General features: G+C 34.4%; 5 protein-coding genes and 1 long non-coding RNA gene across 13 annotated transcripts in view; 4 read left to right on the forward strand and 2 right to left on the reverse strand.

Annotated features, from left to right (window-relative positions):
• The window catches only part of LOC127851663 (putative transporter SVOPL), a 15,408-nt gene extending 3,504 nt beyond the window's left edge, over window positions 1–11,904 (forward strand). Inside the window, exons 4-14 of the mRNA XM_052385485.1 lie at window positions 1–38; window positions 534–658; window positions 1,723–1,786; window positions 3,296–3,421; window positions 4,014–4,142; window positions 7,918–8,071; window positions 8,535–8,615; window positions 9,976–10,169; window positions 10,516–10,605; window positions 11,122–11,235; window positions 11,450–11,904. The exon at window positions 1–38 is cut by the window's left edge and continues 34 nt beyond it. Coding sequence (XP_052241445.1) covers window positions 1–38; window positions 534–658; window positions 1,723–1,786; window positions 3,296–3,421; window positions 4,014–4,142; window positions 7,918–8,071; window positions 8,535–8,615; window positions 9,976–10,169; window positions 10,516–10,605; window positions 11,122–11,235; window positions 11,450–11,464 — 1,130 coding nt within the window. The 3' untranslated portion in view covers window positions 11,465–11,904. The remainder of the gene's footprint in view (window positions 39–533; window positions 659–1,722; window positions 1,787–3,295; window positions 3,422–4,013; window positions 4,143–7,917; window positions 8,072–8,534; window positions 8,616–9,975; window positions 10,170–10,515; window positions 10,606–11,121; window positions 11,236–11,449) is intronic.
• Window positions 11,905–36,091: 24,187 nt separating this feature from the next.
• On the reverse strand, window positions 36,092–60,172 carry LOC127851657 (uncharacterized). Of its 2 annotated transcripts, XM_052385476.1 has the most exons (8): window positions 60,072–60,172; window positions 44,837–44,970; window positions 41,840–42,822; window positions 40,146–40,886; window positions 38,392–38,469; window positions 37,980–38,170; window positions 37,732–37,785; window positions 36,092–36,443 (listed from the first exon to the last, which is right to left on the reverse strand). In XM_052385476.1, the coding sequence occupies exons 1-8, from the start codon at window positions 60,129–60,131 to the stop codon at window positions 36,342–36,344; spliced, it is 2,343 nt and encodes a 780-aa protein (XP_052241436.1). In that variant the 5' UTR covers window positions 60,132–60,172; the 3' UTR covers window positions 36,092–36,341. The 2 variants fall into 2 exon arrangements, with proteins under 2 accessions (XP_052241436.1, XP_052241437.1); XM_052385477.1 differs by lacking the exon at window positions 44,837–44,970 and having other exon boundaries at window positions 60,072–60,157.
• On the forward strand, window positions 41,995–89,089 carry LOC127851656 (uncharacterized). 5 transcript variants are annotated; one of them, XM_052385475.1, is made up of 16 exons: window positions 41,995–42,133; window positions 70,328–70,545; window positions 70,983–71,111; window positions 72,708–72,803; window positions 73,670–73,812; window positions 74,451–74,487; window positions 75,005–75,057; window positions 75,161–76,029; window positions 76,211–76,325; window positions 76,707–76,864; window positions 81,682–81,751; window positions 82,041–82,178; window positions 83,506–83,681; window positions 84,023–84,191; window positions 84,284–84,397; window positions 84,550–89,089. In XM_052385475.1, the coding sequence occupies exons 2-16, from the start codon at window positions 70,334–70,336 to the stop codon at window positions 84,738–84,740; spliced, it is 2,670 nt and encodes an 889-aa protein (XP_052241435.1). In that variant the 5' UTR covers window positions 41,995–42,133; window positions 70,328–70,333; the 3' UTR covers window positions 84,741–89,089. The 5 variants fall into 5 exon arrangements, with proteins under 5 accessions (XP_052241435.1, XP_052241433.1, XP_052241431.1 ...); XM_052385473.1 differs by lacking the exon at window positions 41,995–42,133 and adding an exon at window positions 62,989–63,187; XM_052385471.1 differs by lacking the exon at window positions 41,995–42,133 and adding an exon at window positions 63,555–63,668.
• Window positions 89,090–90,488: 1,399 nt separating this feature from the next.
• LOC127851664 (E3 ubiquitin-protein ligase XIAP-like) lies at window positions 90,489–115,444 on the forward strand. The gene is made up of 11 exons (XM_052385487.1): window positions 90,489–90,571; window positions 93,120–93,334; window positions 93,736–93,834; window positions 94,181–94,302; window positions 103,438–103,486; window positions 104,211–104,254; window positions 104,509–104,646; window positions 109,620–109,795; window positions 110,064–110,160; window positions 112,775–112,872; window positions 113,052–115,444. The coding sequence occupies exons 2-11, from the start codon at window positions 93,126–93,128 to the stop codon at window positions 113,337–113,339; spliced, it is 1,320 nt and encodes a 439-aa protein (XP_052241447.1). The 5' UTR covers window positions 90,489–90,571; window positions 93,120–93,125; the 3' UTR covers window positions 113,340–115,444.
• On the forward strand, window positions 99,561–101,373 carry LOC127851669 (uncharacterized). Its single transcript, XR_008035879.1, has 3 exons — window positions 99,561–100,089; window positions 100,464–100,635; window positions 101,207–101,373. It is a non-coding gene; the product is annotated as an uncharacterized LOC127851669 (long non-coding RNA).
• An 18,204-nt stretch (window positions 115,445–133,648) lies between the features above and the next one.
• Window positions 133,649–144,179, reverse strand: part of LOC127851661 (ultra-long-chain fatty acid omega-hydroxylase-like) — a 134,890-nt gene continuing 124,359 nt past the window's right edge. Inside the window, exons 10-13 of one of the 3 annotated variants that reach the window (XM_052385484.1) lie at window positions 138,564–138,845; window positions 138,195–138,260; window positions 137,620–137,700; window positions 133,649–134,008 (exon numbers count right to left, since the gene is read on the reverse strand). In XM_052385484.1, coding sequence (XP_052241444.1) covers window positions 133,984–134,008; window positions 137,620–137,700; window positions 138,195–138,260; window positions 138,564–138,845 — 454 coding nt within the window. In that variant the 3' untranslated portion in view covers window positions 133,649–133,983. The remainder of the gene's footprint in view (window positions 134,009–137,619; window positions 137,701–138,194; window positions 138,261–138,563; window positions 138,846–144,179) is intronic. The other 2 variants (XM_052385483.1, XM_052385482.1) reach the window with 2 other exon arrangements.

Consider the following 144,179-nt stretch of genomic DNA (forward strand, 5'->3'; position numbering starts at 1 on the left):
TCTGGGGAATACTGGCCGACAGATATGGCCGGCGAAATGTGAGCGCGTTCGTGAGAAGCCAGAGTAACAGCAGTCCGCACATTCTAATCAGGAACGACGCTTTCCGCCTAGACGAGATTTTCGTTTAGAAGTGACTTCCTTTAAACGAGCAATTCAATAAAAGCGGAGTCTCGTACCTGATTAGCCTGTGCGGAATGCACGGGCTAATCTGTGACGATACTTTACGAACATGCATTAAGCCCGGTTTTCCCAGAGCGTGGTCCATGTCATTGTACAACGATCTGTTTGCAAACTGTTTAATTTTATTATAAAGACTAACTTAATGTGCGAAATAGAAGATATACATTTGTATGCAAACACGAGACGTCTTTTAAAAAGGCTACTATGTCAGTTGCAGCATTACTATTATGTTACTCGCACACTTCAACACATATCACTACTGTTGTTATTGAAGAAAGGTTATTTCTTTACAAAGGAGAACTCTTTACAATCAAAAGGCAAAGAAATCATAAATGTACGTTTGCTCTTTTCAGAATCTAATGCTGGCGTCGGTTGTCGTTTGGTACTTCGGTCTGCTGACGTCATTCAGTCCGTCCTATTTCTGGCTTCTTCTGCTGCGGGGACTTGTGGGTGCGGGGATGGCTGGCATGCCGCATGGGTACGTGAATGCCTATATGAATCGCGTCAGGCGAAAATGGGTCCTATATCATATGCGGCCAGCGTAGCTCCAGATCAGTCTACAAATTCCCGCAGTCAGGTCGGGAGCTACACTGGCCCATATGAAATATAATAATACTTGTATAGGTTTTAATCTTTTAATGACGTATCAAAACTGATTCTTAGAACAAAACTAAGTTGTCTCAGTTTCTCATTATTTTGGTATGAACACTGGCAAAATTTACTCTGCAGATTATAATAGCAAACATTTGAAACTGATGATCTTTTCTTTACATGCATTCACCGTTATTTCTAAATATATATGTGGGAATGGGTGTATGCTTTTCACATCACTGGACGAAATTTTAATCTTGTTGTGGAATTATCCGTACAAAATGAAAATACAAAAATGTTGCATGTCGGTAGGTTATTAGTTTAATTGAGTCTAAAAACATTCATAAATAGTCATGGAAATCTTGCATAGACAAGTCTACACGGTGACGTGTGTGACTCTCTTACGAATAATTAATTTAAGTATGTTGCATACTTTTATAAGGACCTGATGATACTACAGTACGTTCATACTTACGACGTTGTAATTTCTGTTCACCTTTAACGGCCACCAGAAAAACTTTGCGAAACCGAAATTTCGCAAACTTAAGTACCCTTTTTCTTGAAGATTTGCTACTTTGAGACATAGTATGCGATACAAGTCTTATCTTTGATTAATAATTGGTTATTTTCACTCAAAAAATGCGTTTTCTTCACTATGAAATTTACTAGCAAAGTTGGGGTCCCATGGGATCTTTGCATTTCCCATGGGATTTTTTATTATCCCATGAGATTTTTTCATGATGCCTATGTGGAGAAGCCATTTAGTTTCAGATAGAAACAGGTTAACAAGATTACATTTAAAGTCGTATTGTCGGTAATAAAGGATTTTTCTGCCTTATATTTTAAAATATTGAACTGATTCGCAAACGACGTAGTTTATCTGCCTAGTAAGACATTCGAACATAAATGCTTTGCTTTTTGTATTTTTCTTATCTCCTTTTATTGTTTTAGGTTCACACTACTAACTGAATATCTTCCACAGAAGTACAGGGCCAAAATTCTTATATTTGGATCGGTGGGTTAAATGTCTTTGTCCTTAAACTTAAGAAAATTATATTTCAAGAAAATGGAATCAAATATCACTGGCTGGTGTGTTCCATTTTTATTTGTGAGCGTTAGCTCACATATACTGCAGACACAATTTTGCAAATCAGTATGAACTTAGCTACGCTAGGAACCGTAACCCGTGACTGCCTGTGTGGACAACTGCAGTAAAATTAAGCAGACGACGAATGCTAAAAGCGTCTGCTCTAACCACCGAATCGGCCTCTTCTCACTGGTGCACTATATAGTGTGTATTTAACAGGTTGTAAGACAACGTTGGCCAGTCTAGTGTTTATCATTGAAATCTGTACATATTGGCTGCTTTCAGGGAAAACGGGGCTTAATGCATGTCAAATAAGATTAGCCTGTGCACACAAGTTTAAACATATTTATTTCTTTTGTCAAGTACAATACATAAAAATACACAATACAATAGATATCAGAAAAGGATTGAAACGAAAGAAATAATTCTTATATGGTTTCTCTCTTGGGATTATGTTTACACATTTATTGGCCGTGTATTAGAAACAGTATAACTCAGTTGATGCTAGACATAGGAGTTTTCAGTTTGGTTAAGATGTGTATTACCGAAAACTAGAATATCAAGCTCAACATCGCTGGTTATTCTGGTGATACTATTCATTAACGTAATACATATAGTGTTAAAGCGAGGACATACGAGAAGGAAGTGTTGATTGGACTCAATATCTTCACAGGAACACAATGGGGATGTGATAATGTTTTTTGCGTAAAGGTGTTCTTTAAGTGCACTCGAGACTGTGTACACTGATTATTGTAACAAGTCTGGCCTTGCAGAAGGTAACTATAACACGGTCTTTTACGTTATGTGAACAGAATCCTTGTTGAGATAGCTGCTCACTTTTAATGTTGTAAACCAATATGCTTTGAACATTTCCAACAAACGGTCAATAATTCCTAACAAAACACGTGTGTTTCTTTCAGATGAAACATTCATCAGTTGACATTGTTCATTGATTTTTATGTTTACCGCGAAAGCGAAATTGGTTGTGAACAATTTATTAACAGTTAAAGACGTGTCACCTAAGTTCCCAACACTGAATCAAGCCTTACATTGATTAGCGCATGTTGAAACGGAAGTAAACATCTATTAATTAACTTTTCAGAACTCCAAACATATAAGAGCTTCGTTCTGGGAAAACCGGGCTTAATGCATGTGCGTTAAGCGTCGTCCCAGATTAGCAAGTGCAGACCGCAAAGACTAATCAAGGACGACACTTTCCTCTTTTTTTTGGTATTTTTCGTTTAAAGAAAGTATCTTCTTAGCGAAAATCATGTTAAGGCAGAAAGTGTCGTCCATGATTAGCCTATGCGGCCTGCATAGGCTAATCTGGGATGACACTTTACGCACATGTATTTAGCCACGTTTTCCCAGAGCGAGGCCCATTCGTATTCATATTAAGACCACTTGTATTCTATTGTATTTTGTCGGTGTCCGCAGGTGTGCTGGGCCACGGGCACGATGTTCGAGATCACCCTGTCTGCCATCGTGATCCCGCGGCTTGGCTGGAGGTGGCTCCTCGCCCTGTCCTCTATCCCCTGTCTCGCCATTATCGTCCTCTTCCGGGTAACAACAACACGCGTAACAGGGACATTCACGTATTTATTTGAAGCCATGCACTAACAGTTCACAAACATTTGGCTTGTCATCGTCGTACACCCACTGTTAATCCACATTCAAATCCGGAATTCATGCTATACTATATTATATATGTTCAGGAAATGGACGTCATGGTAACTGACGCATTTTAAATAGAATATGTTAGTAGGTAAGTGTGTGAAATAAGATGTCGCTTTTTTCGTAAATAAAATATTGTTTTATCACAAAAAATAAATAATTTATGCAATAATATAAATCCGATAAGCATGTATGGATGCAATAATTTCTATGTTTACATGTTTCTATATATTTGACATCACTTGTATAGCAGAAGATTAAAATGTATTTATGGCCGTTGGCCATACGATCCAATTAATTATATTGGTAGTGGGTATTGGTATTAGTAATATTTTTTTATCTTCAGTTTTAGTGTGAGTATCATTTAAGTATCTTAGCAATTATGTATTTTCTGAGCACTTACTAATACCGGTAAGCTTCCTTCATTCCACGGGAAGACCTACAGTGCTTTTTTTTTTATTCGGTCTTGTGTTCGGTTCAGTACCTGCCGATGTCGGCCCGGTACCTGGTGGGCGCTGGACGCAAGGAGGAGGCGTTCAGGATACTGCAGTCCATCGCCAAGATCAACAAAACGCAACTTCCAGAGGGCGAACTGGTTGAGGAAATGCAGGTCAGTGTCTTATATTTATTAAAAAGTGAAAGTCCAGTTTCATAATGGAGATTATTCTTATCATCACTTTGAGGTATTTTATTAACTGGCACCAATGTACATTTGACAAAAGCACACGACAAAGCAAATGGAAAAAGCATGTATGAGAATCGTCATGCAAATATTGGTACTGTGCCTTACGCGACCAACGTATCTCCAGACCAGCCTTCGCAATTGGCCCTGTGCCATACGCGACCAGCGTATCTCCAAACCAGCCTTCGCAATTGGTCCTGTGCCTTACGCGACCAGCGTATCTCCAGACCAGCCTTCGCAATTGGTCCTGTGCCTTACGCGACCAGCGTATCTTCAGACCAGCCTTCGCAATTGGTCCTGTGCCTTACGCGACCAACGTATCTCCAGACCAGCCTTTGCAATTGGTCCTGTGCAATACGCGACCAGCGTATCTCCAGACCAGCCTTTGCAATTGGTCCTGTGCCATACGCATCCATCGTATCTCCTGACCAGCCTTCGCAATTGGTCCTTTGCCTTACGCGACCAGCGTATCTGCAGACCAGCCTTCGCAATTGGTCCGGTGCCTTACGCGACCAACGTATCTCCAGACCAGCCTTCGCAATTGGTCATGTGCCTTATGCGACAAGCGTATCTCCAGACCAGCCTTCGCAATTGGTCCTGTGCCATACGCGACCAGCGTATCTCCAGACCAGCCTTCGAAATTGGTCCTGTGCCTTACGCGACCAGCGTATCTTCAGACCAGCCTTAGCAATTGGTCCTGTGCCATACGCTACCAGCGTATCTCCAGACCAGCCTTCGCAATTGGTCCTGTGCCATACGCGACCAACGTATCTACAGACCAGCCTTTACAATTGGTCCTGTGCCTTACGCGACCAGCGTATCTTAAGACCAGCGTTTACAATTTGTCCTGTGCCTTACGCTACCAGCGTATCTCCAGACCAGCCTTCGCAATTGGTCCTGTGCCTTAAGCGACCAACGTATCTCCAGACCAGCCTTCGCAATTGGTTCTGTGCCATACGCGACCAGCGTATCTCCAGACCAGCCTTTACAATTGGTCCTGTGCCTTACGCGACCAGCGTATCTCCAGACCAGCCTTCGCAATTGGTCCTGTTCCTTACGCGACCAGCGTATCTTCAGACCAGCTACGCAATTGGTCCTGTGACTTACGCGACCAGCGTATCTTCAGACCAGCATTGGCAGTTGGTCCTGTGCCTTACGCGACCAGCGTATCTCCAGACCAGCCTTCGCAATAGGTCCTGTGCCTTACGCGACCAGCGTATTTTCAGACCGGCCTTCGCAATTGGTCCTGTGCCTAACGCAACCAGCATTTCTCCAGACCAGCCTACGCAATTGGTCCTGTGCCTTACGCAACCAACGTATTTCCAGACCAGCCTTCGCAATTGATCCTGTGCCTTACGCGACCAGAATATCTCCAGACCAGCCTTCGCAATTGGTCCTGTGCCTTACGCGACCAGCGTATCTCCAGACCAGCCTTCGCAATTGGTCCTGTGCCTTACGCGATCAGCGTATCTTCAGACCAGCCTTCGCAATTGGTCCTGTGCCATAAGCGACCAACGTATCTCCAGACCAGCCTTCGCAATTGGCCCTGTGCCTTACGCGACCAGCATATCTCCAGACCAGCCTACGCAATTGGTCCTGTACCTTACGCGACCAACGTATCTCCAGACCAGCCTTCGCAATTGGTCCAGTGCCATACGCGACCAACGTATCTCCAACCCAGCCTTCGCAATTGGTTCTGTGCCATACGCGACCAGCGTATCTCCAGACCAGCCTTCGCAATTGGTCCTGTGCCTTACACAACCAGCATATCTTCAGACCAGCCTTCGCAATTGGTCCTGTGCCTTACGCGACCAACATATCTCCAGACCAGCCTACGCAATTGGTCCTGTGCCTAACGCGACCAGAGTATCTCCAGACCAGCCTACGCAATTGGTCCTGTGCCTTACGCGACCAGCATATCTCCAGACCAGCCTTCGCAATTGGTCCTGTGCCATACGCGACCAACATATCTCCAGACCAGCCTTCGCAATTGGTTCTGTGCCATACGCGACCAGCGTATCTCCAGACCAGCCTTCGCAATTGGTCCTGTGCCTTACGCAACCAGCGTATCTTCAGACCAGCCTTCGCAATTGGTCCTGTGCCTTACGCGACCAGCGTATCTCCAGACCAGCCTTCGCAATTGGTTCTGTGCCTTACGCGACCAGCGTATCTCCAGACCAGCCTACGCAATTGGTCCTGTGCCTTACGCGACCACGTATCTCCAGACCAGCCTTCGCAATTGGTCCTGTGCCATACGCGACCAACATATCTCAAGACCAGCCTTCGCAATTGGTTCTGTGCCATACGCGACCAACGTATCTCCAGAGCAGCCTTCGCAATTGGTCCTGTGCCTTACGCGACCAGCGTATCTCCAGACCAGCCTTCGCAATTGGTCCTGTGCCGTACGCGACCAGCGTATCTCCAGACCAGCCTTCGCAATTGGTCTTGTGCCTTACGCGACCAGCGTATCTCCAGACCAGCTTTCGCAATTGGTCCTTTGCCTAACCCGACCAGCGTATCTCCAGACCAGCCTTCGCAATTGGTCCTTTGCCTTACGCGACCAGCGTATCTCCAGACCAGCCTTCGCAATTGGTCCTGTGTCTTACGCGACCAGCGTATCTCCAGACCAGCCTTCGCAATTGGTCCTGTGCCTTACGCGACGAGCGTATCTCCAGACCAGCCTTCGCAATTGGTCCTGTGCCAACGCGACCAGCGTATCTCCACACCAGCCTTCGCAATTGGTCCTGTGCCAACGCGACCAGCGTATCTCCAGACCAGCCTACGCAATTGGTCCTGTGCCTTACGCGACCACGTATCTCCAGACCAGCCTTCGCAATTGGTCCTGTGCCATACGCGACCAACATATCTCCAGACCAGCCTTCGCAATTGGTTCTGTACCATACGCGACCAACGTATCTCCAGAGCAGCCTTCGCAATTGGTCCTGTGCCTTACGCGACCAGCGTATCTCCAGACCAGCCTTCGCAATTGGTCCTGTGCCTTACGCGACCAGCGTATCTCCAGACCAGCTTTCGCAATTGGTCCTTTGCCTAACCCGACCAGCGTATCTCCAGACCAGCCTTCGCAATTGGTCCTCTTCCTTACGCGACCAGCGTATCTCCAGACCAGCCTTCGCAATTGGTCCTGTGTCTTACGCGACCAGCGTATCTCCAGACCAGCATAGAATTGTAGTTGAATGTGGTTGTCAGAATCGTTTTCTGAGTTTTTGCTTGTTTTTATCGTGCAGTAAAACGAATGACAAGTATTGTTGTGAGATGATGACTGTTGCCATTAAACCATATTTCAAACGGTGGGTTGTCAATTCCTTTCTATGAATTCAGAAGCTCAAAGTATTTAACTGCAGTAAATAATAATAGGTAACTGAATGTTAAGCCATAAAAAGAGAGTACAACACGTGGTGAAATATTTCAATGAAATATGTTTGAGACTTGGTAATATTATCAAGCCATAATTTTTTTATTTAAGGATAACTACTAGTACTGAGTAACTGACCTACTGAGTAGCCTATATTCATGTGTAAAATGCATGCCGAGTTTAAGCATGGTTAACACTTTTATACACAGATCGTTTGAATATTTCCCGAGTTTCCCTACACTCGGAACCAATAACCATCTCTTGTCGCAGTAAATGGGTCTCGGCGGTTGGCTATCATTAGTTAGACACGCATTCCGCTCCTTTTCCCAGGACCAAAGAGGGCACCCGAAGCTGCTGTTTTCCCGCTCTTACCTCCGTACGACGCTACAACTGTGGGTCCTGTGGTTCGGGACTGCCCTCACTTATTACGGAATGGTTCTGGCCAGCGCTGAGATACTTCAACTGCACAACGCCAAGACCGCAGGTAAGAACGTGCATAGCGTGTTGTTGCATATTGAGCCTAGTCTGTCAACAGACTGATAATTTTCTTTTCTTTTCTAATTTCACAATTACTTCTTGAGATGCCTTGCATTACAATATCAACGCTCCTTTTCTCTTCTGGCTGCATTTTAAGCAGATACGAAAACGTAACTATGTTTAGTATAAGTACAGTACAAGAAGTAGGCGAGAGTTATCTCTATAAAAATGATAATGCAGGCTGTACACAGTCTATATTGAGCTGTATGATGCGAGAATCAATATGCAACAACACGCGATGCACGTTCTTACTATCATTATTATAATTAAACATAAATAAAAAACAATGATTATAATCATACCGATAACATATACAGTAAAGGATAGTAATAAGTGAAAAATAATACATGAATAAGACATCGCTAAACTGAACAATTGCTTTAAGTGAAATTTTGTATTTTCTATGATAGGTGGGCAGACGTGCAAATGCAGTGGACTGAAAACTGACGACTATGTCTCCATGATCTTCAGTACTCTTGGAGAATACATTTGTGAGTTGTAAGGATTCAAAACCGCAGTACTCTTGGAGAAAACATTTGTGAGTTGTAAGGGTTCAAAACCGCAGTACTCTTGGAGAATACATTTGTGAGTTTTAGGGCTTCAAAACCGCAGTACTCTTGGAGAATACATTTGTGAGTTTTAGGGCTTCAAAACCGCAGTACTGTTGGAGAATACATTTGTGAGTTTTAGGGCTTCAAAACCGCACTTGACAGCGGGTTTTAGAATCGCTCTGGGAAAACTGGACTTAATGAATGTGCGTAAAGTGTCGTTCCAGATTAGCCTGTGCCGTCCGTACAGGCTAATCAGCGACAACACTTTCCGTTTAAATTGGATTTTTGTTAAGAACATACTTTCCTTAAACAACAAATACCATAAAAGCAGAAAGTATCGTCCCTGGTAAGACTGCGCGGACTGCACAGGCTTATCCGGGACGACACTTTACACACATGCATTAAGCTCAGTTTTCCCAGAACGAAGTTCATTTAAATCAGTTTCCAAATGAATGCAATAAGAAACCCATGGAGAACACAGTTAAAAAATATACTTGTATAAAGATTATTGTGGAATCAAATCGCAATGAATATTGATATATATATATATATTTATGTAAGCGTGTCACCGATGAAAAGATTAGACATTTGCTTGTATTTTTTTTCTTTTGTTGTTTCCACGACAAAGTAACTCGTTTCTTATTAATTCGTCCACACGACTTAATAAGTAACTATCGGGACCAAGTTAGTAAGCCGTGGTAACGACGTATCTACCTCTTTGGACCGACTTTGGAACTTGTCGAAACGCCTGTTAGAGTTCTTCAGTTTATATGTGAACAACAGTATTTGCATATTTTCTCTGCAGAGAATTCATTTAAAAGAAGTTGAAGATTTTCATCAACCATGAACTCAACCATTAACTCGTACAAAAATTATGTCCAATAGACTTACTTGCAAGAACGACGTTAAAGAATCTTGTTCGCTGATTAGTATAATATAATTTGATATATTAAGTATCCTAACTATAACATTTGCAACATTCTAAAATGATTTTTAGACAAAGAAAAAAAAGTTTTATTTTTCATTTCGCTTCTTGAATTAAAATATATAATATATCATAAGAATTTATGACATCGAAAATTTTCATTTTGGTATTCTGTTAACGGGTTCCTTTAATTAACATAAAATGACGAAGATGTATACTTAAACAAAAAATTCAAGGTACTTTATATGGAATTGATAAGTGATTTACAAGTATTCACTGCGTTTGTCGGAAAAATATATATTTTAAGATTCTCATTCGTGGAATTAATAGAATCGACATTCTACTGAATCGATGACGTGTCTTATGTAACTTCAGCGTTGCCGCTCAACATGCTCCTCATCGACGTCATCGGGCGACGCTACACGGGCGCCGTGAACTTTGTCGGCTGCAGCGTGTTCTTCCTGCTTATACAGGTGCACGTGTCCCAGGAGGTGCTCACGTTCTTCATCTTCATGGTGCGAGGTTTCTCTACTGGCATTTTCAACTTCGTCTATATCTACACGACGGAAGTACGTGGGTGTGCATGTGTAGTGCGGTTGTAGTTTTCTTTTAATAAGGTATATTTTGTTCAAGGTGTTTTCATTGGCTTTACTATAAAATGATCAATGTGATGATAATTATGCTTATGTCAAAAGAAACAGACGCATTTTTTATTGGAATGATTATGCAGATGACGATGACGCTATCGAAAGTGGTAGTTATGACGCGACCGCGACGCCGTTGAAGTAGAAGACAATTTGTATGCATATCTTCGTGTGCGGATGAAAAGGCAAAGGCGCATCATGGGAACACTGAGGATGATCGAAATGATTGTAATCGCAATAGTGACTTTGGTATTGCAATGTTTATCTTCAGGTTTACCCAACATCTATACGAGCGTCTGGCCTAGGTACCTCGTCTACGTGTGCCAGGGTTGGAGCTATGATTACTCCATTTCTTGCCCAGGTAATAATACATTACGAAATCATTTATTTATCTGCGTGTGTTGTTTTTTAAACCCTAGACAGTTTATTTTTCCTCAAAAATTTATGTGAAATTTCTGGTCTTCGCGTTTACTTTATTTAAAAAAAAAACGCTTAGAAAAACAATGTATTTCTCGATGTGTTTTTCATTTTGTAATAAAATACTATACAACATTAATATTGGCATATTGTGTTTACGAGGGTGAGTATCTATTTGCTTGTAGGTTTATTTAAAAAATCAGGCGACAATGATTAGTGTGTATTTGAGCCTCGTTCTGGGAAAACTGGGCTTAATGCATGTCCGGGACGACACTTTCCACCAGTACTTGATTTTCGTTTAGAGGAGACTTCCTTGAAACGAAAAATTCCATAAAAGCTTAAAGCGTCGTCCCTGATCAGAATGTGCAAATTACACAGGCTTATATGGGACGACACGTTACGCACTTGCATTAAGCCCGGTTTTCCCAGAAAGAGGCTCATTTTATGGTTCCTATACCAGGTGCTCCTGGACGCCTCTCTGTCGGCAGCTGTGTGGGTTTATGCCTGCATATGTTTCGTGTGCGCTGCGGTGGCCGCCTTGTTGCCCATAGAAACCAAGGGAAGGGCCTTGCCGGTAGGCAGACATAATATTGTTAACCTAACACTTTATATAATATTTAAATCGTTTTTTTCCATTGTTAGTAATGTGTTGTTATCATTTTGGAGGTAAACTCGATAAAACCGTGCGACACACGTCTTTGCGATTGATTATAATAATGATTCGGTACACTATTAAGGCAATGAAAATATACATTTAATTTGAAATCATTGCGATTTTTCTCTTTCAGCAAATAGTAACATGAGACAGTTTCAAGTACACAGACTGACGTCATCGCTCGATTAATTGGACATTTTACAGCACAACAAAACCAATTCACAGTGTGCATACAACTTGTTGTTTTTGTTGCTGTATTCTATAAATTCAGTTAAGGTCTTAGAAAGTTCATAACGGTGACAATGTCAAATTTCTGCGCTGCGTCACAATCAACGCTAGCATCCATGACGTCATCAATTGCAACGCGTGACCCGATCTCGTTTACAAGGGAGGCTTCAAAAATCACCTGTAAATACATGATATTGTAAAAGTGTGTATCCTGCAAATCTGTTTACTAAAATGCTCTTCCATACCGTATGCATAACAGTATTTTCTATGTAATTACGTAAATCATACCAGCAATAGAAGATTCCATATGCCATTATAATTATTGCTAAAATGCAAATTGAATAATCGCAGGACAAAATATATTTTGATGTATTTGTTTACTACTGATACGTTTTTTTGGAATTTTAATGCCCCCAGCATCTTCTGATGCCGGAAAGCATATAGCGATATACCGTCCGTTCGTTCTTTCGTTCGTCTGTTCGTCCATCCGTACGAAATTAATCCAAAATGACACGTTGCTAATAACATCAAAATACTTCTAACAAATGGTTGACACGTGCATGGATGTTGTCTTTGAACACTCTCAACACACCCACATCGCCTAAGACAAGTATTTTTGTAGAATAAACATGCGCTAGCCATATCTGGTCATTAATAACATTTATAACGCCATATAGTCCAGCCCGATTTGTTTTCAGTTATTTCTTTTAAATAAGACTTAGAGCTGAACGCTTAAGATAGAACCACTGCTAACAAACGCATACATGAAGATGTACTGTGAGTGTTCTGTTCAATAAGACTTAGAGTTGAACGCTCAAGATAGAACCACTGCTAACAAACGCATAAATGAAGATGTACTGTGAGTGTTCTGTTCAATAAGACTTAGAGTTGAACGCTTAAGATAGAACCACTGCTAACAAACGCATAAATGAAGATGTACTGTGAGTGTTCTGTTCAATAAGCCTTAGAGTTGAACGCTCAAGATAGAACCACTGCTAACAAACGCATAAATGAAGATGTACTGTGAGTGTTCTGTTCAATAAGACTTAGAGTTGAACGCTCAAGATAGAACCACTGCTAACAAACGCATAAATGAAGATGTACTGTGAGTGTTCTGTTCAATAAGCCTTAGAGTTGAACGCTCAAGATAGAACCACTGCTAACAAACGCATAAATGAAGATGTACTGTGAGTGTTCTGTTCAATAAGACTTAGAGCTGAACGCTCAAGATAGAACCACTGCTAACAAACGCATACATGAAGATGTACTGTGAGTGTTCTGTTCAATAAGCCTTAGAGCTGAACGCTCAAGATAGAACCACTGCTAACAAACGCATAAATGAAGATGTACTGTGAGTGTTCTGTTCAATAAGACTTAGAGCTGAACGCTCAAGATAGAACCACTGCTAACAAACGCATAAATGAAGATGTACTGTGAGTGTTCTGTTCAATAAGCCTTAGAGTTGAACGCTCAAGATAGAACCACTGCTAACAAACGCATACATGAAGATGTACTGTGAGTGTTCTGTTCAATAAGACTTAGAGTTGAACGCTCAAGATAGAACCACTGCTAACAAACGCATAAATGAAGATGTACTGTGAGTGTTCTGTTCAATAAGCCTTAGAGTTGAACGCTTAAGATAGAACCACTGCTAACAAACGCATACATGAAGATGTACTGTGAGTGTTCTGTTCAATAAGACTTAGAGCTGAACGCTCAAGATAGAACCACTGCTAACAAACGCATAAATGAAGATGTACTGTGAGTGTTCTGTTCAATAAGACTTAGAGCTGAACGCTCAAGATAGAACCACTGCTAACAAACGCATAAATGAAGATGTACTGTGAGTGTTCTGTTCAATAAGACTTAGAGCTGAACGCTCAAGATAGAACCACTGCTAACAAACGCATACATGAAGATGTACTGTGAGTGTTCTGTTCAATAAGACTTAGAGTTGAACGCTTAAGATAGAACCACTGCTAACAAACGCATAAATGAAGATGTACTGTGAGTGTTCTGTTCAATAAGCCTTAGAGCTGAACGCTCAAGATAGAACCACTGCTAACAAACGCATAAATGAAGATGTACTGTGAGTGTTCTGTTCAATAAGACTTAGAGTTGAACGCTCAAGATAGAACCACTGCTAACAAACGCATAAATGAAGATGTACTGTGAGTGTTCTGTTCAATAAGCCTTAGAGTTGAACGCTCAAGATAGAACCACTGCTAACAAACGCATAAATGAAGATGTACTGTGAGTGTTCTGTTCAATAAGACTTAGAGTTGAACGCTTAAGATAGAACCACTGCTAACAAACGCATAAATGAAGATGTACTGTGAGTGTTCTGTTCAATAAGACTTAGAGTTGAACGCTCAAGATAGAACCACTGCTAACAAACGCATAAATGAAGATGTACTGTGAGTGTTCTGTTCAATAAGCCTTAGAGCTGAACGCTCAAGATAGAACCACTGCTAACAAACGCATAAATGAAGATGTACTGTGAGTGTTCTGTTCAATAAGACTTAGAGTTGAACGCTCAAGATAGAACCACTGCTAACAAACGCATAAATGAAGATGTACTGTGAGTGTTCTGTTCAATAAGCCTTAGAGCTGAACGCTCAAGATAGAACCACTGCTAACAAACGCATAAATGAAGATGTACTGTGAGTGTTCTGTTCAATAAGCCTTAGAGCTGAACGCTTAAGATAGAACCACTGCTAACAAACGCATAAATGAAGATGTACTGTGAGTGTTCTGTTCAATAAGCCTTAGAGCTGAACGCTCAAGATAGAACCACTGCTAACAAACGCATAAATGAAGATGTACTGTGAGTGTTCTGTTCAATAAGCCTTAGAGCTGAACGCTTAAGATAGAACCACTGCTAACAAACGCATAAATGAAGATGTACTGTGAGTGTTCTGTTCAATAAGCCTTAGAGCTGAACGCTCAAGATAGAACCACTGCTAACAAACGCATAAATGAAGATGTACTGTGAGTGTTCTGTTCAATAAGACTTAGAGTTGAACGCTCAAGATAGAACCACTGCTAACAAACGCATAAATGAAGATGTACTGTGAGTGTTCTGTTCAATAAGACTTAGAGTTGAACGCTTAAGATAGAACCACTGCTAACAAACGCATAAATGAAGATGTACTGTGAGTGTTCTGTTCAATAAGACTTAGAGTTGAACGCTCAAGATAGAACCACTGCTAACAAACGCATACATGAAGATGTACTGTGAGTGTTCTGTTCAATAAGCCTTAGAGCTGAACGCTCAAGATAGAACCACTGCTAACAAACGCATAAATGAAGATGTACTGTGAGTGTTCTGTTCAATAAGCCTTAGAGTTGAACGCTCAAGATAGAACCACTGCTAACAAACGCATAAATGAAGATGTACTGTGAGTGTTCTGTTCAATAAGCCTTAGAGTTGAACGCTCAAGATAGAACCACTGCTAACAAACGCATAAATGAAGATGTACTGTGAGTGTTCTGTTCAATAAGACTTAGAGTTGAACGCTCAAGATAGAACCACTGCTAACAAAGGCATAAATGAAGATGTACTGTGAGTGTTCTGTTCAATAAGACTTAGAGTTGAACGCTTAAGATAGAACCACTGCTAACAAACGCATAAATGAAGATGTACTGTGAGTGTTCTGTTCAATAAGCCTTAGAGCTGAACGCTCAAGATAGAACCACTGCTAACAAACGCATAAATGAAGATGTACTGTGAGTGTTCTGTTCAATAAGACTTAGAGCTGAACGCTCAAGATAGAACCACTGCTAACAAACGCATAAATGAAGATGTACTGTGAGTGTTCTGTTCAATAAGCCTTAGAGTTGAACGCTCAAGATAGAACCACTGCTAACAAACGCATAAATGAAGATGTACTGTGAGTGTTCTGTTCAATAAGACTTAGAGTTGAACGCTTAAGATAGAACCACTGCTAACAAACGCATAAATGAAGATGTACTGTGAGTGTTCTGTTCAATAAGACTTAGAGTTGAACGCTCAAGATAGAACCACTGCTAACAAACGCATAAATGAAGATGTACTGTGAGTGTTCTGTTCAATAAGCCTTAGAGCTGAACGCTCAAGATAGAACCACTGCTAACAAACGCATAAATGAAGATGTACTGTGAGTGTTCTGTTCAATAAGACTTAGAGTTGAACGCTCAAGATAGAACCACTGCTAACAAACGCATAAATGAAGATGTACTGTGAGTGTTCTGTTCAATAAGCCTTAGAGCTGAACGCTCAAGATAGAACCACTGCTAACAAACGCATAAATGAAGATGTACTGTGAGTGTTCTGTTCAATAAGCCTTAGAGCTGAACGCTCAAGATAGAACCACTGCTAACAAACGCATAAATGAAGATGTACTGTGAGTGTTCTGTTCAATAAGACTTAGAGTTGAACGCTTAAGATAGAACCACTGCTAACAAACGCATAAATGAAGATGTACTGTGAGTGTTCTGTTCAATAAGACTTAGAGTTGAACGCTTAAGATAGAACCACTGCTAACAAACGCATAAATGAAGATGTACTGTGAGTGTTCTGTTCAATAAGACTTAGAGTTGAACGCTCAAGATAGAACCACTGCTAACAAACGCATACATGAAGATGTACTGTGAGTGTTCTGTTCAATAAGCCTTAGAGCTGAACGCTCAAGATAGAACCACTGCTAACAAACGCATAAATGAAGATGTACTGTGAGTGTTCTGTTCAATAAGCCTTAGAGTTGAACGCTCAAGATAGAACCACTGCTAACAAACGCATAAATGAAGATGTACTGTGAGTGTTCTGTTCAATAAGCCTTAGAGTTGAACGCTCAAGATAGAACCACTGCTAACAAACGCATAAATGAAGATGTACTGTGAGTGTTCTGTTCAATAAGACTTAGAGTTGAACGCTCAAGATAGAACCACTGCTAACAAAGGCATAAATGAAGATGTACTGTGAGTGTTCTGTTCAATAAGACTTAGAGTTGAACGCTTAAGATAGAACCACTGCTAACAAACGCATACATGAAGATGTACTGTGAGTGTTCTGTTCAATAAGCCTTAGAGTTGAACGCTTAAGATAGAACCACTGCTAACAAACGCATAAATGAAGATGTACTGTGAGTGTTCTGTTCAATAAGCCTTAGAGCTGAACGCTCAAGATAGAACCACTGCTAACAAAAGCATAAATGAAGATGTACTGTGAGTGTTCTGTTCAATAAGCCTTAGAGCTGAACGCTCAAGATAGAACCACTGCTAACAAACGCATACATGAAGATGTACTGTGAGTGTTCTGTTCAATAAGACTTAGAGCTGAACGCTCAAGATAGAACCACTGCTAACAAACGCATAAATGAAGATGTACTGTGAGTGTTCTGTTCAATAAGCCTTAGAGTTGAACGCTCAAGATAGAACCACTGCTAACAAACGCATAAATGAAGATGTACTGTGAGTGTTCTGTTCAATAAGCCTTAGAGCTGAACGCTCAAGATAGAACCACTGCTAACAAACGCATAAATGAAGATGTACTGTGAGTGTTCTGTTCAATAAGCCTTAGAGCCGAACGCTCAAGATAGAACCACTGCTAACAAACGCATAAATGAAGATGTACTGTGAGTGTTCTGTTCAATAAGCCTTAGAGTTGAACGCTTAAGATAGAACCACTGCTAACAAACGCATACATGAAGATGTACTGTGAGTGTTCTGTTCAATAAGCCTTAGAGTTGAACGCTCAAGATAGAACCACTGCTAACAAACGCATAAATGAAGATGTACTGTGAGTGTTCTGTTCAATAAGCCTTAGAGTTGAACGCTTAAGATAGAACCACTGCTAACAAACGCATAAATGAAGATGTACTGTGAGTGTTCTGTTCAATAAGACTTAGAGCTGAACGCTCAAGATAGAACCACTGCTAACAAACGCATACATGAAGATGTACTGTGAGTGTTCTGTTCAATAAGCCTTAGAGTTGAACGCTTAAGATAGAACCACTGCTAACAAACGCATACATGAAGATGTACTGTGAGTGTTCTGTTCAATAAGACTTAGAGCTGAACGCTTAAGATAGAACCACTGCTAACAAACGCATAAATGAAGATGTACTGTGAGTGTTCTGTTCAATAAGACTTAGAGTTGAACGCTTAAGATAGAACCACTGCTAACAAACGCATAAATGAAGATGTACTGTGAGTGTTCTGTTCAATAAGCCTTAGAGCTGAACGCTCAAGATAGAACCACTGCTAACAAACGCATAAATGAAGATGTACTGTGAGTGTTCTGTTCAATAAGCCTTAGAGCTGAACGCTCAAGATAGAACCACTGCTAACAAACGCATACATGAAGATGTACTGTGAGTGTTCTGTTCAATAAGCCTTAGAGCTGAACGCTCAAGATAGAACCACTGCTAACAAAAGCATACATGAAGATGTACTGTGAGTGTTCTGTTCAATAAGCCTTAGAGCTGAACGCTCAAGATAGAACCACTGCTAACAAACGCATAAATGAAGATGTACTGTGAGTGTTCTGTTCAATAAGACTTAGAGCTGAACGCTCAAGATAGAACCACTGCTAACTAACGCATACATGAAGATGTACTGTGAGTGTTCTGTTCAATAAGCCTTAGAGCTGAACGCTTAAGATAGAACCACTGCTAACAAACGCATAAATGAAGATGTACTGTGAGTGTTCTGTTCAATAAGACTTAGAGTTGAACGCTCAAGATAGAACCACTGCTAACAAACGCATACATGAAGATGTACTGTGAGTGTTCTGTTCAATAAGCCTTAGAGCTGAACGCTCAAGATAGAACCACTGCTAACAAACGCATACATGAAGATGTACTGTGAGTGTTCTGTTCAATAAGCCTTAGAGCTGAACGCTCAAGATAGAACCACTGCTAACAAACGCATACATGAAGATGTACTGTGAGTGTTCTGAACGCTCAAGATAGAACCACTGCTAACAAACGCATAAATGAAGATGTACTGTGAGTGTTCTGAACGCTCAAGATAGAACCACTGCTAACAAACGCATACATGAAGATGTACTGTGAGTGTTCTGAACGCTCAAGATAGAACCACTGCTAACAAACGCATAAATGAAGATGTACTGTGAGTGTTCTGAACGCTCAAGATAGAACCACTGCTAACAAACGCATACATGAAGATGTACTGTGAGTGTTCTGAACGCTCAAGATAGAACCACTGCTAACAAACGCATAAATGAAGATGTACTGTGAGTGTTCTGAACGCTCAAGATAGAACCACTGCTAACAAACGCATACATGAAGATGTACTGTGAGTGTTCTGAACGCTCAAGATAGAACCACTGCTAACAAACGCATACATGAAGATGTACTGTGAGTGTTCTGAACGCTCAAGATAGAACCACTGCTAACAAACGCATACATGAAGATGTACTGTGAGTGTTCTGTTCAATTTTCACAACTTTATGGGCATAGAGGGTTCACACAAACAGAAAGCACAGGACGTATTCCAAATTAGTTTACATATCTATTGTGTCATTTCGAAATACCTATAACTTCGTGTGGCCTTATAAGATCGTGTACTTTTTTTATGACGTAAACTTCTAAGCAACATTCGAACGCACGTGCCCGAAAACTGTTCACTTTTTTAACCCAATAATTTCCACAGCCGATAAAACAACAATCATGTGGAAAAAAACACAATAAAAATGATATAAATTGTCCGTTTTTCTGACCTCGTTCCCATAGAAATAGACTAAACAATGTTTAAAATCTGCGCATTTCCTTCCCCAGACGGATCACAGGTATTGGGCGCGTGTTTCAAGTCACTTTAACACTATCAATATGTCATAAAACTTTTTTTTTCATAAACAAAATCTGATATAATATATATAAACAGGGTAGGTATCTCTTGACACAGGAAAAGCACCTACATCAACATTTTTTTTAAGCCATTAAGTGCCTTAATGGCAGTCGATTTTCGTAAACTATGTACCATTTTGTTCGGAAAGGATGCCTCGTGACGAAAAATGACCACGAACGGCTACTTGCCAACATAAACTACAAGAAAAACTTCTCGAACTCGTAGAAATGCAAGGTCGGCTCCGATCTGACCGAACGTTCAGTGCTGATTTTTGCAAGAGTAACAGTATCGAAATACCCCAGCTTCCAAACATAATCCGCACAAGTACAATAAACAAATACGAGTTTATCAACTTACAACACTGATTTTCCATTTTGTTTGCGTTAAAACGTCGAAATCGGTGTTGATCGGGAATTGTTCATCGGCAATTTCGAGTCATGCTCCATGTCGATAAGACGCTAAATGTAAATATGATTCTCGGTTTCAGGTTTTCGGTAACGCTGAGGCGCGGAACCAAAAATTGGATAAATAACGTAAGGTGAAGGACGGATCATCGTACAAGATTGAAATAAACATTCAAACATTACGATTAGATTAGTGTTTGGTCTGGACAAAAAGACAAATCTGTGGTGTTAGTTGATAAACTCGTATCTGTTTATTGTACTAATGCGGATTATGTTCGGTAGCTGGGGTATTTCGATATTTTTACTCTTGTAAGAGATCGCCGTGGTGTAGTGGATGAGGTGTCCGCCTAGCAATCGGGAGTTCGTGGGTTCGCTCCCTACTCGGGTAGCGTTCTCATTATCTCCTCCATAGACACCAAGTACTGGTTCTTCCGGGGAAACGGACTCAATGATGTCCCTCTGCCTATAATGCTCTAAAGGGCGCTTGGCAGTATATATAGATAGATAGAGGCTACGTGTATTTCTAACTTAATTAGAATAGTTGAAGCTATTCAAAAGTTCTAGATAAACAAATCATATTGTCACAGAAGTATAAGAAAAACATGAGAAAAGGGCGTTGTTATGTTACTTATCTTTTATGCAACGGATATACGCGTTCTGGGGTGTTATTCTTTTTAATTATGCCACTAGTGAACAATTTCCATGGAGACGCTGACATAATATTTGTAAGAATTATCGGATATGTCTTCCGATACCGCTTTAAAGCTCCGCCCATCAATTACATGTTTTAACTCCGCCCACATTTGAGTTCATCATGCTTATTGGTAGCGTCCGATGTTTGCTTAGTGCCGCGGCTGCCGCCCATATTGAGAACTATTTTTGTAGGCATGGAATGTCGCTTACGTCGTTTAAATGTAAACATACTAAGCGATTAATATTTTATTCAGAAAATTAATAAACAATTAACAAAAATTAAAAAACCTATCACTAAATAAGTATATATTAAAAGGAAAATATATATGAAATTAGCATTGATCAATGAACAAAATAAAACAAATACAAATTCGGGCTGCTACTATCATTTGCTTCACTTCAGACGAACACAAAACAAAACAGTCATGATACACATTTAACGGTACACCAATTTTGACAAACACACTAAAATCGTTTTTCATTCAAACAAAACAAACAAAATAAATATGACAAAGTTGATCAAAAGAAGAACTTAGGACAACTAATACTTTAAAAATGCAAATGCTATCCTTTTTGTGTCATTCTTGTAAACAGCAAGGCAAATATGTGAATATCATACACAATGAATTAATATCGACAAAGAAAAATACTTAATACTTAATAAAGATGATTTGTCAATACCTGCCCTGTCAAATAATACATAAACATTTCGATTTTTAAGCGTTGAAATAAGAATGCACATACAAAATGCTTCTGTCGTCACAACTCCAACAAAACAGGAAATTCTTGTTTACACTGGTAGTCAACCTGAACATGAAATAAAAAATCGATTACAAAATAACAATTACTTTTTATTAAACTATTTATTTGAATTATGACCTATAGCATTCAAAGATAAAACAATTACATAAAACATCAAATTCCTCTCTCGAAAATAAATTTGTCAAAAAAGTTGTACCTTTCCAAAATGGGTTGATGTGAAGCTGTGCCGGGATACAAAGGAAAACGAATATCTTGAATTGGTCGAGAGGCAGAGAAAGACTCGGACCAGTGCAACTGACGAGGCTAGAACTGTGCCAACCAGTGTTTGGGCGAATGATCATAATACATCGAAATGTGTGGCCGCAACTTTCTGCCTTTACAATATAAAATCAAGCTTTATGCGCTTAAGGCCTGGGGCTAAATTTAGTGTGCTTGGGAAGAAGTATTGTCCGAAGTTCTCCCTATGTCCGAATTTATACGGATTGACCCTAGCGGTTGAGTGCAGAAGGCCAGAGACTGTAAGAAAATAAAATATTTGTGTATATACTACAAAGTACATAGACGGTGGAGGACTACACGATACTGGTGGTGGGGACGATAACCTTTTGTTCAACTCTAGTCTACAGATCTGTTAGAGGTTCGTTTACATAGGCGGTGAAGATATACAACAACAACAACAACGTTATCGCAAAAAACTGTTATTGTTGGCGTCAAATAAATCACTTTCAATAGCCTAAATTAGCTTTGTATTACATAGTTAACAAACAGATAAAGAAAACACTCATAATTCCTTTGTTATGTTTATACACAAAGAAAATTCACTTTCACTGATAACGAACGGTGTACAGATTGTGTACTTTGTCTCACGTAGAACTTTTCGCGCTCGATTTGCGCGCTCGATCTTCGCAGTGAAGTACCATATCCGGTTACTTCGTCTATTTCCGATAATGATCGTGAATATTGTTGTTGTTTTATCATTTCTTTTTTCTGGAATGTCTTGTTATCGCAAAATAAAATAACAATATTAAAAAAAATATTTATAAGTACCAAATATAAGTTCTCCAAAAATATATCAGAAAAAAATTCTTCTTACTGTCTCCGTAAACACGCGTATCTTTTTACACTAGACCGTCAAGTGAGGAACTTATTCTCGCATGAATATGTAAACAATAAAATGTCGTAGCCAATGCATAGCAATTTTGCATCAATACTATTTGTTTTAACATTTTTTATGACACTGTCATGTTATATAGTGATGTTTTGAATTTACAAGGCGCGTTATTGAGATCTGCGAAGAACTAATTTTAGTGCGCATGAATTTAGTGGTAAATCGAACTTTTGCGAATTTGGTTTTTTGCAGCCAGCCAATTCGGATAGGCTCAGAAATTGATATCATTATAATGGCATTGGGGCTACGCCCCAGGCCAAAAACTGTATTATAATAAAATATTACAAAAAAACAATTAGATGAAATGTCAAAATGGGTTTTATTACATAGATTTGTATAGCACAACTTGTACAAATTTCAAAATAGACACAATATTAGCATAACAAAACATAAACTGGCAATATGCAACTTTTATAAAAAAAAAAAAAAAAAAAAATATTTAAAATTAAACAGTTTTATTATAGATCTATGGCTTTTTTATGCTTAATCTAAGAGAATGAGAGACGTTCGCAACTCAAATGTTCATAATTTAAAGACGTTCGCGACTCATTTTTAACAAAATTGAACAGTTAGCGATTGATGTTCAACATTTTTAACATTTCGCAACACATTTGTTACAGAATGAGGGGTTCAAAGGCCGCCTCACAGAGATGGGGAAAAGCCATGCGGCTATATCCGAAAAACAGCCACATGGCTTATCCGAGGTTAACGGCTCATCTAGTAAACAAGCATGCAGACCAATTATATTGATCGTTTGTCCATCAGCATGAGAGTGGGTGTCAAAAAATAACATATATAATGAAACACATATGCATTTGTGCAGGCTTAACTAGGAAACTTACCAACAACTCAGCCAGGAAACATATGGTGCAGATTTCAGAGGTAGTCGTACTGCTATTGTGCAGATAAGAGGTCACAAAAACGAACCAAGAATCATTAACAATATGTCTCCAACCAAAAGAGTTAATTTATCGGGCACTCGAATTTCAATCAGCAGTTAATCAATCATTTCATCCAGCAAATCGCAACACACAATGCACAAACCAACGCATCTTGATTTCGTCTCAAACACAGCAAGAAGCGTCTCTGAAAATGCCCTCGAAATCAACATGCAGTCGCAGTCCCCACCCACTTTGGCTTCGCACGTGGATGGCTGTTTTTCGGGCAACCGTTAATATCTTATAACTTAACGTATACTACGGAGATGGAAAAGTTAAAAACATTAATAACTGAATTAAATCCAATGTCCACATAACGTTAAAATCACGTTTCATTGTTTCATCGTGTGTTGTTGCTTGAATGTTTTACACTACAAGTTAGCTTCTAAAAATATCCGCTAGCTGGTTCGTACAAGTGCATGTACAAGTGGACTTTTCACATTTGCCTCTATGTTTGGAAATTGGTTTCTTTCCATTAATAGAGGATATCAGTGACCGTTCCAACGGGCACTTGTATTCATGTTTGTGCGTTGATTACGTACATGTGTGAATGTAAGTGCATTAGTTTTGTGTCTAACTGTTTGACGATTGTTTTCTTTTCCTGATAGAGGGCAACATTATAAATTGTGTTGTTCTGCTGCTGGTGCAGCTTAAGTTTCACTTTATTTGAGAGTTATGCACACCGTAAAGTACATACAGCACATACGCATTTATTAATCAAGTACGGTGATTTATGGTAGTCCATATACATAGCATACATCTATCAATGTGCTTATATTATATAATAAACGAACAAGTAATTTGGCTACAATGCACCAACACCATGTACCTACCGTTTGTTATAAAACCAAATGTCAATTTAACTGCCCAAACCAAAAAAATCAACAATAAATAGTATGAAAATCGCAAACAAATCGTGAACAAATCGTACTTCTCCGATTTATTAGTATGATTTCAATACAATTGATTAAATCAATCATTTACAAATCGTGCACCATGAAGAAAGTCCCGCCCACGATTTATTACCGATATATGAACACGATTTGTTTACGATTGAGATGAAATAGAAATTCTCATCAGTATCATTTATTGCCGATTCATTATACTTGACATTATAGTACACTGCATTCAATACGATTCATTAGAAACATACATTTTGATCAATACCATTCATTAACGATTCATTGTACTCAAATGATGCTCAATTCAAATATGTCTTGATCTTCTGAAATATGAACAAGAGTGCTGTATCATCTTGGTTAGAATCGACATAATATATGTCTCCCTATATGTTATCGCAGAATAAAATATGGGCAAAAGTTTTGATGTGAAAATGAAATCACTTACTTGTAAGTGCATTCTACGCACTCATGATTTAAATTATATGCACAAATATTGAAGGACATATTTATTTTTTCTTAAATAATGCATAAATTGACTAAATGCTAGCTGGTGTGACCTTTTTTCATAGTCAAGCAGAAAAGCTGATGCGGACTTCCAGGCTATGACAATAGATGCGGACTTCCAGGCTATGACAATAGATGCGGACTTCCAGGCTATGACAATAGATGCGGACTTCCAGGTTATGACAATAGATGCGGACTTCCAGGCTATGACAATAGATGCGGACTTCCAGGCTATGACAATAGATGCGGACTTCCAGGCTATGACAATAAATGCGGACTTCCAGGGCGAGGCTATGACAATAGTCTTATTTTGAAAGTAAATCTTTTTTTCAATCATTCAATGTACTCTTTTTTTGAATTGCAGATGTTAATTAAAGTAAAACAAAAAAAAACAACATTGCACTCAGCCATTTTAATACCGGTATCATACAGGTCTACAAATTTTTCTCGTAATTGTTTGGTTCAACAGAAAAACAAACTTTGTTGTCAACATCAACACATACACACATTTCAATAATGTCTGAAGCATCTACAATACAATTCCTTTTAGTAGATTTCAAATACTGAAACTGACTCAAATCTATTTCCATATAATTATTGGACACTAATTTCTGCTCAGTTGTGCTTCCCTCAGACAAAATATTTACACAATATATCTGGCTCAAATAGTTAAATGCATGCGAATGTTTTAACAGTTGAATTTTCACTAAACTGGCCATACCATAGCACAATGCCAAAACATATAAACGTTCAAATTAAACTTGATAGGATATGAATTTCTCTTGTGCACACTAGTATATGTCTTACTTTGAAAAAACTATACCTGTGCTGTTACATAAATAATGATTGTGTTTAACCTACAATAGTATAGTGGTTTTAGCCTTATTGTGCTCACTTCACCAACGTGATTATGGCGGTTTCTCAACCGCTTGGTACTTGTAATTTGAAACTACATCTGAATCACTGCTTGCTGGAATGTGTATAATCTCTTCTGATTGGCTGCTTACAGATTGTGATTCTAATTTTAATGTGTAAACATAGATCCATGCAGGACATGTTACTAGCTTGAAATGTAGTTTCAAAGCAATGTTTGGACTCTTTAAAGTTGAAGTTTTAACAATATCCTGAAATACTGTCTTTGATGAACATTTTTAAACAATTAAGTAGAATGTGGAAATGAACATGTTGTGTGTGACAACAAAAAACGAGGAATTCAGTGAGTTATGAAGTGCATGGCGGCCTTTTGGATTATGCTTTGAACTATTAAACAGGTTTGTATTGTTTTTCTTTGCATTGTTTTTCCTTATAATGTTATGTTTAATTTAATGATATTGCTTAACAGTTGCAAATATCTGTTTTGATGGGTGATTATTAACATTTAAAATAAATGATGAAACCAATTATCTTTGCAGTAAGTTCACATAAAAGACATAAGTCAGTCAAGATTTGGGTGGTATCTCTATCTTACAAAACCAACATATATAAGTTGTAAAAATCAATTGCTTAATCAGTGACCAAATGAAATGGCAATGTAACCAATACTAAGATTTGTTAATCAGACTACTCTGCCACGAAATTAAAAGCAAATTGTTTCAATTACAAGCTATAAAAAAGCTATTGTTATTACTTAAAGGTGTGATGCAAAAACTTAATATAAAGTAGTTTGCGTGTTGTAACTTAATCAACATTACAGCTGATTCTCTTTTTATCTCACACCCAATGAATTGACCTTGATATGCCAAAAAATGTCAAATTTAGTTCATACAGTGTGAAAAACAAAATATAAATAGAAACAAGTTGGCGAACCACGTTGCATAAATATAATTTAAGTTGTAATTTAGTAGATTTTTATTTATACTGTGACCTTTGACCTAGTGACCTGAAAATCAATAGGGGTCATCTGCCAGTCATGATCAATGTACCTATGAAGTTTCATGATCCTAGGCCTAATTATTTATGAGTTATCATCAGGAAACCATTTTACTGTTTCGAGTCACTGTGACCTTGACCTTTGACCTAGTGACCTGAAAATTAATAGGGGTCATCTGCCAGTCATGATCAATGTACCTATGAAGTTGCATGATCCTAGGCGTAAGCGTTCTTGAGTTATCATCCGGAAACCATTTTACTATTTCGAGTCACTGTGACCTTGACCTTTGACCTAGTGAACTGAAAATAAATAGGGGTCATTTACCAGTCATGATCAATCTACCTATGAAGTTTCGTGATCCTAGGCATAAGCATTCTTGAGTTATTATCCGGAAACCATTTTACTATTTTGAGTCACTGTGACCTTGACCTTTACCCTAGTTATCTGACAATCAATAGAGGTCATCTGCCAGTCATGATCAATGTACCTATGAAGTTTCATGATCCCAGGCATAAGCATTCTTGAGTTATCATCCGGAAACCATTTTACTATTTCGAGTCACTGCAGTCTTGGCATTAATTTTTTTAGGCACTAGCCCGGTTGGGCTACCAGCTTTGAAATTTCACTAGCCCGAATCAATTTTTACTATCCCGAATTAAAAGTTATATTTCTGTTACATTTGTAACTATGTTTTTATTGATGAAACAAAGAACAATAAAGATTAAACAAATAAACACTTGATTCTGTTTTTATTCACAGTTAATATCTTACAAAAAATAACACAAGGTCTCCTTTCATCTCCATTCCATCATGGTCATTGTCTCCGACATCCAGGTTTGACATATCATGTATGCTCCTTAAGGTGGCATGAAAAAAAAACAATTGTATAACATGATATAATTTTCCAAACACATATCTGAATAAAGTAAATAAAATGTCAAACTAGCAATAATACCTGTGCATAAGACGTAGCACAAGGAGGCAACATTCCTGACCAAACTTCTGAGTATTCTAAATCTAAAAACACATTTGTAGCAGTAGTTCTATTGCCTTAGCCACATATGGTTTGTCGCCGATTTGCCGATTGTACCAGCATCTAAAATGCAGTATTATACACCTTTGAATGTACTGTTAGGATTTGTTCCTTGACAGATAAACTTTATCTGTAAAAAACTATACTTGTAAGTTAGTGCATGATATTTAATTGCATATTTTTTACATTATGTATGACATGCACATACCAGCAAGTCAGCAATGCAGGCGCATAATCAAATTTCTCAATACTTGGAGATATTCAAACGAAGCCAAGACTGATTATTTTTCCATGACATTTGGAAGTTTCGTTTTGTTGTTCATATTTTGTGTTGCTACCTTCATTCTCATTTTGAGGTTGATGTTTGTGCGATGCGCCCTCAAAATAACACAAAAAATACATTAAAATAAATGTATCGCCGCAAGTTCTCCACCAAGTAATAATAATTGTTATAGCGTCTCGCGAGATCGACTTACAACACTGTTCAATAAGCGTCTTATCAATAAGTGCTCAAGGGAAATAACCAATGCAGTTTTGAATAAGCGTCTATATGAAGCTATTTCGGACTCGTTACTAAGTTCGGACACGAAAAATGCACTCGACCCATCGGGCTACCGGCTAAGAATTTTCACTCGACCGACGCAAAAATCACTCGACCCGGTCGACGTTCGAGCGGGTTACGGCCAAGACTGGTCACTGTGACCTTGACCTTTGACCTAGTGACCTGACAATCAATAGGGGTCATTTGCCAGTCATGATCAATATACCTATGAAGTTTTATGATCCTAGGCCTAAGCGTTCTTGAGTTATCATCCGGAAACCATCTGGTGGACGGACCGACCGACATGTGCAAAACAATATACCCACTCTTCTTCGAAGGGGGGCATAATAATAAATTGTATTGTTTTGCTTTCAGCGATTGTCAAAAAAGATTGTGTAGCAACTTTTCCCTGACAACGATCTCTGAGTTAGTGCAGTCACAGAGTGATAGTACCTGACACCAGGGTCCAGTTTAGGCAAGAGAAGAGCTCTAAAAGGGATTTTAATCTCAATATAATAACTGTAATTTCTTGAAACATAAACTTACTTTATTTACTGTTCTTTTTATGTCATATAACAGTGATACAATAATGTGTGTTGTATATACAAATAAAGGGATTTATTTCTTAACAGAGTAAATTACATTATTTTATTGACTGTCAGTACATGTAACTTTGCTTATATAATATAATAAACCTGTCATAATATCATTAAATAAAAATGTTTAATATTTACAGTCTGTATATTTTACTTTACTCTGTAAAATTGGAAAACTGTAGTCTACCTGAATCTTGGATGTGTTTTTAATTTCAATTTTACCAATCTGTGCAGGACGTGAGCTTCCTATTAATAGATTAAGAAAGGATTCCTTGGCAATGCCTTACTGACCATATTTTAATGCTTTACCCAAGTCGGACTTTTTTCTGGTTAAGGTTTTCCGTGTAATTTTTCCGCCTAAGCACAGACTATTCTTAAACGGAAAATTTTTCCTGCTAAAACTTGTTTACGCCTATTTAGGCGGTTTCCGTCTACCTAAGCGGAAAAAAATAGCATATTTTGAGCTTTATTCTCCTTAAGGTCCTGCTAAAGCACATATTACGCTTTATAGTAGTAAAAGACGGAAACCGCCTTATTTGTCTGGGTGGTTTTCACCTGAGGTATTGGCGTACTTTTTCGTACGGCAGATGACTTTCAAAACTGGGTCACACGATCAAATTAAAGAAAAAGCTTTGTATAGGGATTTTAACACCACGTCTGCGGATATGCTGAGTAGTATAGTGGTCTCAACTCCATGACTGCGCAGATACCATTTTGGATTCTATATTACGAACGACATAATGCGTCTGTATTAATGTTTATCTTGTAATTTTGTAATTACCACTTAGATGATTAAGAACATTAGGGAGACATACGTTTTTTTTCAAAAGCAGCTCTTTATAGTTATTTGTTTCAAAATATACTTGAGGCCATTCTTAAATAAGTAGCACAACCCAAGAATGTAACAGTGGGTATAGGTAGTCTGATTTTTAGTATATTCTATTTATAGCCGAATAAAAATTTGTGTCAATATTTAGGTTCATAATAGTTCTAAATTGAAAGAACTAAGAAACTTTGGGCAGGGGCCTATTTTGAAAAATCTGGGACAGTCGCTACCAATATTTAATTTTTTTTAACGATGGCCTAGTAATGATTGTTGTCTGTCGCATGTGCGTTAATCAGCAGATTATATTATTTACGGAATGATTTTAATATTAAAAGATGTACATTTATATGAACTGTTAAAATTCAATTTGGTACCGATTCTTTGGTCCGATTTGGTACCGATCCATCAGTCCGATTTGATACCGATTCATTAAACTGATTTGGTACCGATTCATAAGTCCGATTCGGTACCGATTCATTAGACCGATTTGTTACTGATTTTTTTACATGTTGATACCGATTTATTTACGATTTGTTAGCGATTTGGTATTGAATTCAATAGACCCGATTTAATACCGATGCATTATTTAGTTGATTTTAACCCGATTTATTAGCACGATTTGTTTACGATTGATTGGCGATTCATTAGCTCATTTGCATGTGATTTCAATCGGTACCAAATCGTGAACAAATCACTGATTTGTTTAAGATTTGTTAGACCGATTCATTCACATCTTTTTTTTGCTTGGGTGTTGTTTGTTTTTGAAATTTAGGTAATGTAGCATTTGTATTCGATACATAGATAGTGTAAACGTGCTGATGATTGTCATATACACGTAAAAAGAGGTTATATTAATATTTTAAACAATCCGATATATCGGTTGATATTATTTATATGTAATTAAAGCCACACACGTTGAAATGAAATTCATGTTAATCAAAACATATAGATTTAATTTGTAAATGTGCAAAATTGTCATTAAATCTATAGCCTAATAAAAAAGTAATTTATTATTTTTCAAACGGTACCGCTTTTAAAACCGAAAGTAGGATTTCTATTAATATATACGTCAATTTCGACAAACGCGATTATTTTTAAGTTTTAAAGCGCACATGAGACGGATTTCTAACTTGTTACCACCAGTTATAGTCTAATTGGCATAGATAAAACTAAATCTATAGCCTAGTTAGCAAGTCATTTATTATTTTTTCAAATTGTAACTCTTTTAAAACCGAAAGTAGGATTTTTAACCGTATACGTTCATTCGACAAACGCGATTATTTTTAAGTTTTAAAGCGCAAAAAAGGATTTCTACCACCAAAACATAATCTACTACTACTACTACAACAACTACTACTACTACTACTACTACTACTACTACTACTACTACTACTACTACTACTACTACTTCTACTAATACTACTACTACTACTTCTACTACTACTACTACTACTACTACTACTACTACTACTACTACTATTACTACTTCTACTACTACTACTACTACTACTACTACTACTACTACCACTACTACTACTACTACTACTACTACTACTACTACTACTTTTACTACTACTACTACTAATAATAATAATAATACAACGACTTCTACAACTACTTCTACTACAACTACTACTACCAGTACTACAACTTCTACAACAACAACAACAACAACTACTACTAGTACTACTTCTACAACTACTACTACTACTACTTCTACTACTACTACTACTACTTCTACTACTACTACTACTACTACTACTACTACTTCTACTTCTACTACTACTACTACTACTTCTACTACTACTACTACTACTTCTACTACTAATACTACTACTACTACTACTACTACCACTACTACAACTACCACTATTGCCACTACTACTGCTACTACTACTAGCACTTCTACTACTACCACTACTACAACTACTACTATTGCCACTACTACTGCTACTACTACTAGCACTTCTTCTACTACTTCTACTACTACTAATACGACTTCTACTTCTACCAGTACTACAACTACTACAATTACAACAGCCTTTACTACTACTACTACTACTACTACTACTACTACTACTACTACTACTACTACTACTACTACTACTACTACTACTACCACTACTACTTCTACTACTAACTACTACTACTACTACTACTACTACTACTACTACTACTACTACTACTACTACTACAACTCATTCTACTACTACTACTACTACTACTACTACTACTACAACTACTACTACTACTACTACTACTACTACTACTACTACTACTACTACTACTACTACTACTACTACTTCTACTACTACTTTCTTACCGTAAGATAAGTAGAAAGGACCTAATTTGCAATAACACAAGATGTACGAATATATTCTCAAGTAATAAGTAGTAGCAGTACACCTTAATTGTTTAGTAAACCTTATATTAAAGTGAATATCGTATGGCTGTAACATGACACCATACATTTAAAATTTAATCGTTAACTGTAACAGAAAGTTCACATAATTGGGAAATACAGCTCATTGGTAGTTTCAGGTGAACACGTATCGAAACGTCGATGGACATTCAACAATGGTTTAAATGTTCAAAATGGAAAAGGTATAGTTTCTTCCCACCAAAAGTAATTATGTGCACTTGTTACGTCATGATTAATGAATTCAAATTCTACTTTTTGTTTACATACTTATACATGAATATCAGCATGAAAATAATAGATATACATTATATGAAATAATTTTGAATATCTTAACTTAAAGTAAGTAAATATTGATTAAAATGTGAGAATCAGAAATTCATTAGTAATAAAAACCAAGAAACTCAGAACGACACATTAAATATAGGGATTGCTATCGAACCAATATTCAATACTATTAAGTGGAATTCGCAAAGAAAAGTTCATAAAAAAAGTTCATAATAAAAATACTGTTGAATATATCGAATCACCATACTGAGATTTAGTTATGAAGAGCTAATAATGTACAACAAGGTATATCCTGTTTTTTGTGAACATTTAATTTAAAGGGGCCTTTTCACAGATTTTGGCATGTTTTGAAGTTTGTCATTAAATGCTTTATATTGATAAATGTTAACATTGGGTCTAAAAATCTCCAGTAAAAAAAAACAAGAATACAATTTAAAAAAATATAAAAAAGTAACCCTCAAAGGGGCTCGAACCACTGACCCCTTGAGCCATATGGAGCAATAGTCTACCGCTCTATCCACTAGACTATCCGCTCTTATACCAATGTCAATGTATTTTTTACCTCATATATGGAATCCTCGTAGTATCCAAAAAATACAACTAAATTTTCCAATTTATTCAATCGTTTCGCGTTGCAACGCTTTAAAAATTTCAGGTTTTTAAATCGTCAAAAGATGCACATAATGGATATTTTAGAGCATGGTAAATGTTCTGCATTACTGTTTCCTCAGACAATTTAATACTCTGCACAAAATGTGGTTTCACTTTGAGCATTCCTTGTGCGTTAAATGCCATATTACAATTATTAACAATGAAATAATGCTCCATGGTTTATTTTTTCCCTTTCATGTTTATTAATCACTTTCAAGAAGTGTGTACACACAATACACAAAACATTTCGATGAGATATCGTTAAAATCTCGGATTGCTATATAAGTTATGAGATATGGATTGTAAAGTATGAAATGTAAGGTGTGAGAAAGGCCTTCGTATTTAAAGGGACCGTCAACCAGATTGACGAAAAAAGAAAATTTCTAAAATACCGTATTTTTTTGACAATAATTAGTTTATATTTATTAAAATATCACGACTGGTATATTACATTACTTGAACAAAGTTTTTAATTTTTCATATTTTCAGTATATTCGGTAATAATATTTCGCGATGTGAAATCGAAAGTACATCGCGAAAATACGTTACATAACGATATATACACTATAAATAACGCAAGTAGATTTATCATTATATATTATATATATATGTATAAAATATATACAATTCACTACGCATGCGCAATTGACATACCTGGGTTTACGTTCTGATTGCAAAATTGATTGAAAATGGTAATAGTTATTTCGAAGTGTAAAATTCCGTGTACAGGTGCAATACAAGACTTCTTTAATTCAAGTTGTTGTTTTCTTATAAAATGAAGCGTTCTTGTCGTTTCCGGCTCTGCGAATGACTTTAACATTATCAATTTGATATTTAAAGGTATGTTTTGCTTCAAAAACAATTTTCACCAATCAATAGCGGTCAAGATCGTCAGTGTCTTTTTGCGGTAACTCCCTTTAATATAACGATGCGGCATACTGTGGAAAAACAAATGATAGGTGTTTAGGACTGTTTTCCTGATATAATGGGGGAATCTTACAAACAATTGTGTCAGAGTATATGATTATCTCTTATAAAATGTATATTTGTTTTAGTTCCTTTGTCTTTTCCTTTCAATTGTTGCCGCTATTAAGGCCGAAAGTTTGTTTCAGTTTTATGATGTGCTGGTTTGCTTGGTGCCCTGATGTTTTTTCCTTTTCTGTGTGTCTGTCTGTTTGATAAATTTAAGTCTGATGTAGATCTTGTCTAGTCGTATAGTGATTTTGCGTTTACTAATTTACAACTGCTTCCGATTGAGTATCCGCAAATGTATTTCCTTTTACATAACTATTGCAAGAAAATCGTCATCCAAATGCCTTTCTATTTAAACACATCCTTGCACGATTTTGTTCCTAATCTCTCTCATCAAATTCTTTTTAATTAATCATTATACAATCTGATATACGGTCTCGTCTAATTCATAACAATTTAACAATTCTGTTAGTTTACCTTTCTTCAATAAGATCCACATTTGAATATCTTGAAGACTTTATCGAAAGCATAGTGTAGATGTTTTGCGTCGTTTCTTCAGTCGAATGAACAAAGCATTCAATACAACTTAATTATCCATCGCACACAGAAATTCCTTTCCCATTGAACATGGATCTTTGGTGGGAACGGAGACAATCTAGTCCTTTCGGAATGTTTAATATTAAATCCGAATGTAGATGTGTTAAGCCATATTTATAAAGATATTACTGGATTTATATATTTTCAGTTTAAGGTCATTTTTAGACGTACAATGTAATAGAAGCAATATTTGGCAGAACGATTTCTTAAATTTTCAAATCTCACCCCTGTTTACATCAGTTGCATATTTTTTATATCATGGTGAAAGTTCATAATTGATTGGTATTGTTTTAATTTATGCATGTAGAAAATGTTGGTGTACTAAAACAACCTTAAACTTTTCTACATGCCACAATTGACTTTGAACACGTATATTTATTCGTTGAATTTGTCATTATTTACATTTTTCGATAGGGCTTCTGTATATTTTTTTATTTGTTTTCTTGTGTTATTGTCTGTATAAATATCGCATACTATTTTTTTTTGGCCCATAAAAGCCGACAAAAACGTTACAAAAGAATTAAATACGCTATAAATAAAATAAATGACAATTATCTTTTCCCAATATGAGAACATCATTTCCTGTAGCATATTTTTCTAAAATAAGGTTCATTTATTTTATTAATAAAAGAAATGACGATTATTTGTTTCCAATATAAGAAAATCATTTCCTGTAGCATATTTTTCTAAAATTAGGATTGCATGATTTTTTGTTCAAGATCACTTTATTTTTTTAAATACAGTAAAAAGTCATAACATTTTTAAACAAGAGATGTGTTTGTCAGAAACACAATGCCCCCTATTGCGCCGCTTTGAAATAAAATTTCAATATATCATTTTGAAGGTTGAAATTATCTCCCTTTTAAAGCTTATTACCTCCCTTGGATTGTATCTTTTGACTTTTGACTTTGATGGATGACCTTGACCTTTCACCACTCAAAATGTGCAGCTTTATGAGATACACATGCATGCCAAATATCGAGCTGCTTTCTTCAAAAAAGCAAAAGTTATGGCGAATGTTAAAGTTTTCGGACGGACGGACGAACAGTTCAACTGCTATATGCCACCCTACCGGGAGCATAAAAACATTGTGTGGTTGATAGTAGAGTTTGATGAGAACCACACTTGCTATTATGACCATCGGTTTGCTATGTCTAAATATGTGCTGTTCATACAGGTTATCCAACATTCAGCAGAAGTGACAATAAATAAGTTTGATCATTATGCAATAACAACTAATTCAGCTTTTCGATCTGCAATAAACAGGTCTTAACCATATATAACAGTGTTTAGATGATAATATATGATTTGTGAGTATAGTAAAACACACAGCGCATTTTTTTAAATTACACGAACATCGTTTTATAACTACAAACAAGTGTAATTTTGCTGATAAATGATATGGTAAATTGATTTCGTGTAAAAATATGATATTGCTCTTAAAACAATTAAATGCAATAATTGTTCAACGAGTGAAAAATAAGTGTGTTTTAAATTTTTTAAATATAATCAAAAGAACCAAAACAAATAAATTGATTTTCTTCATTTTAAGCAACACGAATTTTTATTTATCAAATGCGTAACGCAAATTGTATTTTACGTAACATTTACACAAAAATGGTACGACTTTTCTTCTTCACCAAACTTTTAAAGCATGCCTTCATTAACAGTATTCCACACAAAAAATGGAACAGTACGGACACTTTTCACTACGACACCATTTAAATGTTCGCGTGATTAATGATGCATTTTATTTGTGGCCGTTCATTTATTCGCGTAAAATTAAATATGTACGTTTCGCAAACGTTGAAAAGCTTCAGCTGTCTTATTAAAACTCTCCAAAGTTTTTGACTGCCGGGCCTTGTCACAAAGTTGTCTTGTGTCCTGAAATAAATAATTTGATGACAAAAATAGTAAATGCCCCAATTTGTGCTGAGTTTCTGTTCGGTTTTATTGTTTTGGATCAATTGTTAATTTCAACAATTAATCGTTGCATCACACAAACGTTTATTACATTTATGAAGTATTCTATTTTACAATTAATTCGATCCACTATTTTCAATAGAGTAAGATCCACTGTTATTTGAAATATTGCTATTTTAAATAAAAGTATTTACAGTTGTTACAATAAGTTATTTTTAAGTCATGGTTTATAACATGTTTAAACAAGAAACAGTCGGAGACGGGTGATGCTCCCCAAAGTTTTTTTTGGTCACAATATTGCACTATATATTCAGATAAAAGGAAACGTCTTGAGGGGCATAACTTTGGACAAAATAATACGATGGATGGTTTAGCAACTTTAAAATTTTAAAGGGCCATAACTCTCTAAATAAATCATCTAACCAGAACCCACAAATAACATGCGCATCTCATCAAGGTAGTTAAGCTTCCCATAAAGCTTCATTGAATTCCAGTCAGTAGTTGGGGAGAAATAGCCCGGACAAGAATTGCACTATATGTAGTTTTTAGAAAATTTTAAAGGGCCATAACTCTGTGAAAAATCATCCGACCAAAACCGGCTGATAATATGCACATCTCCTGTTAGTAGTGAAGCTTCCCATAAAGTTTCATTGAATTCCCATAATAAGTTGCTGAGAAAAAGCTCGGACAAGAATTGCACTATATGTACAATGGAAAATTTCTAAGGGCCATAACTCTGTGAAAAATCATCCGACAACAACCGGCTGATAATATGCACATCTCCTATTGGTAGTGAAGCTTCCCATAAAGATTCGTTGAATTCCGGTCATTAGTTGCTGAGAATTGCCCGGACAAGAATTGCAATATATGTACAATGGAAAATTTCAAAGAGCCATAACTCTGTGAAAAATCATCTGACCAGAACCCGCTGTTAATATGCACATCTCCTCTTGGTAGTAAAGCTTCCCTAAAGTTTCATTTAATTCCGGTCATTAGTTGCTGAGAAATAGCCCGGACAAAAATTGTCCACGGACGGACGGACGGACACACGAAGCGGCGACTATATGCTCCCCCCAAATTTTTTGTTGGGGGAGCATAAAAACCAAAAGGAAACAATATGATTAAGTATTTTTATGCCTGAGCAAACGAAAACACTAAAATTGTTACAGCATTTGAATAAGTAATGCCTTTTAAAAAACCTTTCAACCTAATAACAACGCTATTTGATAAAATGAAGAAATATAAATACCTTTAAAATATCCAAGACCTTTCTAACATGTTTTTTATCTCGAATAAGTGGACCCTGATGAAGAAAACAGAAAAAAAGATTTACCGAAGTCTTTCTTTTTTTGTTTCTCACAATAACAGGACAGGAAAGTTAATTTTTGTAACACATTAATCTTTATACAAATTTTGTAATTAGTATAAATAAGCTTACAATAACAATATATATACCAGTCATAGAACTTTTTTAAGTATGATATAGCAAGAACAAACCTGATTACATCTTGCCAAGGAATTGCTGACTGCGATTACAGCATTATGTATGCCTCGAATGGTTACTTCTTTAAGGTCTTCATCCCTTTTTGATGTCTGCGATAAAGCGATGTGATCTCCAAAAGCTGTTACCAAGTGCACATCTTTTCCATCTTTCAGCAACAGCTCATCAATTCGTGAATATAATTGACCTGGTATTAATCACGACATGAGAAGAATTATGTGAACACTATATTTCAATATGCCTTACAATATCAATTTACAATAATGTTTTATCAATAGAAAGACTCGCATTAAGCTATGTGAAGACTGACTACATACTCTTGGAACAATGGACTAGCGTTATATATTGTGCATTTTATATCATGAATCAACACTGTATAGCTGCTTGAACGATGGAATTATTGATTACCTGTTAGTTTTCCAGTGTTCTTTTTGTACAGCACTGTCATAACTGTCTCTGTATCACTTGAAACTCGATATTTAGAATCTACAACAGAAAGAACACATGATGCACAATAATAATACTCAAATATGGTATATAGTAACCAGCAGTCTTATACGTTCAAATACTCCGGCTAAAACAACATACTACGATTTACTTCTGACACTTTCTAAATATAAGAATTGAGGGAGGGTTTTCATTTTAGTATTTTTCTCTTGATGATTTACATGCAATAACGTACAATACGCAAAGGATATTTTGAGTGAAGTTAAGAAATGGGCGTATTTCTGTCTTAAAGCTTTGTTTTATTGTAAAAGCTTAAATTTATCGGAATACAGCATTTTGTCTCAATACGTTGTCCCTTAATTCAAACTCGTAATAGGACACTGAAACCAACATCCGCTTTTCTGGCAATACAACCATGCCGTCATACCTCTATAAACACACTCCTCACATTTCTAATTATTGTGATTATTTATCGGGGATCTATTGCTAACTGCAACTGGTTATAACTGCTTTTGTAACGGTCATTTAAGGTTTAATATGTTATCACTTAACAATTATTTATAATAGTTTAATGTTTTCTTTTGAACATAAAAGCATTAAGGTATCTGAAGATATGTCTTTTGATTGGTGAATGGATGCTTATGTGTAAGTGATACACGTTTTTCCATTCGTCAGTATGAATCTCATACTCTTGTATAATCACACGACCATGTTTGTAACAAAATAAGTTTATTTGGTTCCCAATTAAAATACTACACACAAACGCAATCAACAGGGATTCTTATTTATTTTTTATATCATACACATGTGACATTGTCTCGGCAGCTATCTTAGAGAAAGCAAACGACCTTTAGTATCAATCACTACTAGCATTATTTTTTTTAATAACATTAAATATAGTTGTGTCACTTTCTTTCCGAATACCCTTTCACCGCTTTGACAGCTTTTGCTTTTTTCAAAGGCAAAAAACCGAAGAAATGTATACATTATATTACACAAGAAGAAAGTGTTTTACACATCTACACTTCATGGTAATGCTATTTGTGATCTTTATATTGAAACGCTTTTCAAATATGCGATTTGTCTGCTAATTGATAACATTTCATGCGGGCAAATCGTCCGACCCACAGTATGACAGAATGACAGATTGACTCAATAAACCCCAATCGGAACTTAGTTTGAAAATTTAACCTATTTATTTATAGTCAGTCCACATGAGCAAATCTCTTTTTTGTCATATCAGTACTGTACCGTACCCGTTTTAAACTCAGGATGCATCGTACTTACTAGTATACTCTACAACGATATAATTAAAATTACTGCATAATATACTCGCATATGATGTATACTAACATTACTGATGTGGTATTATCTTCAATAGATTAAACTAGCGGCTATTCACAGAATTTGTACATGCATTCGCATCATAACATATTAAATTTTGAATGCTTATTGATCAGTTTCATCTTAATATTTGCGAGCTATATACATCCATCCCTAGATATTTATTAACTTTTCACCCATGCCTCAACAATTTTTCTAACAACAAAGAAAGTATCACTACTTGCACATACAGATGACTTAACCTAATGATACCTACATCGCAAAACTAAAAAAGTTCGAGAAAAACAAAAAATGTCTTTACGAACATGAAATCCACACCAAACAGTGGATTCACATATACATATTATATGTATATGTGTGATCTGACTAACCTGTTTTACATCGGTAGAGGTTTATTCTGTGTAAACTGTGTTCAGTACATTCGCTTGTCTTCAGAAACTCTTCATACTGGTCCTTGTTTATCAAGAAGTGCAATACATTAATCTCCTCCATAAACGCTGGAACGCTTAAGGTTGGCGACGTGCTTGATAATTTACCTCTACTTATCTCGTCCTCAGACATATCACAAGCTAAACACAGTTTTCCTGCAAGCACAAAGCCTTGATACGCAAATGATTTGTCTATTGTCATCTCAACTGTGACACTTTGTTCTGCTCGCCATCCACCAGAAAGAGGAACAACATACGAACTGACGTCGAAGTCTGGTTGTTCAGTCCCGCTTGAGCTAAGCGGTAGAACAGATAATCTTAACAACCATTCACGATTTAATGTCACAGAAGTAGCATTTCTTATCGTTACAGAGACAGTAACAGCATTCCCAGTGCTGCTGTTCTTGCAGTTTACATTTGTTAAATGAAAACCCATGTTAAGTTCATTGTCATCGTTTTCATTCATGGAAAACATATGTGCTGAAACATTTAACTGATGTAAAACATTAGTTCTTAACAAACGTTGACTGGTGATTCTCTTTGTTTTTAACGCTTCTTCGTCCATCTCTTTAATATAGTCTCCTATTGATTCACCTCTTAAACACCCCACGCCATTTTTGCTTTCGATTGTTATTTCTTGTATTTCACAATTTGACATCAAAAGATGCAAAACAGGTGGTGCGTCTGTAATCCGATAACAACAAATCAATAACAATAATGTTATCAAATTTATATGCATTTGGAACAACTAGAGCTGTAATTATCATGCATAAAATACTCTCAGCATACCGCTGTCAAAATACGTTAGTAATAGGAATGGCTCTTGTGCAATACCTTTCCGTGCGTTTAAATCTTTAAACATATGAAATCCATTTAAATTTGTTTCGAAAAGTAGTTTTACGATATGTCAGACAAAACAATAACTATAACACTCAAAAAGAGGTAATAACTCAACTATAGAAGCTAGACTGATTGATGGTTGTTGTTTACTGCACTACCATATGATGCCATTTATCTACCTTTTCAGATTAAAGTTGAGACATCTTTTAATTTTTTGAGAAACTTTCCGGACGAAATTATATACAAAGAAATGATTAATGGGAAATTACTCTTGAATACATATAATTATATATATATGGACGCAATAATAATGGCTTTTATGCACTAATTGCACTTTTAGGTCTATCTAAGCATTAAGTTTAAAGTTGATATCATGTTTAACATTAGTCAACACAGTTTCTGATTATCGGGTATTTTACAACGTTTCTTTCGTCTGTGTTTACTTTCCTGATTGCATTCTCTTATGTTTCACATACAAAAAATAAATATAATATTTTTAATTTTCTTTTATTGTAACACAGCAAGCTTCCTGTTTCTGGTGTATTTCATAACGGAAAGAATTTCAGACAGTGTCACAATGTTATTTATCTGACATAAACGTTAAATCACAGTTAACCATACTATTTATACAGGAATGGTTTAAGACAATAAGCAGGTAAGATTAACTCACCTCATACATACATACCGCAGTTTTAATTGTTAAATGTCTTTTTCATAAAATCAAAACAAAAAACTTTCATACAAAAATTAAGAATATTAATGTAAAAATTGCATCATATGTACTAACATAAACTAACCTGAAACAGTAAAAAATCCCTCTTTTACTTCCCTGATGATGTGTATAACATTTCTGTACTCCAAGACTTTAGTAATGTTAAGCGCAGGAACAATGGCCTTTTCTTCTCCATTCATGATGTTAAACGAATATTCCAGAAGATTGCGTCCAGTTGAAACATACACCTTGTCCGCCACACTACAAACAGCTTTGATCGGCCCATCAACCATAGACTTTGACATCACGGGCAGAGTGCTGGTATCATCTGGTGTGAACAGAAGGGCGCTTCCAGATCGATCAAGGACCAATAAACAAGGTGAGTGGTCCGAAGACTGCTGTCCATGTTCAGAAGTTGTTGTTAAATTACTATATTCAATAGGAAGCAAAAAGGGAACACCAAATGACATCTCACAAAACCCCACACAAGTGGAATTGGCTGTACGGGTATTGCTCAATATTGAATCTCCTACTTCAGCTCTTTCAAATTGATAAAGTGCGACGTAAGAGACATGTCCACTTGGTAAACATATTAGGAGAACTGGGCACCGTAAAAGCGCTATTTCACTTCCAAATAATTGCTGGAATAGCGTGTTATTAATGCATAACACACTTGAGGAGACACTGTTTGGTAGTTTCCTTGAATGTTCTGTTGTCACAATATACATTTGAATCGCCTGTTCGTCAATTCCAAATGATGAGTCGGTCTCCAAAGATGAATAACGTATTTTTCCAAAGACAATTGTTTTAAAGTTATTTTTTTTTACTAAACCATTTATCTCCTGATACAAAAACATTGTGACAATACCCTCTGTTTCTACCGCAATTATAATACTTCCTTCAAATACACAGACACAGTGACATTGCTGGTTTTGTTGTAGTATCATGTCAGAATCCTTTAAAATGTAGACTGTATCAGAAGCCAATTGCAGTGATATTTCTTCCTCTTCTCCATCAATTAAATCAGCGAAAATAGAGCGAGTAGATTGGTCAATGGTGTTGTTGATTCTAAACAAGGATATAAAACAAAACGTTCACATTAACACAAATCTGTTCAAAGGCGTCTTGTAAAGTCTGAATCCAGGTCCCAATATATCATTATATCCATATAAATACATGCTTCAGGAATTTGAAAATGTATACAGAGGTTCAGGAGAAATAATGCAGACTCAATCACAGACGCAAACATACATTTGTAGATACATCATTTATGTCAGTGAATCCTGACAAAAACAAGAGCACAGCCTTGCGGGTGCAGACCGCTCATCTATTTTCTTTTTAAAGGTGAAGGGACTCTCATTTTCAATCACAAAGGAGGGAGGGGTGGAGTGAAGAGGGGTGTATAGTGTGGGGTTGTGGACATTTATTACATTATTTCCAAAAAAGCGAAAAAAAAAAATATCGGGGTGGGTGGGGGGTGGGGGTGGAGGTGGGGGTGGGGGGATGGGGGGGAGATTTTTTGGGTGCGATGGTTGGACGGTATTTCAAACATAACCGTTTGGGGGGGTGGGGTATAGTGTGAGGGTGTGGTGGTAATTTGTGAGATGATCTTAAAAAAAAAAAAAAAAAAAAAAAAAAAAAAATTGGTGGGGGGGGTTGGGGTGGGGGTAGTGTGAGGGTGTGGTGGTCATTTGTGAGATGATCTTAAAAAAAGTCTATTGTGGTATGTCAGGTAAGAGTAGTTTTGTCAAAGTATCAATCAAATCTAATCATAAATAATGAAGTTATGGCAATTTTAGCAAAATTTAATAATTTGACCTTGAGAGTCAAGGTCATTCAAAGGTCAAGGTAAAATTCAACTTGCCAGGTACAGTAACCTCATGATAGCATAAAAGTATTTGAAGTTTGAAAGCAATAGCCTTGATACTTAAGAAGTAAAGTGGATCGAAACACAAAATTTAACCATATATTCAAAGTTACTAAGTTCAAAAAGGGCCATAATTCCGTAACAATGACAACCAGAGTTATGCAACTTGTCCTTTTACTGTACCCTTATGATAGTTTGTGAGTGTTCCAAGTATGAAAGCAATATCTATGATACTTTAAGGGTAAAGTGGACCAAAACACAAATCTTAACCAAATTTTCAATTTTCTAAGTATAAAGGGCCCATAATTCCGTCCAAATGCCAGTCAGAGTTACATCACTTTGCCTGAACGGTCCCCTTATGATAGTTAATAAGTGTTGCAAGTATGAAAGCAATAGCTTTGATACTGTAGGAATAAAGTGGACCTAAACACAAAACTTAACCAAATTTTCAATTTTCTAAGTATAAAAAGGGCACATAATTCTGTCAAAATGCCAGTCAGAGTTACATTACTTTGCCTGCACAGTCCCCTTATGATAGTTAGTAAATGTTGCAAGTATGAAAGCAATAGCTTTGATACTTAAGGAATAAAATGGACCTAAACACAAAACTTAACCAAAATTTTCAATTTTCTAAGAGTAAAAAGGGCATATAATTCTGTCAAAATGCACGCCAGAGTTATCTAACTTTGCCTGCCCAGTCCCCTCATGATAGTAAGTAAGTGTACCAAGTTTGAATGCAATAGCATTGATACTTTCTGAGAAAAGTGGACCTAAACGCAAAACTTAACCAAAATTTTCAATTTTCTAAGTATAAAAAGGGCACATAATTCTGAAAAATGCACACCAGAGTTATCTTACTTTGCCTGCCCAGTCCCCTCATGATAGTTAGTAAGTGTACCAAGTTTGAATGCAATAGCATTTATACTTTCTGAGAAAAGTGGACCTAAACGCAAAACTTAACCGGACGCTGACGCCAACGCCAACGCCGACGCCAAGGTGATGACAATAGCTCATAATTTTTTTTCAAAAAATAGATGAGCTAAAAATGAATATAATGCACGAGCAACTTAAAAATATGTTTAATTATGCATCCATACACCGCGTCAAAAATATAACAATATGCGTCTATTCAAAACATGATAGGTTAGATTTGTTTACAAAATCAGTTTCCATTGAAATCATTGAAAAATGTACACATTTAGAAACGAAACTTACGTCATAGTTGGCAATATAATTTCGCTATCACACTTGTACAGCTTTCCACATTGTGTAAGGCAATAGAGGTTCCATGAATGATCTTGTGCGACGTAACTGTAGCTTATTATGGCAGTCTCTGAGTACAATGTCAACTGTAAACATAAAGGATTTGCTACCCAAATGGAACGAATAATGTTTAATCTTTCATATTATAAAATAATACATAAAACGGTATAGAATATGCTTAGCAACATAATAATCTTAAATAACATGAAATAAATAATTACTGTAAATAAAAATGATCGGGAGCTGTTTAATAAAAACATATGTGTATAATGCATACAGTACTCTTACTAATATAACAAGACTATTGCCAAGCAATATAGTCCCCTACCGGCTCCACCATTGTCAGAAATTCCACCATAGTCGGATTTTGTTTGTTTGTTTTGTTGCCATAGCAACCAGAATTTTTGACGTAGGAACAAAATGAAATGACGTGGGTAATGTCCATATTGCCATCTATCCATGTTTAAAGTTTTATTAAAAAATATTAAGAACTTTTAAAGTAATCGCAGGATCCAGAAAACCACCATTTTTTAGCAGTATTTTTAGTCTATTTGTTGCCATAGCAACCAGAATTTATGACGTAGTAACACAATGAAATGACGTGCATAATGTCCATATTGCCATCTATCCATGTTTCAAATTTCATGAAAAAATATTAACAACTTTCAAAGTTATCGCAGTACCCAGAAAAGTGTGACTGACTGATAGACTGACAGAGCGAAAACCATAAGTCCCCACCGGTGAAACCGGTAGGGGATAATAACTAATTTTATGGCAGTTAAAAGGCACAAAAAATATCAGCAAGATGACATAACACTCTCAATGTGGGAGGCGGAAAACTACAACGGGCGAGGCATGGTATGGTATTACGCAAGGGGGGGGGTGATTAGAAGGTTAGAGTAAGGGTTTGGGTTAGGGGTCGGGTTAGGGTTTGGGTTAGCCTAAACCCAACCCTAAACCTAACCCGACCCCTAACCCTTACCCTAACCCTTTTTTGCGGTTATCACCCCTGACCATGCCTCGCCCGTTGTAGTTTTCCGCCTCCCTCTCAATGTATCACGATTTAAACAGAAAACAGTTTTGTCTTGTAACTTGAACAACTTGTTTACTGTTTTAATTTCGACAACAGTTCAATTGTCACAAAGAAAGCCCATCAATTAAGTCATTTTGAGATAGTGTTGGTAGATTTTCTACATAGTTATTTGAAACTTCACCCATTATGATTGAAGTTTTTTTTCCAAGCCATGTGTTGACCATTGATATTTAAGTGTGATATTGACCTTTCCTGGTACCGAACCACGCGCTTCTTCGCGCAATTTAGATAATCTCTTAAAAGCGCTTTGACATATTATCGATGGCTGAACAAGTTGTATTCCGGAAAAAAACTTTTTTTCTTCAAAATCTAATGATTCTATCTGCTGCCTATTTATAAAAAGTCATTGTTTCTAGAGGAAGATATGCTTTTGACAATTAGTGTTCAGGGTTGGTCAAAATGATAAACAAGAGGGCCATGATGGCCCTGAATCGCTTACCTGACTCATTAAAATCAGATGAAAACTGTGACCTCTATTGCCTACACAAGGTTTTTCTATGATTTGACCTTGTGACCTAGTTTCTGGCTCCAGATGATCCAAATACAATTTTCTTGTTCCATATATTTTCTAATGAAATGCTACATTGTTTACATTTATAAATAGCAAACTTGATGTCAAGGTCGTTCTTTGTGCAAATTTTTGTATCTCAAAACGGATTGACCTACTTGCTACTGCAAGTTAGGAAATCCGACCAATCAGAGCCATGTTTTTAAAATGCTGTCAGCCAATAAAAATTCCGCTTTTTAACAGCGTTAGGCGCGGCGTTGTCCAACTAATGTGTATTGCGACACACTGCAAAGTATCTTATATTATAAATGGTACAGCCCAGTATAATCGAGCTGACCATATGGCCGTTTTCGGCTTTTTATGTTGAGCAGTGTGCTTGGGCAATGTTTTTTTTATAATCCACCAGACGTAAGTTGTTAATCACAAAATATAGATTTCAGAAAACGAAAGTAATGTTTACAATTTCAGCATAAAATGTCAAGGTCGATCTATAAATATTAATATGCGTGGTTCAATGCTGGACACTTGCAGACAGGGAATATAGCCGTAATGCTCTAACATAAGACCCTGTCTGTTTGGAACCTCATGAGAATTGGGCTATGAAGAAGAGACGACCCCAGAGTGGCGTTAAGACAATATTAAAAAGGGATATTAGTAATAACCCTTACAAAACAACAGCTTGTCACAGTAGTGCAAAATCCCCGCCGAAATGTGTTTGCTTGTATGACAACATTTGTTTTAGAGAGTAGAATAATATTTGTAAAAACAAAAAAAGGGAGAGAATTCATTATGCTCCGGACAAAAATTAACTTTGAAATTAAATAAAGGGATATAATTCAAACACTAAGGTAGATAGAGTTATGGTTCCTAGTCACTGCACTTCTCCTACTTGCCATCTGTTTAAGTTTGAAGTTTCAAGTAAATCCCTTCAGTAGATTTAGAGTTATGCTCTGGACAAAAATTTAATTTAAAATTATATAAAAGGGGAGATAATTCAAAAGCTAAGGTAGATAGAGTTATGGTTCTTAGTCACTGCACTTTTCTTACTTGCCATCTGTTTATATTTTAAGTTTCAAGTAAATCCCTTCAGTAGATTTAGAGTTATTCTCCGGACAAAAATTAACTTTAAAATTATATAAAATGGGAGATAATTCAAAAACTTAGGTATATATAGTTATAGTTCTTGGTCACTGCACTTCTCCTAGTTGCCATATGTTTATATTTCAAGTTTTAAGTAAATCCCTTAACTAGGTTTAGAGTTATGCTCCGGAAAAAAACAACTTTTAATTATATAAAAGGGGAGATAATTCAAAAACTAAGGTAGATAGAGTTGTGGTTCTTGGTCACTGCACTTCTCCTAGTTGCCATCTGTTTATATTCTAAGTTTCAAGTAAATCCCTTTAGTAGATTTAGAGTTATACTCCGGACAAAAATTTACTTTAAAATCATATAAAAGGGGAGATAATTCAAAAACTAAGGTAGATAGAGTTGTGGTTCTTGGTCACTGCACTTCTCCTAGTTGCCATCTGTTTATATTTCAAATTTCAAGTGAATCCCTTCAGTATATTAAGAGTTATGCTCCACATAAAAATTTACTTTAAAGTTATATAAAAGGGGAGATAATTAAAAAAAGAAGGTAGACAGAGTTATGGTTCTTGGCCACTGCACTTCTCCTAGTTGCCATCTGTTTTTATTCTAAGTTTAAAGTAAATCCATTGAACAGATTTGGAGTTATGCTCCGGACAAAGTTTCAGCCGGACTGACAGACGGACAGACAGGACCAATTACTATATCCCCTCCAATTTTTTTTTTGGCGGAGATAATAAGGGTAATGTCTTACGTGTCGTCAAACGGTCACCTTCATAGGGCCACATAAAAATTATAAGTAAAACAATGAACTTTACAGTTAAAAATGAGACAGAACAGATAAATTTATACATAAAAGTAGATTATTTACATTATGTACAGTGCTAAATGCATTTATTTATATAAAATACAAGTTGCCACCCTGGAGAGTTAAAAAAAGGAGAGATTTGTAAGTGTAGGCTGGTGTCTTATCTTCAGCCTAGAAATGTGCACATTGAATCAATATGAAACCATGTGAATTTTCTTTTCAAAATTCTCATGATTGCATCTTCTGCCTAGATATAAAAATGTCCATTGATTCTAGATGAAGATATGCTTCTGACAATTAGTGTTCAGAGTTGATCTAAAATTCATTTTTTGAGCTGCACCCTTAACCCACAGCGGGTGGGGGAGGGGTAAGGAGGGCAGTGGAGGATAACCCAGATAACTTTGGAAAAAAACACTCCTGCCTGAAATATCAATCAAACAATTGGATCCAAGTAAATAAATGGCAACATGCATCCTTGTTAATTAAACCCAATTATCAAGTATAACTTCTATGTGCCCATACCCTGGTGTTGATACAGTGATAATGTGCTTTTAATCAATTCACAGATGCAGACAAAAATGAACTTAACTAATGCTCCGTCAGCTATAATAAATGAAGGCAGATAAAAATGTCACAGAAATTCCTTAAACTATGTTTTAATTGCACATGCCAACTGAAACAAACCATATATGTCCAAGTTACAGTACTCTTAGCATGAACATTTAACACTTCAATATCAACCAAATATAAATTTAATTAAAATAGTTTTTCTTGTAATTTTATTTAGTAACATGAGAGCAAAAGCAATATTTTCTTATCAAGATAGCAAATTTTGCTGAAGAATATTGTCTTTTATACTCACAGAAAATAAGAAAAAGGATATTGACTGTTTTTTTTGGGTTCCTGAACTAATCAGAACTCAAATGTGTGAACACCAATTTATGTTAACTTGATAACAAGCTGTGATCATACCGAGGGCACAAAAAAGCATTAATAAATCAAAGCGCTGAAGGCACTGTAGGTGTTCGCTGTTGTAAAATGTCGTCCTTGATTAGCTTGTGCGCATTGCACAGGCTAATCAGTATGCACAGGCTAATCTTATTTGACATGCATTAAGCCCCGTTTTCCCTGAAAGCAGCCAATATGTACAGATTTCAATGATAAACACCAGACTGGCCAATCTCGTTTTACAAGCTGTTAAACACTATTAGTCATATAAACCCTCTGCAGTGTACCAATACACAGCGGTTCATCACATTCACATTTATGTTGAGGCACGAACGACAACTCTGCTAGAAGAATGGCATTTGTCGTCTGCTGCAACAGGAAGTGGTTGTCTTTCCATACTGTACCTAAGGCTTCTAAGCACATACTGATTTGCAAAATATAGTCTGTAACATTAGTGTGAGCTAACTTTCACACAAAAAACAAAAACAATTGTGTATATTTATATTATCACCAAGCAACAGGAAAGTATTGCGTATTATACTTTTCAATTAATGTTATCTTGGTTAGGGGAAATTTTGTTAAATTTACTGAAAAAATTAAAAACATGATTTCTTTTCCATAATCATCTGTTCAACATATATTGGTTTTATCAGGGACCATATCCACACTTACTTAATTTGGTAATTGTTTAAATATACAAAGAAGTTAAAGTCTCTATAACACTCAAAATCAACAAAATTTCGTAAAGTATTTCGTAAAATAAAGTTAACACCTAAACAATCACTGTTCCTTATAGCAATAGCCACAATTTCAACGCTAGATGTGGTATGATTACATAGATTTTTGTAGATACAAAATGCACGTTTTTATTTATTTGTGACCACAACAAATTCCATGTTAATTTCCTACCAATATATCTATTGATATGACACACAAACACTAAAATGGTACCATGTTAAAACCATAATAAAAATGAGTATTTTGTATCCACAAACATCTATTTTACCAGACCATATCTGGCGTTGAAATTTCGACAATGGCCATAAGGAACAATGATATTTAATTGTTTAGCTTTATTTTACGAAATATTGTACGAAATTTTCGTTGATTTTAAGTAGTAATGTTACTTAAATTTTATGAACAATTTGAATTGTACAAGTTCAAATTTTCAATGAATACTTTGGTTTGGGAAATTAGATTGTAGAAATAATTTTTCTTATGAAAAAGTGGGTAAATATATGTATCAAAGCATTATTTGTAAATAAAAGAGATTAATCTTCAAAATTGTGTATTCATAAAAATGTTTTATAATGTTTTTATCATTTAATTAAATTTTTAATTTATGTTATCAATTTTTATTAAAATGTTTTTAATGAAAAATTATGCATTTTGACAACTTGTGTACACCAGTAAAGGCGAAAAACGTACTTAATGTACATATAATTGCAAGTTAATAATAATCACAATTATACAATTTAAAAATGATTTAATAGTAATAAATTATAATGATGATGTTCATTATCATCATTATTATTTATTATTGTTATGAGGTGAAAACACACTAAAGAAATTGCGCATTAGTAATTAATTACATTAAAATTAACAAGGGCTGTTTGTAAAACATGCATTCCCCCCATATGGGCTCTCTGTTGTAGTGACAGCCATTGTGTGAATATGTTTTTTGTCACTGTGACCTTGACCTTTGACCTAGTGACCTGAAAATCAATAGGGGTCATCTGCCAGTCATGATCAATGTACCTATGAAGTTTCATGATCCTAGCCATAAGCGTTCTTGAGTTATCATTCGGACACCATTTTACTATTTCAGGTCACCTTGACCGTGACCTTTGACCTAGTGACCTGAAAATCAATAGGGGTCATCTACAAGTCATGATCAATCTACCTATCAAGTTTCATGATCCTAGGAATAAGCCTTCTTCAGCTATCATCCGGAAACCATTTTACTATTTTGAGTCACCGTGAACTTGACCTTTGACCTAGTGACCTCAAAATCGATAGGGGTAATCTGCGAGTCATGATCAATGTACCTATGAAGTTTCATGATCCTAGGCAATATTTGGGATTGTTTGACCATTCTTAATTGTGTTTGGGTCGTATTGGGATGGTTTGACCGTACTTACTTATGATTAGGTCGTATTGGGATGGTTTGACCGTACTTACTTATGATTGGGTCGTATTGGGATGGTTTGACCGTACTTACTTGTGATTGGGTCGTATTGGGATGGTTTGACCGTACTTACTTGTGATTGGGTCGTATTGGGATGGTTTGACCGTACTATATTTTGGAATCAAAGCAACACTTCAAGTGATCTACTTTTCCATAAGTTGTGAGAAGAGCTGCCTTGACATGGGCAGCGTGAACTGAGTCAGGACCGACAGCAAATCCTCAATGGAGATAAAGCCATCCAGTTGGGTGTCAAAACTCATAAAAGCCTTTTTCAGGATCACATAATTCTCACGCATCTGAAAGTTATTGAGATATATCAATAACCTTGAGTGGAAAACCCTGGACAAAGTACATCCGGGGACCGACCGACAGACCAACCTGTGCAAAGCAATATACCCCCTCTTCTTCGAAGGGGGGCATAATAAAATAATTTAAAAAAAATAATGACCATGGTTATCATCATTATTATTTGTCATTATAATAAGGATATAAGGAACATAAAAGATAACATAATATTTTTGTAATTGCATATTTATTGTAATATTCATTAGGGAATATTCAACTTTTCTTTTAGTAAATACTCCAATAACATTATTTTTTTCAATCGAATTATGCACTCTTAATTTTGAAGCAGTTAAATCATTCAATTATAAACATTAGCACTCAATTAGATGGAATATCACAATGCACTCAGAGGGCGATACTAATTTTACCCTGATTATTTAAAGAAGACCATATTACAAATGTATCACTGTCAGTCATCTGATTTGAACCATCCATTTTAATTGCATTTAAGCTAAAGATATGTTCTATGTTTCAAATGCTGACAATTGCAAACAATTGTGTTAAAACCAAAAATAATGGTTTGAAACTGTAAAACTAACAAATTAATTGCAATTAAATGCTTAACTGTGGAAGACTCAAACTGTGACCTTACTGATATATATCTCCAATAAAACTAAAACATGGAGAAATGTCTATAAACAGATGCCCTGAATTCCCTCGAAGTAAATCCTCAGTACATGTATGTTCTTGCTTTGTTAAAATAATAACTTCAAAAATTTCACTGTAGGGTATACATGTGTATACATCACAACATAAAGTGACTTGTTAAGAAACCCATTTTTATTATAAGACAAGAGCTCCCCATAACGGGTGCCAACGTTCGGCTGCGAGTGCATTTTTTAATAAATGAAAGCTTGTCAGATTTTTTTATTTTTTATTATTTTTTTAGAGGTCACAGTGACCTTGCCCTTTGACCTAGTGACCCCAAAAAGGGTGTGGCATGTAGAACTCATCAAGGTGCATCTTAATATGAAGTTTCAAAGTTGTAGGTGGAAGCACTTTGATTAAAGAGCAAATGTAAAGGTTTTAGCACGACACCTGCGGACGGCGAGCAGGCTATGACAATACCTTGGGTTTTCTCTGAAAACAGCCGAGCTAAAAAATCAGAAGGATACGAGGTCTTGTAACTTTTTTGAATTTTATAGGATCTTACCAGCTTTCACAATACCTTGTTCTTTTAGGCAAATACAAAATTTTATGCTCCCTCAAAAATTTTGGGGGAGCATATAGTCGCCGCTTCATCTGTCTGTGTCCTTCAGTCCGTGCACAATTTTTTTCCGGGGCAATTAATGACCGGAATTCAATTAAACTTTATGGGAAGCCTCATTACCAAGAGGAGATGTGCATATAATCTGCCGGTTCTGGTCGCATGATTTTACACAGAGTTATGGCCCTTTGAAATTTTCCATTAACTGTTCATATATAGTGCAATTCTTGTTCCGGCTATTTCTCAGCAACTAATGACCTGAATTCCATGAAACTTTATGGGAAGCTTCACTACCAAGAGGAGATGTGCATATTACCAGCGGGTTCTAGTCAGATGATTTTTCACAGAGTTATGATCCTTTGAAATTTTCCATTAACAGTACATATATAGTGCAATTCTTGTCTGGGCGATTTCTCAGCAACTAATGACCTGAATTCAATAAAACTTTATGGGAAGCTTCACTACCAAAAGGAGATGTGCATATTATCAGCCAGTTATGGTCCGATGATTTTTCACTGACTTATGGCCCTTTGAAACTTTCCATTAACTGTTCATATAGTGCAATTCTTGTCCGGGCGATTTCTCAGCAACTTTTGACTGGAATTCAATGAAAATTTAAGGGAAGCTTCACTACCAAGAAAAGATGTGCATATTATCAGCCGGTTCTGGTCGGATGATTTTTCACAGAGTTATAGCCCTTTGAAATTTTCAATTGTACATATAGTGCAAATCTTGTCTGAGCTATTTCTCAGCAACTTATTTCGGGAATTCAATGAAACTTTATGGGAAGCTTCACTACCAAGAGGAGATGTGCATATTATCAGCCGTTTATGGTCGGATGATTTTTCACAGAGTTATGGCCCTTTTCTATAAACTGTACATATAGTGCAATTTATGTCCGGGCTATTTCTCCCCAACTACTCCCCAACTACTCACTGGAATTCAATGAAGCTTTATGAGAAGCTTAACTACCTTGAGGAGATGCGCATGTTATTTGTTGGTTCTGGTAAGATGATTTATTAAGAGAGTTATGGCCCTTTGAAATTTTTAAGTTGCTAAAAAATCCATCGTATTATTTTGTCCAAAGTTATGCCCCTCAAGACGTTTCCTTTTCTCTGAATATATAGTGCAATATTGTGACAAAAAAACACTTTGGGGAGCATCACCCGTCTCCGATGGTTTCTTGTTTACATCACCCTCATTATAACAATGAAATTTGTTAACCAATGTTAATAGTAACCAAATTGAGATACTTTTGTAATCATTTGTTAAAAATATACTAGTTAATAAGGCATTACATGTTTATGACAACCGTTGTATGAAAAACATTTTTCTTCACAATTACAATCACAAAAGAACTACAATGTTAAAAGTCTGAAAACTGGTTCATATTATGTGATTCTATCAACCAAACCAAAACTTTCATTTTCATTCTATTCTAGAATGTATTTATTATAACATTTTATCAATATTTGCCAAATGAGAGTCAATTAAAACAAAACAGTTGATATATCTACCAGGTATACAGTTTTGTAACAAAACTAATTTTGTTCACATTAATTTTAACCAGACACATGGCCTGCCAGTTTTGGAAATAATATCGAACCTTAGCAGTTTTATCAAAAATATAAGAGGTCCAACATCTTTTTCACAAGTCAGTGGTTTTTTTTTCGACCAAAGTTTGGGCCAGTATATGGCCAAATTCTCAATGGAAAAAGTGCATGTTTTCCCAAAAGGGACCTAAATATTCCCAAATGAAGGTATATTATTTTTTTAGATCTTAACATTTAGTTCATCTCACATCCAGCTCTAAAAGTTGAACTTTAGTAAATATAATATTGAAAACACTTTCCAATCCAAAAAAATGAAAAAAACAACTGTACAACACTGCAAGCTTTCAAAGTCATTAAAAAACACAGATTTAAATAGAATGTAAACATAATGTTTAAACAAGCCATTAACACTAAGCAAGTGTTTAAAATGTATTGATTCGTGTACTAATAATCACTTTTTGATATTGGTAAAATAAAAAATAGTTTGCAGTGCACACATAATTTTCAAAGATAATTTGAATAATATTAATAATGAGGTGTGTAAAATGGACTACTTGAAAGGGATCTTTTCACCGTTTGGTAAATTGACAAAATTGAAAAAAGTTGTTTCAGATTCGCAAATTTTCGTTTTAGTTATGATATTTGTGAGGAAACAGTATTACTGAACATTTACCATAGTCCAATATAGCCATTATATGTATCTTTTGAAGATTTGAAAACCTAAAAATTATAAAGCGTTGCAACGCAAACGATTGAATAATTTGGAGAGTTCTGTTGTTGTCGTTTAAATTTACGAAACTACGAAGATTGCTTATATAAGGTATAAAATACTTAAACTGTGTATACCCGGCAGAATAGCCGAGAGGGCTAATGCGTTTTTACTTAAGACTTACTCCAGGACTGCGGGGGTCACTGGTTCGAGCCCTGGTACCGGCTACTTCTTTTTCTTTTTTTAAATTTTATTCTTGATTTTTTACTGGAGCTTTTAAGATCCAATGTTTACATTTTTTAATAATTATATAAAGCATTTAATGACAAACTTCAAAATATGCCAATCTGTGAAAAGGCCCATTGAAAGGCATATTTTTCTAACAAAAAAACATAATTATTTAAGACTGATCATAACATGTTTGTGAGAAAATATATTTTATGAAATATTTAAAATATCAAAATAAGATCTTATAAATGAAATGGCAATTTGCTGTTGTAACTGAGACAATATTCTATTTAGTTGCAATAATTCATCTCTCAGCTTTATAACTTTAAGGGTTGCTGAAAGTTGCAATGCACCATCTTTTTTCCAAAGGTGCAAAATTTTATCAAGAAGGCAAGGATACTGAAACTTCAAAAACGTATAAGTTTCAACGTTAACCTTTCTTAACCACAAACCTGTGCAAATGGTACAATTAAAGCACAAAAATGACAAAATAATTGCTTTTTATTTACTTTGTTTTTCTTTCGTACTCTGTTTCCACCATATAAAATACTGTTAAATTGTTGCTATAGGTTAGGGTTGCAGCACACCAATCTTTTTTCATGATTTGTTATGTAGCCTAGGTCAATAGCCATGCCAAACATTTTACATTGTTCAGAACTTCAACATAAAAATGTCAACAAGATTAGTGTGTTCAAATATTGTTGTGGTTTTTTAGTGTGCATGCATACAAGATCTCTCAATAAACAAAGATTCATGTCAATGGGAGTTCCTGTCGATTCTCGCTGAAACCGAGATTTCAGTCAAGTGAGATAGTTACGCACATTATCTTATCATTATAATCTTATCTATATATTTGCAAGCATGTGGTTGCACAGGAATACCAGTAAAAACTCTGAATCAACAATGGGGACAAGGTCTCCTTTAAAAAATGAAGAGAACACGTTTGCGCCTCTATCACAGATGTGTATTTAAATAGTGTTTTGTCTTGCTAATATTATTTATCTGTAATAAGTGAAGAGGACATCAATATATTTGTTTTGTGTTTCACAGATTTATCTTAAATTCATACATTATTTGGAACATTTTTTGGAACATTGAATAAAGGAATTTATTAGTTTAAGAAAAATAGAGATCATGATCAGAACAGTTAAACATAAATTCATCAATTTTATTTTAGCCTGTAGTTTAAATATTAATTTTTAAATGAAACTTGAATAAAACACATAAGTAAAATTCCAGTTTACAACGATTTTTTTTTGCCCAAAAATAAGCGCCGTGAAGTCTTCATGTTGGGAATTTGGTGTATTTATGTTTTTTCTCCCAAATACTTTAAAATTGATACATGTAACTAAGTGTTGTCAAGTTGTCAATATTATACTAACTTAGGTTAAAGCTATTGAGCTGCATAAGCAAACTAACTTAATGTTGCATTTTACTTATAAAAAAAATAAAAAAATTAAACCTTCATTTAGGATTTTTTTTGGACAGCAATTGGGAAATTTGAAGTTTTTCCTAATTTGGAAAGTGCCGCTTTCTGGTACTTTATAAAGCAGGGAAAAAACTCTTTGATTTGAAGAAAAGACAGATATAAACTTTCTAAAAAAAAGTGTGCCAATGCCTAAAATCTTTCAAAGTTCCTCTACTGAGTATTTTCTTAACTACTTTAATAAGTTAAAATTGCTAGTTTTATTTCAGTTTTTATTAAAACCCTTAATTGACATTCAAACATAAAAAGCTAATATCCCCTTTTGCCTCAAACTTTTTATTTTTAAATACCTTTTAGTACTTTGATGCTACAATAAATATAAAAACTATTTTTTAATTTTCACAAGTCATGTTTTCATTTTTTATGTGCGAAGTAATGATATGTTACTTATTGGAATTAAGCGGGTGGACACTCTGCTGTAGCGCATGATAACTCCATATAACAGAGCGAGAACAGTAAGTGCCCGATTGATGTGATTTAGATCTAGTATTTGTCGAGCCAATTCCCGATACTTTCTATTGGTACAAAGGGATGTTCCTAATCTTTGTATATTGAAAGTACTTGAAGGCAAAGGATAATATCTGTAGGTTGCAATTCATATAAATTTAATGTTTTTGTAGTTTATTAATTGCTTTCTACAATTTGTCACAAACCACGTCTGTTTAGGGATGCACACTAGTGTTTTTCCCAGGAGGGCAAAAAGGCATGGCGCATTACTTTCAAAAAGGGCATTTTAGCGCGCAGTTTAGGCAAAAAAGGGCAAAAACGTTCCGTGAATACCTGAATTAGGGACAAACATGTAATCGCATCAGAGGCAGTTGTGGAAAAAATATAAACAAGCACATTTTATGGTAATAGATGTATTTAACTTACTATGATTTATATTAATATATTTACCTTGCAATGTACATTTAAGTTCCATGCTTTTTCAATAAACTGTACAGCACGACAAACATAATAAAGCAATATATGCATATGAATCTGATTATACACAGATCCACTAACATATAAATGAAACCATGTTTGTCTTATCCCGTTTTCTAACAATAATTTTGACAGATGTTTAAATTAATATTGCGAGTAAATTGATTGCTAACAATATGCAAACACTCGTTTCCGTGACATACATCCACCGAGTAGATTACAAATAAATAAATAATGTTGTTGCTATCTGAAACATTTTTACGCATCGTTGATTATCACAAACATTTCATTAATTCCTTCTTAATGTATAATCTCCATCATTAATTCGATCGTTTACGACGTTATTTGCCATTTTTGCCGAGTCAAAATTTAATTCTGTATGGTCCGCCATGTTGATAAAATGTCAAATGATGTAAGCGACAGGTGCGCATAGCAACGTTAAATCATATACGCGATTCGCATTTTGTTAAATTAGTATACGTCTCAGTAATTAATTCAATAATTAGATCTAATTATCTTAAAGACCAAAACGATAAAGAATAAATTTGTTTGTGATTTTAAATGTAATTATGCGTAGAAATATATGTTTTGATATAACTGAATAATGCATGCAATGCACAATTACCACGAGAATAACATCGAGTTTTTCATCAAAAGTCTCCGAAGTAATGATTTTATCGTGCAAGAGTACACATTGCCGCCCGGCGCTTGGTATAAGTTAACATAGCCTTCGGCATTATCGATTGATACTGACACGGGGTTATTCACGCATGACTAATTCACAGCTTTGGAGCAGTCAGTAAGATCTACCTATAAATCGAGCACTTTAATAGATTAAATCTGCTCAAATCGATTAGACGTTAACGTCTCTCGAGTAAATTAAGCAAAGTCAGAGCGTCACAGACAATCAAGGAAGCTGAATTTTGCGGACCAAGTTAGATCGTAAGGCAATAAAGATGTTATCGATAAGGGCGCATGGCGAAATTTGCCTTTGAAAAAAAGGGCGCGTGGCGAAATTTGCCTTTGAAAAGGGTAGAGTGGCGATCCGGGAGAGCGGCGTGGCTTTTTGCCACGCTAAAATGGCCTGGGAAAAACACTACACACTAATCAGCTGCTGAGAACTGCAATCGTGCTAACAAGGGATGAATATGGATGCCGATAGCAGTCACAGCATAAATTGTCAAAGGCTCTGGGAGTCTGTCTTTATTGAGTAATTTAGAGGCCTAATTTGGATGCAAACAAAATCCCTCCATTAACATGGTTTAACATCAGGAGCTGATAGCTATGCATGTTCGATAGAACATTAGGATATTCTGTCAAGTGGTTAAGTAGCAGAAATAATTCGCGTTCAGAATAAATCTGAACGCTAAAACTCCGGTCTGTAAAAACCATAACGAAAAATGAATACAATGCTATTATATCAATATGCTTAAAATTGCAAAATAACATAACCAACACATAAAGTTTTAGTTAAGAAGTCCATTTTTACCTCAAATAGCGTCGAATTGAAGTTAAAAGGCATAATTTGTTTCAGTTAAACTTCTGCTTAAATCACAATACAATCAGTGACCTCGCGTCATGTTATAAAATATTTAAATATCAACCAATCAGAAGAAGGCATTACAGTGCAATAGGCTGCGTTATCGATTCAAATCTACCTGAGGTATACAGCGGGCACAGCGATTGGAATGGAAAATGTGAGTAGTGTGTTGATTTAAATTGGTTAGGCGTGCAAAATTTAAAGATTCATTACATAATTCTTACAGAACATTATTGAGAAATGAAATATCTACACAGGTATGTAAATATTATTGCAATCCGTTGATATTAACTGTCTGATATCGGGGCTTGAATGTTGCGCACCAAATTCCTTGCGCATCAATATAGACAAAGAAGGAAAACTTTCGCTATTAAAAAGATAGAGTGGACTATTGACGCCAAGAGTCTGCCAAAGCAAAAATCATCAAAAGACTCTATGGCGGCAATTTATATTGACTAGTGGTAAAGTGCTGTTTTATTGAAAGGAAGCACTTTATGTTGGCTATCCCAAAAGTCCGGATTATGCTTTTTCGCCTATATTTTTGATTAGCAATAATTTACAAACCTTTCTCCCTTTGTCACATACTATGATCTTATTAGAGGGAATATCAGCAATCACAAACATCTTCCGGTATTTTCTCAGCGATAGTGTGTTCAAGCAACTAAAAATAAACATTTGAAAATAAGGGAGGTAATTGAGATTTCCATGTTTAAGGTTACACAGCACTAAATGACAAACCAATGTTCTCATCTGGTATCTAGAATTGTGGGGGTTGTGCCTTTTGTTAGCTCACCTGATTGCTTTTGTGACCGGTCTTTGTCCGTCGTCCGTCCGTCCGTCCGTCCGTTAACATTTGTTCGTAAATACTCTAGAGGCCACATTTATCTCCGATCTTCATGAAACTTGGTCAGAAGCTTCGTCCCAATGACATCTCGGTCAAGTTCGAAACTGGGTCGTGCTGGGTCAAAAACTATGTCACTAGAAAAAAAACAAAAAAAAAACTTGTAAACACTGTAGAAGTCACAGTTCATACCCAATCTTCATGTTACTTTGTCAAATTGTTTGTCTTAATGATATGTTGGTTGAGTTCAAAAGTGGTTCCGGTCCGTTGAAAAACATGGCCGCCAGTGGGCGGGGCAGTTTTCCTTTTTTGACTATAGAGAAACATTGTAAACACTCTGGAAGTCACAACTTTTTCCCAATCATCATGAAAGTTGGTCAAATCATTGGTTATATTGATTTATCGGACGAGTTCGAAAATGGTCCAGATCGGTGAAAAAACATGGCCGCCAGTGGGTGGGGCTTTTTTTTCTCTATATCTATGTAGTTAAAACATAAACACTCTAGAAGTAACATTTTTGGCCCAATTTTCATGAAATTTGGCAGAACTTTTGTTTCCTAGATAAGTGAGTTAAGTTTGAAAATGGTTCCGGTCCGTTGAAAAACGTTGTTGCCAGGGGGACGGGGCAGTTTTCCTTATATTTATATAGTAAAAAGGCTTTAAAACAATCATGAATTAAGGTCATGTAACATGCGAGAGAGACAACTCTTCTAAATATTGCATTTAAGTTTACAGTAGTTACTCCCCTTTGATTATTAATGTTTTCATAATAATACAGTGTTTATGTTGTGTGTATCATTTATGTGTTAATTGTTATTCGAGGTTGGATGTTTTTTAGCTCACCTGATTTCTCAGGTGATCTTTTGTAACCGGTCTTTGTCCGTCGTCCGTCCGTCCGTCGTCCGTCCGCCCCTCCACATTTGTTTGTAAACACTCTAGAGGCCACATTTATTGTCCGATCTTCGTGAAACTTGGTCAGAAGATTTGTCCCAATCATATCTCGATCGAATTCGAAACTGGAACATGCTGGGTCAAATTTAGGTCACTAGGTAAAATAAAAAGAAAAAGCTTGTAAACACTGTAGAAGTCACATTTAATGTCCAATCTTCATGGTACTTTGTTTTATTGTCTGTCTTATTGATTTGTTGGTTGAGTTCAAAAGTGGTTCCGGTCCGTTGAAAAACATGGCCGCCAGTGGGCGGGGCAGTTTTCCTTATATGGCTATAGAGAAACCTTGTAAACACTCTAGAAGTCACAATTTTGGCCCAATCTTTATGAAAGATAATCAAAACATTGGTTTTATTGATATGTCGGACGAGTTCGAAAATGGTCTAGATCGGTGAAAAAACATGGCCGCCAGCGGGCGGTGCATTTTTCTCTATAGGTTTATAGTGAAAACATGTGAACACTCTAGAAGTCACATTTTTTGCCCAATTGTCATGAAATTTGGTAAAAAACATTTGTTTCCTTGATACGAGAGTTTAGTTGGAAAATGGTGGTCGGTCAGTTGAATAACATTGCTGCCGGGGGCGGGGCAGTTTTCTTATATTTTTATAGTAAAAAAAGCTTGTGAACACTCTTGAAGTCACATTTTTTGCCCAATCATCATGAAACTTGGTGAAAAGATTGGTTTTATATATATCTCAGATGAGTTTGCAAATGGTCCCGATGGGTCAATAAACATGGCTGCCAGGGGGGTGGGGCAGTTTTCCTTATGTGACTATATAGAGCAACCTTGTGATCGAACACTATAGAAGATATATATTTTGCCTAATCATCATGAAACTCTATCATTCACATTTCTCAAGCATTCTTTATCAAATGTGTTGAAAGATCTTAGTCAAGTTTGATGATGAGCAAAATCACATAATTAATGCCATAATTATTGCCCTTAGATTGTCCAAATTTTCATTATATTATACAAAATCCTTGTAAGCAAAGTTTGATGTTTGGTAAGGGGGGTCAACTCAAAATATAGGTCATCATTTCAAATCTTACAAAAACACTCCCTACGCCATAGTTTTGGTTAAATAATGATGAAACTTGACCAGGATGTTTGTCTGGTCAATATCTAGGTCAAGTTTGACATTTGGTAAAGATTGAATGAACAGACTCTTCTCAGGTGAGCGAAATTGGGCCATCTTGCCCTCTTGTTAATATTGCCAATGTGTGCACATCTTGGTGCATTTCATTGGGAACCAAGTCATTGGTCCCTGGTTCGAATCCTACTCAGACCACTTTATTTTGTATGATAAAAAAGTTATCACACGATAGCTCCACTTCACCATACATTTGAGGGGATTAGTGTGACTTCATATTGCGTAATCTATAGACGGACGCCTTAAAACCTAGTGTTCGGCGATAAAAACATAAGAACTGAAACTTTAAAAAGCGATTTTGTACCCGAAGCAGACAACTTATTTGTATAATAAGATTATTACAATTACGGCGAAAAATTAATCCCTCTGTTCATTTTTTTGCAAATTTGGATTAATTCGGCTGAAAGTTTATACACCAATGAATGCAGAAAAATATAACTTTATTCCGAAAATATGGCTTTAGCTAACACATTTAACAGATGTATCAAGGTCTCTTAACATATGTGTGTTATTTATTGATTAATTATTTAATACACTTACAATGGTATAATGTGCATAGCGACCATTACAATATATTTATCAATTAACTGTTTACAAGTATCAAGTGTACGCGAACTGTTAGAACTTTTCAGTTATTGAAGTCGTTGGGGAGGGGGGGGGTTATGTCCCTTTACACTTTTGTTCTAGAAGTTGAAGAATAAAGGTCACGTTGTAAACAGGATTATATCATTAAATGAAGGGTAAGTCATACCAGCTGTATGTTTTCGATGTTATTTTACCATAAACGAATATCAATATGATAAGAGGTCTATGTCAATATGATTTTTTTTGACTAGTTTGATATTTTCGTAATTCATTTATTGTGTAATTAAAATATATCATCTATCGATTTTCATGAAGGGTGTGTAATAAAATGCAACCAGTGAGATTTTTATAATTTAAGAAACACTATAGCTCGAGTATATTGTTGTAGATTTAATTTCACTTATCACTGAATTCAATGTTTTTTAGTATTAACACGAGGCACGACTTGAGCAATTTTCAAAACGAAAGTAGAGGGATTTCCCATGTTTAAATCAGCATATTAATTAACAATTGAGGAAGAAATGAAGTGTAAAAAGGTCGCAAATAGAGAAACTTCTATCAACGATTTTAGTTTTCTGCTCACCTTAGCACAACGTGCTTATGGGGAGGTTTACCATATTTTGCTGTCCGTCGTCCGTAAGTCTCTAGCTACTTCTGTTTTTTTTCTCCAACGACCTCTCGTGCTGACCCACACGTTGTAACTAACTTTCACAGGAATTATCATTTTATGACTCTTTTTCAAAGTTTAAATTGTTTCGGTCTGTTCTATATATTTAGGTCACAGGAGCTAGACAGTTATTTAAAATCTTCAATGAAATCATAATTATGTGTCAGTGATTGTTAATTTCAAAGTGTGTAACCTTTGTTATTGGTCCTCTAACTAGTGTGTTCAAATCACGCTGAATGCCTCAAAACATGCCGCGTCACAGAAGACTTTTGGTTTGTTTTCACTGACATAGTAACTACATTTTTAAATTTTGTTTCATTAATTGCATGAGTCAGGGTAAATATTAAGTGTGAAACATTCTACACAGGCCCTCTACAAAACTGGTTCAATTATGCCTCTTGGTGTCACAAAAGGGCAAGCCCTGTGGGTTTCTTCTTTTCTATGTATATTTATATATATATATATATATATATATTTATATTTATATAGTGAAATTCTACGAAACCTCAAAGCCGAGATGTTCTTTTCCTTGTTACATCGTTTGTTGGTATTCTACCAGTCCGTTAAAATAAAAACTGGCCATATATAGGGTTCACACGATTTATCTACACGTACTTAATGAAAAGCTTAAAAAAACTCCTTCTATGCAACAACAATGGGCCATGGGTTTTAAATTTGATGCATAACATCTTATTGTGATTCTCTACAAAGATTTTTCTGAATAATGAAAATATATTCAACATTCAAATTTAATATTAATATGTATATATGTTGGTATGAAAATAATTAAACTGTTCACTGAAACCGCAAGGCCCATGGTTTGTTATTGGCATTTCACATTTTGAAGTATTCGTCTGCTAAATTTGTTCAAATAATTTCCATAGGGTCAAATCTTGTCTGTTAAACCAGATTTTTATATATATTTATTTACACAATAACTTCAAAGATGTTCTCTGTAATTGAAACGGTCATTATTAAATATTTGGTGTGTAACATTTTATTGTATTCGTCTACTTTTGTCTAAATTATGCCATTAGACCAAAGGTAACCACGCCACAGGAGTCGCATGATTTTGGTATGCTTTTGAATCGACTAGTATTTGAATCATATTTCTGAAACACCGATGTAAATTGTATATTAAGTTGGTTGTTTACATCGTATAGTGATACTATACCACGATTTTTTGCAAAGCATGCCCCTTGAGGTAAACGTTGACTTACGTTAGAGGCTATTGGAGATATGAACACAGTGAAATTTTTCATTTGTTCTCATGCTGACTCAGAACTTCTCAAACTGTGTCAACCAGTAAAAAATAACATATTTAAATAACAAGGTTATTACAGTATTACACAAACATCACAAAGTAACACGTAGCAGTTTTTATACGTAGCAGTTTTTACTTACAACTCTTGTCATGATATGTGGACACTCTCGATGTCGGTTTATACGCGTTGAAATGATAAAATAGCACTTTTCTCTTTTGCAACGGACCTGGCAAAACATAATCGATATTGATGAAACGTATCTTGCTTTTTTAAATGTTTAAGTAATAAATCGGTAACCGCCAAGTAAAACCTAGCATGCTATTTCAAATACATATGCATATAAATAATAAACACTTTGTAAACTATACAATACATTCTATTTATTTATTATTATATTTCAATAATTAATTATATGTGCTCAGTAGAAATATAATACACTTTTTTTTCCAAACGTCAAACGCTTTCCAATTAGATACATATTGTTCAAATAAGTATGCGTACCTGATTGGTTTTGTGATTTCGTCATCACTTGGTAGTATCGTGATGTTCAATAACTCATATTAAGAGTGATCTGTATGTGGCTTTGAACTAACGTACGATATGGATGCTGAATTAGCTGAAAACGTGAATGGCGGCACCAGCCATGTATCAAATGCAATTTACTTTGGGTTTAGATGGAAAAAAAAATGTACCCCTTTGAAGACGTTGCTATTAACACTTGTTTCAATACATCAAGGACGCATAAAGTCATGTCAATATGTGGTGGTATTTTGTGTTCTCTTTTAAATGAACACTTAATGAAACTTGCACTGCAATAACAGAAAAGAAACTATCGATCGCTATTAGAAAATTACCAAACAATGTGAAGAACACTCAACTAGATACCCTAGGTATCTAGGTATCAACTAGGTACTAGATTTACCAAACAAATACACAACTAACACATGCACCACGATTGACGAAAAAATAAAGTTCTAAAATACCGTACTTTTTACAATTATATAGTTTGTATTGATTTAAGTTATGTAATATACCAGTCGTGATATTTTAATCAATATAAACTAATAATTGTAAAAAAACATAGGTATTTTACAACTTTTCTTTTCTTCGTCGTCGTGGTTGACAGTCCCTTTAGCGTTTAATAAGAGTAATCACGCTAAATAAAATGTGTTTATTATATCGGACGTAAGCCATCAATTAAAGGCGTCTTTATAAAATTCCTACACATGAATACTAATTTTATGTTTGTGTTTATGTTGAGGCAGCTGGTTAACTAGTAACGATCGAACTTAGTTATGCCGGTACTTTTGACCTCTAAGAATTACCTTGATGTGTGAGGTAGGGAGATGTTATTACCCAAGAAATGCAGTCGCTTCATGGTTGTTATTTGTGGCAATTTACCTTAAAGTAGCAACGCAGGTTTATGGCAAACTTTGGTCTTTATGGTGGTATTGACCTTTTAGGTAATGTTTTACACAGGGCTTGAAGTTAATTGATAGATTGCGTGTGTGCTCTGTTATTACAAAATCTCTCCATACAGGACACAACTTATGCATTTAAAATAATTGTCTAGCTGTTTTACCGCCAAACTTTGACATTTAACCACTAACAATAACCGTGGCCTTTGAAGTAGGGAGACGGTTGCCACACTCGATACGCCGTTCTATATGGTGGACATTTGATGAAATTTAATTTTAAAATCGACCATCGTACAGCTGAAAAAAGAAATATTGCTCAGACGGACAGACGTACAGATGGGAACTGCGATTGCTAAATGTGATCTTCATCGAGAGCGGGGAGGGCAGGGTGGGGGGGGGGGGCGAATTAACAATAATCAAACCTCGGGTAACAAAAAGAAAATATACACATGTAACTTGACTGAAAATATCATGAATAATTTTGCAGTCAAAGGATTGTAACTGCGTCAATCATATATTCAATTGCAATAATAGTTGTCTTACCTGTTACAGCAGTACAATTTTTGACTGTAGTTGTAACAAGATGTGTGTATGATTTGTCCTGATGTCCTAGTTTGTGAACACAAGTGATTAGAACTCGGTCTACATATTGTTATGATGAACATTCTGACCAAGTTACATCAATATTACGAAATTAGTATAGCCTCTAGAGAAATAAAACGTTTTTCCAAGGTTTGATATGATGGCCTAGTTTTTTTACGAAAGCGACCCAGGTGTTGCCTCTGGGCTGATAACAGGGTTTATTTGAAGATTTGATCCAGTTACCTTGTTGTTACCTCTAATATTCTCCAAATAAACATTCTGCATTATATAGTTTCATCAAGAACGTTGAGATACAAGTGGCCTCTATAGAGTTGTGACACTATCTTTTAAAGATTTGACTTGGTGGACTATTGCAATCGGCTTCGTCACAACTTGCCAACATGTGTCTCTTCTCAACTTACAGGAACGCGCTATGTACTTACGCATCTATTTATATTATGTCGGTGACGCAGTAAAAAGTAGTGCACGCATACAACCCGTGACAAATCGTGGAAATGCGCATTTTCGGTATTGTTTGTCCATATCATATTGGTATGGACGGTGGACATTCATTTAAGTGTTAAAATAGGGTAAGTCATACTAGTTATATGTAATCGAGGTTATTAAAACATAAAGGTATTGAATAGAATTCTAGGCTTACGTGAGGCAAATATGGATTTTTTATATGTCCTTAATATACTTTTAATGCAATTAGAATGTATCTTCTTTCGATTTCTATGAATGGTATATATTTAATTAGAATGCAAACAGTGAACATTGTATAATAGAAGAAACACTTTGGCTTTAGAAACATTAATGCAGATGTAATATATATTATCATTGAATTGAAAGTAATAAATTGTCAAAAGAATGAAAGTAACCCGTTTTAAGCCAATTTCAAGATCGAAAGTTGGATTTTCCATTTAAGTGTACATATCAAGCTCTACACTGTATGCCTATTTGTTAATTGCGGGCAGCTTTTAAAGGCCTGGCCCGTGTTCACAAAGCTATCTGACATCGTTTTTAAATTGACATTAACTTACATTCTATTGCGATTTTGCGATGTCAATTGCAGCCAATTGTTTGTTGTTTCATATAATTTTTAGCGCATGCGCACAGGCTGTTGGGCATAAGATCGAGTAGAATAGTCAATAGTATTGTTGATGTGCCTCTGGATGTTATAATTTAAGGAAAATGATAACTTGTTTTTTGTCTCTCCAGAAGCACATCTTAGCACTACCAAATGAAATATCTTCGACGAGTGCACAAAAAGGGGTGGAATTAGTTCATGCGTCGATGTATATGAAACCCGCATAATCGTTAAGTTCACATATTGCGGATATGTTGACTAGTTATCTGAATAACTTTAATTACGACATTTAACAATTAATGATTGGTCCCAATGTACTCTTCAACTGTTTCAACCGCGGACGTCAAGATCGCATTATCAATAAAAAAAGACATAACTACTGATTCTTACCTATGAAACAGACTGTAAAGTTTGAGATGTTGCCATAATTTATCTACAGACACTTCAATAAACATGTTTTACAGTACTGACTAGACCGGTTTGTCACGAAATCATTTTTTAAGCGATATATTGAGTTAGAAAATACAGGATAAGTTAAAACTGAGTTTATTTGCATAACCACCTACTTAAGATAATCAAATAACATGTATATCAGCAATAAGAAACATGGTTGATGCCCACCATAAACGGTTGTTTAGCTTATAAATCTCAAAGTTCACGTCGTTTTGTCTAAGTTGTAAGATCCGATATCATATATCACATATGTACAAACTCAGACAGTCTAGGTCTGCGACAAAAAAAAATGATCAAACTTTTATTTTGAACTTAAACAGACAATCACATCAGAGGCTTTATTAAAATTTTACTTCACCATGATGATAATCTCCATATATACAACAAATTTAAACGAAATTCGCAAGCCTTTAAAAAGTGTTAAATACAGTGGCAGCAGAGTTAATGAACACTTCTCGGAAAAGTCAATGCGTTTAAAACATTTTTCCTAACAAAATATCAGAAATTATGTACAGTTAGTCAGGATTCCCGACCTATAATCATGATAAAGTACAAACAATTAATACATCTAAACTCTAATTTGTACGAAATGTAAACCTTGCAAATGAAACTAACCAATCTTGTAAAGTCAATTTAACAGGGAAGGCTCAAACTCACCGATATTACCGCTTTTATACACGCAAATAAGTCTAGTTTGGTCCGCAGAATAAACGAAATAAACAATACACTTTAATCTGAATGAACTCAAAAATTCCTAAAAAATGTCATCGTCTTTTGGAACAAGATAAACTGAAATGAGAGCGTAGGGCATGTAAATAAAACGATTATATTGAATATCCCGACTTTATAAAAAACAACAACATACCCTTCTTTGCCTAAACTAGATTAATAGGCCCATAAAGGTCTTAGAACACATATATGACTTTAGGTCAAAAACCTAGTATGCATTTGAAGCTTTTAAAACCCTTTATGACATACCCGCAACAGATCAGCTAAAATAGTGCACATCGTCCAAAGTATCTCACTAATTTACAAACAACAATTATCTGAAATGGGATTTGGTGATTTCAATACACACATTACTGGAAATTTCGTCATCACTTGGTAGTATCGTGATGTTCAATAACTCATATTAAGAGTGATCTGTATGTGACTTTGAACTTACGTACGGTATGGATTCTGAATTGGCTGAACACGTGAATGGCGGCACCAGCCATGTATCAAATGCAATTTACTTTGGGATTAGATGGAAAAAAATGAACCCTTTGTAGACGTTGCTATTAACATTTGTTTCAATACATCAAGGACGCATAAAGTCATGTCAATATGTGGTGGTATTTTGTGTTCTCTTTTAAATGGACACTTAATGAAACTTGCACTGCAATAACAGAAAAGAAACTAACGATCGCTATTAGAAAATAACCAAACAATGTGAAGAACACTCAACTAGACATCCTAGGTATCTAGGTATCAACTAGGTACTAGATAGACCAAACAAATACACAACTAACACATGCACCACGATTGACGAAAAAAAAAGTTCTAAAATACCGTATTTTTTACAATTATATAGTTTCTATTGATTAAAGTTATGTAATATACCAGTCGTGATATTTTAATCAATATAGACTAATAATTGTAAAAAATACGGTATTTTACAACTTTTCTTTTCTTCGTCGTTGTGTTTGACAGTCCCTTTAGCGTTTAATAAGAGTAAACACGCTAAATAAAATGTGTTTTTTTTATCGGACGTAAGCCATCAATAAAAGGCGTCTTTTAAATATACACATATATAAATATATGGTATTATATTATTACAGGAAAACATGGGAGTAGATATCCAAACACATCGCTGTAGAATCGGATCATTCTGTATCAAGAATAGTTCCAGAAGCTCTGGCGGCTTGACGGGGTGCAAACCTGAGGAGGCAAATGGTAGCAATGATAAATCACTACTCATGGTCGTGCTTGTATTATTGATGACGTCTCGAAATGAAATGTTTTACTCGAAGAGTGGTCTAACAAGCACTTTTCTGAAGTAAGTAATAAAGATTTAAATTGAAAAAAACTTATTTTTTTATCACATTCTCTTTTTTGCGACATAAGCAGACGTGTTTTAATATCACACGGATGTAGTCAGCATTCATAAATGTGTTTTTGCTTGTAGTTTTGATCACATCTATGCTATTTGATATACATGTATATTGGCCGTGATTTGCATGTTTAAACGTTTGACACACATGTTTAAAGTCACTTCTTATGCAGCAATATAAAATTCCTACACATGAACACTAATTTTATGTTTGTGTTTATGTTGATACTTTGAACTGATTATTAATGGAATATTGTATTGTTTTTGATCACAATAATATACACATTTATCAATATCATAAGCATTGTAAATGCAATTTAAGGTGAGTTCGTATCAGTTATTCAACTATTTTATATTAATTATATAATTTTTCTTGTTTTAAGAGATATTGCAGAATTCAGAGAATCTGTAAAAGAGTTGCTGTCAAACAATTCTACTATACAACACTGCAACAATCAAGCATTTGGTCATGATATGTCTCAGGTGTTGCTGAAATATACGTATGTAAACAGGTGTGTTTAATTATATGCTTTTGTGTGGTCTTTAAGTTAAAATCACTGATTTAGAATAGGTCAACTATCAGAATTTGAAATACAAAAATGTATAATATAGCTCATTTTTAAGGTTGCATAGTGAAATGACGTCAGTAATCTGACGGCATGACCTTAATATTCACGCGAAACTTTTTATTTTTATACTTTCAAAATATAGTGATAATGTATTGTGACAATTCACTAAAAGCAATGCCAATCGGGAAATATTATATTATCTGATCTCAATTCACCTTAATCATGTTTTATCCCACATTACAGTACAATATACTTTAAATGGGTTTTCAAAATTATCTACATTTTTTCCATTATTATGTTATTTTTTTTAAAGTTATGACTCGTTGTTATATTGCCATTGTTCTGCAATTTAAAGCGTCTAGACGTACCCCAATGAAAATGAATGTTGTTTGAAATGTTAAGCAATATTTTACCAGGAAGCACCATATGGATGTGACATTTTTAGTTTTGATCTTAGTTCTTTCTTCTGGTTATTACGGGAAATCATGTTTCCCAACTTGGTTGAAAGTTTTTCATTAAAATGCATTTTGCATTCATTTTTCATACAGCTCATAAGAATGTGCATAATATTGTCTTTTTAAACTTGACAACATACGAGGAATATTACATGCAAATGACAAATGCCAATTTGTTGAAGTCACTTATTGTGACTTAGCTCAGTTTCACCTTCACTATTAAGACAATGCTGACCTAACACGATATGGCAAAACAAACGATTGTTTAATTAATATACGTTGTTAATACATTTTCATTATATGATAGAATGGAAATATATTGTTCACTTAATTTTGCCAAACAGTTCCTTTTAAAACACATATGAAAAAACACCGATTTCCCGTTCACCCCTCGATAAATAATGCCGATACTTTCATAAAACAAATTTGCATCCCGAAAATCCAATATAAATGTTTTTAATAACATGTTGCTTTATTCACTTGATAACATGTATTGAAATACATTGAACACGTCCATGCAAGGTATTTCCCAATGCCACATGTGACCATATATATTGACAGAAACTCAATACGTTATCAATGCACAATAACACGTTACACGCAATGATTTTATCATATAGGTTGACTAGCAAAAATGCACTATACCAGTTTAACGCAACCTTTATATAATAGAAGTTAACAAGCACATTTGACGCTCACCGTCCGAAGTACAATATAATTATAAAGTGTTTAAATATATTATACGGAAACAAATCGTCTCGTGTGGTGAGCGAAGACAATAAACACTTTTAGCAAAACAACCGTGTGCTTTACCAATAAATAAACAACTGAATGGTAAACAGCACTCTTTACCGAAAATGTTTATACTTCCAATCAATAGCTCAGTGAATCGATTACAAAAAATTTTCGTTGGAAAAGTTTCATAATACTTACTTGGATTTCCTCTCATTTCTCTGCATTTATATTAAAAACGTATTCAACATGTGATGTAAACCTTCAGCGATCGGTTATTTATTTCGTAATAATACATTTGTATAATTTTATGTAAAATTGAGTAGGCTTATTTCATCCTTATTCTTTTTAGAAGCTTGTTTGATACAGCGACAATGCGACATTTCTGCTCGGACACTCATACTGAAGACAACGCTACAATTTTAAACGAAGGACTTCATACTTTGCGGTAAACTTTTTTGTTTTAAATTAAATATTGTTTTCATTGCAAACCACACTGCAGTGATTATTTCATGCGCGTATTTTGTCTTAAATATATATTCAACTTGTATTATGTTAAACACAGAATCGTGTTGTCGATCAACCTAACATGTATCTGTATCTCTTTAAAAGTTAGATCCGATAAACTTTTGCCACACATGTTTGTATTCAGATTTTGTGGGGCTCACTGTTGAAAAAAGAACATCGATTCAAAGTTTCCATGCAAACAAATTGTACAAAATGTGTTTGAATTTACTTACCCATGCATTCTGTACACTATTGTATTTGAATGATTGCATATTTTGATATAACACTCACTGGACAACATAAAACACTCTAACAATAAATAAGATATCACATGTGTATTAAAACAACATCGAATGTCATCGCAAGAAACCGATTATCATTATTCGCTTTAATTTATTATCAACCTATAAAAATAAGTTAGATTTTTCATCCGTGAGACAAACATAAGCACCTATTCCGGAATGCAACATAGATGTTACTCTTTGGCATACGGTGCATTCAAGACATAAAATACGCTCCATATTGAACTAATGAGCATTTGCCCTTATTCATGAATTATAATATGTTTCATTATCATTATACAAAGGCTCATTCATAATCAACCTATACTGCATGGTGTTAATAAAAAAACGTTAACAAATGTTCTCTATGTATTGTCGGATGGTCACATTATGTTGATTCTATATAGAATTATGCCCTACTCCCCCAAAAAGTTAAGTGCATGCCATTATCAGTTTAACAATTTTGATAAAAAGTGTTATATAAAAATATGTGTTGTGAGTTAATGCTATTTTTTTACTATTAAAGCGTTGCAGAGGAGAATACGTTTTTGTATGAATGTATAAATCGGACGCTATTGAGCATCATAAAGACTCATTTAATGAAGTCTGGTGTAGAACTTAATCCTGGCCCTATACCCTCTATACCTAGAGGAGGGTGTTATCTCGAAGGTAGTATGTTGTATGCTATATCCATTCATTTCAACATATTTTTTGTTACATTATGAAATAATAAAATCTGCGTTTTAGTATCCCTTGTGTAAACAATTGCTCATCGTTAAAAAACCAGTACAACAACGCAACAATAATACGCGAACACATAATATGTAATTTTCGCTGCTTGTTAATAAATAAAAAAACATGTAATAAAATGGTAAACTATTTATAAGGCTGATTTCTAGCTTAGGTAACATCAAAATGAACTTATGAAGTGATTGTTTATACTTAAAACCAAACATAATTGTGTGAGTAATTTTGTTCACCAATGGTTGTGGACACTTGTTCCTAAAAAATAGTTTCATATAAAAAAATCCTAGAGACCTCACATTCCAATATTCTTTTTCGTCTTGATAAGTCCAGTGTGACAAAAACATATCAATGCCTTCAATATAGTTTGTTTAGCAGTAGTTTACCGCAATATTTCGTTACGAAAAGTATACCTTAATGATAGGTTGTTATATATTTGTAACTTATATTTCATCGACATTAATAATACATATTCATGTTTCAACTGTTTATATATGTTATGTTAGTTTAATATCAAGTGTATTGTTAATGATACCTATACATTTCTTTGAATTGGATTAAAGGGAAGAGGAACATATCAAATTCGTCAACGCCTGACTGGTATGAATATTATTATACGATACATATTTAACTGTTTTTACTTCACGCTATTTTGTAAAAGGTGTCAATGCAAAAGTGAGCACACGGTTAATACAGTTTAATAACGTTATTGCTGTTAACACTCTTATCTCTGAAACATTGGATGACCATATAATATATGTTATTGTTATTGTGTTATTTTTGACAAAATTGTCAAGTTCACAAATTAAATACTATTTTATTATGCGTTTATCTTGACTAATGAGGTTATTTTAGAAACCTTGATCCTGTTGCAAATAAATATATAGAAAACATAATTGTTTGAGGGACTTGCAATGAACAGACAATCTGAGAAAAACATTTAAAACCAAACAAGTCTGACTATTGTTCTCGATTTATTAACCATTAATGTTGCACATGATTTTTTAAAGGTGAAAACACATTAATTATATTTATAAACCAAATATAAATATGTATTGAATAATCATATTATATTACGACTAATTTTACTTTAATATATGCACATAATACATTTCAGCACTAAAGATTCCCATAGTGGGAAAGCTATACCGCGTATTGGTTCTGTTGAAGGTACTTTGTTTATGCACGTTTGACTGTTGTTACGAATGTATTGCCGGTAGAATGTAACAAGATTTTAAATTTGTGAAATGAATATTGTTGTGGTATTTTTTAGCCGATAGTTTTTGGGGCACACATATTTTCAAAATGGATCTAAGTGATGACACACAGAGCGGTTTGCGCAACAAGAATACTAAGAGAGCTAAATCCTTTGCTATCAGTCGGATACTCGATGAATTTTGCACATTTGGCGAATATTGTCAATTGGAAACTCCACCTCTGTTTTACCTTTGGAAAAGAAATGCATTTGTGGTGTTACCGTCAGTCTCATGGTGGAAAGAACTGGAAAGAACATTTACTGTCGTAGATGTTTATCCAGCTGCTTTTCTCGCCTTCAGAAATGAGTTTAGGCAATCGTTCGTATGTCGAGATGGACATAAGCTTTCGTTTTTAAATAAACTCATATTACATGGACATGTCGCTTCCATCAACTTCTATGATATAACTGTGACGAACCCGTTCGGCGGCTTTCATGGCACAAGCGGAAATCGAAACAGTAGGCATATTTTTCCAGACACGAACGAGAAACATACTAATCCTTTAAATAAATCGGCTGATCAAGATAAATACCCAACACAAGTTTCAGAAGATGATGTATTATTTACCGAAGGGACACAGACGGAATTAGTTCGAGACGAAAATACAGAAAGTCCTAATCCCATGTCATCTGATGTGTTGGTGTATAACGCAACGGTACATAATGACATTTGTTGGGAGAGTCTACCCACAATACATACGGATTCCGTCAATAGTGTTCGAGAAATCCGAAACTCCAGCAACCGTTTGGATCGAATGGAGTTGAATCATTTAGCCATAAATGGATATCAAAATGCTCGTGTTGGAAACAGCTCAAATGACAGATTGTTTTCAAACGGGAACTCTAGAAGTTTGAATACAGCAACTTATTTACAAAAACAATATCCGGTAGGAACGATTGTTTTGCCTAAAGTGTGAGAAATGTTATATTTTTTCCCGTGTATATACGTTAAGATTGTTATTTTTTTATCTCTCAGTATATTAAGTTAAAAAAAAAAGTACATTCAAAGAAATAATAGGTTCATGAAACGCACTTAACTAATTTTGTTTTGTTTCTAAATTTATTAAGGGGGCAAGATATCCTGATTACGAAAACGCGATTTCAAGGAGGGAGACATATCGAGGCTGGCAATTAGCTCAACCAAATCCAGACACCCTTTGTTCCGCCGGTTTTTTCTTCACTGGTAGGTCCTTTCTATTCCAATTAAACCCATAAAACACATATTGCATTGACCAATTTGTTGTAGCCGTTACTGATTATCTTGAACAAACAGTGTCTATTTCATTGTGAAATTTAGTGTTACGAAAGATGTTACAAAATGCTTTGTTCGGATGGGGAAATTACTAAACGAAGAATGCGTTCTTTTAATTTCTATCGTACAATCAACAGACTAGGCTTGAAGAATGTTTAAGTATTATATTATGAAAGACACATGTGAAAACAACGAGGCCATATGCAAATAAAAACAAATGATATCCTGAGAGTTTTATATACTTTATTTTGCTTTTTTAGTAGAATATTTCTTGATAAACGAATAAATAAACAAATACTATAAATCAATCAGGTCAGAACTACGACCTCGTGCGGTGTTTCTGCTGTGGTATAGGACTGAAAGACTTTACAGACACGGATGATCCAATGCTGGAACACGTGAAACACTCTGCTAACTGTCCATTTATGATTGACCACTTTGGAAGTCGCGAAGCCATTGAACAGTATAAGGTATGTATGCAAGATATAAACATGCCTTTGCAAACACTAAATTTATCAAATCCCACTGCATAAGCTAAATTTGAAATATTCAGTTTCAAAATATATTTATACTTACTATTGATATGATAGTTATGGGCGGTTTTCGGCTTAGCTGTAAATCAAGCATTGGGCTATTTTTCGGCGTGACTGTCTTTCTTGCCAAAATGAATGTAGCGCCTATATTTACTGCAAATAAGATGGCGCACATATTAATGTTACAGTGAATGTAAATTTACCAAAAAAATGCTGTTTTTTGCAATTAAGGTTTGTGATAAAAATGTGCATACTCTTTTAAAACAGCAGATACAAATAAGTTTAAGCCATACATTCACATATTATGCTACTAAATACCTTACATTTATAAACAATTAAGATTAATTTATATTATAATCATCAAAATATATTTTCATTAACAGAAACAATAATAATGATATTTATCTTTAAAAAAAACGGCACTGTCCAAATTAGTAAAATGGCCAATTACCCGATCAGGAAGTAGATCTCTACGTATAATCGTCACGTCTGCCTAATACTAGAAGATTTTTTTTTCTCATTTATTAATGCCCTCTTATGAATTCATCAATTACACAAAGTAGAAATGTACACAAATGAGTGGTTTAACATTTTCATAAAGTACCAACTCCCTTAACAACACGCATGCACATATACGCAAAAAAATACATAAACATGCGCACATACATAGACAAGAAAAAAACGAAAGTAAATGAACATAATATATATATAAAAACATATTAGAATTATGCATTCTCTTATAATAAGTATACTTCCTTTCTCACATATGTTCATTAACACAAAACAATCCCGCACACACTCACATCACGCACACTCTTTCACACGCATCATATATTCTATAACATGTTTAACGGTATGTATTATAGATAAATATAATATACATATGTTCATAAACACACACAATTTCACGTACACTCACATCACGCATAATCTCACACACACATCATATATGTTAAACAGTATGTATTATGGATAAATATAGAAACAATAGTAATTCTTTCATCCTGTGTTTCTGTACTTTATAATTATAAATAAAGTTGATAAAGAACAAAACGAAAAGGAGAACAAATACGACAACGATAGTTTAGTAATTGTATGGGCATTGTCATTTGAAAAAAACTGTATATGAATATTAATTCTTACTTGAAAAATATTGGTTGATGTGGATCCATTTTTGTTTGTGTGTTTCAATTTTGTTTTTAATAAGGGCAATTTCTTCTTCTGTTTGTATCTTTAATTTCAAATAGTTTAAGAATATGTTAAATTTTGGAATGCATTTCTTTATTTTCATATTGAATATGAATACTTTCATCAAAATGATAATAAAATTGAGAACTTTACTGTGTAATTTAATTTCTGTATTTCCAAGCAAGGAAAGCAGTTGTTTTATTTATTTCAATGTCAATTTTCACTCGTTTAAGGAACTTTTGCAGTTCTGTCCAAAGAGTTTGGCTACATTTACATTCCCAAAACAAGTGATCGATTGTTTCAACGCTTTCTTGACAAAAATCACACAGACTGCTATTTGTTAGTTTACATTTTGTAAGAAACTTATTTGTTGGAATGATTCTGGATAAGAATTTGAATTGAAAGTTACGTAAGTAAGTATCAATTGTTGACTTAAATGGAAGTGTATATATTGTTCTCCAGTTGAGGTTTTCTTTTAAATTAAGGCATGAATTCCACTTTCTTTCTATACTGTCATCGATTTTACTTTGTGATTGTAACTGTATATTGTAGAGAGTTTTGTTTACCTGCTTAGAGTTTTCTATTATATCAACAAAAGTTTTCTCTGGTAAAGTTAATGCATTGATTCCTTGCGTATACAATATTGATTTATATTCATTTGGTATAGCAGAAATTAGTGAGTAGAAGTTTAAAAATTCATGAGAGTCAATGTTGTATAAATATTTTAACTCATCAAATGTATAATAAGTATTTTTTCGATAATTGTACAACTGACCGATAGTTTTTATATTATTGTTATACCAGTTTGTCAAAAAGATAGAATTGTTATTTACTTTTATGCATTTATTGTTCCATATGACATGTTTACATATGGGAGAACTTTTTGAAACATTGTATTGGTTCTTAATACTTTGCCAAGATGTAAGTACATCTTTTAAGAATACATTATTTTTACTTACAGTTTGTATTATAGAATCATCGAGATTGCTTTCAAATATAAGACAGTTACCGAATTTGTTTAGTTTTTTTCCAATAGAGTTTTCCATTTACTTTTATTATTTTTTATCTAGATATCGTTTTACCCAGCTCGCTTAAATGGCATTTAGAAAACAATCAATATCCGTAAGTTTAATGCCGCCATTTTCATAATCTTGTGTAAGACGTTTTCTTTTAATTTTGTCTGGCTTATTGTCCCAAATGAATTTAAATATTGCTGTTTTTAATCCTTCTATTACTTTTGTAGATGGATTAGGGAGAACAGAGAGAGGGTAAATTAGTTTTGGGAGCGTAAAAGTTTTTACTACTGTGACCTTCCCCATAAGAGTCAGTGTCCTATGTTGCCATTGTTTTAAAATGCATTCAAATTCTTTAATTTTTGGCATTAAATTGTTGTCTATGTTTAATTTATGTTGATTATAAAATGTTATACCTAACGTTTTTGCCCCATCAGATGTCCAAATGAATTTGTTTTCTGTGCTGTATTTGATGTTGGAGTTTTTTAGTGATCCGATTCTCATGACTGTAGATTTTGATGCGTTGAGGTAAAGTCCTGATATTTTTCTGAAATTTTTAAGAGTTTGAACTAATGTTTCAAATGAATTAGGTGAACCATCATTAAAAAAAGTTGCATAATCTGCAAAGAAGGTCTGTTTTATTTCGACCTCATGTATTTCTATCCCTTTAATATTATTGTTTTTATAATATGTAGTTTGACAGTAATTCTAGACATATAATTAAGAGCGACGAAGACAGAGGACAACCTTGACGAACACCTTTTTCTATTTTAAAATTTCTAGAAAGATGGCCATTGTTAATAATGACACTACTTATATCATTATAAAATACCTTGATCCACTGAATTATATGAATACTAGAAGATTTATGGTGAATGATTATATGGGACATAAGTAATGGTATATTGTTACAATTCTAATATTATTTGGAAAACTTAATAATCGCAAATTTAACAGAGCCTGTATTTACTTTTATAAGTGTGTACAAATGCTAATACACGTTGAAAAAGTCTTCTAAATCCGTGAATGAATTCTATAATACGAACGCGAATGTGTTAATTCAAACGCATTTAGTAAGAGTACGTTTTCATTTAAAGTCGACTTATATTTGCGCCCTCGGTTTTTTAACACTTATAATTATTTGAACTTGTATTGTTATTTCTTTATAAATGAACTCTACAAGTGAGCTGCGTTGAAAGAAGTATTGCTAATCACGTTGTTTCCGTGTGTTTGTGTTGGTTGCGTATATTGTTATGTGTATTGTTCTTTGTTGCTTTGTCGCTCTGGTCGACCATTGGCGCCTTGCTATAAATATAGGAACATGTGCTACAAAACGGATTCTCTCATTCTCATGCAGCTGAAGTTTGAATGTAGTTATGTTTGTTATAAGTCTACGGTTAAAAAAGAATATTTGTTTTACGTTTGCAATTATTCATTTTTCCTTACTTTACTATCAATTTAATTTCATTGAAAATAGAATGGAGTGGTGCATGATCGGATTTTCCACGATGCATAGTTAAATAATGACGGAATTAAGCGCAAATGTATTATGGATCAGGCTGTCGAAACATTAAAGTGTAAAACAATTCTCGTTAATAGTTTGGAAGCGAAAATCTGCGGTCCGATAAGACGATTTACCATTCATATTTGTCTTGCTTTTATAAATTTAGTATATCGGTGCCGGCGTTGTGCTAAGAATAACTGCGCTATTCATATTATTAATCTTGAATGCGATTTTTTTCCTATAAATCCTACCTGTGATAAAAAAATATTATATCGTTTTTTTATATAAAAGCATGAAGACATAATATAGCGTTTTAAGCAAATGCAAATTTTACTGCTGTATATAGAAACAATGACTTTAAGCGCATATTATTTCACTGCAGTGCATTTCCGAGTCACTGCTCGTTCAGTAAGTGTTTGTGTAAGAATGTGCTATTGATACACTCAGTTGTATAATTCTAGCACATTCAAGCTTTTAAAATGTACCCTCAATCTGTTAAATTATAGCTATTAAAACATTGCAATCAGATTTTATTGATTGTGTGGTAAGAAACCATACTCATAAATGAGTATACCCATACATATGCACCGTGAAAAAAACATACCGGATTTGTACATAATCCGATATTGATAAGATAGTAGTATAATAATCTGAGGTCATACGTATGTCGTTGCTATTCACATGACAACATGTACGTTAAGAAAGTTTACTGCGTATCTTTCCTTTTGTCTTTTGTTTTATACAGAGAGGGCTGACATACATGATATAAGTACTTATAGGCGACTTGGCATTGAATTTAATTATTGCCATAAAAATTGTATACTATGTGTATCCATGCAATGAATTCAGTACGACAATTGTTTTACGGCGAAAAACATAAATAACTGGTGTAAAAAAGCATTTATATTGGCTTAAATAAACTGAATATATTACTCGCCGAATGTTGGCATTAAAGTTATTTCTTTATTATGTATTTAATATGTTACACATTAATAAGTGTAGCCAATTGTAATTATTTGATAATACTATGTGTTTATGCGATATGGTAGCAGACACACTTACGTCCAGATCCAGAAGAAATCAGACAAAGGCAACGTCAACTATATCAGCAACAACAAGGTAGTGGTCGTGCCTCAACAAAAATTTATATTTTTTCGAATGTGTGTTAATTATTAGCACGTTAAATAGCAAGCTACGCAATTGTTTATGCGTTTCATGTCTCATCCGTGTGCATGTCAATCGATTATTTACTTTATGATTGAAGTAAACATATCAATCTTGGTACGTGTTGAAATAGTTCTGTTACATTTGTATTGATATGTGATATAAGTTCACGTATTAGACATAACACGATATAAGAAAACATTGTTCAATGCATTTGAAAGCTTATTGATTTGACACGTCATAGGTCGCCCGATATCAAACTACAGAGCCAAGCACGAGCGGTTCCGGTCGCTGTCAGCTCGCTTAGATACGTTCACAAACTGGCCTCCATATTTATCCCAGAGACCAGAGCAGCTGGCAGAAGCAGGGATGTATTACACAGGTAATCTGTTTAAATATTATTGATGACACCACACGTACATTTAAGTATGTGCAATAATACTGGTGATATTGTGGTACGTGACATACGGATGATTGATATTCCAAGCACATTTTCTATTCATGCAAAAACATGTGCAAATTTTGTTACTTGCCATTTTATTTTAAAAAATCTAACAATTGTATGAATTGTTCGCGACATTTTGAGAATCGTCTGTAACATATCTACAGTATTTGAAGTATATATAATACATTTTATAACTTTTGAAATAAATAGTAACTGAAAACATTGCGATCGATTATCAGTAAATGTTTATTATATTGCAATTGTGTTGGCAAGTTGAAAAAAGCATTCGTTTTATAGTATAATAACTAAACGTTTTACGTGGGTTTTAACAAAATTAAAAACTAAAAGTAGGATGAATCGAAAACATGAAACAAATAATCTTAAATCTTTACTTACAGTTGTAATCATGCATGTGAGCATCTTTTCTTTAACTTGATACCAGGGCACCAACGATCGTTTTATTAATTTACATAGATGTAAAATACATTTAAATTTCCAAGTAAAGGAAGACTGTTTTCGTATAATTATTCATACGTCTTCTTTAAATTCGCTTTCCGTCGATGATTTGAATTTCTTTTTTATGTAAACACTCATTTTTCTACAATTGCTTGAAACGTGAATGCTGTAGTTAATCCGAAGATGAAATCTTTTCATTGTAATATTTTGCCTGGCCTGTTTCTGTTGTATTTCTCAGTGCTGTGGGAAAATCGAAAAACATTACCATAATAAATTCACCAATATTGATATCTTTCATACCATTCCCACTTCTGTATGGGATTGTTTGAAAGTATTTTTATTTCAGTTCCTTGTCATGTTCCGGAGTATTAACATATTTTTTTCACATTTTCACATCGGTCTAGTCCTATAGGCCTAAATATTTTTTTTTTATTTCCTGCCTATCTAAAAAGCGGGTTTCAATTAATATTTAGTATCAATATTTGCAATTTCACATCATTTCGAATATTAATAATAACAACACAACGGAGACAATGGTTTTCTGAACCTCTCCATTAATTAACAATAAACGGCTGTTTTCGAGCTATGGTGATTGAATTTAAAATTTACAGTTAAAATACACACATCATTCAAGTCAGTAAGCATTAAATAGATATGATTTGCCAAATAATAATTTAATGTATTTGTTTGCAACTCATGCAGAAATTTTAACAGAGATCAACTGATGATGAATATTAAACGGAACCATATGCCCACTTTAAACATAACGTTTCAAGTGTACACATGTGGTTGTTTTATTGAGTTACAGGTATTGATGACCATTGCCGCTGCTTTGCCTGTGACGGCGGCTTAAGGAAATGGGAACCAGGAGATGATCCATGGATAGAACACTGCAGATGGTTTCCGGCCTGTCCATATGCACGCGAAGTAAAAGGGGACGAATTTATCGACCTTGTTCAATTGTCAGCAGATCAGGCAGCAGCAGTAAGAATTTTCTCTTGTCAAACAAATGTATGTTTATCTTAAACGTAACATGATTTAAGTGTAATTTACACGTTATATTTGGGCATTTCAGATCAAAATAGTTTGCTCTTTTCTTAAAGTTGGTTTGTTTGTAATGAAAATCAATAAACTTTGAGTACATTTATCAAATTTAAGTTATATTTTCAATCTATTAAAACACCCAATAAACAGCGGCATTTACCAAATTTTCCTTTTTTAGCAAATTACGCTCGTATTGTTACAGTTTTAATCAGATCTATATCAAAGTTTTCGCATAAAGATTGAGCGTAAAGTTTTTTTACTCGTAATACACATTCAAACAGGAACACGCATCTAATCAGCAAGATGAAGTGAATGGGGCTATGGCTGCATTGAATGTGGACGACAGAATTGTCCAACAGATTGTTCATACAAATCAAACCATACTTACACGTGACATGGGTTTTACTTTTGAAGATGTCAGGAAGGCTGTTCTAGAACTTGTACAACAAGGTAATTTCTTATAAAAATAATATGTTTTTCATTTTTCAAAGTTTGAAATGCTCAATATTTATCGGTTGATAATAAGATATTATCTTTTTCAGGAAACAGCGATCCCAATATGGATGATATTGTTTTGCGTCTTGAGATAATAAAGGAGAGGACACACATCGGTGAACTTTTTCACATACAAGAATCAACATCTCAGCCAAATAAAAGTAAGTCTTTGTATACCAAACTGTGTTATAATCTTATTTAGGTTTTTTGCGTAACTTTAATTTGTGATTTTGTTTCGTTAGTTATACAGTCAATCAGTCGGTCGGTCGGTCAGTTACAGAGTGTAATTGTTGAAATGATTTTAACTTTTCAGATACATTATTAGAACAAAACCAACGTTTAAAAGACCTTCTAATGTGTCACATATGCCACAAAAACCAAGCGAATGCATTGTTTCTACCTTGCACCCATCACAAGTACTGCTTGGAGTGTACACAGCATAGCGATATGTGTCCAGATTGTGGGAGACCGATAAAACAACGCATTCGTACATATATGGGGTGAAACCATGACTACTACGTTTTAGACTGCACAATGTAATAGATGTCTAGACATCTGCAAACCGACGAAAGAAAGGATTCGTACGTACGAACTTAAACATGTAAAATATGGAAACATATTTCGCTTTGTTAAATGTTTGCGCATAATTCATTCATTGAATTTTGCTTGAACTTATACAGGTCAAATCATGAGTGAATTAGTATACGACGGTGTGTGTTTGTCAATCCATTTTATTCAATGTTACAAGCATATAAATTACATTATTCCACAGACAAATTATCAATCTACATTATATGAAGAAAATCGAATATTACCTGTTTCGGATTGCTTGTCTGGATGAAGATATTATTTGCCAAGCTTGATGTGTCATTGACTAGTTTATTGAATAAAGCTTATATTGTAAATCGAAGTAATACTTTAATTGACGTTTTTTTTTCATTTTAACGTTTCAAGATTGTGTGATTTTTGACACAGTTTTAAAAAGGTAAATAAGTATGAGTTCGTTATGCAAACAGTGTGTTTATACCATCATGCCATTTTAAATTAATCCTCTAGAAAGCCAGAGCTATATTGGATTTTGTTTTTGTCTTTCTAAAACATGTTTACGTATTGACATTCTTAAAACCTGTATTTAGGTTTGGTTCTGCAAGCAATACAGAAGTTTGACAAAAAGCCACCATATTTAATTTAATATGAATACTTTGAATTATTGTGCAACTTTATTTATTATATATGTTTAATTGTACGATCATTATTTTTAAAATTTATATTTGCATCGTTAAGTTCGATTTGCCATTAAATTTATTTGTTTTACTTAAATCGTTCAATTGGTATTGGTCATAAATTACACAGTTTGACTGATTTTGTTAATAGGGCACACGCGCTGTATTTTATTTTGCTGTAATCATCGTCTCAATTAAATAGGAATGCACGTTACCAACGTGTTATTTTTCAACAAACCTATTTTGATTATACCATGTTAGAGATAAATGATTTCTGTGAAAGCATTGTATTGTTTGGTTCTGTAGTCAAATACGTTTTCGGAAAATTTTATATATTTTCCCAACAGCGTTTCTCAGACAGCCATTTTTTTTTAAAATACAATGAGGATCATATTTTCAGAAAAATAGATTTTATTCTATGATTTTTCTTTACGTTATTGGGGTTTTAATTGATTTAAATATGTATTTTCTTCCAAAATCATAAGGTCTGTTGTTGTAGAGTTTAATTAATTTAATTCTGTTTGAAACATGCTTCAACCAATTTTGAGTATCGATTAATTTGTCTATAGCAATTGCTTTATTATTGTACACATGAATAACTTTAAATTTAAATGCCAACATGTTTTATTATAATGATAGTTTGTGCGTTTACTTAATTGCAGAATTTAAAGCTGTTTAACACTCTAATTTTTGACGACATGTTACATAACATACAAATGTTCGATGATTGAAAGACAGCAGGACTAACGATATTTTTTGCATGGGTAGAATGGTAAGCAAATATAAGAAAAATGCGTAACATAAATGAAAAAAACATGTCAATTTCTTTCATTAATCGAATATATATAGTTATGCAAATTTAACGGATATTGGTAGGCATCGTTTCGTTATTTACCAAGATGTAACGAGCGTTAGTTGCTTTGCTATGTAACTACATTAAACATTTTGATGTTTGAAACAATGTTCGTCGTTTTTATATTATTAAATGTAATGCATACAGTGCTGAATCACAATGATTTTCGTTATATGATTCGTGTCCTCTGTACGAATGTGTAATTAAATATTTTCGCATAATTTTAAAACGAAATAATGCACACATTGCTGCCCATAAAAACAAATGCGGACTTACACCTTATGTCTAGATTTTGTTGCAAGATTTGAAATTACAAGAATGTTCATACATTTACCGCAATATATAATGAGTTGGGGGTCTACGCACTCGGTATGCAGTTTTATACGTTTTTATAACTTTTTACGTTGGATACATTTTGTTATGTCATACCGGAACTGTTACATGTTTTTATGTTTATTTGTTGTACGCGTTTGTGTCTTGTTAGACACTTTTAAGTACTGCAGCTACTGCAATGGAGGTTACTTATTTGATTTGCGATGTCGATGAAATATTATGAGTTGCTGTCCTGTTAGAGGGTTGTCCACAAGGCGAAAAGGTTTCAGCTCCCACTCCCTGGAGAATGCGAGTGTGTTTAGTTGCCTTCATACTGTACATGTACGATTTCCCCAGGAAAGAGAATAGTAATTTAGCGTCAATTAACGTTTTACCGATATGAACGTCACCAATATCGTGCGGGGTTAATGATACTCGCAATACATAGTCTGTTACGCCATACGGCTGAGGGAGATCAAGCTCGGACAGAATTTAAGAGCTTAATGATGTTAATATGTTCAAGACTGATTATCGGTTGTTGGTATTACAACAACCATTTAAATTGACTGCTATTAAAGGTAAGAACAAACGTTCAATTAGCCAATATGATATTGCCATAAGTTATTTCGAAGTTTAAAAATAATGCTAGCACTCAAAGACTAAGATTTCGGGAAATAATATCCTGATAATTGCCCTACGCTTGCGGACATTTGGTTACAGTTCTGTAGTGCTGTACGCAAATTAATTGAAGTACGCAATGTGTCTAGGTGAAAGTTATAATGGATTTCTGAAAATTATGTTCGGAGTTTTACAAATGTTACTTTTGTATTGCTACTCTAATTTGCTCTTTACAATCATGCTAGATTATATTCAGGCTAATGTATAAGGGATATCACTTTTTACATTTGTATATGTACGTTCGTCCAAACTTTTTATAATATGGTAAACATTTATAATTTATTTTCATTAAGGTGAAACATTGCGAAACTTTAGACTGTGTTGTGTAAATGTAAATCGTTATTCACTACGTATACTGTTCGTGACGATAATTCTAGCTCTATGGTAACATATCCTTTTAACAACTTATTAAACAAAATATACCCAAGGTTTGCAATAGCACATTATTAACACATTAATGCAGAAAGTAAAAACACTGGGTTAACAAAGGCATAATTGATAAATATTGAGTTGTGTTGTCAATTCAACATGGACAGATGAAACAAGCAGCATGTGTTGATTGTTTTTAATTTGAGTGCTTAACTTATCATTTCCACGATTATGTTGAAATGAGTATATTGCCCTAAAATTAAGTACTTTCGATGATGTTATACTTTAAACGTGATTAAAAAAGACATTAACAATCGCTTCTGTCATAATTATCTTGCTTTTAAAATCATATTAAATACGCTGTTTTTGTTTTACACTAAATAATTTTTTTTCTTAAATCTATCAATTTATTACATCTTTGTTGTTTTATTTAATTAGTCATACAATATAAACATTCTACTGCTGTGATCTTTACAATTAAATTTCACGTTTTATCATCACACACTTTATGCATTAAATCTAACAATGTCTTCAAAACATATACATCATTTTATAATAAAGCAAATACGAATGTGTACAAGTGTTTGCTTTAGTGTACATTGTAGTGTTGTACATATTTTATTATCATTTTATTGTATTTTCTCAATATACTTTAGCTACGTAGATTTCCTCGGCAGCATATTGATTAATCAACATGATATGTTCCAGCACTGATAAAAACACATGAATGAAAGTGGTTTATTCGACGATGACAATAAAATAAGGGTTGATCAGCATCCAAGTAAAGCTTCTATAGATTGTTGTCAAATGAAACAATGCTGTTAACGTATATGTTTTCATTTCTAGCGAACTCTATTTTGAGTGTGTGTATGATTTCATCACTTTATATATTGTAATTTGTGCTAAAAGAACAAATACAAATTTAATAAAACTAGATAAATGGTCTTCTAGAGTGATGATACTATGGTTTTTAATCAAATATAGATTAAAAACCACGAACGCTATGAATTTTTACATTCCTCGAAATATAAGGCGTTTTCAATAATAAAATGTTAAATACATGCAATAATTACCCGTCATTCCATATATTTCAGCCGTTTTCTAGTTATTGTACAAGAAACAAAGTAGAATATTTTTATCTAAGTTTCATTGTATTAAAATGTCTGTACATGTCTAGCGGATATTGGCAAACAATCTCTCACAATTAGTGTCTCTTGCTTAATCAGTATATCAGGCATTGTCCATGGTTTGAGATTTTGTGCTATCAAATGTAATCAACGGCTTTTGATTACCTGTAATCAAATAAAATATAATCTGTAAAAAATAAGGTTCTTCGTAAAAATTATTTTATTGTTTTAATAACGGTAAACTAGAATCACTTGCATTATAAACTTAATAAGTACTCCATTACATTTCTCGAAGGTTAATACAATTACATGAATTGGTGTTTTAAATAAAGGAATGCTAAATTCGCTGGTACAAGTATATTTTGTTTGTTTTATTGCATGTGTTCGCTGTTTTGAACAGAATGTTAGTCATATTGCGATGGTCAGTTAGCAACCGCACCCTTTTCATGAGGCAGGTGGTTTACTAGTAACGAGTAAACTTAGTTATGCCGGGACTTTTGACCTCTAAGCATCACCTTGACGTGTGAGGTAGGAAGACGGTTATTACCCAAGAAAAGCAGTCTATTTATTGTTGTCATTTGTGGCAAGTAACCTTAAAAAAGCAAAGCAGTTGTATGGCCAACTTTGGTCTGCATTGTGCCATTGACTTTTGACGAAACGTTTTACACACGACTTGTAGTTTTATGATACATTGCATGTGTGCGATGTTATTACAAAATCTCTCCATACAAGAAAAAACTATGGGTTATAAAATGATTGTCTAGCTGTTTTATTGCCAAAATTTGAAAGTGACCGTGGTCCTTGAAGTAGGGAGATGGGTGCCACACTCTACACGCCGTCTTTTTATGGTTGACATGTGTTCAAAGATAATTTTAATATTGATCAATATATAGCAAAGTCAAAGCTGTGAGGGGCAATATTGCGCAGACGGACAGACGAACAGATGGGCTGTGCGACTGCTATATGTGACCTTCATTGAGAGGGGTAATAACAATAATCAAACCTCGATTAACAAGAAAACAAATAATTTACACGTGTAAACTGAACTTTTATAACTAATTGTGCAGTCAAAGAAGTGTAACTGTGTCAATAATTTATTCAAATGTAATAACTGTTGTCTTACTTGTTACATCAGTACAATTAGTGACTGGAGTTGTAACAAAATTTGTGTAAGATTTGACCTGTTGCCCTAGTTTGTGAACACAAGTTATTAGAATACGGCCTACCTATTAGTAAGTTAACCATTACGACCAATTTAAATAAATATTATGTAATTAGTATGGCCTTTAGAGAAATAACACGTTTTTCTAAGCTTTGATCTCGTTGCCTATTTTTTTACGAATGTGACCCAGATGTTGCCTCTAGGATGATAACAAGGTTTGTTTGAAGATTTGATGAAATTACCTTGTTTTTACACAAATGTGACACGTATTCAAACGAACCTTTAATATTTTCCAAATAAACATTCTGCATATGTGTAATCAACATTGAGATACATGTGGCCTCTATATACAGTGGTAACAGTGTTGTTGTTTTTTAATTTGACTAGTTGGGCAATTGAATTGCAATCGGCTTCCTCACATTTGCCAACATGTGTCGCTTCTCACAGAAACTTCGTTAGGTACTTACGCATGTATTTATATCGTGTCAGGAATGCAGTTAAATGTAGTGTACGTATACCACCCGTGTCAAATCGCGGACATGCGCATTTCAGGTATTGTTAGTCATATGGTTATGGACGACGATGGACATTCCTTTTAGTGTTACAATAGGGTAATTAATACTTATTATATGTTATCGAGGTTATTAAAACATAAAGGCATTGAATAAACGTTTAGGATTACTTGAGGCAAATATAGATTTTTTGTACGTGTCCTTAATATACTTTTAATGCAATTACATTTTATCTTCTTTCGATTTCTATGAAGAGTTTATATTTATTTAGAATGCAAACAGTGAACATTTTATTATAGAAGAACCACTTTGGCGCTAGAACCATATATGCAAATTTAACTTAAAGTATCATTGAATTGAAAGTAGTAAAGTGTAAAAAGAATGAACTTAAACCTTTTTAAGCCAATTTCAAAATCGAAAGTGGGATTTTCCATTCAAGTGTTCATATCAAGTTCTACACTGTAGGCCTATTTGTTATTTAAGTGATTCTTTTATATGCCTGGCCCCGTGTTGACAAAGCTATCAGACATTGTTTTCAAATTGCCATTCACATACATTTTATTTTTTGCGATGTTGAAAGATGGTATTCACACAGAAAATCGAGGTCAATTGCCACTGATTGTTTGTTATTGTTACCAAAAGGATTTTCGACGCATGCGCACAGACTGTTTGGAAAACGATCTGGTAGAACAGTCAATAGCATGGTTGACGTGCCTCTGGGTGTTATTATTTAAAGAAAATTAAGCTTGTTTTTGTCTCGCCAGACTAAATCCTTGAAGAGCGCGAACGCAGACACTAAGATGTTGGCATACACCATCTATCAAATCGATATTATATACTTTGGTAATTGATTAAGCCCTTTAATAGACGTAAGATAACACAAATTCAGGCGTTGAATCTGTCATTAAATGCTTCATATTTAACGAAATTTTCTAAACAAGATTATGCAGTTAATATTACTCATAAATTTATATTTGCATAAATTTAATATAATATATTCAAGTCTTCTCTGCATTATTTTGTGCAAGTTGCAGTGCTTTATAATTGTCAGGTTTTTAAATCGTCAAAAGATGCATAAAATGAATATTTTAGAGCATGGTTAAAGTTTTACTGTAAACTTTAACTTAATATTACAACATGCTCGATATTGGATATTTTTCCTGTACAATGTTAAATAATGTGGTTATATGCGTACCGAATAATAAATATAAGAGGGCATTATGAGCTTATAAAAAACATGACTACACATTTGATTCGTCGGGTACTTGACTATTATTGTTACAATGCACAATTGTTTGTTCTATATAAAGATGCCAACGAAGCAATTGTCCTTTAGGGAGAAACAAAATGAAAAGTACTAGACAAATCAAACAATTACACAGCAAATAAATACGTGAATAAAGGAATACATATATGGTTGCCGCATAGGATCGGTCAAAGCATTTGGGATTTATACTAGTTTTATGAAGCTCAAAACGACACACTTAGCCCAGAGCTATTTTCTAAAAGGGAAAACACAGTGGACGATGAAAACAACATAACATGAACAAAACGAATGGTTTTATTTGCAGCCATCGCGCATTTGAATCGTTCGATGCGACATCGCATGGGTGTCTTAAAAGTACAAGTAGGTTAAAACCTCACGCATAACCAAATATTATTCATACAACATTTACGTTTTAATAAAAGTTTACATCATAGTATAGCAAATCGATTTCACTAGCAATAAAATAGAGAATCTGCATGTATGTGCGATTAAGTAATAACTCGTTTTCAACAAGGCCAAACTAACCATAGCTTTGAGAGGCACGATGGAATGTAACTAAAAAGTATAAACTACATCTTGTATTCGATCAATTATATTTTAAGACATACAGTAACACAGTCACATTTTAACAACATCGTCATGAATCAGAAGAATCGGTAATAATGTGGTATAATCTTACATCAGCGATAATACACTTGTCTCTTAACCACCGGTAAGTTCAGAGTCATTATTTACATTTAGACGAAAAGAGTGAAGGAAGACCAATTTAAAAGTTTGTTAGATTGGCAACTCTGGTTAATCTATTTACTTTCATGTTCATGTCAATTTTGAGTTCAAAGATATGCAGCTAGTTTCTGCGTGTACGATAAGTGTAATATTCAACCGTTAGGAAATAGTTAGGCAACTTATTATTGACTAGTTCTTGCAAAATGCCTCATTTAGATAAGAATAATTAATTAATATTTGCCCAGCAATCGTAAAACATATCTGAATGGTTTTCCGTTTTTAAGAATTTCAACCTTCTCTGGAAATCTACAATGTGATCGTTATACTTTTGTTCCATACATAAGCTTTTCAATAAAAGTATATGAACCTTAATTCATATTTTGTATCTCGTCGATAATATTTCGACTAACCTACTTGATATACAAATGTGTGTCTAAAATATTCATAATGTAAACAAGAAACGTATACATGAATTAAATTTAGGAATCGATGATTTATATGTTGGTATAAACGGAGTCGAGAAAGGGCGAATTCATACAATCAAACTAACTCATATTTGTTAAATTAGTATATACACTGTATGTATATTATTGGATTCTGTCATTTTTTAACACTTTATTTCACATACATAATGACAATGTTATATTTTTGCAGCAAAACATGGGGGTTCATATCCAAACATATCGCTGTAGAATTGGATCATTCTGTATCAAGAATAGTTCCAGAAGTTCTTACGGCTGGACAGGGTGCAAACATGACGAGGGAAATAGTAGCAATTGTAAACCACTACTGATGTTACCGTTTTTATTGGTGACCTTTCAAATTGCAATGTTTAAATTGTCGAGTGGTCTTACAAACACTTTGCCAAAGTAAGTAACGCAAACTTCATTTCAATGTACTGGTAGTGTTTGTAATATTCGGTTTTAATTCGAGCAAAGATATATTCGCATTAAAATGTGTAAAAGTATCCATAATACATACATTAAAAAGAACGTATCTAGTTAGCATGTTCCCTTATTTGTATTTATGTCAGTTCAAACATGAATATATATGTTTAGCCCGTTCGTATAGTTATCACACAGCTTGAGATGCATTTTATGTTTACATTCATGCGTACTAAGCTTTGACTTTAATTCGCAACTGTATTGTTGTGGATCACCATAATGTATTTCTTTGGTATATCAGAAACTGAATTTTGCGTTTAAGGTAAAGTTAATAATAATTATTCCATCATACTATATATATTGCATGATATTTAATTGTTTTTAAGAGATGTTGCAGATGAACATATCAAAGAGTTGTTTTCAAACATGCAGACCACACAACGCTTATTAGTTCAAGTTTATGTGACACAAAATGTTGTAAAAAGGTAAGCTTGTTTTATTGTATTCTTTCATGTGGTTTAAATGGAAATGTCCTTGATTACAGTTTTGTAATTCAACGTTCTGAACAATGAACAATACCATTTCAAAGTATAAATAATGTAAATATATACCAGCAAAATCCTGTATTATCTTTTCAAAATAATAATACAATCGAATAAAAGGATAATATACAAAATTAATTTGTTGAAGTTGGTAAAAAATCGATTCTCGAATTAACTAATTGTGACAATATTTCTTTTACTAATTGCTGTGCCTACGAGCTTGTTAAAGTTTCAGTTTCCATCACGTCGTAATAGATGGGTTAAATTCTAAAATATTTTTATATTTAAGCTTAAATGAGACGGCATTTGCGTCGGAATCTTCAAACGTGTTACTGCTTAGAGTCATACGAAAACACTTAGCGATTTCTGGCGTTGAACCAAATCCAGGGCCTAGAAGTTCAAGTTCCGAAGGTAATATCAGTGCTTTATATATGAACTATTGGAATCGGACTTTAATAGACATACAAGTATGTGTGTGTCTAACATCCAAACGGAACAATAGTATTTATCTGATTGATTAAATATAATGAATTTCTCGTTATTTTGTCCATAGTCATCATGCACAATTATAAATGAAAATAATTTACAATCTTTGCCATTGTAATATTGCTATTTTATTTCGGTGTGGGGCACCATACTTATTTACTCCCGTTTCCTTTGTCGACTTTGTAACAAACCACATAATATATTCATGACATTTGTTGGTTAAATTCAGGAGTGATCAGAGATATTACTATTTCCAAGAATTCTTATTATATCATCACAAGTGGGTACAAAATCGAGAGGCACCTACAATTGTGTTTTGACAACAAAATTTGATTACAGTATACACTGTTTAAGCAGTGATTTTGACGTAAATACTTACCTCATGAAGTTACAAAATAACGTCTTTTACAAAGTCATGGTCCAGCGACATAAATTTGCGATCTGCCTCATTAACCTTCTGAAGATATTTGAATGATGCTGAATTGATTTCGGCGTTGGAAAACAGTAAGACATGAAAAGTATTTTTTTAGCTTTGGGAATAGACAAAAAAGTAAAAGGAGAAAGGTCAGGCAAATATATGGGGTGAGAGAGGAAACCATTGTTTCCTTTGTTAAAAATCGCTCGTCTGTGTTTTTGTAACATTTTCTCAGTTTACGAGTATCGTAAAGCTTTGCATTTACGATTTGCTTTAACGTACATAAACCTTATCTAAAAGAATATGGCATACAAAATCATTTTGTAACTTATAATCCGTTTTGCAGTACTAGGTATCTTTCTAGACTGTGTTGGCTTATTGTTGTGTGAAGTTTTTCGTAATCTCCGTAATCCTCCGTAAGATAGACCTCTTGTCTAATACATATATCCCGGAAAAAACTACTTTTTGAAAAAAAAACACTAATCCGCTGGTACAAATAAAGCTGATCCATTTACAATCCTTTCAAAATCACACAGAGTATCAACCGTTATGATTTAAAGTAAGCTATCATTGGTTGATATAATGGACCAGCGTTGTTTGTACCGGGGTGATTAGTGGGTTTTTCTAAACTCGTCCTTTTCCAGGATAAGTCTATTGTCGCCATCCTGACTTGTATAACTACTTTATTACCCAATGGGTAATCAGTCTATTGTTATAAGTCTGTATACGATGCGCATTTAACAAGCGCCAAACTTTTAACATAAACTTTGATATAAAGAGCACTGTCAACGTTCATTTGACCTATTATCCAAATGATTTACTTGTCCAAGATTATTTAATCATGTTATGGTCCACTTTTGAAAATAAATTTACGGTGTGTACAACACCAACAAAACAGAAACTGAAGCTGGATGCATTACGTTTCGCCATGTAAACACTAAATATTTGTTCAGTTTGAGGAAGCGAATCAATCATAGACGAAGGGATATTTATGACAGACAAACTATAATTGCAATTGTAGTACTGGCTAAAATTACCTATGATGAAAATTGATGTATAAAAAATTTAATCAAAATTATGTCTGGGTTGATCATTTGTATAATTAATCCATGGGTCTAGAATCAAAGGGTGTATCTATTTGTAAATGCGATAATATTTGTTTCTGTTTTGGTAAATAAACAATTTGTGCATAAGGTAATATAGAATTTTATTATTATTATTATTAAATATTCTAAAAAAAATAAAAAATCTAAAATTATCATGATTATGTATTTAAAGTAGAATGTTTAAATTGTACACATTACTTTTAATGATTGTCCACATTTGCTTCATTCAAAATAAAATGTATTAATTAGGGTTTTAGTATTAAGTTTAAACCTATAAAGCTTTAGTTCGATATCATTTAGAGAACTTGCTACGTATATGTATTTGAAATGCTCTTCTGTCCGTTACCTGAGCCTAAAACCAGTCCTTGGATGTCTCTGAAAGATTTCTAAAGAAAGCTCCCACAGTGGGGATTGAACCCTGACTTCCCGGTAATTAGGTAGACATCCATGTCCATTACGCATCAGAAACCTTTGCATATTTAAGTATTCCAGCATTGTACAATATAATGTTTCTAGGAAATTGTGGAAAATGATTCATGTGCAGTACTTAATTAGTCTAAATGCGCACAATTCTAATTGTGTATACCCCTAGCTGCATTAGTGATAACTACCTGTCCTTGATTATTAGTTGCAAGTTCACTTTTTTACTGGATTATGAAAGACTGATAAGCATCAACATGACAACTCATCTCCCAAAAGACACCGTGTGTGGCTCATTCTCAGGACAAACCCAATCAGTGAGAAAACTACAGGGTAAAAAGACCACTGGATTGTGACAATTCTAGCTGACCAAGCAAATGTTATCATTTAATATAAAGAAGACTTTTAGTTTAATAAACATTTTATATCAATTATGACACACATTTGGCCTACTTCTCTAAAATAGAAACCAGTATGCATATATTACTGTTTTTGATAACTACACATACGAATTTTCTGATTTTTTTACTTTCTTTTGCAAAGAGTGTTTTAATGCATTTGACAATTTATTTAAAACGCACTAAATGTGTTCAAGATACTTATTTTCTAGTAAAGTGTATTTGTGAAAATGAAAAATACATGTGGTGGCGACCCATGGTGGTATAATTATATAGTCAAATGCACGAGTCATATAACAATTTAAGCCTATAATTTACACAAACAATGTGGAATTTGATGTTTATTGTTTTTAGACCTTTAATAGCAAACATGCAACATAGTTACCTTATTGTAATAAAGTAAATTAAGTGACAATGAGATGTGGTTCGATGCGCATGCAATATATTCATGTTTCATGCAGAGGATAAGTAACAAAAATGTAGTTAGTAATTGTTTTAGTAAATAAGTAAAGAAATTTAATGGAAAGAATCCTCAATTATTATCCGTTTCTATTACATATGCAAAAGGGTTTACTGGCATATTGCGTATGGTGTCAATCTACCTATACAAAGGTCCCGGTTTGAGACCCACTGGCACTGAGTGAGAGTTCTCAAAATCATCTTTAAAGAATATGTTTAAGTTAAGATAGGGCCCAGAAAGCCTTTTTGATTTGGGGGCTAATAAGTCTTGAGCCAAATCGACATTATCCTTCTTCCTTCTATTCTCTGAACAAGGTTTTGTTCTACCGAGGAAACAGGCTTGAGTGTTTTATTAAGCTTCAGACTGTAAGTGCAATCTGCCTCAAATAAATTGGTTAAAATGAATAATTATTTGTAAAAATTAACATTCTGCACAAATTCAATTAATTATTTTAACTTTTATACAAGAATCTTTCCAATGGTCAGTGAACTATGTCAAAAGCACCATAACTATGAAATACTATTGTTTTAAATAATGATATGTTTCACAGAAATGATGCTGATAATCATTCTACACAATGATGAACGATGCAATATTTCTCAATTCCACTTTCACCAACAATTCCACCACCAGTTCCATTGCTTCGAACACAGTTGAAAATAACACTTTTCTACTGTAGAACCGTGTTGCATATAATAAATGTCAACTTTTGTTTCGAGCTTCCTTGTGATTTAAACATTTTCTCTGACATTTGCACATTTTCGACCATATTGAATATAGTTGAAAAGGGCGACCATTAGACCGGAGGCAGATTTAAGCAATACATCGTTTGCTGATCAAGATTGTTTCGCGCATTTTCTTTCCTTTCCATCGAACAATAGATGGGGAATCATTCAAGCTCAGAGCTTTCCGATTTTCCAATAATGCTTCACTATGAATTGTATTAACTGCTCCTATTGACATGCCATGCAAACTACCTATTTGCCTATATCCAGGCCTTCTTCTGACCATTTTGTGAAAAATAATCTGAATTAGATTTGGCAATTCACGCTGAAAATGGACAAAATTGTAAAAAGAAATCGTATCGCTTAATCATTATAATAAAGATGAAATTTAGATAAATGATTGCCAATATCAGAAACAATTAATTTTATTTCACTCCAAATTTTAATAAACACATAACCATGGTTTGCGATCCCAGTTTGTAGTCATATTGCACCACAGTTTCGTATGCTTGTGTTATGTTTATAACAAAATATGTCTAGAACTTATTTAAATGCATTTAACACAATACCACTAATGACGATCTTTAATGCTCTTTACACTAACGAACATGGTGTAACGTCAATGCAATTCCGCGTAATTTTATTATTATTAATTATAACCGTCACGGCGCGGAAATTTGTCAGCTTGCACATACATATTTACCTCTTTATATTTAAATCCTTTCTTTATCTCATGCGTCTAAATGTACACATATTTGATCATTACCCTTTGCAAGTAATAATGGGGTGCAATATTTAATTTATACATGCCATGATTGTTTAGATCAAAATCGAGACACCCTGAAGATTGGACATGTCTCGTGGCATTACGAAACAAAAACACAATATGTTACTTTATTCCGTAACGCAAGATAAACACTTAAAGTTTTAAAATCAATTATTGCCAATAATGTCCAAATGCTTATAAAACTTTCATAAACATAAGCGTAAGCCATTTATCAGGAGTAACCACGCAGTTTAACCTGCACTGACGTCATACAGTGAGTTGTACGATATGTTTATTTACCGTCAAATCGAGGCGGCGTATTCCAACTGAATATGAATAAATATATTACACATGGAGCGCTGTTGTCATTCAATACAAGATTGATTGCAACCTGTTTAATGGTTTTAAAAATCGGGTAAACAAATGCTATTATTTGTCAACACAAGGATATCAGTAAAACTGATGGATGCTCCCAGATGATGCTTTGTCGATATATGGGTAAATTGAACGGAAAAAAGTGTGACCTTGATAAAATCTTTTATTAGCCTCGGTGACCTTGACCTTAACCCAAGTGACCTCAAACCTCATCAAAAGGTAGAGGTCCATGCGAGGTACCCACTTGCCAAATATATTAGAGATTGGTCAAATATTGAAGGCGCTATGAGAAACTGTAACCAAAGTGTGACTTTAAGAAAATCTTTTATTAGCCTCCGTGACCTTGACCTTGACCCCAGTGACCTCAAACCTAATCAAAAGGTAGAGGTCAATGCAAGGTACCTACATGCCAATTATGGAAGAGATTGGTAAAATATTTAAGGCGCTGTGAGACACTGTAACAAAAGTGTGACAGAAAATCTTTTATTAGCCTCCGTGACCTTGACCCCCTTGATGTCAAACCTTATCACAAGGTATAGGTCCATGCAAGGTATCTACATGCCAAATATAAAAGTGATCAACAAAATATTGAAGGCGCTATGAGAAACTGTACAAAAATGTAACGGAAAATCTATTATTAGCCTCGGTGACCTTGAATTCGACCCCAGTGACGTCAAACTTCATCAAAAGGTAGAGGTCTATGCAAGGTACATTCATGCCAAATATGTAAGAGATCGGTAAAATATTGAAGGCGCTATGAGAAACAAAAGTGTGACGGACAATCTATTATTATAATCCTCGGTGACCTTGAAAATCACTGTCCAGAATGTCGTTTAGGACCAGTGCCACTTAGACAATTTAATCTTGTTGGTGAGCAGAAAAAGAGATTGTGTGGAGAGATTGTGTGGATTTTTGTTTTTGCGATGCCAGAATGTTAACAATTGCCATGTGAACCGTTTATCGTACGGCAAAACCCATCACGTAAAGAAGAGTCTTCAAGAGAGGAATGCATTGTTTTGATAAAAACACAAAGCTCGGAAAAGGCAGGTACATGGATTATGCAATATTTTTTTCAAGTTTAACACAGTTTTGTTATTCATAATGGGAGTAATGAAGATCTTTAAGGAAGAGTGCACACTGTCAGTAATTTTTACTCTTTCATCAGGCTTATATTTGCATCTATTTGTTTAAAACAAAAGATGCCATGTAAGGAAAAAGTTATAAATGCATGGAAATCAATCACATCATGTTTGAATTGTATGACCAAGTCATGTTGTTCTACTCATAAAAACAACGAAATTATATTATGTTTAAAATACTATTCTAAAATGATATGCCAAGGAGCGCTACTTATGTGACCTCATAAGTTATGTATTGCGGTTATCCAAATTAAAATGTATGCATTTTTATCATCTTTTCAGCAATGGTCGACAACATTGGTGGTCAAGGAAGAGTAACTACTTTTTTTCAACACTGAATGTTCCAATGATAAGTAACTCAAACTTTAAGAAAATGTAAAAACTCGCGAGTAGGACCATTCAACAAGTGTCAACTATCTCCTCAGCAGACGCTTCTAGACAGGGTTATCAGATGGTAATCAAGTAAGTTTTTCACTTATTTATGTGATTTATAATGTATAACCCATGTTTTAAGTAAGACATAAAATGAAACGTTAATATACAGTTTATTATCCGGTAGGGATAATACATGTTTTAGGCATTATCATTTGTAGAATGCATACATGTGGTGTTTACGCTTACTTTTTAATCCAGTTTGAAAGTGTGCATCATATAAAATACTGGTAATGTCATGAATGTCTGAATAAATAAAAGCGATGACACTTACATATCGTTATGGATTATGTTACACGTCCCATAAAACCCTAACATCAGTTGATACTCATATACAAGTGCTTGTGTATTTGCTGTCAGTATATAATTGTTATGTTTACTAATATGAATGAAATATTGTCAATTTAAAATCTTTGAAAAGCATAAAACATCAGAAAAAGGCAAATCGTTTTCTTTCTGTTAATACAAAAATGGTTTTAATGATGGACAAAAAAAATATTTTGACTGAACTTATTGAAAGACTTATGAACCTTCCTAAATAAAATTCGTAATAAAACATCAACTTCAAGTCAACAATGGTGTTATCATTTCAGTGATAAAGCTGTACATGAGGAAAATGACACCCGACAGATTATGGACTCAACCATTCAACATTCAACCACGAAATTACTAGGAAATTGCAGGCACTTAGTGTTTTTGTTTACAATCATGTGTCCAAGGCCGCAACAACATAAAATATTATAACTGGCTCTGGACTAAACCTCATACATCTTTGAATGATCTTCATGGTGAGGATGGTCTCATGAACATTCTTTAATGAAGTACTCAGACGGTCAGCTCCGTGTCACCCATACCAAGCGGGTTTTGAAGACACCTATCCCAACCTGGCGGAGTTCTTCAAAACCGACACTGACAATTATGTATTTTTGTTAACAAAAATTAAAATGTTGTCATTATTCATTGATAAACCTTGTTTTCCCTTTAAACGTAAATGATTGAATGATTTAATGTTCATCGTTACACATGTACTTAATTATGCATTGTATAATTTCCCTCTCACATGTTCAATTCTTTTACATATAGAATAATGCATTTCAAAGTAGGTTATCATATCTTACTGCACTGAGTAGGTTCAAATGATATGAGATATATGAATGTATGTTGTTTAGGAGTTTTTTTTATAAACTTTCCTCATTAATTAACTGTTTATGAACATGTGAAATAATCTATATGCCCTCATAAATATAAATTCAGTATAGCGTTTCTAGCAAATGGGGGTACCCTTGATTGTAAAGCAGGAACTTAACATTTTCACTAGTGACCCCTTTTTTGTTCTATTTTCCATTCAAACATACATCGTAGATAATATCTTTGTTCAAAGTTGTGATTTCCAACCGCATTTTATTACAATTTATTTAAAAAAAAAGGCTTGTTACTAGAGACTGTAATTTTTCTGGTTTTCTGAGGGATAATATCATTTGTTTGTTTATATTCTCTGTATTTCTTTTCCCGCACGTTATACACTATCATATTCGAATATATGATGCATTTATTTATTAATAAATACTTAAAAAGCGTTGTTTATTTAATATTGTGATTAATGAGAGTTAAACTTGTACATACATGGTTCAGAAAAAAAGAAAAATATTTGGGACTGACAACTTAAAATGTCGAAAAATTTTATTGTGCGGTGATCTGTATTTTAACTTTAATTATAAATGCAAATTACGAACACACTAAGAAATATGCGTAGAAATAAGAGTCAATCAAAATGTCGTATCAGAGTGCTAATACCTTAAGAAGGAACATATTAATTAGTCCAATACCGCTGGTGGCAAATTAGTTTCATCGAAACTTTCCAAGGTGGATGAAATATATAGCATGCAAATAGATCGATTTAATATGGATCCGTTTAACCTTTCAAATGCCAATGTCAGTATACTGCCACTGCGTGCGATATATACAATACTTTTAAACTTCAGATTATATAGCATTTTATTATATATTTAATGTCAGTTTTATTTGTGTATTAAAAATTAGAAAATTTCATGTCAAGTAAACATCTATATCAATATATCAATTATTTTAGAACTCAAGTACATGTCCATAACCTCTCTTTCCCAAAAACTTATAAGTTTGAACTTAAAAATCAATTGGAATATTCAGTTGAATGCACATATCAAAGAAGTCACATGTCGACGTCAATACTGCACCGTGACCTTCTCGGCCAAATCGTTAGCGGCATCGTTCACAGTATTGACGTCGTTGTCGTGAACTTTAACGATACAAGCATCAGCACAGCAATATAAGTAGTACATGCTGAAACTATGCAAAATGCAGTTGGTCTGATAATCGCGATGTCATCATATCAACATACTCAAATTCATGCAGTCTATAACACGAATCGTCGACGATATTGGACTACGATTTCGTTATTGTAGGTGTCATAACACCTTGTTTGACACGTTTGGTGTGTTTCCTCTTGACATGTAAAAGTCAACTATATCTGTTTTAAAGGTTTAACGATGCGTTCATTAGTTGTTTTACATTCAAAAATTCTAATATCATACAATGTTATAAATTTAGGTGGACGGCGGTGTTTCTTTTATCAAACTTTTTATCGCATGATCAACGTTAAGGTCGGCTTAAGCATTTAAATGAGGCACATTTCTCTCTCTCTATATATATTTACAATGCAATATTTTTCTACAATATAAACTATACGTTTGTTATCTAGTGCTAGCTGAATGTTTTGCTGAAAAGGGAGCGACTAATTAAATTCTCAATGTTTGGTATTTCCTTTTATAGTATGTATAAATTGTAGAAAACGAGCAGCAAACAAACAACGCGACGGATTCAACACAGCCAAACAGGTTTTAAGTATTATTGTTTTGTTTCCACCTACGGGTTACACATATTTTGATTACTATTGTATTAAATGCATAATGTAATTAAGGTACGGTTTTAAGTAGTGTTCCGATGCATAACATATTTAAATAGACGTATACAAATAAGTAAGACTCATCGTCGCTGTTCTTCGAAAACCGCGTAAGTACATTTTTCAATAGGCAAAAAAAAAAAACATTTTTAAAATATAATAATTTAGATAGTCTAAAACAGGAACCAAATAGTAAAGAGAAAACTGCGTTAGTCAATTTTTAGAATTAAAATGACAACTACAGGCTTTAATATTTTCATATATAAAAAGTATGCCCATTTTGACTAGGACTATCTAAATTAATATATCGTAAAACTTCAAAAAAAATTTTTTTTTAAATTCTTGAAAAGTTGGAAAAATTGACGCAGTTTTTGCAGAAACAATTAGTGCACCAATGAGTGTTCAGGATTTTCTCACTTGCTCATAACTATGCCTTCCAATTGGATATGAAATCCAGTATTTTCGCAGAAAATGACCCGTGAACCCGCCGTTCTTATAAAAACAAATAACAATTTGCGCCAAATTTGACTTACGCGGTTTTCAAAGAACAGCGACGTCATATTGATTTATTGCAAACAATTTGCAACGTTCATCTACGTAAGGAACATGCATGTTTGCATCGTTGGCTATTGAAAGCAGTTACGATCGTGTTATTTCAGTGGCGATGACTACAATGTTGACGCACATGCAGACCAATCACGCGGTATTTCACTTTATATCATTTAAATTGTGCTTTCCACTTTAAGATTATAAGACGTCGAAGAAGAAATACACTAATTTTATTTTGTGCTTTCCGGTGGTTTATAGAGAAATATCAGTGAATTAAAACTGATAATTTCACTGTTTCAAACAGTTAAAATTAACAGTGAACATTAAGAAAAGTAATTTTAAAATGTTTATTTAAATTCACACATATTTTACCGACACAGTGCAGTAGTAATTATGTCTGTATCGTAGGTAACACCGTCATACATTGTTCTGCAAGGTACGAGGACTACCGAACATTACGATCGCGTGTAAACACCTTTCGGAATTGGCCATCCAACCTACATCAGATGCCAGAAGAAATGGCAGAGGCAGGGTGGTGTTACAAGGGTATAAAAAAAATACGTTTTTAAGTTTTCGAGGCGGTAAAGCAATTTGATCTAGTTTTATAATATGTATATCATTAAATATTGAATTCAGTAGCCGTGGTTATATTTAAACAATACATGCGAGGAACGTGTCATGTATCTCCTTGTTGAATGTTTGCGTTCAACATTTTATTATATTTACTCTTGCGCACAATGACTGTACCTGAATGTAACGATGTTCACTCTTACATGCTTGTAATTATATAAAACCGTAGTTTGCCATCAAATAAGACCGCACGTTAGTATATCTCTATTTCTTATAACCCAGATCATAAATAACATTTTATTTTATTTATATCTCTTGTATATTGTAAACACTGTGGTTTTTTCGATAAGCATCCTATGTCAGTCAGGCAGAGGGATTAATAAATAGAGGATATTTGTTCATGTCAGTGTAAGATAGTTTGTTATTTCACGAGTGATCATAGAAAATATTATTGTTCTATGATCACGAGTGAAATAACAAACGATCTTACTCTGCCATGAACAAATTTTCTGTTTCTGTTATGCCCCTTTTTCAAGAAAATAATTAACATCTGTTTCCCTTTTGCTGAAAATTTACGCTTCCTCGGAGTTTCTCCCGTGGCGTGCCTCAATACATTGATATGACGTCATTTTGTTGACAAAATGACGTCATTTTGTTGACGAAATTACGTCATTATTCCAGGAAAATTATTCAGTTAAACTCTTTTAGAATGTAAATAAACGGTAAAAAAGCATAAAACTAAAAGAAAACGTGTTGGATTCGATAGAATATAGATTTTGTGTTACTCGTGATCATAGAAAAAATATAAACAAGGATATAAACAAAGGAAATACATCCTGATATGATAATCTAAAAATAGAAAAAGGAATTCCGACAATTTGTTCTTTTTATCGGTGAAAAGAACAATTGTGTTATTTTCACTGCTGTTATTTCACTGCAGAAATGTCATATTTTATCATTAGGTATAAAATAAATAATAATGACGCATAAATTGTTATGAGCCTTACACTTTATACAATTCCAATTGATTTTAATAAGAAAACACATTCGACGAAAGAGAAAAATCAAAAGCCTTAAGGAGTTCTAATGTTATTTTGCGCGTCCGTGGGCTTTTGTTCTACTTAGTAAGAGAAAATAGTTGATCATTTTGACGTCCTTTTTCGGAAAGTTATTTGAACTGCAAAACATATTGGGAAATATTTATAAAACGTATAATATGACAATAATATCAGTTCTTGCAAAAATAGCTAAAAAAATTATGTTTATGTGGCTCTTTGAATGCAAAGCGTACATACGTAGTGTTGTTCGTTTAACTATTAAACCTTAAATTGTAACAGGTTAAATCACTAGTTTAACTGAACAAAATCAGGAATTTTAACACGTTATCTAATTGTATTAACACTGACCTGACTTTTGACGCAAGGTGTGAAAGGGATCGTGGAATTGCAAGTTTACATTTAATTTATCAAAGTGCTTTAAACATAAAAATCATATCCAATTTTGCTGACAAATAATAACATACAGACAGCTATTCACCACAGTTTAAGCCTAAACGTATGATCCCATCCGATGAAAGTGGTAGGCCGATGCCTTATATGATCTCTACCTCCCCGCCATAGAATTACAAATTTAGAAAACGGATGTTACGCCATATTTTCAATATATAAATTTGAAAACAATAATTTATAGGTCAGCAATACACATATCTCATTATTTTACTGACATGTTTATATTTTATCTTCAGTTTCAATTCATAGCGTCCTTCATGTATGCTCGAAGTTTTAAACTTCTTTAAATCACATTTAAATGTACTGTGAAGCTGTTCGTTTTTCTAAGACATAAGATATCTATATCATTTTGAACAATGTTATTGATGTATCCATACGAATTTAATTGTAACCTTATTCACATGTATTGCGTACTTTTACAATAGCGTAATACAATATGTATGCGCCCAAAGGTTGGTATTTCAGTAATCTTAGGTTGAACATACATCATCGTGTCAGATTATACAAATAATAACCTGTTACAATCCTGTGATATTTATTGATCGCGTATCTTTAAAAAAAAGGATTTTTGTGTTGAAAATTTAAAAAAGATCTAGAAAATGGCATAGAGCGATTTTGCGTTACAGGTAAATCACATATTTTTATTTCTAAACAGGGCATAGCATTATTCTTCATAAGTATATATATTACTATCCATAAAAAAGCCATATAATTAACTTGGCAAAATGTTACCCTACCTTAAAAGTAAAAAATACAATAGATCAAAATCTAAATGGGCAATCAAACAGCTTGAAATCATCAGTCTCATTATTAACTGTCATATTTTAATGGATTTTCAAAAAATATGACAGGATGTAAACCATCATTTGACGACGTGATGCGCGTAACCCCCGTCTCCATAACTACAAGGTAAATATATCACTTGGTCAAAGCCAAATCTTGGCCGTAAAACTAGTTAAACATTCCTGTGTTAGTCATAACTTTGCCACATTGATGGATTTTTAAATAACATAAGACACATCTTAATAGTTATAAGACAATATGTCGCGCGCGATACCCGTTTATCAGACTCATAAATCAGCTCAAAACCTAGAGGTCAAAGGTTTAATATTGCCATAAACATATTTTCAGGATTGTATCTTTAGAATGCACCATGCAATTGTATAATAACTTACAACAAATAAACAACACATATGACAGGCTTGTCGCATGTATAAACCGTCTTCCTAACTCAAGGGGTAAACGTCACACTTTAAAAGAAGTCACCTTTGGTCATGAAACAAATTGTGTTTGACATTATTGTAGTAGACAAAAAATGAATGTAAGTGAATCCGTGCCATTCTGGACATTGGTATTGTTATAATTGTAATTGTAACTGAAAGGAATTAAATAGAGCTATTGCTTTAGTTTATACAAAATATTGATTTGTTGATAATACCGCTCTTATATATGAACATATATCAATTTGTAAAATAAACTGTAAAATTAAAGAACATGGGCTTGAAATGAAATAGAGAGGCTACTTAGAAGAAATTAATTTACATTTTGCATTTGACATATATTATTGGCATGTGCATGTACCTGTTGCTAAGTATAATAACATACTAAGACCACATCGTCTTATATAATTATGTTATGTAAATATTGTAAAATCATTTGCGTCATTCAAAAGTAAAAAAGAACATTAATAACAACACGACGAGACTTACATTTGCGTGTTAGTTAAAATTATCACTTTGAGCTTTAAAGTAGCCATCGCTTATTTCTTAACACTTGGCCTGCTACGCTTTTGCCAAGTAATTTCGAAATTCTATCTACATTTATGGCTATCAATGTGGTGTTATTTGATATTTGGCATAAGCATGAAATGTTTCGTTTGTCTGCAACAATCTAGAAAAAAGGTTACATAAGTGCCATATCGTTTCAAATTCGTCGTTGCATGGAGAAGTAAAACGAATACAATTAAAACAATTATATTACTGTTTTAAACATAGGACCTTAATCATTACCTTTATTTTAAATTGAAACCTAAATTAATTCGTAATAGAATTTAGTGAAACACAGTCGGAAATAGGTATGACTGTTTGGCAATTTGTTTCAAAGTCCTCAAATGCACGAGAAGCTTAACAATAATGGTATACTAGTAATAAGGTGCTTTAGTTTGATAGTTGATCTTAAAGTATGACATTGTCATAAAAGGCAGACAACAGGGACTAAATTTGAACACTCATGTCTGACGGCTAACATTATGTCAGTTTATTTTAATATCCTTCATTGAATGAAAAACGCAGATCTTGGAAATGCCATTAAAAAAATAAAATGCTCTTTCCGACATTTAACATTTTATTATAACAGTTAACTTGAAGATACCAATGTAAAAATTTTCGTCTATTACACTTCGTTTTACATAGGTCAATAGTAGTTACAAGTATTTCTCAAATGCATGCGGAAAATAGATTTCGTACATGATAATTTCAACATGAAAGTGCTGTTGTTTGACCTATGACCTTATGGTATTGTATTGGCCTTAAAGGTAGTTATGTGATTTGTGCTCGCAACAAGCCACCTGACAGGGGTAACGTGTGTTTAAAATTATCGGAAATTTCTAAGATACATGAAGAAAATACAGCTTGATCGAGCTGTTAAATTTCGATAAAATCCACTGCACGAAGATGTTTTAGACCAACCCTTAATGGCTATTTATTTACTATTTGAACGTTAAATATTACATTGACCTTGAATCAACTTACCGCCGTTGTGCAACCAATCGGTATACGTAAGCTAAAGTACTTTTAAGATGGTTGATAAAATTTGTCTTGATTCCGCGAAGATAAAACTTAATTATGAAACGTATACTTGTGGTGTGTTCCATGATATGTTCTTATCACGTGTTTGTTAATATATATTCATGTCAAGAGAAGCAACCAACTCTGATTAAAATATGCTATGAATTAAACCAATAGTTTTTCTTTTGTTATATGTTCATTATAGGGAAAAATATTTTAACGCTCGTCGACTTTTCTACACCTGTAAACCTCTATAGTTTAGGAATGCCATTATAACATAAGTAACCCCATCGGCACCAACATTGAAAAATTTTAACAATTTGATAAAACACGTTAATACGCAGCACACGTGTCATGACTATATCATATGTAGTTACCGACTTTTTGAATATTAAGTGCTATAATAATTAACATATGTCTAATCACCTTTGATGTCTGATCTTAACTTTATCTCGCATACTTATTTAATCAAACTGTATAAAAGTATATAACATATGTTATTTTTTATTAGCATTTTTTAGTTTTACGATTTATGGCTTTTTTGCAAGAGTATTCAATATACATTGATGTATGTCGCGTTTGACAACAAATAACACACTATTTTCAAAACAAACCATTTAATTTTAACAACAAGATTTTTGACTCTCTTTTACAGGTGAATCCGATGTTTGTTTTTGCTATTCCTGTGGTAAGAGATTGATGGATTGGCAACCAGAAGACAATCCATGGATCGAACACTGTAAATTCAGTAAACACTGTCCGCATTTACGGGAAATCAAAGGCTATGCATTTATAAACCATGTCCGCCAAAGGACAGATAACCCTGCTGCTGTAAGTTAAATATTTCTCATGAGAACTGCAAACCCATGTACACGTCGGAAAAAACATAATTTATTTTAAAGCCACATACATACTCAAAATAAACGAATATTCGTAAATTACTTCGTAAAATAAAGTTAAATTTGGGACGCTAGATGTAGTGTGGTAACTTAGGTTAAAAGAGATCAAATGCTCGTTTTTATTTTAATGGGTTAACGTTATTTTACGAAATATCATACGAAAAAATCGTTGATTTTGAGTATTTATGTTGCTTGATCAGATTACTGCGACGAACCAGGTTCCGTGTTATGATACGACTGTTGAAGGGCCTACAACACACACACGGTCCGTGGAAGAGAGTCAAAGCATGCAACCAGGTATTTGTTTTGTTGAACAGTTAACTGTTATTTAAATTATAGATCGCATAATTTCTCGATATAAGTAAGAGGTAGTCAACTATTGGAAGATATGTTAAGAGTTTACCTGTCTTATGGAAATTGCTCACTTGAAAATTGATTTTTTTTTAACTCGACTCTGTAACACATACGAAGCATAAGCGGTATTGCGACAAACAGCAAGAAATGCGGAATAATCAAGCATGAAGAGAGGGAATGCAAAGTGAACTCGTTAAAATGAGAATGGTACAAAAATACAGTGATGATGAGTCTACAGTTAATATATATTTAACCTGTGACCCACATGTATAAAAAATCGGAAAAAGCATTGGCAAAGGCGCAAAATATGCCTAAAGTAATACTAGAACAATCGAATATGTATAAACCAATGGAATATTTCAATCAAAGTATTGAAAATCAAATAAAGGCAAAAGAGCTGTCGCGTCACAGTGTCTGATGTACTGAAGTCAAAATAAAAAAGAGCAAACTTTAACATACCTGAATGAGTGATCAAAAATGAGATATCCAGGTAAACTAAAGACAACGCCATTTACAAAAAATATCATATAGCATATTATACGGTTGACATTTGTTAGAATGATTTGAAAATGTGTTTGCTATCATCGATGCAAGTCTTATTGTAAGAGCATCATAACAACACCATCAAGTCGTGAAAGCAGCAAAAAGTATACCTTTTTCAAACTCAAATTATCGCATTTGTTATACGAAATGCATTAGTCATGTAAATAAATAAACTACAGGCACAACAAAGAGCTTCCGAGTTGCTAGATGTACTACAATTACTTTGTTTGGTTGATTTTCTTGCATCTTTTTTTAATAAACTAAATGCAGTGGATAATCCTGTTTAAATATGGCTCGTAGTATAATCCTGTCTTTTAAAAGTAAAGCTTACAAAAATTGTTAACATCATTCGAAAGAAACATAGACCTGAATTGGCAATACATCAAATTGTCAGACTCTCTATCAAAAGAAACCGTGCACTCGTGTATGAAAATGTGTCTACAGGGAAAATGGTTTGTTTCGGTATGGAGAAGGTTTAAACGTGAGTTGTTTTTTTGTTTTCCTGCCGAACCAAATACAATTTCCCATATCCGGCACAAACCGTGTATTCAGTTATGCTAAACTTGCATTTTGAAGGCACGTTAGGTAGAATAATTAATTATTACATGTTGCTTTAATGAGTACTCACCAAAAACATAATATTTAGATTCTTCCCATTATTTATAGCTATTGTTACCTTTAAACTATACTACCCGCCCCCCCCCCCCCCCCATCAAAAAAAAGAGAAAAGAAGCTAGATTTTGTATCCATCTCAATTTAAATTTAGATAGTGCAGTAACGACTTTTAGAACATGCAATACCGTCACACCTACGCCATTCAGTCAGGATGAAAAGCACTCTTTGCGAATTTGAATGCAATACGTATGTATATGTAACGTGGTTATTTTTATTTTGATAAATTCAGTGAGTAAAATTTGAAACAGTATTGTACTGACAAAATGACTAGAAAAAGGTGAGAATATTAGTAGCAAATGTTTAGAATTAACGTCTATTCGGACACTGCAGTGTATTGTATAGCCTACTTAGATTAATTAAATATTACCAAGGCATTTATTTGAAGGCATAACAGGTTAATTTTAATGTGTAAACTGGATATTTGATATAATAATTAATAGAATAAATATATAAAATAATAGCTTTTAATTATTCAATGCATCTTTACTTGTTCAATGCCATGTGGAGATTAGCACTGCACTTTTAACTCTACGTTATCTGCTAAACATCAGACTACATCCACCATGCTTTATGGATAAATCTATTGGGTATGTAGAGGGAGTTAGAATTAGTGCTGCCTAGTTATGTATAAATACACTATCAATCTAATCACCCTTGTCACTTACTGTGGAGTGGAGACTAAAGTTCATCCAGTCACCCCTTTATTAGGTCAATTTTGCAAGTAGAGTCATGATAACGAATGATTCTCACCTACGAGAAATGCAGAGAAATGAAGAGTCAATGGATAATACCCAGAAAACCCTAAACTCTTCCATTGAAATATTGTGGGCCAGATATCAGTAGTGGATGCAATATACCGGTGGAAGTAAGACACATATTATCATTACAGTTCGAGTCCAGACAACGGTCTTTGACGGTGAACAGTGCTATTTATAAATGAAAGCGTATCGTGATACCCTAAGTGTCAGCCATGGAATAATAACACACATTCACACATCTCACCTAGACATTGCAAAGGGTAGCAACGAAAACGCTAAGTGATGTAATAATCAGGAACCAACGTTGATATCGAGACATGTATTTGCGACCTCATTCTGTTCGCCACGTAGCAAAATCAACTAACTGCAGAAACATTTTATTCGACGTTTGCATGGCCGATTAATAGTTGGAATAATTTGGCTTGAAAATAATAATTAACACTTGTTGAGTAAGACATCAATTTAAAAGTGAGCGACATTTAGTATTCTAAACGTGCGTTATTATACCTTGAATGTGAGATTAAAACCGGTTAAGATGCAAGTTTATTCGCATCTAATTTGTTCATTTATTTGGAAACCAGAAAACGAGCCTAACATACAACTGACTCACAACATTCCGCCTTCTTTTGACGCTCAGGAGACCAACCTTATCCAACAGTTAACCAATCATACCGACATCGTAAGAGATTTTTTCTGATTTTACAATTCTCAAATAACTACTAAGCAATAATCAATCGAAATTTCTTCCTACTAAAGATCATGGATAAAATGACTTATATTCCGCAAATTTTTAACTGTACTATGCTTAGAGTACATAATGTGTATACTATGATTTGTAGTTGTTTTGGTTGTGTACAGGTGCGTGCTTTACATGAGGATGAAAATGAAACTGATGTGCTGCTTGACGCAAATGTTCAGGACGTTCTAGAAGATCCTAACCTCCAACAAGATCCTAACTCTCGTGTGAGAGTTTCAAACGGAAACTGGAGCGTTTTTACTTGTCATTTATGCCAAATAAACCTATCGAACGCGCTGTTTCTACCATGTAGACATCTCATGTACTGCATAGACTGCACACGCCACTGTGATTGGTGTCCCAATTGTAATACGCCGATTGTGGAACGGATTGAGACATATATGGCATGAAAAAGTTTGAAAATGATCACTCTCACATAAATTAGGCGTATTAGTACAAACGGTTTAATATGAGTTGATTATTGTAAACAAACTAAATGCGTGTTTGAAATGGCATACACGTGCGATAGGAATCAGGATGGAAAGTACCCTTCCTTTGTTATAAGTTCTATGTATTAGCAAAGCCAGATATTTTTAATAATATTTACTTATTCCCGAGTTAACGATCCGAAAAAGGTGTCCAACAATTGCTTAATTGATTGCCTTTTTGCGAATAAGGTTAACGATTTTGCAGTCACATAAACAACCAAGCTATGTAATTTTAATCTGTTACACCAATTGTTGCTGCTTCTTCCTATATTTGCGCGATGATGATCTGAATTATAAACTTTATGATGCTATATTCTTAAATCTTTTTCTAAAAAGAAGAGATGTAGTTGACACTTGTTTGTAGTTTCATTTCATAATTCCTCAAAAAGTTGGAACTATGTTGCTCTGGTCTCTTCCCTACCATTGAGTAATTAAATGGTAATTAAATTGAATGCGTTTTAATTCCCTTTTATTAATGTTTAATTTGAGTTGCAATGCTATGAGGTTAAATTTTATTTACACTAATATGTATCACGAATATTGCTGGGCCTAATGGAGGTTGAGCGCTCTAAAACCGGTTTAAACCCCCAATATTTTAAATTGACCGTTCCAAGGCGGTGACTCCAGCTTTATTCTTATATGTGTTAATATTGTTTTATATTGTGCTGTTTTGGCAATTGGTCACTTGCCTTTAATAACGCACCAGCTAATTGTATATAATGAGAATGCAATACTGCTCCAGCAGCTGGAGTTTCACTTCTTTATATCCAATTAATAATTGTATTGACGAAATACGGTTAATGTATACTAACAAAATAGTCCTCCGAAAGTGAACCTGTTTTAAGAAAACTTATTGCGATTGCCCATGCCGAATTTACAGTTGGATCAACTTATCTGTTTGTGCCCATTTGATGTATATTTACACATTAAACTATCCATAAATTTCTTCTATCTGTTTAAAAGGGGCCTTTTCACGTTTTGGTAATTTGACAAAATTAAAAATAGGTTGTTTCAGAATCGCTTATTTTCGTTTTAGTTATGATATTTTTGAGGAAATAGCAATACTGAACATTTACCATTCTCTAAAATATCCTTTATATGCATCTTTTAATGATTTGAAAACCGGAAAATTATAAAGCGTTGCAACGTGAAACGATTGAATAATTTGGAAAGTTCTGTTGCTGTCGTTATTTTTTTGGAAACTACGAGGATTACTCATATGAGTAAAGAATACATCCGCTCATAGCATGAGAACAGATGGTCGAGAGGTCTAATCGGGAGACACCTTTTAACTCCAGGACTACAGGGATAAGTTGTTCGAGCCCAGATGAGGGTTCTTTTTTTCCTTTTTTAAAATGTTTTTTTTTTACTGGAGCTTTTTAGGTCCAACGTTTAAATTTATCAATATAAAGCATTTAATGACAAGCTTCAATACCTGCGCAAATATGTGAAAAGGCCCCTTTAACCGTTTGCATTATATTGCATACAAATATTTTATTGCTGATGGTTTTGTTTTGCTGTGTGGATGCAATGTACGAATATTTCATATGCAATCAACATTTTATGTTTGAACCTAAATTGCAGTTTATTACATTGTTAATATTCATTGTTAGACAATGAAATTGGCGATTTATATTACTAAATTCCTCTTTTCTACAAAGTATTTTGTGTTATTTTGCTTTCGCCCAATTAGATTTTGCGGGACGAGTAAATGTATTTATTAAGTTGAGTACTTAATGTATCGACAATATGTACACTTCTCTATACAGTTAATATGCATACACTACTGTTAATTATTTTTTATATTATGTTTTATTCATAATATTTAATATCCTCGCCTACTCGAAAAACTTAAGTGCTGTTATCATTATGTATAAATGTCTATAACAGTTTGTTATCATACTGCATGTTCTCAAGTGTGCCCACATGGATCATTGGCCTTCTGGGTATGCTGTAAGTAAATCTTAAATCCGAAAAACTATAAGATGAATGAACTGTACTTAAATAAAATACATTACCATTCAAGACGGTGCCTCAGCTTTATTTGTCTAAGTGTATGATGTTTTGTATTGCGCTGGTTGGTACTTTTTGGCAGCTTGTCGCTTACCTCAAATAAAGGACCAACAAATTTTATATAAAAATAATGCAATACTGCTCCAGCAGCTGGAGTTTCACTTATTTACATTAGTTTGCTGTTGTATTCGTGAAACAAAAATTAAGTGATCATAAAAAATGGATGGATGAAGTGGACAAAACAACAAAATATTTTTTTGTAATTTGGAAAAAACAACATTCATCTAGTAAAATATACCTTATATTATAAACAACTGAAGCTGCATAATATTACACAATTGTATATACAGAATCAGTTACAAATGAACATATAGTAATTCTGACATATTTGATGAGCTAGAACAATTACAAACTGTTAAACTAAGTAATGATGAATCTCAGTCATTAGAATATGTACTGACAATACAATAAATCTCTGCTACACTAACAATATGCAAAATGATAAAAGCCCAGGCTTTCACTACCGAGTTTTTCATAATTGTCTGGAAGCATCTTATTTTTTTAATTATTGGAAGTGTAAATTATGCCTTTATCTCCGGATCCCTTTCAGCTACTCAAAAACAGGGAATCGTAATATGCATACCAAGACAAAAAACAAACCAAGTAAATTCTAACAAAATCTTAGACCTTTTACACTTTTAAATGTTGTTATAAAGATAGCCTCAGGTACAATTGCAAAAAGATTTAAAACTGTTCTGGATAAACTTATTGCCAAAGACCAAACTGGCTTCATTAAAGGAAGATATATAGCAGAAAGCACAGGACTAATACTGTGTATGAAATTTGTTTAAATACCCAGATTACAAGATACCTGGACTTTAAAAGACACTGGACTTTGAAAAGGCCTTCGATGCACCCTCCTTTAATTTTATTGCAAAAACCTTATTGCATTTAAATGTTGGTACTATGCTCAGAAAATTGTAGTCGTCCATTCTTATATAACACCATGACAACTATTCAGATCAATGGGTTTCTCTTAGATTTAATAAGAATTTAAAGAGTTTGCAAGGTGACCCAATCATGTCATATATATTTATTTTGAATTGCAGACATTTTTGCTATCCAAATAAAAAACACAAAAAAACATAAAAGGAATAACAATAGAAAATGTTGAATTCAAGATAGTTAAATATGCAGATGACACATGTCTTTTTTAAATGGTGCTGATATGGCTCTTAATACTGTTTTGCAGTTATAACATAATTTGCTGTAGAGTCTGGATTAAAAATAGACTTTGACAAAACAAATCTGATATGGATAGGTTCGGAAAAATATAGACACATAATCAATTAAAACGAAATACAAACAAACTTCAGTTGGGCAAAACTAATTTTAAAGCGTTGTGTCATATTTGATGTAGATTTAGAAAAAATGTTGAGTTATATCTTCAAAACAAAATAGCATGTTACAAATTTTTATACAAATTTGGAAAAGAAGATATCTTACACCATAAGGGAAGATAATTATAGTTAAAATCGTGTTGCTTCCCCTTTATTCACACTTATTTATTTCTCTTCCTAACCTAGGATCAAGTATATTGAAACAACAACAAAATAGTCTTTACAATTTCATATGGAATGGACCTATACAAATTAAGCATACTAGTCTAATAAAAACTTATGAAGATTGAGGGATCACTATGATTGAGGTGTACTCATTTAAAACAAGAGCTGTCTCCATAGGATGACATATGCCCCGTATAAACGCTTTGATAGTCATTATGAGCATTTTTCGGAACCTAAACGCGGACCCTAAGTGCAAGGTCAAAAGACTCAAAATTTGTGTGCGTATGGAAAGGTCTTGTCCATATTTACATGCATACCAAATATAAATGTTACATCTGAAGCGACATAGAAATTATGAGCATTGTTCGAAACATAAACGCAAAGTGTGACGGAGAGACGGACAGGCGGACAGTGCGATCACTAAATGCCCTCCTTCGGGGGCATAAACAGTATGAAGCTTAAATGGATTAAGAAATTAGTAACATGTACAGGAAAATGTTTCCAACTTGTGTATTCAATGTTCAATGTTAAAAATGATAACTATGGAATACGCATATATTTACAGAATTGTTGAAAATATTTCAAATTGTTTCTGAAAGGATGTGCTTATAATAATTCGAATAACTGGCGTAGATCTGGTGAAGAGCTGTCAACTGTTATTTGAAATCCTATCGAACACCCAGAACACAGCTATGCATTTTGCTACTTGAAAGCACTGCTCAATACGGCGGAAATCACCGTTTTCTAATTTGGCGAACACCTGATAAATAGCTCTTCAGTTTAATTTGAACACCTGGCGCATAGCCATGCATTATGATGCTTGACATCCGGCTTTTTAAGGCCGAAAATACCATTTGATTATTCGATACCCTGGCGAAGATCTGGTGAAGAGCTGTTTGTTGCAATTTGATACCCTATCGAACACCCACTGCACAGCTATTCATAATGCTACTTGAAAGCCAATCGCAATACGGCGGCAATCGCCATTTTTTTACGTATGGAACACCTAGTTCATAGCTATCCAATGTGATGCTTAAAAGTCCGTCTTTATACGGCCGCCAACAACATTTCATTATTGGAATACCTGGCGAAAATCTGTTGAAGAGCTCTTCAGTTAAATTTTAAAACCTGTCGAACAACAAGTGCACAGCTATGCGTTACGCTACTTAAAAGCACTGCATAAGCACCATTTTCTAATTTGAATACCTGTTGAAGACCTGGTGAAGAGTTTTTCATTTAAATTTAAAACCCTATCGAACACATAGTGCACAGGTATGCATTAAGCAACTTACAAGCACTGATCAATACGGCGGTAATCACCATTTTTTTACTTGAATACCTGGTGAACACTTGGTCTACAGCTCGTCATTTAAATATCAAAACGTATCGAGCACGTAATGCATAGTTATGCATAATGATGCTTGAACGTTAGGCATTATTCGGCCGCAAACATCATTTCATTATTCAAATACCTGTTGAATACCTGGTGAAGAGCGCTTCATTTTAATTTTAAACCCTGTGCACAGCTATGCTTTGCTCTACTTAAAAGCACTGCTCAATATGGCTGCAATCACCATTTTGTGCTCTTCATTGTAATTTGAAAACGTATCGAACACCTAGTGTATAGCTATGCATTGTGATGCTTGAAAGTCCTTTTTTTACGGCCGCAAACAACATTTCATCATTCAAATACCTGGCGAAGAGCTGTTCCTTGTAATTTGAAACCCTATCGAACACTCAGTGCACAGCTATGCATTATGTTACTTGAAAGCACTGCTCAATAAGGCTGCAATCACCATTTTCTTATTTGAATACCTGGCGAACACCTGGTGAAGAGCTCTTGATTTTAATCTGAAACCCTATCCAACACCCAGTGCACAGCTATGCGTAACGCTACTTAAAAGCTGCTGAATACGGCGGTTATCACTATTATGTTATTTGAATACCTGGCGAAGACCTGGTGATGAACTCTTCATTTTCATTGTAAACCCTATCGAACACTCAGTGCACAGCTATGCGTTACGCTACTTGAAAACACTGCTCAATACGGCGGTTATCACCATTTTTTATTTGAATACCTAGTGAACACATGGTTAACAGCTCTTCATTGTAATTTTAAAACGTATCGAACACCTAGTGCATAGATATGCATTATGATGTTTGACAGCCCGGCTCAAGTTTGCGGCAAAAACTAATTTTCATTTGAATACCTGACAAAGGCCTGTTGAACAGCTGTTCATTTTGATTTGAAAAACTGTCTAAAACCCAACGCATAGCTATTCGTTATGTCATTAAAAGCTGGTGAAGATCTGGCGCATAGCTGTATTTTGCTTTTTTAACATCTGACGAACACCCAATACATAGCAATGCATTTATTTTAAAGAGCTGATGACGAGCTAACATCTAACAGCCAACTTCACATACCTAATATATCAAGTTAATGGATCCGCCTAATAGTCGCTGGAACTAACTGTGAAACAAGTCGTTTCAGTTCTTTACTGGATATCTTGTTAAAACCGATTGTAAAATATGTCAATAGCAATATAACAAATAACATGAATTTCCTAAAACACATACCTTCACAAGTTCCAGAGTCAATCAATACATAAGTATCATTTGATGTAATTAATACTCTTGGTTTAAAGGCTATTGAGTATTGGCTTCAAAAATATCCCGATTCAGTTAATGAAAGGTTTTCACAAAGGTTAATAAGAGAAAGCATAACAATTATAATTGAAAATATTAACTTCAATTTTGATGATAAGTACTACAACCAATCTGAGGAAGTTAACTGCAATGGGTACTAAATTTGCGCCAACATACGCTACGGATAGTTTCGAATGATAACTAAAACGTTTAAATGAACTTAAGCATTCCCTTATACAAAGAAAATATCCACAATCTATTATAAATGCAGGTATTTAAAAAGCACTTCCCATACTTAAACATGAATTTCTTTCAAAATCAACACATAAAGATAAATGTAATATAATTCTATTTATTTCAACACAAAATCCAAAAAATAAAAACACTGTTTAAAGAATTAAAAACAACATTGACAATTAAAAAACGGACCCGGTTATGAATAAAATAATTTCAGATCAGAAGATAATAAAATGTACGCGACAGCCACCTAATTTAAAACGTATGTTAACCCAATCTTTCTTTTTATTTCAAGAACCAAGAGTATCCAAATGTAATGACCCTAGATGCGCCCTTTGTGGTTATATAATTGTAGGGAATTCTTTTGATTTTAATTGCAAAGTGTTCAAAATAAAAACTAATATGTCATATAATATACAAAATGTGTAAATGTATTATTATGCAACGGATGCAAAAAATATTAAATAGGCCAAACCGGCGATAAATTTAGAAATAGGCGAGCTGTCGATGGACAACAAATGCGAGACCCCTCAACAAGACAGATGCCTTTAAGTAAATATTTTGATGAATGTTCACATTATGAACCAAAATTTAAAATATTTCCATTTTATAAGCTATTTTCGAACAATAGTTCAGCTAGGTTAGCAAAAAACAACATTTTGTATGTATTGAAACCCCAATTAAATTTCATTTAATATTTATTTACGTTATGACGTCATAATTGATATGACGTTATCTCCATGACAAACGAATACTAATAGTAAAGTCAATTAATTTTATAGCATCATTTATTGCATGTAATTCAATACAAATCGATGTACGAATTTATACAACCAGGGTTGTTTTATTCGCTCATCAAAATGCCACAGAAAGTATTTATATATTACACATTATTAAAAACAATATTAGGGTCTGCGCAGGCTATTAGTGTCGGTTGGAATAGTGCATCACATTTGTAGACCTTATAACATGGCGAAGACGTTGTAGATACATTTAAATTCAGTAAAAAAGTAAATTCTTTACATGGAACAATCATTAAGTTATACGCATCCATGACCACAGTGCATAAACTGCATGCATCCAATAACTTGTAGCAAGTTCAGTGGAGGATTGAGAAAATTGAAACAGATTTGTCACTGTTTTCTATGCAACTAAAACAACTAAGCATACATTTAAACATGTGAGGACATATCGTATATACTTCATTATGATCGCAACAATATGACTGATTTCAAATTGCATTAATACATGAAAATCCAATATAATGCCCTCTGTAACGCATTTAATACAGGAAAAAAAAGTATGCGTTTTTTTTATCAACCGGTATTCGATTTCGTGTTCGACCCATAAATTAAATACAAAATTACAGTTTTTCAGTTATGCATGCAGCATGTCATGGTGTAAAAAGTTTTATCCCATCATTAGACGTGCATTGTCGAAATAAACCACAGTGGAATATATTTTCCTTTATTTCGACAATGCTGAAATATAGCTGTCACGCGCGGCGGACTCTTATATCAGTCTTGTGTGGAGGATGGTCATATTACTCAGAATCAACTATAAAGTAATAATTTTAGTAAAATCGAATAAGATTCAACAAAACAAACTGCAAAACAATATTTTTACAAATATTAAGTGCGCCTGCCCATACGTCATTATTAACACGTAAAACAACAAGTCATATTCTTTCCCGCTAAAGCTGCAGTTTTTTAGTATGTTTTCAATATTTCTCAATAAATCGGGGACGTTGAGGTATGATAAACAGAAAAACAAGTAAGTGCCTGTTTTTTTTTAATATATCAGGCTCGGCACGAATGAAATAACAAAACAATATTTGCTTAAAATAACTTTCGCATTTTCCGTGTAGTCTTTTTCCATTTTCTATTTTTAAAGACATTATTAACGACTAAGACAATTGATGGGATAAATCGAATATTAGGTCGGTGCCGAATGAAGCGAAGTTTATTTTGCTCGGCACGAAAATCTGAATCACTCGTCAAGGCTCGTGTTTCGGATGTTCTAAGCCTCGCAAAAAAAAACTTTAGCACCGACCCAGTATTCTATATTTATCTTACCGCTAAATGATTTTATAGAACACAATACGACCCATGAAGAAAAGATAAGGTTTATCCCACACCTAGTTATGTGTGGAGGAAGGTCATTATACTCGGAATAAACTATAAAAAAAAATTGGCAAAATCGAATCAGTTTCAACAAAACAAACAATTTGATACCAAGATGTAATATATTTTAAACACAAAATGCAATACAAACAGCAAAAAACGTTTTTTACAAATATTAAGCGTCAAACGACAAAAGTTTGAATTCGCAAGACCATATTTTACGGGGAGGCGGAAAACTACAACGGGCGAGGCATGGTCAGGGGTGATAACCCCAAAAAAGGGTTAGGGTAAGGGTTAGGGTTAGGGGTCGGGTTAGGGTTAGGGTTGGGTTTAGGCTAACCCAAACCCTAACCCGACCTCTAACACTAACCCAAACCCTAACCCTAACCTTCTAACCCCCCCTTGCGCAATACCATACCATGCCTCGCCCGTTGTAGTTTTCCGCCTCCCTATTTTACGACACAGCTGACGTGGTCTACATAGTTCGGCCCCGACGACAGGATTCTGCGTAATTGAATGTATCAGTGTTGGAGAACAAGTTATTATGTTTATCGGCATAGTTTCGATTAACACACTTCCCACTTGTCAGGGGGATAGACATTATGTACTTAAATTTACTGCCGATCTCGGGGGAACCAGTGTTATACAAATGATCCCACCCTTGACATGTTTATGCCGAACTATTAAGATAATAAAGTGTATTGTTAAACGTTTAGGCGTGTGTCGTTGAATAATTATGAAAACCCCTAATGCTAAGTGAGTTCAAGAGTGCCATGTCAACGTTGTAGAGTTAGAACAGCCCTAAACCAGCGTCATAGACCTAAGCCTTTGAACAGTAAGAGTGAGAATATTTAAAACATAATAAATGCATTTAAAGCGAGACTGCACGATTTGTATACAAAAATGTATGTGTTAAATTGTAATATATTGATAAAAATATGCTACAATAACGCAAATTAGCAAGAAAGAGTATACATTGAAGAAGAATTTCACGAAATGCATAAAAGACAAATGAGCGCCCAATCCGATTTCGACGAAGAGAGTTCGTACATATTTTCCTACAATAACCGAAGCATTCGTCTTTTTACTAGGACCGGATTTAGTGTTCGTGTGTCGTATGAATAAATATCGTTGCAGGAAATTAAATTGATCCTTCAAACTAAATAAACAAACACATTTTAATGTAATTGAGTTTTGGACAATTTTATAAGTATCAAAGCTTACAATACAGATAAATCACAAATAAAATAATTCAAATACAAGCCTTTTATAACGAAATATATGGAAGTGCCAATAAATGGTATGTTCAAGCTGTTTGATGCGTATGTCCTGTCAATCCTTAATTATAATTACGAAGTATGGGGATTTATTGCGGCAACTAATATTGAACGTATTCACAGAAAGTTATGTAAAAGACTGCTTAATGTAAAACTGTCAACACATTCAATGTCACTATATGCATAAGTTGGTAGATTTCCTTTATACATCAGTAGATACCTAAGCATTGTTAAATTATTTTTTTTAACTTCATCAAAAGAAACAAGGAAATTGTATTCTTACTACAGTCATTAATATGCAAAGATTAGAAATTATAACACAAAATAACACTATTATTTAGTCCTTTAAAGTTCGCAAAATTTTAAACCAAACATGATAAACAGATGTATGGTTGTTTCCTGAGTCAGTTATAATTGAAAGTTGTATTCCTTTTTTAAAGCTAGACTCAGAGAGGAGTATGAATCTGAATGGAGAGTTAATATTGATTCATCAACTTCATTACTATTTTATAAAGAACTTAAACCTGTATTTGAAAGATCTGTGTATTTAGATGTCACGGACAATAAATAACACAGAAACATTATTGGTAAAATACGTCTATCGTCACATAATTTGATAATTGAAGCTGGCAGACATAATAATATCAGAAATGAAAGAGTTTGTACTTTATGTAACGATTTAGAAGACAAATATCACTGTATACTTAAATGTCCATTTTATCTAGATGAAAGATCCAAATACCTTTCGAAATACAATTCAATAAGACCAAGTATGCATAACTTATCTTGAAATAGTGATGGCGATTCGCATTCAGCTTGCCATAATATTAAATTTTTTAGCACGTATGATGTAAGCTCTTTTTTCTTTGGTTTTAAAACTTCTTTCATAATCATTTTCAAAATCACATACAACTGTGCCTGTGTGGCGTTAAGATTGTTAACGAGTTCTGTTTCACCCGTGTTAAAGCAAATCCTCCATTCTAAAAAGTTGAATTGATTGCCCTTATATACTACCGGGGTAACAAAAGAGCCCAATACTACGACATCTGCGACCGGCCAATGTCGAGGTCGTTCAGCCCAACGCTGCAGGATGCTGGCGCATTCGCACCTTATTGCGTACACTATGTTAAGTGTAGAATCCCCTTATCTTACAGCTTGATTGACGGACCCGCGCGTCTCTGTGGCAACACGCCTTTAGGTCGATCGAATTCCAAACATTTGCCAACAAATAAACCACTGCTAAGCAAAACGTTTCCTTTTCCGTCATCACATAGAGCATTTGTTACGTCCCAGTGACGTATAGAACCAGGTATCTCCAGTAACATCCTGCAGTGTCCTTGGTATACACGTGTATCCATTCTGTACACCTCAAAGTAACCTGGTATAGTGTGTAGATCTATACCTTTTTCCACACAGAGGACCCGTTCCAGTAACAATAAAATGTCATGGTCGCTTTTGGTATAGGAGGTTAGGCCATCGGCCTTGCTTCCAGCTGTGATATGAGTAACTCCAAACATCTGATCTTCCTTCACCTTATAATTCAACACACTAGCAAACTCCCGCTACATCAAAATCCATCTCCTTCTTAGTTCCTCTCCGTATCCAAGAGGATCATTATATTGCACACTTCTTCAGATATGTTTTCGACATAATTCTGAAATAAACAGAACCTCAATAAATGATTGTCATAAAATTTCATTTAATTAAAAATATTCCAGTATTGACCAAATAGTTATCAAATAATGTGTTTTATATCAACTGATATTTGAATTGTTTTCTGTTATGCGATATTGTTTCAATAAAATGCAACTTAACAAAATGTAACCTTGTAAAACTCCGATTTGAAATTAGTTTCTAGTTTAATCCAATTCGATTCCGTTATTATAAGTACAATAAAGATTATCGAAGCCCCTATGAATTGCAAATTACTATAAGCATTTAAATTTGCATCTGCGGTTCTTAAAGAACATTTCGTCAATTGAACTTTTCAATATTATGTTTGTGCATATGCATGCAATTATGTATTTCTGTTCGAAAGCTCTACGCGAGAATGCTACTGCAATTGTATTTGTGTGGGCCATAATGATTTGTGCATGCTTTTTTGCGTTAGTATATAATGACTTGGCTGTGAACCAACGGGAAATGTAGTTTTACTTGGATTGTTTCACTTCTCGGAATACACATATTAGCATCAACTGAAATATTATAAGAAAAATAAAACTAACGTGCAAAGTAAAAGCGTGTTTCGGTAGTTACACGACATATTAAGAACATTGTTTTACGAAGAAATTACCTGTAATGTGTACAGTTCAGCACATCAGGTTATTTAAGACACACGTTTACAACTCTCAAGACTCTTTAAAATTATTTATAAAAAAATTCAACTAGGTAACACAATCTATGTCACTTCCAGACTTGCGTCAGTTTGCACTAGAGACTACTCCAATTTTTTTTGCATTGTATTGTCTCCTAAAATGTTAATGTGTTATGTGATAAATGTAAGCCCTAATGAGAGGACATGGTTTAATCCACCGCTTATTCCTCAACGGCTTGTGCGACTTGATCCAACAAATGTTGTAATGCAAGTATCTGTAATTCGTAACACTAACATTCAAAATAAGTGATCATCTACTGCGCAAAATCAGTTGTCTTAAGTGCAGATTTGGGATGAGATATATATTTTAGATTTTAGAGCAACGTGGCCGCGCATATGGGGAGTTAATGTGTGCAGTATGTAATGTGGATTGGTTAAACAATTCTTGGAATTAACAATTATCGTAAATATTATTTGAATTCACTAAATTTGACATTAATCAGTTTTAGGTTCACAATGCTGTTTAACTTTCGTAGCATATTATTTAGGCTCAGTATTTGTATTGCATATCATAGAGCAGTGTTAAAGTTCTCCTGTTGAATAGAAGTAGAGTCAACCGTTTTTATACATACGCCGACATATGTTTTATAACAACCTAAATGTGTCAATTGTTTGGTTCTAATTGCCGATGATGGGTTTTAATACAGATTTGTTTCGATAATTTTATGCAGCTATAAAATTGAATGACAATAGAATTGTTTCGATTGTCGAGTTCAAGACAGTTCAAACTTCATACAACGGTTTAGTCTATAACAATAACTGTTGGGCAATACAATTCATATAGATACAGTTATTTTTTTTCTAGAACTGGTTTAAAGCACCAGTCTCTTCGGAGGCGTGGGTTCAAATCCCACCGCTGCCACTCTTTAATCTAATTCTACCTGTTTATTTAGCCCCAATCCACCCCGTAATGTTTTTTTCGGCTTTACGCTGAAATCTCGATGTAGTGACAATATGGCAGTGCAGATAAACCAGCCATGAGTCAACTGATAAAAAAAGATCTATCTCTCTCTCTCTCTCTCTCTCTCTCTCTCTCTCTCTCTCTCTCTCTCTCTCTCTCTATATATATATATATATATATATATATATATATATATATATATATATATATATATATATATATATATATATATAAAGAGAGAGAGAGAGAGAGAGAGAGAGAGAGAGAGAGAGATAGAGAGCGCGACGCGCGCGAGCGCCGCTCGGCTCGCGCGCGACGCTCGCCGGAGCGCGCGCGCGCGCGAGCGCGCGCGCGCGGCGCGCGCGCGCGCGCCAGGACGACGAGAGAGCGAGAGAGAGAGAGAGAGAGAGAGAGAAAAGTTAAATGACATCGTGGAGCAGTGCAACGAGAGGAATACCCCCACACAATGGGTCGTGCATTCCTTAAACAGGCATTAAATTAAAGATCGCATTAAATTAAAGTTAAATTCCGATAGGATACCAATTTTCAGCATATTTTTACCGTTTGTATATCCATACTGTTTAATAGGGCATCATTAAGAAAACAAGTAAATGACAATGAATTATTGTGTACTTTTATTACTTTGCTAATAAACCAGTATATACGAAGCACTTTCTGAAATGTCTATTTAATTACTGTAAATTATATATTTCAGGAAAAAGGATTATTAATAATAAATTTATTGTGTTATACTTCCGTCAAGAAGCGTTACACGGGCAATATGAACAAAAACAGTTAACAGCTGGGCTTGTGCCCGCAACCTTCCATTCACGAGCCTTACACGGATATACAAAAAGATCGATAACACTAAAATATCAAAAGGTATTTCTTTGGGACAATATCAAATATGTATAAAAACGATCTGGGTAATATACTTGTATATATATTTATAATAAAAATTATCTAAGTAATATGTGAGTTATTCCATAACCACTCATTACTTATTACCGTGTTCTGAAAAAATGACAATCGAGGAAACATTTGATATAATATGTGGCCGCACAAGCGATTTTGACCCATTTGGCGCTGATGTCATTTCAGAGAAAAATCAGGAAGAAGTTTACGTGCTGGTTTGCGCGGTATTTTCTCGCAATTATTTTTAAAAATACTCTATCAAATAAGCATGAAATGACATGTAAGATCGCATGGGACGATGTGAACATTATTGGCAGTCGTTACTCAACATAATTTACAGTTTATTGTAACCTAGGACAAATTTACCGAGTATTTTACCCACCGTTTGAACTTGTCAACAAACTCACACACTTCCTGTTGGATTACACGCATAGGCGCTCGATGTCAATTACAATGTTTTATTTATTTATTTATTTTTATTTTTTTTTATTTTGTTTTAAGTAACCCGTTGTTTATTATAATGCATACACATACTAAATCAATAAAATACTTCCGACAAAACGTCTTCTTAAAAAAAAATAGTTCAACTATGTACATAGATATTGACAAGGTAAATCACTCGCGGGGTGACAGCGATTTAATTATGCATAATGATGCACTTCCGTTGCTTGAGAAAATGGCGAGTGATTTACCTTGTCAATATCTATGTACAAAGTCGAACTATCTTTTTTTAAAGAAGACGTTTTGTCGGAAGGTTTTATTGATTTAGTATGTGTATGCATTATAATAAACATCGGGTAACTAAAAAATAATAATAATATAAAACATTGTCATTTACATCGAGCGCCTATGAATACACGGTATGTTTATTTGTTTCTCTAGGTAAAATATCGTTTTTATTGTGATTAAATGTCGTCTTAATGATGGCACTATACATGTACTGCTAATATGATAATAGGTGCTACCTAATTTACGGGCAAAAGCTTATTTGATAACCACGTATCGTAATAAATATTTGGACATTATTGTGTACAAAACATTATAATTGTTTCAATTATAAAGTAAATCAGCCAAAATAAATCATATGTTTTGCTTGATGAAAAAAAGCATCTGCCAAGCTTTAACATTTAATATCTCATAATTGTGTGCTTTTTTAGCCTCTGGAATTTAAAGCTGGTTCAGTGGCTGCGGCGTAGTAGATATTGTGTCCGCTTAGTGACTTGGGGGTCTCGGCATTGATCCCTTTCGTGGAAGTGTTCTTTAGATAACCCTTAAGATGCCAAGTACTGATCCTACCCTGGAAACATGTTATTCCATCTCATGTCTCAAGTCAAAGTAAGCTGTTGATTCAATCATAAACTGATTAAACATAATCAAAATAATGTAATGTGTCAGATCAATTTTGATTGACAGGATTATCAATGTATAATTATGTGTACAGTATAGGATATCTTACTTATTTTATTTTTTTTTGCAATTGAAATATTTCATTAATACCGGTATCTCCAAAGGTTACAGGTTTTTTTTGCAAACTATTGTCGCATAGTTTAAATAAGGTTTCCACTAAAAACGAGCCATTTTGTAGTAATTCAAAAATCACAGTCTAAACTGCATACACTAAGTTTGTAGCTGTATGGTAAATATTTGAATGCAAACACACATAAGGTTATATCATCCATATTTATTTTTTTAATTTATACATTCTTTTAACACAAACAACACACACATATATTGCAGTAATCATATAAGCTTATTGTCCCCCTCCAAAGGTGAAGGGATATTGTTTTGGCATTGTCCGTTCTTCCGGCATTTTTGTGTCCGGAGCCATATCTTGGAAGTGCTTTGGTGGATTTCATTGAAACTTGGTATGAGTATATATATATATATACGTATAAGAGGATGATGCACACCAAATGACATTGTACACCATCTGTTTATAACGGAGTAATGGCCCTTTGTATACATTCTGTGTAAATGCAGCATGTGGGGGTATATGTCACGTCTGTGACAAAGCTCTAGTTTGGCGGGGGATATCAATTCAACGAATTTGCTTGTTTATATGTCAGTCTGTCTAGGCTTAGAAAAAGCATGTTAATTATGTTAGTATATTCAGTCCATATATAAAACTTATATGGTAATGCATTGCGATACAATATAAATAGTGAACACTTCACATCATTTATTTGCAAATAAAAGACTAGTAACACAATCAGTAATGCTTAAACACTGTCATCAACTTACACGAATATTTATGTATTATGTAGTTACAAAGTGATGTTATCTTTTGAAAAACTGTTGAATGAATTCCTTATGTATCATAATCCATTCAATGCATTATGAAAAACAAGAATAATACAGAATAGTATGCAGTTTATTCAAAACAATATATTATACATACAATTTTATAAATAAACAATGCTGTTTTTTTACTAGTGTATAAAATATTTATCATGGGACAACAACAATAAACAGCCAATTTATTAATTTATGATGCTAGTTGCTACTGTTTATTATTACACTGTCTTACTAAATGATCACAACGACAACGTATGGAGTTCTTTTACCAACTTGTGGTAAGTTGTTTTATTGCAAGTTAAACATTAAGTTGCAGACACTGCTCGACATATAGGCTAAATTTGCATCCGAACAATCGCTTTTCTTCAACTCGTTAATTGCCTTTAAAACGTTAATTTAACAACCCATTGACAATGTTTGCACATACGTCTTAATAATGTGACAGCTGATTTTTGTTTACAGAGAGACAGATATAGACTCTACAAAGTTCTATAAAAGTTCACATATGTTCCTTTGAAATTGAAGTAAACCTACAGAACCAATTAACAAGATTACCATGGCTAAAAACTTCATTCCATGGAAACTTTGATAGTTCAGGAATCCCTCCTTTGTTGATTTCTGGAAACCAACACTGTCAGTTTTGCTCAATAGAATGGCTTGTGTGATGTCCAGTGCTTGGCAGAACAGCTTCTAAAAATGGCGAACCAACAGTGAGCCAAAATCTTAAAATTTGATAAATGATGCAGGCGTTATTTAATTTTTTTGTTTAATTTTGAACAATCTGGAATATTGTGGTACGAAAATCCGACAGTGTTAGATTTAGGGGTTTTAGGCCTAATCTGTATATAGTGATATGTTACCTCGGCAAAGTGAGACGCAGCAAGGTGTAAACAAGTTGAAACTAAGCTAAAATGCAAAACAGTTAAATCGCAATATCGATACATTTTGTAAATAAACTTGTTTCTGAAGGATTACAACCGCAACTTACCAGATTATTGCTAATGATCACATGTAAAACTCCTTTCTGAGAGCGAATGCAAATTGTGTCATGAACTCTGACATGTGAACAGCACGTACTGTAGGGTGGCGCATTTGAAATACCGCGAGAATACCGATGCCGACTAAAATATTTTAAATGACATTATTTTTTAACCAGCGTGTATTGATTTATAAGGATAATAATAACAATCAGAAATCAAATATATGAAGCAAATAGATTCGAAAGAAATCTGGATGTATGCAATACATTTAAGACGGGTTTTATTAACGAAAATATGTTGCCCAAAGTTATCGCGTTTTGTAGTAATCAGTCTGTGGAATATGACTTGTTGCCCGTTACGGCTTAATGCCGGGAAACAGGCAAACCGGAAGAAAAACTAAAAATTGCATTTTGGCGGTCAAAAACATATAATACAATAACATAGAGTAAGTTTCGCTACTTAATAATTACTGCCATGACGTATTATTTCATGAGGAATGCATCTACGTGTCATATCACGGTGCCTATACCACGTGACTTTTAAGATCTGTGTGGGGAGTAAAATATCAACAAAAGCGCGACGCAGGTAAGATTTTTAAGGATTACTTTTTAAATATTTCACCATTTTTTAATGGGATAAAGTGCAGAGCCCATTCAATCATGAGAGTTGTCTATAGGTATCATGATTTTATAAAACAAATAAGTATTTTGTCAGTTCAATGCAACCGCGCGTTTGAACGGTTAAAAAAAGGTAGGATCAGTGTGGGGACATTATTTTATGTTAACACAGAAACAGCACCTCTGGTGAAATTAAGCAATAAACTTTATGGGCGGAGCTTACAATATATCATTTTGAATTCATTTTCATGTTTCTGTTATATATTTACGAAAAAAAAGTTCAAGAAAAATATTCTTATAGAAAAATGATCTGTGTGGTATACGTGTTTAAAAGGATCTGTGTGGTATCCGTGTTCCTACAATTTACGGATAAATTGAAATAATAACGACGAACTATATATTTGTATTACTACTACAATAACTACATGTACTACTACAAATAGTAATAGAAGTAGTAGTAGTACCAGTAGTAGTTGTAATAGTAGTTATAGTAGTAGTAGTAGAAGTAGTAGTAGTAGTAGTAGTAGTAGTAGTAGTAGTAGTAGTAGTAGTAGTAGTAGTAGTAGTAGGAGTAGTAGTAGTAGTAGTAGTAGTAGTAGTAGAAGTAGTAGTCGTATATCTATTATTATTTAGAAATTGATTCATTTCAGTTACCACCTATTTGACACTAGTGAACGGAAAATGGTTAAGGGAAGAAAAAAAGATTAAACAGTTTCACGAGACAGGAATGCTATACAGGAGGGGACACTAGGAGTAAGGTGGGAGCGGGCGAGACGAAACGATAGTGCAAACTGTTGCCAACAATAAGACTGGGGATAGACGAACTCAATTGAAATTTTAATATATGTTATGTTAAAGTATGCATGAGCGTGCATTATCATACGGTACACATCCATGCCTCTATCATATTTCTTCGGATAGTGTATACAATCGTTTGTTTTTGCATTCGGACACAAATTCTGCAATAGAAATTGTGTCAAATATTACACATGTTGACAAAAAGCAAAGGAACTGATACAGTGTAACGGTAACGATACAGCGTGTTTACATTAAATTTTATTAAGAGGAAATGTCAATGCCAAATAGATAGCCCGGTACTTGAGTTGAAATTCACAACGAAATTTTTAATGGAAATTAAATGATCTCAATGTTGTACCCGCTACGAATTTTTATTTACAAATAAATACACCAATGCCAATTTTTGCGCGCTTTTTATCTGGACAAAGAAATTCATTTATTATATGTAGAATTTTGTAACCTAAAATAGCTGTACACAACGAGTGCAAACCGTGGCAGGCGATTTTCGCATATTGCAATTGAACGGTCCTGATTGGGAGCTTATTTCATCATATCTTTAAATATAATCATATGCCGAAATTCATTTGACACTTAAGAAAATTTCAAACGTTTGTGGTTATGACTCTCATCGTCTATATTACCCTCCCATAATTTGGTTTAAAATTATAAATTGGGCATATATGGGATTATTGATTAACAGTCGATCAATTCAATTATTAATTGACAATGCAAACTGATTAGCAGGTGTTAACCGCGTTGTTATTAATATTCATTTTCGGTTTCGTTACCGTTTTGAAGAATCCGCTATTGTTTTTATTTATTTAATGTTCGGCGTCCTTTGATATTTAACGACATCAAAAACGTCGTCGCTATTACTCATTGTTGCGGTTAACAAAAAATTCCAAACTGCGAAATGATGTTGCATCATGTGCGCCAACTATCCAACCGGCTCTCATTATATTATTAGCAGACGACAAATGTTGATTCTGATTGAATGATCAAAATACACTGTCACTGTTTACGACATTACCGCAAGTGATCGGTGACTGATAAGATAATTGATTGCACTTTGTTATCGGATAATAAGCAATACACGGTGTAGAAACACATGGTCAGCGTGTTTATTCTACGTATGTTTGTCAATAAAACGGGCTACCGCTCTTATAGATTTATAGTAGCCCGGCGGGCGTCAGCTGGAAAATTTCAGTAACCCTAGGAAAAATTTCGGTAGCCCACGGGCTCCGTGCAATGGATTTGTCGGACACTGATTATATATAAATATATACATATTTACATATTTAGTGTTTCATTCCTAGGTAGTGTGGCCGAGCGGTCTATGGCGCTGGTTTCAGGCACCAGTCTCTTCGGATGAATAATTTTCATTAAAATTGATGACCACAGCATTGCAGGTTACTGCTGTACTTAGTTGACCGCTTTTTTCGATTGATGGTCAGATGAAAGTAGAATACTAATTCAAGAAACAGACAACACAGTTTACAAAAATGTATTTATATAATATGTTATGCGATTCTGATAATTAATATGAGATGATTTATAAAAAGTCGCTCATTTGAATTCTCAACTTTTTTCATAATGTTTTTTGATGATTTTTTTTTCAGATTTGATATTACACGTATTGCAGCCACACCCACATATAAAAAATGAAATTCATGATTAATAGGAACTGAAGTCAAGTTCACACATGTCAATCAACCAATACTCCTAAAAAACACGTGCTAAAATAAACGGAACATCCCAGTTCCTTTATTCAAGCGCCTTAGTGACGTTGATCTCTTTACGAGTCCATGCATTTTGTCCAAGCGTCTTAATGGCTTCGTTTCTCAGAGTACATATCGAGGGGTGAAAGCGAAACAGTTCTAAGTGACATTTTTTCACAAAATGACTTTTTTGTATATTTTGCATAGCAACATCCATGCCCATCATGTATTAAAATATCTTAGTTCCAGGCAATAAAAAGTAAAATTGAAATTTGTCCTAAAGCTCTAAGTGAATTTAATTATGTTTTTAGTGCGAAAAGGCTCTATTTGCAGTGAAGCGCTACTTAGAGCTCTTTCGCATTAAGGTTGTTGATGTTAAAATAATTTTAAATGACACTTTTATCAATTATTGAGGAATATATTTACAATAAATAATATATTTGTATTTGAAAAACCTCCCGAATAGATACTATTATGTAACTGATGAAAAAATAAGAAAAAATATTGATAAAATTATGCACTTAGACCTTTTTCGCAGCAAATTTTGGGTATTTTTTTATTTTCCTTTATTATTTTGTGTTGTATAACATATTTGATAAACTGTATGACAACATTAATATAAGGATTTTATGGCTATTACAAATTATGTTTTATACATACCTGTCTGTACTTAAAACTATAAAGCTAATTGAAAAATTGAAACCTTAATTGCATAAAAGCTAGTTGAATTTGGAATGAATTTCAAGGAGATGTGATCCTTGTTTCACCCTCTTCCTAGTTCTGAATGTAAATTGTAATACTATTTATTTTGTTACAAAACCACGAAGAATAAACTCATTAAAGTACGTTGTGTTTAGAATGTTAAGTTGTGTAAATGTCAGATACCTTTATATATTTCTATTTTGCTCTCTCGTGAAAAACGCGTTCAGAATTACCGAGAACCTAGTTAGTTGTATGCATAGACAGTGATACATATTTATTAACATTTCTCAATAAATAAATATTAACAAACATGAATGTAAATTAGTTGTTATTGTGGTATTTACAAACACTAATTTGTAACTGAGGTGAGATGTGAATAAGTTGGTCAATACATTAATAACTTTTCTGGAAAGATGTGGAAAACTGTGCTCATAACTCTGCTGCTATGATGTAACTTAGAAGATTACCATGCTGGTGAATTGTGATATGGTTTGTTACCATTCTAGTGATATGTTATTTCATTGGTAACAGAGATGGTGAATTGTTGATCACTAGTATATAACCATTCTGGTGTGATGTGATTTGGTTGCTTTCTGTATTTGTGAAATGAGAATCAGTAGGTAACCATTCTAATGTGATGTGATTCGGTTGGTACATGAGATGGTGAAATGTGAATCAATAGGTTACCATTCTGGTGTGATGTGATTAGGTTGCTTACTGTGTGTGTGAAATTTGAATCCTTAGGTAACCATTCTGGTGTGATGTGATAAAGTTGTAACTAAGATGGTGAAATGTGAATCAGTAGGTTACCATTCTGGTGTGATGTGATTAGGTTGCTTACTGTGTTGGTGAAATGAGAATCCATAGGTAACCATTCTGGAGTGATGTGATTTTGGCTGGTAACTGAGATGGTGAAATGTGAATCAGTAGGTTACCATTCTGGTGTGATGTGCTTCGGTTGGTAAATGAGATGGTGAAATATGAATCAGTAGGTAAACATTTTTGTGTGATGTGATTTGGTTGCTTACTGTGTTGGTGAAATAAGAATCCGTAGGTAACCATTCTGGTGTGATGTGATTCTATTGGTAACTGAGATGGTGAAATGTAAATCAGTAGGTAACCATTCTGGTGTGATGTGATTAGGTTGCTTACTGTGTTGGTGAAATGAGAATCCGTTGGTAACCATTCTGGTGTGATGTGATTCGGTTAGTAAGTGAGATTGTGAAATGTGAATCCTATAACTGAGATTGTGAAATGTGAATCCTTAGGTAACCATTCTGGTGTGATGTGATTTGGTTGCTTACTGTGTTGGTGAAATGTGAATCAGTAGGTTACCAGTCTGTTGTGATGCTATTCGGTTGGTTACTGAGATGGTGAAATGTGAATCAATAGGTAACCATTCTGGTGTGATGTGATTTGGTTGCTTACTGTGTTGGTAAAATGAGAATCCGTAGGTAACCATTATGGTGTGATGTGATTCGGTTGGTAACTGAGATGGTGAAATGTGAATCAGAAGGTAACCATTCTGGTGTGATGTGATTGGGTTGCTTACTGTGTTTGTGAAAGGAGAATCCATAGGTAACAATTCTGGTGTGATGTGATTTGGTTGGTAACTGAAATGTTAAGCAATAGGTTACCATTCTGGTGTGATGTGATTCGGTTGGTAACTGATCTTGGTAATTGTGAATCAGTAGGTAACTATTTTGGTGTGATGTGATTCGGTTGGTAACTCTGCTGATGGATGCTCATCAGTAAGTTTCTATTCTGGTGTGATGTGATTTGCTTTGTATCGGTTCCAGTGGATGTAAATCAGAAGGTTACAATTCTGATGAGATGTAAACAAACAACTGAATGATGTCAATTTGTGTAAATTATGATATTTTGTAAATTTGCTAATTATTGCCTTATAACAGTTCAGTTACCTATCTAAGTTGCAATGCCCCTTCTAAAAATACTAGGTGTGTTATTTATAATACAACGTTCAACACCATGCTAATACTTATTATTGTAAATCATTAAAAATAAAAAGATGTAAATTACTTTCCCATAACGTTCGTTGTTTAATGGACATGACTGCCTACAAAATAAGTCCAAAATCTGCCAAAGTATTAATCAATATAACAAATATGATAGAATATAGCAATATGATGGAAAAATCAGCATAAAATTCCAATATGTGTTTTAAGAAGGAATGAAAAAAATAAGGTTCAATCAAGTTCGTTGATAAAATTCACCTTTTCTTACATGTTACTGATTGTTGGAAACACACACAACATCTACTATACTTTGTCAAAGGGTATCTCGTTATTGTTTTTGTAAAACAGTACAATATAAAAAAAAATCCATTCAGCGTTTTGGGACATTTGATTACAAACAATTGCAAAAAAAAGTATTTAGAATAAAATAAGATAAATTGTCAATTTGAAATTTTCAGCACTATTAAATAATATCAATACAGTATTTTTATGCTATCTGTTTAAAGCAAAATGGCTCTAAGTAACAATATTTCCAAATATATTTAAATACTCATATTAAGAATGTTTAAAGTATTTAATTTAAAAAATATGCAATAAAGTGAGAATTTCCAATACTTTTCAATTCACTTTATGTCACTTAGAACTTTTCGCTCTGAAAAATAAGACGAAAAAAATATTTTTTTCAGTGCGAAAGGGTTCTAAGTGCCATTTTTTGCATTTTATGTATACTATTCTTAGTTTCAAAATGTAGAAAGTATTGCATATGAAATAAATACTGTAAATTGATAATTGTTTTAAAATCACTTAGAACTTTTTCGCTTTTAACTTTAAGTAAAAAAATGTGAAATTTTAGTGCGAAAAGGGTCTAAGTGACATTTTTTAAATAACTTCTTTATTTGTGATAATACAAACATGTTTAAAAAAATGTGATTATAGCAGACAATTCTCAATATAACTTTAAATTTTAAAGCCTTCATTGTTTTAATTGTTCTTCTGATACAGTTTAAACCTTCTCTTGAACATTTTTGAAAAATGCACTTAGAGCTGTTTCGCTTTCACCCCTCGATATGCAGGCCATCTACCGTTCGCATCACTGCAGACGCGCTCTTTTTCACTTCGTGAGCAGGATCAAGGCTGAACGTGAAACTGAAATATATGAAAAATCAAAGCACCGAGTGCATTGCATGTTTTACCTAATGCATATCACTGTTTGTAATCCCCAGGATGCACAAGTTATCGGCAACACACATCACAATTTAATATCACGAATTGAAAATATTTACTTGAGATTGTTTCCTTAAAATATTCTTACAGGATGCATAATGATTAAAGTCAATTGAAAATTATTTCTAGAAAACTAGTAAAAACAAATCTAACGTCGACCAATTCGGTGAAACTGAAAGACAACCAAACCTAACCAAATCATTCTTGGTTTGCATCGACATTGCACAATAATAAGATCAAAGTTTGTAATTCTCTTAAACAATTCGACATTTTAGGTTCCCGTATTTGTGATCCTAACGGTTGCCCGTTATATAGATGCTATTTTCACTTACAGTTACTAAGTTATTAGTTAACACCGTTTTATTAAACAACCAAATTTTATCATATTTTCGACATCTGCAATGTTTTGCACTTACTTTCTCAGTAATTTGCTTAAGATCACCTTCTCTTCGTTCATCGCGAAGTGCTGTCCGATGCAGTTTCTAAAAACATACGATAGACGGAGCTTCGTGGATTGCAACAACGTAAAGCGAAAGATAGAAACAGTCAGATCTTTTTTTATTATCAATAAACTCGTTACATTACCAGATATGCAAGCTACCTCATGCTAAGCAATGAGGCATGTACGATTGTTTGTTTGCAATAACAAGATCGACTCTATCTTTTTTTCTGTCGACTCTACTCTGTCTCAAGAAACATTTAGGAAATCAGAACGATATATTGCAAATTGAGTGTAGTACACGTAGCATTGTCAGAAAGTGCTGAATAATGTTTAAGACATATACCTATTTCCGGCGGAAAATGGAACGAACTGGTAAGATGCTATCTTGTCGATGTTTTCGGGGACGAATCGCTCCGGTTTGAACTCCCAGTGGTCTGCGCCCCAGTATTTCTCCATATGGTGCAGAGCCCAGATATTAAGCTGCACAAGGCAGCCCGGGGGTATGACGCGACCCCCAATTTTAAGTTCCTGTCGCAGTTCTCGTGATAAAATGGGGACGGGCGCGTGAAGTCGCATGCCTTCTTTAATACACTGCGTTAGGAACTCAAGTTTCGATAGATCAGACCTTAAATTGGAAACATATGAAAGTAACTTCGAGGTTTTTGAGATTGTGTAAAAAAATCAGCGCCACAGGAACGAGGTAAAGACTCCATCATTTACACAGAAAGTCTAATCTGCCCAATGGACTTTGTAGTCGCCATTTTAATAACGCTATATTTTGCATTCAAATATCAAGGCGGAAAACATATGCTTAAAGTTTTAACACAAAATCGAATAAAACATGTTGTTATGAGTTGCTTTTATGTAAAGTTTTAAGACTTACTAAGACATAGAAACAGATGAGGAATGTAGCTACTAAATAACAAAAGGGCCAAGATGGCGCTAGTTCGCTTACCTGAGAGGAGTCAGTTCATTCAATCTTTACCAAACGTCAAACTTGACCTAGATATTGTCCAGACAAACATCCTGGTCAAGTTTCATTATTATTGAACCAAAACTCTGGCATATTGAGTGATTTTGTTTTTGTAAGATTTGACCTGGTGGCCTATATTTTGAGTTGACCCCCCTTACCAAACATCAAACTTTGCTTACAAAAATAAATATTATGACCAAGATTCATTCAATCTGAAACAAAATTGTGACCTCTAGAGTGTTTACAAAGATTTTGTATAATATAATGAACATTTGGACAATCTAAGGGCAATCATTATGGCTTTAATTGTGTGATATATATATAAAACCAATCTTTTCACCAAGTTTCATGATGATTGGGCAAACAATGTGACTTGTAGAGTGTTCACAAGCTTTTATAAAAATATCAGAAAACTGACCCCCCCCCCCCCCCCCCCCCGCCGGCCATGTTATTCAACTGACCGGAACCATTTTCAAACTCAACTCTCATATCAAAGAAACAAATTTTCTGACCAAATTTCACGAAAATTGGGCCAAAATGTGACTTCTAGAGCGTTCACATGTTTTCACTATATACATATAGAGAAAAATGCCCCGCCCACTGGCGGCCATGTTTTTTCACCGATCTGGATCGTTTTCGAACTCGTCCGAGATATCAATAAAACCAATGTTTTGACCAACTTTAATGATGATTGGGCAAAAATTGTGACTTCTAGAGTGTTTACAATGTTTCTCTATAGCCAAATAAGGAAAACTGCCCCCCCCCCCATGGCAGCCATGTTATTCAACTGACCGGAACCATTTTCGAACTCAACTATCATATCAAGGAAACAAATGTTTTGACCAAATTTCATGACAATTGGGCCAAAAATGTGACTTCTAGGCTGTTCACAGGTTTTCACTATATACATATAGAGAAAAATGCCCCGCCCACTGGCGGCCATGTTTTATCACCGATGTGGACCATTTTCGAACTTTTTCGAGATATCAATAAAACCAATGTTTTGACCAAATTTCATGATGATTGGGCAACAATTGTGACTTCTAGAGTGTTTACAAGGTTTCTCATATAGCCAAATAAGGAAAACTGCCCCCCCCCCCCCCCTGGCAGCCATGCTATTGAACTAACCGGAACCATTTTCGAACTCAACTCCCATATCAAGGAAACAAATGTTCTGACCAAATTTCATCAAAATTGGGCCAAAAATGTGACTTCTAGAGTGTTCACATGTTTTCACTATATACATATAGAGAAAAATGCCCCGCCCACTGGCGGCCATCTTTTTTCACCAATCTGGACCATTTTCGAACTCGTCCGAGATATCAATAAAACCAATGTTTTGACCAACTTTCATGATGATTGGGCAAAGATTGTGACTTCTAGAGTGTTTATAAGGTTTCTCTATAGCAAAATAAGAAAAACTGCACTCCCCCCTCCCGGCAGCCATGTTATTGAACTGACCAGAACCATTTTCGAACTCTCCTCTCATATCAAGGAAACAAATGTTCCGACCAAATTTCACGAAAATTTGGCCAAAAATGTGACTTCTTGAGTGTTCACATGTTTTCACTATATACATATTGAGAAAAATGCCCCGCCCATTGGCGGCCATGTTTTTTCACCGATCTGGACCATTTTCGAACTCGTCCGAGATATTAATAAAACCAATGTTTTGACCAACTTTCATGATGATTGTGAAAAAAATTGTGACTTCTAGAGTGTTTACAAGGTTTCTCTATAGCCAAATAAGGAAAACTGCCCCCCCCCCCATGCCCCCATGGCAGACATGTTATTGAACTAACCGGGACCATTTTCGAACTCAACTCTCATATCAAGGAAACAAATGTTCTGACCAAATTTCATGAAAATTGGGCCAAAAATGTGACTTCTAGAGTGTTTAAAATGTTTCTCTATAGTAAAATAAGGAAAACTGCCCCCCCCCCCCCTAGCAGCCATGTTATTGAACTAACCGGAACCATTTTCGAACTCTACTCTCATATCAAGGAAACAAATGTTCTGACAAAATTTCATGAAAATTGGGCCAAAAATGTGACTTCTAGAGTGTTCACATGTTATCAATATATACATATACAGAAAAATGCCCCGCCCACTGGCGGCCATGTTTTTTTACCAATCTGAACCATTTTCAAACTCGTCTTAGATATTAATAAAACCAATGTTTTGACCAACTTTCATGATGATTGGGCAAAAATTGTGACTTCTAGAGTGTTTACAAGGTTTCTCTATAGCCAAATAAGGAAAACTGCCCCCCCCCCATGGCAGCCATGTTATTAAACTTACCAGAACCATTTTCGAACTCTACTCTCATATCAAGGAAACAAATGTTCCGACCAAATTTCATGAAAATTGGGCCAAAAATGTGACTTCTAGGCTGTTCACAGGTTTTCACTATATACATATAGAGAAAAATGCCCCGCCCACTGGCGGCCATGTTTTTTCACCGATCTGGACCATTTTCGAACTCGTCCAAGATATCAATAAAACCAATGTTTTGACCAACTTTCATGATGATTGGGCAACAATTGTGACTTCTAGAGTGTTTACAATGTTTCTCTATAGCCAAATAAGGAAAACTGCCCCCCCCCATGGCAGCCATGTTATTGAACTAACCGGAACCATTTTCGAAGTCAACTCTCATATCAAGGAAACAAATGTTCTTACCAAATTTCGTGAAAATTGGGCCAAAAATGTGACTTCTAGAGTGTTCATATGTTTTCACTATATACATATTGAGAAAAATGCCCCGCCCACTGACGGCCACGTTTTTTCACCAATCTGGACCTTTTTCGAACTCGTCTTAGATATCAATAAAACCAATGTTTTGACCAACGTTCATGATGATTGGGCAAAAATTGTGACTTCTAGAGTGTTTATAAGGTTTCTCTATAGCCATATAAGGAAAACTGCCCCCCCCCCCCCGGCAGCCATGTTATTGAACTGACCAGAACCATTTTCGAACTCTACTCTCATATCAAGGAAACAAATGTTCCGACCAAATTTCATGAAAATTGGGCCAAAAATGTGACTTCTAGAGTGTTCACATGTTTTCACTATATACATATAGAGAAAAATGCCCCGCCCACTGGCGGCCATGTTTTTTCAGCGATCTGGACCATTTTCGAACTCGTCCGAGATATCAATAAACCAATGTTTTGACCAACTTTCATGATGATTGGACAAAATTGTGACTTCTAGAGTGTTTACAAGGTTTTTCTATAGCCAAATAAGGAAAACTGCCCCGCCCACTGGCGGCCATGTTTTTCAACGGACCGGAACCACTTTTGAACTCAACCAACATTTAGTAAGACAAACATTTTGACAAAGTTACATGAAGATTGGGCATGAAATGTGACTTCAACAGTGTTTACAGTTTTTTCTTTTTTTTAACCTAATAACCTAGTTTTTGATCCGGCACGACCCAGTGTCGAACTCGACCGAGATTTTATTGGGCTTCTGACCAAGTTTCATGAAGATCGGACAATAAATGTGGCCTCTAGAGTGTTTACGAACAAATGTGGACGGACGGACGGACGACGGACAAAGACCGGTCACAAAAGCTCACCTGAGCAATCAGGTGAGCTAAAAACCAACCATTCGATGTCGTCGTTATCTAGACCAGAGAGCACTGCATCCTCTTTCTGTTGGCATCTCCTCTGGTACTCCGGATGTTGTGCCAGCGAGTACAGGATCCAGGAAATAGCGCCTTCGGTCGTGTCGTGGCCTGTGAGAAATGCATGGTACCGTTAATGATTTTATCATACAGCTAAATGATTTAATAGATGTATAGCACATGTTTACATAACACTCAGAGTTTCTCTGGATGTTATGTAAACATGTGCTTTGCATGCCTACCAGCGTTTACAATGCTACTTCCATACATAGCGAACTACTTGTCTTGGCCCTTACTTCCCATTTAAGGGCAAATTCAGTTAACACTTGAAGACGATATATCTTGTTGAAATGTATAAACTTCCTCATTGTTTATTTGAATAGAAATATGCATCGAATTGATTCATTTCAAATCAATTAACCGTATACGAAAAATAGCCTCTAGTTATCATCACAATACATCGTTTAGTTTTAACTTTAGTTCAAGCAAATGTTTCATGTAAACGTGTACACATGTAAACAATTTATCGAAATATACAGATTACGTAATTGAATGTGCTTTGGATTGGAAAACAAGGTCGATGTGATACTTTTATTAATTCCCCTCCGTTTATGTGGAGTTGTGACTGTAAACAGTTTGGTCCAAGTCAAATAGTAAGTGTTTAGTTTACATGTGAAAATTGTAGAAGACAATATTTAAAGAAAAAAACTGCATATAAAACAGTAACTTAATATAGAAATAGTTTTGATGAGCTGTCAGTCTCGCAAACGTCCTGGTACACGGTTTGTTGTATAGCAGAAGAGAGCCGATTACACCTATGTCGCAAAACGTTTTCATGCTATTATATATCGCTGTACAGCGTGGAATAAAAGTTCGTTTTCTGCACAGGAGAATCAGTCAAAGCCATTTAACAGATTATTTGTAGTAACAGTGCACGTTATGTCGCCAAAGCAGGGGTACCAGAAGTTTTTAGCGGGATTATACTAGAGACCCATTGTAAAGAACGTGGACCAATCCGCTACATTCAAATCGAAGACGTGCGTAAAAGATTTGTCCAGGTCCTGAACCACAATAAAAAGGGGTGAGGATTTGTTTTTATCTTTTTTATGGCGATTTAAATGATTTTGCGTCAGGTGATTTTTTTAATGATTTTGGGCAGTTGATTGCACGCACGTATTGTTTTGGGTAAGAAATATAAATTATATGCTTGCGTGTGTTCTCTGGCATGTCGGATGTGTCTCAAGTTGTATCCGTCTGATTGGCTTTGGTTTATGTTTGGAATCAGATCTGACATATAGGGTGGTGAAAGTCCATGCGTCATTTAAAAAAAAATATTCATGAGGACCAGCATAAAC

Source organism: Dreissena polymorpha, chromosome 11 (genome assembly GCF_020536995.1).
Source record: "Dreissena polymorpha isolate Duluth1 chromosome 11, UMN_Dpol_1.0, whole genome shotgun sequence".
NCBI lineage: Eukaryota > Metazoa > Mollusca > Bivalvia > Myida > Dreissenidae > Dreissena > Dreissena polymorpha.

Coding starts and splice junctions, on each gene's coding strand:
- LOC127851657 (XM_052385476.1), bottom strand. CDS start 60,131: ATGTTTGTGATTGCTGATATTCCCTCTAATAAGATCATAGTATGTGAC. Junction 42,823..44,836: donor ATTATATTGCCAACTATGAC/GTAAGTTTCGTT, acceptor ATCCTTGTTTAG/AATCAACAACACCATTGACC. Junction 40,887..41,839: donor GGGATTTTTTACTGTTTCAG/GTTAGTTTATGT, acceptor ATCGGATTACAG/ACGCACCACCTGTTTTGCAT.
- LOC127851656 (XM_052385471.1), top strand. CDS start 63,633: ATGGGGAGGTTTACCATATTTTGCTGTCCGTCGTCC. Junction 82,179..83,505: donor AGCAGGGATGTATTACACAG/GTAATCTGTTTA, acceptor ATTGAGTTACAG/GTATTGATGACCATTGCCGC. Junction 83,682..84,022: donor CAGCAGATCAGGCAGCAGCA/GTAAGAATTTTC, acceptor ACATTCAAACAG/GAACACGCATCTAATCAGCA.
- LOC127851664 (XM_052385487.1), top strand. CDS start 93,126: ATGGGGGTTCATATCCAAACATATCGCTGTAGAATTGGATCATTCTGT. Junction 110,161..112,774: donor GAGTCAAAGCATGCAACCAG/GTATTTGTTTTG, acceptor TTTGGAAACCAG/AAAACGAGCCTAACATACAA. Junction 112,873..113,051: donor TAACCAATCATACCGACATC/GTAAGAGATTTT, acceptor GGTTGTGTACAG/GTGCGTGCTTTACATGAGGA.